At 41.5% G+C, this 144,179-nt stretch overlaps 1 protein-coding gene and 1 pseudogene across 7 annotated transcripts; both read right to left on the bottom strand.

Annotated features, from left to right (window-relative positions):
- Positions 1-32,080: 32,080 nt before the first annotated feature.
- LOC148013718 (GHMP kinase family protein) lies at positions 32,081-132,005 on the bottom strand. 7 transcript variants are annotated; one of them, XM_087667930.1, is made up of 12 exons: positions 127,577-127,789; positions 110,563-110,638; positions 109,346-109,406; positions 103,290-103,440; positions 103,086-103,186; positions 100,284-100,396; positions 79,458-79,510; positions 34,069-34,452; positions 33,832-33,936; positions 33,387-33,614; positions 32,930-33,055; positions 32,081-32,811 (listed from the first exon to the last, which is right to left on the bottom strand). In XM_087667930.1, the coding sequence occupies exons 3-12, from the start codon at positions 109,396-109,398 to the stop codon at positions 32,542-32,544; spliced, it is 1,584 nt and encodes a 527-aa protein (XP_087524056.1). In that variant the 5' UTR covers positions 109,399-109,406; positions 110,563-110,638; positions 127,577-127,789; the 3' UTR covers positions 32,081-32,541. The 7 variants fall into 7 exon arrangements, with proteins under 7 accessions (XP_087524056.1, XP_087524058.1, XP_087524054.1 ...); XM_087667932.1 differs by lacking the exon at positions 109,346-109,406 and adding an exon at positions 104,817-104,915; XM_087667928.1 differs by lacking the exons at positions 109,346-109,406; positions 127,577-127,789 and adding an exon at positions 131,987-132,005.
- LOC148013719 (uncharacterized) lies at positions 90,039-100,275 on the bottom strand (annotated as a pseudogene).
- Positions 132,006-144,179: the final 12,174 nt, after the last annotated feature.

Here is a 144,179-nt window from a genome sequence, read left to right as displayed (position 1 = left end):
ATAAAATCTCCAAAACTAACTAAAACATCACTTGTCTTTTCTTTTAAATGACATCAAGTTTTAGAAATCTCCATATCTCTTTAGGATAATATCTAAAATATCTGAAATATGCTAGTTTTTTCCAAAATCTAATATTTTTGGACCATCCAAAATATACACATTAATACTAGTGATTAATATAGCTCATAAGCCTCGTTCACGTTGTAACTTACATGAAAGGGTGGCTACGGTCCTTGTCAATCCAAGAAAAATGTTGGATTTATGACTCTCGATTTTTTTGCATATATTTTTAATTAAATAAAAAGCCTTAATTATTAACGTTAGTTAGTTTTTTTACTTTAGTTAGTCTTTAGTTAGTAATCTTACTAACTTATTAATTGACTAACTAACTTTCGAACTAACCAACTAACTTTTAATTGCATGGAAATATTACAATATGGGCCCCATTGACATTGTGATTGTCATTGGCTGATACAGATAGGCAAAATTGTAGTGGACTTTTCTTAGATATACCTAGAGTTTGTCAAGGGTGGACAACTCATATAGTTGGAAGAAATCTATAACAAAATAGATTTTCATATTATTACCACAAAGCAGGCCAAAAAGGATTTACAAGAAACGATCCCAAATATTTTTCTTGCATCCTAACAAGGAAGTGTCAGATCCACCCACCAAAGAATCAACCAATAATTTAGCAATGAAAGCTCTTTTAGAAGAGTAGAATGATCTGTTCCAAATACCTACATCCTTATCTCCTAAAAGACTCATCTTATCAAAAAAATGAGGCAAAAACTATTTGTATTGTTAAGAAACATGAAGGAATCATCATGATGACAATGACAAAGTGATGATGGTATTGATCATGTTGATGATGATCATCGTGATGATGACAATGACAAAGTGATGATGGTATTGATCATGTTGATGATGATCATGATGATGATGAAAAGATGTACTCATTGTCGCATACAAGGATATGCAATAACTAGCACATTTGGATAACTTAGAAACTCTCTCTCTCTCTCTCTCTCTCTCTCTCTCTCTCTCTCTCTCTCTCTCTCTCAACACAGTAATGGATCAAAAATCAACACCCCTACAAATAATCTACTAGAGCCAAAGGTCAAGGTAGAAGAAGAGTTTGATCAATAAGGGGGATGTCAAATGGTGACAAGCCATGGAAGATCAAGTGTTGAATGTTATAAAAGTAGTAATTAGGAGCCAATAAGTGTCGTTAGTGGTCATATGATCAAAAAAGCCAATATGGATCTCATTTAAAGGTGGAAATTGGAGGAGTGTAGAGACTACACTACCATGCACTAGGATAATAGAGTTGAACACCAAATGCTCTAGAGGAAGGTTGAGGAATGATAAGTTGGTAAGTTGCAAGTTTAATGCAAAGTGCAATCAATCTTTAATTTCACAATAAGATACTATCCTTCTTTTCTATACTATATTCTCTAAGAGACCTCCCTTGCCCACCTTAGAGATTCTCATCAAAACTCTTGTATTATGCATTGTATTTTGTTATATCTTCATGCCATCTTCTTCATCTCAAATCTTTGACTAGTATCTCTTTTGAAAAAATTGTTTCATGATTGTAATCTATTTTTTCAATGAAGAGACTACAAGAAAATGCATGTATAGCGACAGCGGGTAGCGACGCAGAAATAACGGCGTCGAAAAAAAAGAGGGCCGAAACCCGAGCGTGTTTCATTTCGCACATTCGTGAGACATTTCGAGAGGGAGAGCGAGAAAAAGAGCGACCGTTTTGCATAGAGGGTGAGAGAGGGAGAGGAAGAAGGCTTGCCACCGCCGTTCGCGAAGGAGAGGAGGAGCCGCTGTCGCGAAGAGAAGCCGCCAAACCCTCGCTAAATCTTTATGGTGAGTCCATTCTCTCTCTCTCTTACTTGTTTAGGGTTTAATTTGTGTATATTGAGAGAGGGAGAGGAAATGAGAGAGAAAGAGAGGGAGAGGGAGAGGGAGGGAGAGAAAGAGAAAGAGAGGGAGGGGGAGGGGGAGGAAATGAGAGAGAGAGAGAGAGAGAGAGAGGGAGGGAGAGAAAGAGAAAGAGAAAGAGAAAGAGAAAGAAAGGGAGAGAGAGAGGGAGAGGGAGAGGGAGAGGAAGGGGAAGAAAATGAGAGAGGGAGAGGGAGGGAGAGTGCATTCTCTCTCTCTTTTACTTTTTTTTATATAATTTGTGTATATATATTGAGAGAGGGAGAGGAAATGAGAGAGAAAGAGAGGGAGAGGGAGAGGGAGGAAATGGGAGAGGGAGGGGAAGGGAGGGAGAGAGAGATAGAGGGAGAGGGAGAGGGAGGAAATGAGAGAGGGAGAGGGAGGGAGAGAGAGAGAGAGAAAGGGAGGGAGAGGGAGAGGGAGAAAATGGAAGAGGAAGGGAGATGAAATGAGAGAATGAGAGGGAGGGAGTGTATTCTCTCTTTTTTATTTATTTATTGTATAATTTGTGTATAATGAGAGAGAAGGAGAGGGAGAGGGAGAGGGAGCTATAGAAAGAGAGAAAAAGTAAAGAGAGGGAGAGGGAGAAAATGGGAGAGGGAGGGGGAGGAAATAAGAGAGGGAGAGGGAGGAAGAGAGAGAGAAAAAGAGGGAAAGGGAGAGGAAATGAGAGAGGGAGAGAGAGAAAAAGAGAGGGAGAGGGAGACGGGGAGGAAATGGGAAAGGAAGAGGGAGGGAGAGGGAGAGGAAATGAGAGAGGGAGAGGGAAACATTAAACATAATAGGGAAATGAGAGAGGGAGAGGGAGAGAGAGAGGGAGGGAGACATTAAACATAATAGGAAAATGAGAGAGGGAGAGGGAGAGGGAGAGGGAGAGGGAGAGGGAGAGGGAGAGGGGGGAGACGAAAACATAATAGGGAAATGAGAGAGGGAGAGGGAGGGAGAAGAAATGAGAGAAGGAGAGGAAGAGAGCAAAAGGAAATGAGAGAGGGAGAGGAGAGAAAAAAAAAGAGAGAATGAGAGGAGAGAGAAAAAATATAAGATGTTAAACATAATAGGAAAAGAGAGAAAGAGAGGGTGTGGGTGAGGGTGAGGGAAAGGGAGGGAGAGGAAATGAGAGAGGGAGAGAAAGAGAGAAAAGGAAATGAGAGAGGGAGAGGAAGAGAGAAAAGGAAATGAGAAAGGGAGAGGAGAGAGAAAAAGAGAGAAAGATCATTAAACCTAATGGGAAAAGAGAGAAAGAGAGGGTCAGGGTAAGGGAGGGAGAGGAAATGAGAGAGGGAGAGAAAGAAAGAAAGGGAAATGAGAGAGGGAGAGGAGAGAGAAAAAACGAGAGAGGGAGATGAGAGAAAAATAGAAAAAATCATTAAATCTAATAGAGAAAGAGAGAAAGAGAGGGTCAGGGTGAGAGAGGGACATGAAATGAGAGAGGGAGAGAAAGAGAGAAAGGTAAATGAGAGAGGGAGAGGAGAGAGAAAAAATGAGAGAGAGAGAGGAGAGAGAAAAAGAGAGAAAAATCATTAAACCTAATAGGGAAAGAGAGAAAGAGAGGGTCAGGGTGAGGGAGGGAGAGAAAATGAGAGAGGGAGAGAAAGAGAGAAAGGAAAATAAGAGAGGGAGAGGAGAGAGAAAAATAAATGAGAGAGAGAGAGGAGAGAGAAAAATAGAAATAACATTAAACCTAATAGGAAAAGAGAGAAAGAGAGGGTCAGGGCAAGGGAGAGAGAGGAAATGAGAGAGGGGGAGAAAGAGAGAAAGGCAAATGAGATAGGGGGAGGAGAGAGAAAAAATGAGAGAGGGAGAGGAGAGAGAAAAAGATAAAAATCATTAAACCTAATAGAGAAAGAGAGAAAGAGAGGGTGAGGGTGAGAGAGGGAGAAAGAGAGAAAGGGAAATGAGAGATGGAGAGGAGAGAGAAAAAGAAATATGAGAGAGATAGGAGAGAGAAAAAGAGATAAAAATCATTAAACCTAATAGGGAAAGAGAGAAAGAGAGGACCAAGGTGAGGGAGGGAGAGGAAATGAGAGAGTGAGAGAAAGAGAGAAAAGTAAATAGGACCTTATAATAAGCTTAGGGTACTATGATAGTGTGTACTAAGAATGAGTTCACCTCACTAAGAACAGGATTGGCGATTCACCTCACTAAGAATGAGTCCATGTACCTAGCACATACCATCATAGTACCCTCTTAGTATCATCCCCATAGCCTCATAGTATCCTAGAATCAAGCTTCCACTTGTGTCAGCACAAGGGTACCATCATATTTTACCCTCCTGCTCTCTATATTTGTGTATGCATCTAGGTACAAAGGGTACAAATACATTATCCTAGAAACTACATTATACAAGCTTCCACTTGTGTTGGCACAAGGGTACCATCATATTTCACCCTCCCCCTCTCAATATTTGTGTATGCATCTACGTACAAAGGGTACAAATAAAAACAGACAGAAGAGAAGCCAAATAGACAAATGTAACAATATGTGGGTATAATAGTCAGTGTTACAACTTCTCTTCTTCTTTACTACCCATATTTGCTATTGTACCTAAGTATTATGAAGGTAGATAGATAGATAGAAAAATAGATAGATAGATAGATAGATAGATAGATAGGTAGATAGATAGATTAATAGATAGATGGATAGATAGATAAAGAGATAGATAGAGACATAGAAACATAGTTACATAGATATATATAGTATCTTCTACCTATTACATAATATCATAGTATCCTAATATTTACTATCTATTCAATATTATCATGCTAGCAAAGTATTTACTATCTATTGCATAATATCATGCTAGCCAATTATTTACTATCTATTATATAGTATCATAGTACCCTAGTATGTATTACCTTGTACCTATTACATACTATCATAGTACCCTAGAACCTCACATCTACTGCATAATGCTTAAGGTACCCTAGCACCTACTACATAGTATCATAGTACTGGGTACTTGGCACTATGATACTAGAGTACTAGGTGCTAGATACTAAGATGCTATGATATTATGTGCTAGGTATTGCGTACTAGGTACTAAATACTAGTGTTCTATGATACTATATGCTAGGTACTAGGTACTATATTCTCGGTACTACATAGCCGTGGTCATAGTTGTAGTCGTGGTCGCGGTCGTGGTCATGGTTGTGGTCGTGGTCGTGGTCGTTGTTGTGGTCGTGGTCGTAGTCGTAGTCATAGTCGTGGTTATAGAAAAAAGAGAGATGGAAGGAGAGGATAACAATCTAAGAAAAAAAAAGAATGATAACAAAAACAAATTGTTTGTTGTAACATAGACAAAATGGAAAACGATGAAGGTCCTGCTGTTTAAGATCGCGAGGCATACCTTAATCAGCGTGTCCCATATCCTTGCTCTCAATGCAAGCTGGCAATTAGATGAAAACGCCGATTGTCTATTGGAGCCCCGAGAGGAACACCAAGGAAAAGGGAATTCTCTTGCAAGAAAATCTATCTTGTAACATCAACAAGCTTGTTTATCATGTTTCATATGATCACAATGAAGAAAAGAACACCAGGCACAACAAATCTTCATGCACCATCATGTAAATCTCCCACGGTTTTTAATAGAATCAACCATATTCTTCAACATCCTCTCAAAATCCATCAATAGAACAAAGAAATCAAAGAAGTACACCATCTTTGAATGGAAATACATCACATAGTATTCATCTTCAATATCTTCATAGTCTTCTCTCTCAATCTCTCATATACAATCACTCTGTTTCAATAGAATTGGCTATCTCTGACTCTCTCTCACACACTCCATCAATAATACATCATATCCTCACTACAATCTCTCAAAAATTACTCTCAATAATCACTCTTAGGTCGTGGATACCCCTCCCAAGAGGTATGTCTGATATGAAAGGTCACCAGAGCCACTACAGTGTCTCTTCACAGCTCACTACTGTCACTTCACTCTAGTCTTCTCTTGAGTCTTCAGCAGCTACTTCTTCCACTTCTTTCAGCTCTTTTGCACTTGTATTCACCTCTTTCCAAGGCTAGAAAACTTTCCCAAAATCACACATACATTCCACTGAACACTTATAGAACAGTCTACAGAACAGTACCAGAACAGTTACAGTACAGAACAGAACAGAAACAGAACAGAACAGAAACAGAATAGAAGCAGAAGCTCTACAGAAGACCTACAGAAGGTTACAGAAGGTCATCAAAACCACATAACTCACTCTCAAACCATTCAAAACTCTCACAAACCATTCACTAAACTTTCACAATATCTCATTCTTCATCAATCAATACTCCATCCCTCCTTACAGAAGACAATCAGAACAAAACAGACCAAAACAGAGCAAAACAGAAGGTATACAGAACCTATCAGAACATCACAGAACCATCAACAAACATCATGAACTTCCAAAACACAATCAATATCATCCAAAACACTCTCAAACCACTTCCAAATCAATCAATCATCCCATAAAATCAACCATTCAGCTCTCAAAAACAACAAAAATCATCCAAAAAACAAGTCATTTCAACACTCAACATATCCCCACACTTAACAAGGAAGCGTCCTCGCGACCCAGGAAAAAGGTAATACAAGTTCATTGAAAAGCTTCACTTTGATCTTCAATATCTTTTTACAAAGAATCCATCCACCACGACCCCAACTTATAACCTGTTTCTGATATAAAAATACAAAGAAAGGAAAACTCTATTGAAATTAACACCTCTTATCAAACTAAAAATCACAACAAATTTGTAAAGGATATAAGAGTTTGCTTCTTCTTTTTCATCTTCATCTTCAATACTCCATCCACGACCCCATCTCGACAAATCTCCAAAACATAGCTCGTACACAAGATCCAATAGAAAACCACCACGTTCGTTTGACATAAATGAACTCACAACACAAACACTAATACACAACACAACCATCTAAATGACTTCTTCAAAAAGAAGAGTTTGGCATTAAAAAACTTGCACCATACATTGGAAAGGCATCAATGAAGATGATCCCTCTTAAAAGATTGATGTTGTCGGAATCGATCCATAGATAAGGATTCATCTACAAAGTTTTTAGGAGGATTTTGGAAAAATTGGAGACAACACATCCTTTCCAACAGGACCAAGTATCTGCTAGGCAAACAGAGGGCATGAAAATACAATATCTCCAGCTGCTGAGAATCAATGCTAACATTGACATTCATGCACAACTTTGGGATAGGCTTTGAATCAGTATGAGAGTGCCTATGCATATACGCCAGGTACCAAGCAAAGTGAGCAGTTAATCTCACTGAGGGATCTGCAGACTGTGAATATTGTTGGGCAAAATGAACATAGTTTTGATAAGCTTGACTGGAAGCTATCCATTCCCCTGGAATTACTGGCCAATTAATCTACGGTCCTGTAAGGCAGTCATCCGAACTCCATCCCCTTCTTCTGAAAATCTGAGTATCAAAACCGGCACAGTCACTAACCAACTGAGGTGGTTGAGATATGGAAGTGCTAGGAGAGGGTAATGAAATAAGAGAAAGTGGATGTAGGGAAGGATAGGAAAAATCATAAAAGGAAGAAAAGGTTAAAGAAGGAGTGGCAGAAATTTGTAAGGAATCACTAAGGAATGGTGTTAACTGATAAATAGGAAATGTGGAGGGTACATTAATGAGGGGTGAAGGACAAGGTGGAGAAGGGGAAAATACCCTATCCTCAATAAAGGAACAGTAAGTGAAAATAGAAATTTGAGGGAAATTGGAAGGTTGGAAAAGAAGTGATAAAATTACTGTGGAATTTGTTTGACAAAGGGAAATATATACAGCATAGCGGTGAGCCAATTGTTGGTAATAAAGGAGAGTAGAAACAGAAGGTCCTAAAAGAGATCGTCTATGATAGGCATCAAAGAAAGTAGCATCAAATGGATTATGTTTGGAAAGATAGGTTAAGAGATCCATCCTCAGTTGGTTAGTACTCTGTACAAAGGTAGGAGCTGTGTTTTGTCTTTGATTGAGGACCACCGAATCAATCATGGGATGCCACGAATTATCCTGACAATCAACCACTTTGGAGGAATAACTCTGAAACATATCAGCTATGCGCAACTCCAAATGATTGACATATAGAACAGCCTGTAAGACCACATCCCCCACATACCATGCCATATCTACCTCATCTGGAATTAACAAATCTCCTCGGAGATACATGTATGACATCAGCATGGTGTCTGGCGTGACAGAATCTTCAAAGAGCATTCTAACTACCTCTGTCAACAACTCAGCAGACCAAGCCCCACTCCAGCCATCCTCTGGAAAAGGTAAATCCATCGTGGAAAGCTTCATATAGAAGACCAACTTCTGCAAGTGGTAGTGGACAAAGAAAGAATGGTTTGGTAAGACAAAGTCCTGAAACTGTTCAAAGGTAGACCATAACAAGTCCATTCTGGACTGCAATCTTTCCACTTTGTCTTGGAATAGAGGGCACAAAGTAGCCTGTCTCTGTAGTGCAACCAAGTCCTGCTGTGAAAGAGAAGGAATTAATGGAACAGGAGGGCTTGGAGGAACAGAGCGGGACTTTGCAAGCTGATCTTGCAACTGCTGGATTTGGAAGGCTTGGTTGGCCACTGTGTCATTAGCCATCTGTAAAGCTAAAAGCTTGTCATCTAAAAGAACTTGGAATTCTGTCGCTTCGTTGGACATCCTCTCCTTCTCTGTTGAAAGGCTAGTAACCTGTGACTGAGCCTCGAATAACTGGGTCTTCAATGAAGAAATCTCATCGCTTTGAGTGGCAACCAGTTGGGTTTGCTGTTCCATTTTCTTAAATAGATCTGCGAGGGTATCCTTAGCAGAAGCTAACTCAGATGTTGCCTTATGCAACTGGTCTTTGGACTGCATGAGCTCCTCATAGAAAGATGCGTACAGTTGTTGAACACAGGCTGTCACTGACAACTCAATGGAACTTTGAATATCCTTGCAGAGGAAAGAAATGGCATCTCCTGAAACGAGACTGTTCAGGGAAGGAACTGAGATCTCCAAGGATCCTTCTCTATGTGCTCGGAACAGATTATTGCAAGTGAGAAACCCAGGGAGGTCACTACCAGAAGTAGCAGGGATAGGCACTGAGGGAAGTACAGCAGGGGCTTTGTCCGCTACCCTCTTCAAGCGTTTGCGCTGTATGACCAGGGGAGGCAGAGAATTATCATCCTCAATGTCAATAGGTGCTGACTCTTCTGAAGGTGGAGGAGGAGGTACTGGATCTGATGGAGGAGGTGGAGGTACAGTCTTCTGTAAACCTGAATAGGTCAAGAAGGCAGACAAATATGATCCGTAGGTAACATTGGTAACATTATCCCTCGTGACTTTAACAAAATGTTGATCCATCTTAGTAAGGAGGTATGTGCTCCAATCAATGGCAACTCCTTTTAGCACCATCCTGGAAGCTGTGAAAAGCTCTTTGGACAAATAGTGGGATGGCGTTTTGGCAGGCATGAACCTGTCCTGAAGGAACTGGCACATCGTCTTCCAGACGGGATCAGTAATCATAGAAAACGAAACTCCTGAAGAGTTTATCACTTTCTTAACATCAAGGACTTCCCTTGTCTGCTTCTACAACAGTTTGAGAGTCTCTTCATTAGAGAAGAGTTGACGAGTAGTCACAAAAGGTTCTCCTTTGGAGGATAAGGACAGAGCCTTCCCTAAGCCTCGAGACGTCAATGTCATAGACATGCCTTGGACGACTCCTGTCTTCTTGCTGCAAGAGGCCGGGAACTCATCACATACGGACGGATCCTCTGGAAGTAATGGAAAAGGAGTGGCTACAAAAGCAGCAAGTCCTGCCTTCGTGAGGGGCTCAAAAGTAAGTAGGGACGAGTAATCCCTACTAACTAGTGGGACGTACTGGATAGGGGGAGGAGCATGAGAAGGCGCCATTCAGATGGTTACACACACACCACAAACACAGACAATCAAAGAGAATGCCTGCAAACCAACAGACAAAAAAAACACGGATAAGAGAATTACCAATAAAACGTGACTCGACCTACTAACCCCAGGTAAACCACATCCTAGAAAAAATTTGACATGACCTCGAGACAAATGCGACCGAAAGCTTCATGCGATGCATCAGACAAACACCCTGAACCCTGTATCAGGCAATAAAAGAAAAAACTACATACCGTACCCGTAACCGTAACTAAGACAAGAAACCAAAAACCATACCATATCCGACACATATCAATACGACATCTGTGATAAACCAAGACTGGACCATGGAAAAATAACACTAAGAACTGCGTATACCCATCCCACGAAACGCTTCATTAAAAAGGGGAATTAAGTGCAGTGAGGGGGGAGTTAATTTAATGAAGGGTTGATTTTAATCAATTATTAAAAATTGGTGAATTTTTATTAGGTGATAAACCTTAACAAGAAAACGGCGGTTCCTTATTATAAATTAAATTACCAATTATTAGGTTAAACGGTGCAGTTATACGATTCCCGGACTCCGATTCCCGACTGGGTCTCTAAATGCAATTCATTGATTATAATTTAAAGTGATGTGGAGCGCTTTTTTGCCAGCGCGTGCTCAAGTGACGGCTGGTTGATTTTAATTAAAAATTTAGAGTGTCTCTTTAGCGCACGTAGCGCGTGTGAAGTGAACGGCTGGTTCTTTTTAATTTAAAAAAATGTGTATGTTTAGCGCGAATGCACGTGGAAACGGTGGGTGGATTAAAGGGTTTATTTTAACAATTAATTGTGATTAAGGGGGAAAATAAATAAATAAATAACATAAAATAAATACCTGGAAAGGTGTGTATGGAATGCAGGAATGCGCACAGAAGAGTCCCAGTAAAGGAAAAGCAAAAAGCACTGATGAAACAACAATGAGAACACCTTAGCAGATGTGTTAATTTGGTTTATGTTGGTTTTTTATTTTTATTTATTTTATTTTATTTTTAGTTGTGATTTTTAATGTTTAAATAAATGAAAAATGAGCAAGGGAGGTGAGGAAAATTTTTTAGAATTTTTTTAAAGAATTTTTTATAATTTTGTTAAATAATTTTTCCATATTTTTTTGGCAATTTAGGGGTAATTTTAGGAAAGATGGATTTTTCTGAAATTATAGGAAAGGCAATTCCTAGTAGAAAAAGTTCCAAAAATTGGCAACGGACAAAAGGAATTTTTAGAAATTTTTTTGAAATTTTTTTAAGGGAAAAATGAATGGAGTGATTAATTTAGTCACATTAATCACATTAGTCACATTAGTCATAAGTCAGGTTAGTCAGGTTAGTAGGAGTAAGTCAGGTTAGTCTAGCTAAGGCTAGTCAGGTAAGTTAACCTAAGTCTAGTCTGGTTAGTCTACCTAGGTTAGTTAAGTTAGGTCTAACTAAGTCAAGTTAGTTAGGGTAGGTTAGGTCTGTTAAGTCTAGTTAGTTAAGTTGAGTCTAACTAAGGTCTAACTAGCTCTAGTTAGTTAGGGTAAGTTAGGTCTGTTAAGTTAAGTTAGATTAGGTTAGTGTTAATGATTAAGTTAACCTAAGTTAACTAAGGTTAGTATCTAACCTTAGGGGGTGGGGGTGGTGGAGGAGAAGGGAGGTGGAGGTGGAGGGAGAAGAGGTGGTGGCGTTGCGGGCGTCAACGGCGGCAATTCAGCGGCGGACGGCGTCGACCAAGGCGGCGAGGGCGAGGAGGCGCGGCGACTGCAACGACGACGGCGGGGGCGCTGGAAGGCAGCGACGGCGGGTGGTGCGAGCGGGCGACGGCGACCAAGGGTGGCGAGGGCGGCGATCGCAAAGGGGGAGGAAGTAGGAGGAGTGGCGCAAGGGTGGAGGCGGCAGATGTTGCAGCGACGGGTTGGGGAGGGCGTGAGGGAGCGCCAACCAGGCGGGGTGGCGGGTGGCGTCCAGCGGCGTGGCGTGGTGGCGCTGGGGGAGGGGACGGTCAGAGGCGGGCGTAGGGCGGGCGTCCACAGGCGATGCCAACAAAGGAGGCAACCACCGGGGGGCTAAGCGGAAGGCCACAGGAGCGGGCGGCTTTGACAGCGTCCAGGGCGGGGGCCCAGGCGGCGGAATGGCGGACAGGTAGGGGAGAGTAGGGAGGGAGGAGAAGAGGAGGAGGAGGAGGAGACGTAGGAAGATGGAGAGAGGGAAGGCGCAGGGAGGAGGTCGTGGAAGGGGGAGGAGAAGGAGGGGAGGGTGGGAGAGGAGAAGAAAGAGAGGGAGAGGAGATGGAGTAGGAAGGAAGGAGAGGGAAGGGACAAGGAGGGGAATTAGAGATGGAGAAGGTGCAGAGAGAGAGAGAGAGAGAGAGAGTAGGTGGAGATGGAGGGAGTCGTGGGCAGGAGAGAAGGGAGAGGATACGCAGAGAGAAAGAGAGAGAGAGAGAAGAGAGAAAGAAAGAGAAAGAGAGAGAAGAGAGAGAGAAGGGACGGTTGGCGGGAGGGGGTGGCCGTTTGTTTTTTTTTTTTTTTTTAAATAAAAGGTGGGCGGGCAGGGGAAAGGGAGGATGGGCGGGGTCAAGAGGGGGCGGATCCCCGTCCCGCGCACGTGCGCGGGGCGGGGTAAAAAAAAAATTTGCCGTGACGGGATTGAAACGACGCTGGGATGACGGTACAGGGTACGCGGACACGACCGGGGCGCGTGGAGATTCATAAAATCGAAAAAGGGCGCGTGCACGCGCAAAACAGGCGCACGAATACACGTAAAAATAAAGAAAAATTAACAACTCCCAATCCGGATGTCAAAACAAAATACCGTAAAAACGAAAAGTGGGCAGGACGACAGGGGGGAAACAAGAAAAATACGGAACGGGGGTTCTGGGAGGGGTAAAGGGCAGTCACGCGCAAAATACACAAAAAACGAACCAAAAATGCAATTTAAAAATTAATATCGAAAGATCCGTGCATCGGAATGAGGTGCAGAAAAAAGGAAAACTGTGCAAAAAGATGTGCCCGACAATCCTATTACGTCAAAATATAATTCCGACTAAGGTAAGACGCGTGCACATGGGAAAAACCCAAAAAATAAACCCGAAAATGGGATCGGAAATTAATATCTGACAAACTGGTCACCGGAATGACGTGCAGTAAGAAGAAAAAATGTCCGCAGGAAGTGGTGGCACAGGGTTATCACGTTAAAATGCAGTTCCGGCAGAAATAGGAGGGGTTCACATGTGAAAAACTCCAAAAATACTCCCGAAAACTCATTTAAAATTTAATAAGGAAAAATCCGAACGTTGAAAAAGGGTGGAGGAAAAAGGAAAAAGGTAGGGGAAGGCATGGGGGACACGGCTGTCAAATCAAATTGGAATTCCGATGCAAATAGGGCAGGTTCTCATGGAAAAATGTCAAAAATACGCACGAAAAAGGCGTGAAAACCCCGAAAAATTAATAACGGACAAACCGTGTAGCGGAATGATGCGGAATAAAAAGGAAAAATGTCAGGGGAGAAGCGTTGGTCAGGGCTATGACGTCAAATCACGGTTCCGAAGCAAGAAAAGCGCGTTCACATGGAAAACCGGCTAAATTGTGTAAAATGCTTCAAAAATTAATAACTCAAAAACCGTGCACCGGAACAGGGGTAGGTAGAAAGGAAAAATGGTCAGTTCAACGGGAGGAACAGGGCTATGAGGTTGGATTTGGACTTTAGTGAACGTAGGGTGCATTCACATAGCAGGACCTCAAAATCAGGGAATGAAGGAAAACTGCAAGAGAACAGCCCCAAGGGTGGGTGGAACATAACCGGGTGGGTGGGAAGGGTCCCCATTAGGGTAAAAGCAAGTCATGGTATACATGCATGAGCAAAATAAGGCATATGCAGATGAGTATGCAATGTAGACGCGCAGGGACGCGTCCCCACACTTAAGACCTTAACGGATAGGGTTAACCGAACAACAGGGACCTAGGACCACGCCATAGACCATCCACTAACGTCCCCACACTTACAACATGACCATCACTAAGAAACAGAAGGTGTAGGGTTAGAAAAACTTGGCCCGTTTCGTCAAGAATCAAGGTTGAGTATCGATGGCACGTCCAATGTGGTTGTTGGCGCTGGAGGAACCAAGGCATCTCTACAGCACACACGTCCGTCATGGAAGGGACCACGCGGCAGCACCCAAGGAGGTAACTGATGGAAGGAATCGCAGGAAATTCGTCGATGATGAGGGATATTGCACTCAACTCACAGTCACTCAAACGAAATGAAAGAACAGTCATTCGCCCCATGACTAATATCACTCGCGGAAGAATGATTAAAACCCATATCTCATACCCGGTTGAGGAATCGACAAGGGGGGAATGGTGTAGAAAGAGTATGCCAGGGTGCACATTTGATGGTGCATTAGTGCGTCCAACCCGTCTGGCATAAGTGCAAGGAGGAAGGCAAGGGAGCCTTACAGTGCCGTGTACAGAACAGGGTGATGTGTCTTGTGATGACGGCAAAAACCCATCCCGTGGGTGCATAGGGAAACATGAACATACCTGACTCCAAGTGTCGTAACGTCCCTCAATCTCACCTCTCGGTAATTGATTGAAGAAACTCCTGTCACACTCAACCCACCCTCTGTCTCACACTCGGTGGATAGTTACAGAAGGGCAGCCTTTTCCTAAAACCCATTGATGTAATCCTCACAATCACTTGTGCAAAGGTTGTATGCCTTGTGCGCATTTGAGGGTGCAATTGTGCATCCCGCCCTGTGCCGGCATACGGTGCGAGAAGGAAGGCCAGGGAGCCTTATGGTGCAGTGCACAGAAACAAATTGTGCTTTGTGCATTGAGAGGCCCATCCCGTGTGTGCAACACTTCATTCACACTTCTCACCTCTCATTTGATTTGAAGGGAAAAGACTGGTCTCTCGCCCCACCCTCTGTCTCACGCTCTGTTGATAGATACAGAGGGCAACCATACTCACTTCCCCATCCGGTTAGGATGAAAGCTCACATCACTCAAGGGGTTGTCGATGAAGATCGCGTCATTAGTTGTTGAAGAGGCGTACCCAGGGAGGTAGCCATCAAATCGAACATTGTGTTGGATAGGAATATGTCGTCTGTAAGAGGACAGGTAGTCACTTTGCAGAGAGACCCAGGACGCAGCGTACCAAGGGAGGCAGCTTCGGAATTGGATCCGAGGGATATCAATCAATGAATCCACTTTCTGGACTGCTGGGTGTTACCACCTTTTCCACAACCAGCTTCTCGCCCAAGGGTGTTTATTACCTTTTCTCGGAACGAGGCCTGCTATGACAGGGAATTGCTTCCTTTTCTCTCATAACAGATTTGTTTATTTGTTTTTTTTTCTTTTTCTTCTTTGTTTTCTTTTTCTTTTTCTTATTTTCCCCTATTCCCGAGGGTGTTTCCACCTTTCTCGAAGAATAAGTCGGCATGACAGGGACCTAAGTCATTTTCTCCCATGACCGATATGTTTGGTTTTGTTGTTTTTCTTTTTTCTTTTTTTTCCTTCAAATTGAACAAGGGAATGGTGGAAAGACCATGTGTCAGAACCCACCTCGCCACTGTCGCTGGTGGAAAATAGCGGATAAGAGATCAAGGCTGGAAGGGGGTTTTGAGGGGACAGAGGGTTGCACCCTCTTCATCAGAAGTGGCTGAAGAACGGCTATCAGAAGTAGCATCATAAGAAGTACAGTGCCGTGCCAACGAGGGAAATGATCAAGTGTCCGTAATTGTCAAGATCCCCAAGGAGGGAAGTACTTCTTCAGACGATATCCATTGATCAGAAAGGGATTATCAGAGGCATCAAGGGTCTGTACTTGGACAGAACCATTAGGGTTGACTGCAAGTACCTTATAGGGGCCCATCCACCGCTGTTGGAGCTTGCCAGGAAACTTGCCAAAGCGTGAATCATAGGCTAGGACCAAATCACCTTCTTTGAACTCTTTGTGCTTGATGAAACTGTCATGGTAAGCCTTGCGTCGAGCTTGCGTGGCTTCCATGCACTGTAGAGCCATCCTACGAATTTCGTCCAAACATTCCAAGTGCAGGAGACGGCGTTGCAGTGAATCGTCATTCCCCAAACGCTCTTTGATCGCCACTCTCAAAGAGGGTAGTTCCAGTTCAACAGGAAAAACAGCTTCTGTTCCATACACCAGCTGGAAAGGTGTTTGTCCCGTTGCTGCTTTATGGGAGGTTCTGTATGCCCAGAGGGCCTCTGTAAGTCGATCATCCCAATCACGACGATGTGCGGCAATCGTTCTTGTCAGAATCGAGCAAAGGATGCGATTGGTGACTTCGACTTGGCCGTTGGCTCTGGGGTAATAAGGAGTGGACTTGCGATGGCGGATCTTATACAACTCTGTCAACTCTTCCATGACTTTGTTGAGGAAATGAGTGCCTCTGTCACTTACCAGCTCTAAGGGACTACCAAAACAGGTGATGATATTCTCGTACATGAACAGGGCCACGCTGTTACCATCGTCCCGCTTTAGGGCTTTAGCTTCACACCACTTTGTGACATAATCCGTACATACGAGGATGTATCTGTTCTGTTTCCTTCTGGTAGGAGGGTCGATCGGACCTACGAAGTCAATGCCCCACTTCTCAAACGGCTTCAAGGGAAGAATAGGTTGCAGTGGCACGGCACTTGTCTTCGTGGGTTTCCCCATTCTTTGACAAGCATCACATCTTTTACAGTAATCATAGGAATCTTTGTGGATGGTAGGCCACCAATATCCCGCTAGCAGAGCCTTCCTGGCTGTAGCTTCTCCTGCAAAGTGACATCCACATGGCTCGTCGTGGCAAGCCTTCAAAACAATCCCAATCTCTTCTCCTGCAACACATCTTCTGAGTACTTCATCTTTGCCTTTCTTGTACAGTGCACCACCTAGCAGGGTGTAGGGGGATGATTCTAGCATGAGCTTCTTCCTTTCCCGACTAGAAATACCAGGAGGGTACTGTTGGGTTGCCAGCAGATTGGCAATGTCTGCATACCACGGAGTTACAATTTCTACCAAGAATAGGGAAGCATCAGGGAGGTCTGGATCATTCTGCTCCTCGTCTGCAGTTTGTGGGATACGCGACAGATGATCAGCCAGAACATGGGAACGACCAGGCTTAGTAATCACCTCAAAATCGAACTCCTGAAATAGAAGGAGCCATCTCATCAATCGTCCTTTCACATCTGCTTTGTTCATCAAGAAGGACAGGGCCTCATGATCCACATAAAATTTAAAGTGGGTAGATAGGAGGTAATGGCGAAACTTCTCCAGGGCAAACACCATTGCCAAGCACTCCAGCTCTGTCACTGTATAGTTCCGTTCCCTATCAGTGACTTTTCGGCTTGCATAATAGATCGGTTGATCCAACTTCGAGGAGCCCTTTTGGCAGAGGACAGCACCTAAGCCTTCAATTGATGCATCAGTGTGTACGTGGAACTCTTTCGTCCAATCAGGAGGTTGCAGGATGGGCGCCTCTATCAGACACTGCTTCAGAGTGTGGAAGGCTTTGTCACATTCTTCCGTCCAAGTAAACTGTGCATCTTTCCTCAAAAGCTTGTGCAAGGAAGTTGCCTTTGTTGCAAAATGGGCTATGAACCTTCTGTAGTAACCCACATGGCCTAGGAATCCCCTCAATTGTTTGAGGTTGGTGGGTGCCTGTAGAGCTGCAATCTTTTCGATCTTTGCAGGGTCTGTTGATATCCCTTGTGCAGAGACAATGTGGCCCAACAAGACTCCAGAAGAGACCCCAAAGATGCATTTGTCGGGGTTGAGGGAAATCCCATACTCCCGGCATCGGTCAAAGCATTGTTCCAGATGTCCCCAGTGTTCACTGATCAAACTATAGACACAGAAGTCATCCAAATATACTTCAATAAAGTCATGCAGATGATTTTGAAATGCAGCCATCATGACTCGTTGGAAAGTAGCAGGGGCATTGCAGAACCCAAATGGCATCACTCGGTAAGCGTAGGTCCCCCATTCTGTGGTGAAGGTTGTTTTGGATTGGTCTTCTTCTGCGATTTGGACTTGGTTGTATCCACTGAATCCATCCAAAAGAGAATAAAGTTCATGTCCTGCCACTGTGTCCAACAGTTGGTCTGTGAAAGGGATAGGAAAGTGATCCTTCTTTGTCTTGAAATTAAGCTTTCGGAAATCCACACATATTCGCAATTTGCCATTCTTCTTGGGTACAACCACGATGGGTGAAACCCATTCACTATTTGCCACTGGATAGATAAACTCGACTTCCAGAAGCTTCAGCAGCTCTGCTTTCACCAATGTGGAATAATTCGGGTTCATTCGCCTCTGTCGTTGCCGTACTGGCTTGGCATCAGGCTCCAAGTCAATATGATGTTGACATATTGTGGGATCAATCCCCTTTAGGTCTTTATAAGACCATGCAAACACGTCCAAATTTTCTTTCAACAAATTGTACAAGGTTGACAACTCCTCTTCTGGAAGACTGCTACCCACCTTCAAGTGGAGTTCAGTGCCTTCTGCATCCACAAAGATTAACTGCCTTTCACCTTCTACTTCACGAATGAAGGTCCCGCGGACTGTTTCTGGATACAGATCCGACTCCTTCAAGGGAGTGGTGTCCTCTTCTGATGTCCCACTAGAACCGATTTCTTCTTTTGGTGGGGACTTAGGTTGCTCTTTAAGATATTGGAATGGGATTAAAGCTGTTTCGGGTTTGGTTTCAAAATTAATTACCTCGTGGCTTGAAGACTCATCTTCTGATGATGACACATCCAGGAACGTCACATAACAGGGACCCTCTGATGCTTGTTGGGTTGGTGGGACTGGTGCGTGTTGGCACGGTGCATCATCATCATCTTTCTTTGGCAAGGATAGGTTAGGACGACATGAGCCACTGCTGAAAGACGGCTTGTTCTTCTTAATCCATGTCTTATAAAGGTTTTGCATATGAGAAGATCCATTTACCAGACCAAATGGTACCAGCACCATTCTGTCCCGTAGCATGAGCTCGTCGGCTTCTGATGCTTCTGGAACTTCTTCCTCAAATGTATCCTCTTCAGGTGGGATAGATTCTTCTGGCTCACTTTCATAATCTTCTTCGTCCATATCATATCCATCCTCTTCTGTTCCTGCTTCTGCTTCTGCTTCTGTCTCTGTTGCTGCTTCTGCTTCTGCTTCTGTTCCTGCTTCTGCTTCTGTTCCTGCTTCTGTAAGAGCTCTGTAACAGAAGAATAGATTCTCTGTCTCCTCTTCTGCCTCTGTCTCTGGCTCTGCTGTGGCCATATAACAGGGAGAGCAGTACATCCATGCTTCTATCTCACTGTCAGAAGTGATTTCCGAAGTCATTTCTGGTTCAGGCAAGAAGTATTCACCCATTGATAATGGCTTTGCATCTTTTGGAAGTCGGCTTACAGTATCCACTGTTAAAGAATGTGCCATTGTTTTCTTGGGAATGATCTGTTTGACAGCATCTTCGTCTGCTGATGTTCCATCTGTAGCCTCTTTAGGGGAATCAGAAGATAATTCCAAGGAGGTGGATCCATGTCCTTTTTGAGAACCATACAGTTTCAGCACCACTTTGTTGGGTCCTCTGCCCAAGGTCAAAGTGCCTTTGAACCAATCCGTCCTTGCTCGGGCTTCAAAAAGCCATGGTCTGCCTAGTAACAGAGGATAGGATGTACCATAAGAGTTTGGCTTCACCACCAGATAGGTTAGCCAATAATCTTTTCCAGCCACAGTAGTCTTCACATATGGGAGAATGCCCAAAGGCTTGATTCTACTCTGATCCGCCAGTCTGATGAGCCATTGGGTGGGTTGCACACCTTGTAGGCCTAGATCCTTCATTGTCACATCCGTCATAATGTTCACTGATGAACCACCATCAATCAGTGCATTTGAAATAAAGCAACCTTCGATCCATACGCCAGTCTCTGGAGTACCCGGATCTAAAAAAGCATTAGCCACATCCACTTCTTTTACAGGCTCTGGAGCCTTGTTGGACTTTGTCACTGTTGAGGGAGCAATCCTTAAACCACGTCTTTTTGTCAGTATACTTTTAAATCTTTTCCGGCAACTGGGGGACAACATCAATAATTGTCGGAATGTTAGGTTTGGTTTAAAGGTATCTAGATCTCTAACTAGATCGTATTCCTTAATAGGATCCACTGGTTTCTCTAACCGATTAGGGAATGGGGCAACACCCATTTTCATTTTCCCTCTTTCTTCCATCAGAGGAATTACAGGAACTTCTTCTGCCACTTGTGGCACGTCCTCCTCTTCTATATCCTGGACCTTTGGTCCTGTCTCTGTAACTGTCTCTGTAACTCTCTGTGGCACTGTAGTGCTCTGTACGGCACTGTTAGGCTCTGTTCTGTTCTGTTCTTCTAGTGGAAGATTGAACTTCACTGTTCTGGCAGGGGGGTTATTCTCTTTCTGGATAGGTGGTTCCTTCTGCTTTGCACGAGTGATGGCAGCAACTTCCAATTCTACCAAATTGGAGGTAGGCTCTTGGGCCTTGGACGGACTATCAGTAGCACTGTTTTTCACTGGGGCTGGGCTTGTACAGTCTTTTGCAGTGTGGCCTTCTCCTTTGCATCGACTGCATAAGGGCTTGTAATCCACTGACCTTCGAGGATTTGGACAATTTGGTGAAATGTGTCCCTTTTCTCCGCATCTGTAACACTCCACTTCTGATCTCTGACCACCGCCAGACTATCTTCCTCTGTAACTTTGAGAAGGAAATCTTCTGGGTCCGAAATTAGGACCAAACTCTCTAGGCTTGGGTCCAATATCTTGTGTTGTCATTTTGGATTCCAGCAAGTTAAATCTTGCGTCTTCTTCCTTTCTTCTCCTATCATGCATCTCCTTCAGAGAGCAAATGTCCTCTGTATGGTTCTTCCGCAAACAGTAGGAACAGAAGGCTCCAGGGATGGTTGGTTTCCGTGTACATTCAGTGGCTAAATGACCTGCTTGATGACACTTACCACACCAAGTATTTGACCGCATCACATCTCTTCCTGCTCCTGCAACATTGGATATGCTTGCCGTGTTCACTTTCAACGTCTGTAGTTGCTCTGTAATCACATCCATCAACTCCTTTTTGATGTTTGCAACTGAGTTGGATAAATAATCCTTCAAGCTTTCTCCTCCGGACGTACTGGTAGGAGGGTTTTGAGGAGTCTCTGTAATCACTGCATAAACTGGTTGGGCTGGTACAGAGGGGTCTCTGTTCTGGTTCTAATTCAGAGCTCCTGTTTGAACTGTTGGCTGTTGACTCCAGTTGGTAGGGTTCCACTGTTGCTGTTGATTTTGCATTGAGGAGATTGGTTGGGACCATTGTTGTTGTGGTTGAACCATCATTTGAGGCATGGATTGTGGCCACTGAGGATTTGGTGCACTGTACTGTGATACCGGGGGCATCTGTTGGTAGGGGTAGGGAACAGTCCCTGGAACTGCATTTGGTGGGTACATCATTCCTGGCATCAGAGGAGGTAGGACTCCTCTTCCTGAATTCATCGCCAATCGAGCTTCCACTTCATCGTACAGTCTTGCACCTTCTGTTGCAGCTTGCAGTGTGGCTGGTCTTTGCAGCTCCACAAACTTACGGACTTCTGGTTGTAATCCTCTGAGAAACACTCCCTTTTGAATGCCATCATCTAGATTATGGTTAGTCCATCTCTTCAGGATGGATTCCATTCGTGAGACATAGGCTTCCACTCTTTCTCCAGAGGACTGACTTAGGTTCATAAATTCCTCTCTCATCCGCTCTTCAAAACCTTCACGCCTGAATTTAGTGAGGAAGGCCAACTTCAGGTCGTCCCATGTGCCAAAAGTTCCTGCTGCTTGTCTCTCATACCACTGAAACGCCGCGCCCTTAAAAGTGGCGGGGAATATTGCTAACCAATGCTCAGGGGTTCTGGCATTGTTAGCCACACACGCTACCATAAACTCTGCTACATGAAGATCGGGGTCTTCATTGTACTCTCCCTTAAAAACTGGCAATGGGACTACATTCGCTGGTCTGTCATCAATATTTCCAGGATGGATCTGGCTTGGAAGTGGACCTCCAACAGGAGGAGGAAGGGCTTGATGTGCCATTGGGACTTCTGTAAAGAGTTCCGCAAGGGCGTCAAAGGCGGCTTCTGCTGCGAGCTCGCTCTCAGCTCTGATTCTTGCTTTCTCTCTTCTCACGTATCTCTGGACTCGTTCCAACGCTTGCCTTTTTATTGCGTCATTCATCAGGGGGTTGACTCCACTATGTTGTTAGTGCTCCACAGAGGGTTAACAGAAGGCTTCAGTCTCTGGAGGACTCTCTTGCCAACATTTCTTCTACTTCTTTCCTCTCAACGTCCCTAAATTCTGCTTTCATGCCACTGCACAGAGGAAGGTATTCGGTTCTGAAGGTGTCAAAATGCATACGTCTGAGCATTGTGGTGGTGCCATCATTATAGTAATGCCAGCTTCTGATGGTTTCAATAGTGTATGTTGTGAAAAACACTCTGTCTACCAACTTCCAGTGGGTTGCTAATTGAACAAACAGAAGATTATCAGTACACCAAGCATCCCATGTATCTTGCTGTTGAGCATCCACGAACAAATTCCAACTCTTTTCCTTCTTGTCTTTGTGAACCTCTACAGACCAAGACTCCTGAAGCTTCTTCACAATCTCCCACTTGATGTTGTCTGGAAACTTCTCAATGAATGCCAAGTCTTCCATGGATATTCATTCTCTCTATTTTTGCTCTTCAGTTTGTTCCCAAACAATTTGCCACCAAGATGCAAGTTTCTGCTGCTTCAATAGGAAGAGGAAACTGTCCACCCCATAGAGCATGCATCATGATGGTGATGTGTTTCCGCCATTGTGGGATGAACTTCTTGTGGAAAGTGGCTTTGATTATGAGGAATTCCAATTCTTCAGTGGAAGAAGGAACTTTGCAAACATCCATTGAATTCTTCTTTTCTTGGCAATGCCATTTCCTTCATTTTCAGCCTCTTTTGGTGCTTGTTGATGGCAAGCTTCCCCGGCTGCGCACCAAAAACATGGAGCCCCGAGAGGAACACCAAGGAAAAGGGAATTCTCTTGTAAGAAAATCTATCTTGTAACATCAACAAGCTTGTTTATCATGTTTCATATGATCACAATGAAGAAAAGAACACCGGGCACAACAAATCTTCATGCAGCATCATGTAAATCTCCCACGGTTTTTAATAGAATCAACCATATTCTTCAACATCCTCTCAAAATCCATCAATAGAATAAAGAAATCAAAGAAGTACACCATCTTTGAATGGAAATACATCACATAGTATTCATCTTCAATATCTTCATAGTCTTCTCTCTCAATCTCTCATATACAATCACTCTGTTTCAATAGAATTGGCTATCTCTGACTCTCTCTCTCACACTCCATCAATAATACATCATATCCTCACTACAATCTCTCAAAAATTACTCTCAATAATCACTCTTAGGTCGTGGATACCCCTCCCAAGAGGTATGTCTGATATGAAAGGTCACCAGAGCCACTACAGTGTCTCTTCACAGCTCACTACTGTCACTTCACTCTAGTCTTCTCTTGAGTCTTCAGCAGCTACTTCTTCCACTTCTTTCAGCTCTTTTGCACTTGTATTCACCTCTTTCCAAGGCTAGAAAACTTTCCCAAAATCACACATACATTCCACTGAACACTTATAGAACAGTCTACAGAACAGTACCAGAACAGTTACAGTACAGAACAGAACAGAAACAGAACAGAACAGAAACAGAACAGAAGCAGAAGCTCTACAGAAGACCTACAGAAGGTTACAGAAGGTCATCAAAACCACATAACTCACTCTCAAACCATTCAAAACTCTCACAAACCATTCACTAAACTTTCACAATATCTCATTCTTCATCAATCAATACTCCATCCCTCCTTACAGAAGACAATCAGAACAAAACAGACCAAAACAGAGCAAAACAGAAGGTATACAGAACCTATCAGAACATCACAGAACCATCAACAAACATCATGAACTTCCAAAACACAATCAATATCATCCAAAACACTCTCAAACCACTTCCAAATCAATCAATCATCCCATAAAATCAACCATTCAGCTCTCAAAAACAACAAAAATCATCCAAAAAACAAGTCATTTCAACACTCAACATCTATAGAACACATACGATGATTTGGCGAGTTTCAATCTGAGATCATTGATCAGGCGATTGCAGATTTTCAGCAAACGGTAAGAAAAGTTAATATCAATCATGCATTGTACTCGCAAGCTAATTGAATACCATATACAATAAGATTGGGTCTCGCTGGCAAATTTTCTATCCAGGGAGGTGATGTCTCGTCCCAAGGAGGAGTGTACCCTTTGCGGCCAATTAGAAGAATTCGTGGGTGTGCGATGGATGGAGTGCAGGAGCCAATCCACCACTTGTAAGGCCAATCTATACCGTCAATGCCAGAGAAGACAGGCAACCTTCTAGACCTACCTACAATCTTGGAGCCTGAGATGCAGGTAATGATCGATGCATTGATTCCCATGGATGTTGAGACTTCTGATCTGCTTAGAGAGGAAGCATCCATACCATTATATGATGGGTGCCGAGTATCTCGCATGAAGACACTACTTGCACTCTTAAGTGTACAAGCAAAATATGGGTGGAGCGATACGAGTGTGACCGAGTTGTTCAAGTACCTTGTACATACGCTTCATTGATTTTTTTTTCCGGCACTATTATTACAAACATTTGTGCTTTTTCAAGGTGTTTATGATTTTTTTCAGGTTATTGAAATATCATATATTACCACCTACAAATACCATGCCTGAGTCTCGTGATGATGCACGACATGTTTTATGAAAGCTTGGCATAGACTACAATAACATCCATACATGTATCAACGATTGCATACTGTTTCGAGGAGAATACGAGACTATGGAGACATGTCCAAAGTGTGGTGCTCACAGGTATCGACAGGCCTTACAAGGGCAAACCATTCCTCAAAAAGTTCTCAGGCACTTTCCGCTTATCCCCCGCATAAACCACATGTTTTATACGTCCGGCATGGCGAGCTTGACAACGTGGCATGCGCAGAATAGGTCCACGGATGGAGTTCAACGAATATCAGCGGATTCACGCACATGGAGCCACATTGACTCTATCTTCCCAGGCTTTGCCCGAGAGCTAAGGAATCTTCGGCTCGGTCTTGCAATGGATGGCGTGAACCCATTCGGTCTGCGCTCAACTTCTTACAGTGTGTGGCCTATAGTCCTTGACAACTACAATATCCCTCCATAGCTTTCTACGAAGAAAGGACATCTCATTCTTAGCTTACTCGTCCCCGGTCGCTACAAAGTCAAAAATATGGACGTGTATCTTCGTCCATTAGTCGATGAGCTTAAGATTTTGTGGGAGGAGGGGGTCACTGTGCAAGATATGAGCAGGCGCAATGGTCGGCGGTCAACCAATATTCGAGCCATTCTCATGTGGACGATGCATAACTTTTCGGGATTCAGAGAGTGCTCAGGTAAACAGGCCTCCATTCTCGTTGGTAATATCTATATTTTATCTCGTTCAAGCAAGTATTCATTGGGTCGTGGTGTTGGAATAGGTCTGGTTACCTCAGGTTATCATGCATGTCCATTGTGCGGGCCACAGTTAGACTCCCGAATGTCACAAACCATGAAGAAGATGGTATATCAAGGACACGTTGCTTTCTTACCAGAGGATCATGAACTCATGGAAAGTTTCCTTGGACGATCTCCAACACGTATGAATGTCGCAAGCTGGTATGAGCTGAAAATGGTCCACGCGAAATCACATCCAAACGGAATGCGACGGTTCTCAGTTTTCTACAAGTTGCCATATTGGACCAACTTACAGGTCAACATGCATATTTTCAAGAATGTGGGCAGCTTGCTATGGGACCACATCACAAGAAAGAGAGACACTATAGGGACACGAATGGATTTGAAGGAGGTAGGTAAGATAGAGGTGCTTTGGCCACAGTCGAGTGCTGATGGTCACGTGCAGCTTCCTCGCGCTCCTTGGATTTTATCCACGAAAGAAGAGCGCATTGTGAAGCAAGTAGTCAAGTCTATCCACACTCCGACAGGTATGATGCGTTCTCTCAAGTCTGCATTTTCTAAAGACGACCAATTATCAGGGCTAAAATCCCATAACTAGCATAAGATATGTCAGGTTTGTACTACGAATGGATTGTAATTGCTGTGCGCATTTTTCTATTTGGAGTGTAGCCATTATTCATAATGCTTTCTCATTTGTGGCAGTTTATACTATCGATCGTGATCGCAGGATGTCTTACTCCAGAAATACGCGGGGCCATTTACAGGTTATCGACTTTGGTGCAATGGATCTCACAGAAGGAGATTAAGACGTCCTCTATTGAATCTGCGAGGTGCGGAGCAATGGAGATGGTCTGTCTCTTTGAGAAATACCTACCCACCAGCATGCTCACGATACAAATCCACCTTCTTGTGCATCTTGTAGATGAAGTGGAGATTGTTGGACATGTCCATATGTGAAGGATGTTCTTTTTGGAGCACTTCATGAAAACCCTGAAAGGCTTTGTGTGACAACAAGCTCGGCCAGAAGGTAGCATGGCTGAAGGTTGGTTGGTGTTTGAGGCGCTAGTGCATATTTCACAATGGCTACCAACAGTGGATCCAGACAACGAAATGTTATGGTCATTGAAGGACGATGATAGACTGACTGGACATGTGGTGGTTGGAAATGGAGTAAAAAAAAGAATGGATGTCTTAATGGAGGAGAATGTGAATCGCTTTTGTATGTTGCACCATGCCTCTATGGAGACGTGGCTCGCCAAGTACCAGATCGCTAAGCAAGATCGAGAGGAAGCGCGAGAGCTGAATTCCGACGTAGTACGCGTCATCGACCAATTCAATATCCCGAGGGCATGGAGGAGATGCCGCGGTTCATATCAACGTGGCTGCATGGAGCTTTGACCGCAACGTCTCGCGAAGGGACAGAGGTCTCAATGGAGGAGTGAGAATTCTCGAGGGGATGTAGTCCAAAGGTGATGAGGGGTTTAGAATTTGTCGTATCTAAATTTTATATGCGACATCTAATTTGAGTGTTTCAATGTACAGTATAAAATATATAGTGCATCATGGTCGTACGGACGGCATTTTCACGTGGAGTGTATTAATAAAATGAGCTCCACAATGGACTGTGGTATCAAAGCAAGGTTCGAGCAAGAGAGCCAGCGACGAGCAACGGATCCAAACACGGTTGTGGATGAGATAGAGTATTTTGGGAACTTGCAAAGTATTGTTACGGTGGATTACCGTAGCTTCTCCATGATACTATTCGATGTGCAGTAGTTCAAAGTGGTACTTGGAGGAGCTGGAGCAACAATTCGACGAGGTCCATCTGGATTTCTCGAAATAGATTTTTTTTAAAAATGGACGGATTTGCGCGACACCTTTGTGTTGCCGGCCCATTGTCAACAGGTGCATGGACTCATTTGTTCGCTAATTGTATTACGACATGGTTTATGTCACAATGGTTTGAACTCTCTTGTACGTGTTTGTGAACATGTAATCTTCTATCCAAACCCACGACAACCTCGACGGTGGTATGTTATACCTTCAACTCCCCGAAGTGCGAGAGTATATGATCAAAGCGATATTCCGAGCATAGATGAAAATAATATACAAATAGAGGGGTCGATATTGCAAGGGGTGAAGGCCACCGAAAGCTTGGAGCCAGCATCGGCTAACAATGATGGAAATACAAGAGTCCAAGAATTCTTTGAGAACGAGATGGACTCATCATTTTGTGGTGACATGTCTATTGACCTTCTAGTGTATGCAGAGTTGTGTCAAGAGATTGACATGGGACCATAGGATACTTCATACTTGGAGCATCCACTTACTCAATTCGTTGACCAATCGCTTATAAGGATACATAAGATATGCATTTTAAGTGAGATCTTTTTTTAAAGGATTTATATTATTGTGCTTTGTATGATTTAAATTGATTATTCTAACATCATTTTTTGTTTGTGCATGTGACATTTTCAGGATGAGTCAAGGGATGAGCGATGAGGAGTTACAGAATATATTCACACGTATGTCTCCAGACCAGATCGCGAGATTCAGAGATATAGCAGACCAGGAGCTGTCTCGGTCTTCGTCAGGGGGCTTTGCTAGATCTACTTCAGCGCAATCGGATGCTTCAGCTTCGAGCAAACGAGCTCCACGCTCCAAACTTGGGCCAGAGGGAGAGAGTGCTTCAGGGTCAGGGGGTGCTGCAAAGATACGGATACAGTGAGCCCGTGGTCGACACGGGATACAAGTGCGACTCCTCGCTCTCGTGGCCCTTCCAGGAAGCGTGGCTCCAGGTTCAGTTGGATGCTGTGGAGGCACGGATGCGGTGTCTCCATCTCATCGTTCAGCTAGAGTTGCATCATCTCAGGGATTTGTCACATCTGTGGAGACATCTACTTCAGTTACTTCGGCTTTTGCTCAGCCGTCAGGCAGAGGTAGCACCCCTATGGGTGCCACTCCGAGAGATATTACCTCGGTTGGTACACCGGATGCACAAGGGTCTCCTGGATATGCCCAGGAGCGTTGACACAGATGGGAGAGGACCCATCTTAGGCAGACTCCAGAGGGATATGGATATCTAGTCGATGATAGGTCAGGAGCTATCATCATGAACGATGAGGAGAGGAGGGTGATGGCTCGCATGAGAGAGTTGTGCTAACAAGTTTTTCGGCACACCTTAGATCATTGGAAGAACATACCGGAGGGGAGCAATGACTACATAGTAGCATCCTTGCATGAGGAGTTTTCGATTCCAGTCTCAGTAGATAGATTTTCTACAGGCTGGATGATGGATTGCATGCATGCATATATATCACACAGACGATCCGACGCACGCAAGGCAATCAAGAGTGGGGTTGCAAAGCCCGGGTGGTTAGATGCAGACGACTGGCGCCGACTGAGAGAGGAGGCTACAGATTCTCTAGAACGTTGGAGTCAACAACGCGAGGCGGCGAGGGCACGACTCGAGGCCGGAGTGGTCCATCATCTTGGGAGTGGCGGCCACAGGACATATTTGGACGACTTTGTAAGTTTTTCTTTTGTTTTACTTTTTTTTTTTTGCAATATTCTTTGTACTGACAATCATGTTTCTAACAGTTAGCATTTTGTTTTCATTGGAGCACTCCATTACACATCGCGATCTGACTGGCCTTGAGACTTGATATGCAAAGAGGCACGGTCTCACTTCATTGATCGGCCGATTGCATAGACGCAGCGGCCCTGTAAGTCACTCATCTTTCTTGTCCGTAGTTACCATGTTTAATTAGAATGCATTATTGTATGGTGGATTGATGTGTTGTTTCTTTTTTTGCAGAGTCCGTTCGATGCTCCTTTGCGGCGAGACGAGCTTTCGGAGGGCGAGAATATGTAGCTTGCCCTTGGATCCCTGGAGCTCATACACCTTTATTTTTGGGTCGCCTGATCTATGTAGACATTTTCTATGTATTAGTGATATCTTGTCATGATTATACCAATCGCTTATTATGCGATCATGTATTTATTTCATGTATCAGTGCTATGATTTCAGTATACATTGTTTTTGTTTGCAAGCACATTGTACACAGTGTAAAAACTATTTTGTATGGCTCTAATAAAGCAAGCTGCCCTGCCACAAAAAAAAAATCCTTGTTACCGTCGTTATTAGCATCGCAAATTTTACTACTCGTGTCGTTATTTTCATCGCAAACCGTCGCTATCAGTGTCGATATTGACATCGGTGCTGATAGCAACGCTAATACCAACTCTTCTATGGCGTCGTCAATAACGACGCTTTTTGCAACGACGGGAGCAAATTTTTTTATTTGCATTTTCATCGCTTTTAACGTCAGTATAAGGTCTATATCTTGTAGTGAGAGACAATCAAACAAAGAGTATTGAAGGGATCTAAAAAAGGAACTACTTGGCACAAAAAAAAGCATCTATTCCATACAGTATTTAGAGCTTTGCCTTGGGAATTCTGAACCAACGAGAAAACTTCCAAGTCTATGTGACATAAGGAGAAGAAGTTTAATATTCAAAAAATAAAGAGAGATTTTTCTTGAAAGGTAAATGGAGGTTATATTTATATATACTCTCTCTCTCTCTCTCTCTCTCTCTCTCTTAACACACCTACACACACTCTCTATCTTTTAATTGAATGCACACTTTGTCTCTCTGTCTTTCTCTTTTTCACTTGAACATAGGATATCATCATGGAAAGGGCAAAGGTGATTCTTTGAAAATTTATATGTGGCTCTCTCTCTCTCTCTCAAGAATAGCACCATAGTGAAAGTTTTCCAAACAAACACTAAATTTGTTAAACCTTAGAAATTTAGAATGTACTCTTTGAGCTATTTACACTGATCTATAGCACACCATGAGATCCTTCATATTTCAAAAGGTTCCAAATTGATATGACCCTTTGATGCAATATCTATGGACTATAAATGTCACAATAGATGTCACATCAAGGGATCACATCAATCTGGAATCTTTTAAAATATAAAGAACCTCATGGCGTGCTATAGACCAATGAAAAGAGCGCAAAGAGTACATTCTAAATATCAAAGGTTCAATAAATTTGGTGTTTGTTTGCAAAAATTTCAATGTACCGAGTAAAGTATCAAACCTCCTAAAGGCACCATTTTTTAGTATAAATTTTTCTCCAATGTCAAATTCTAAACTTCACAAAATAACTTTTCATACTTCCAAGTCATTTGTGACTTGGTTTCTCCCGTGTTCTATATTCTTGTTTTGTAAACTATGTATTCACGATGTTTAAAAATTGTATCATAGATTCTTCTAAAAGGCATCACTTTATTTCACCTACAAGTTAATTGGGCAATTAGCGTGGTGCTCTTCAAATATTCATCATCCCAACCCCTAATAATTGTATGCATGGAACCCAAATGTGCCTCCAAAATTAAAAATGTAGATTAAGAGTATGATTACAAAACGTGTAGCCTCCAAAATAGGGCTCCAAATATCACTTCTACAAATCTAATCCAATAAAAGTTTACTTTCAAAAGTGCAATAAACTTGATACATTCAAAGGTAGTATTTATATCTCTGAGTTTTGGTAGTCCAAACTCATAAGGAGGTCTTCACCTTCCATAGAAGGGAATAATTATCAAGCTTGTTCAATGAAGAATCTTACCATATAAAAAGTCCAAAGAAGTCCAATCATATTAAACCCTCTTAAATTTGGCATTGCTCTACATCCTAGATGACAAGTTTAATTTCAAGAAAATTAGTGTTTTTATTTCACAAAGATCTTTAAGGAAAGAAGAAGAGCCAAAAATCAAGCACTATCATTCAATAAATGTGGATAGGTCATAACCAATAATAAGGTGATGTAATCAAAGTGATGGCCCATCTTGAGTATGATGGATATTTTAGCCAAACAAACAAATAATGCATTTGAAACTGCAGGAGAGTTCAACTAGGAACATGCCAAATTAGAACAAACAAGCATCCTAGCCATGATGAAGGCGATCAAGGCGACTGGATCACACTAACTCAAGCTAGATGAGGAAGAAAAGCATGATAGCAAACTCTGCGTTTCGTAAGGGTTTGTGGGGGTTTTACAACGCTATCTAAACTCCACTCACCCTCATCTCTTCTAGCATGATAATGTACTTGTTAAGCAATTCTTGTAAATAAATCTAACCCAAAGTCTAGCTAATGAAAACCATTTTTCTTTTTCTTTTTCTTTTTTTTGGGGGGGGGGGGGGGGGGGACCCTACTTTTTTTTCTTTTTTTGGGGGGGGGGAGGGGGGACAGGGGGAGGCCAGGTACGACCCAACTCTTCTGTCAATATATCGAGCCCCTTTGGAATTTGCTCGTTACGTTACAATTGTCACTCCACAAGCTACATTTGTGTGGTCATACACACCTACAAGTAACAAAAGTGTTTGTGAGACTTTATAAATGTGCTAGTTATTTTCATATATGTATCAATTCACTCCACAAGCTATGTTTGCATGGTCATATACACCTACTAGTAACAAGAGTGTTTGTGAGACTTGATAAATGTGCTAGTTATTTTCATATATGTATTCATGGATGTAAGATATGTATATATATTATACGTATGCATGCATGCACATAACTCCATAATTAATAGACTACTGCATATACAACCATGCATGAATGTAGGCAATATACCCTATAAATGAATGCATTTGTGCACGTGTGCACACACGTCACTAAAAGGTTACGAGGTTGCAAAGCCATGCTGCAACCTCAGTTTTAGCCAAAATTTTGGCATTTATCCTGCTCATAAAGTAGATTTTGGAGGTACTTGATTCAGCATTATATATATATATATATATATATATATATATATATATAGAGAGAGAGAGAGAGAGAGAGAATGACCTATTTGAAAAGTATTGAAGATAACAAATGCAAATTGCTGTATCTTGGATTCTTGAAATATTCAACCAATAAGATTTCTGAAATCAACAAATCAATTACAAATACCCTTCCATGCATCATGCACTTCAGGAAATTTGAAAAGACCACATAAGGCAGGCCAAAAACAGCTCTGGAACCTGTACCCTGAGGCATGATCGATTGAAGAATACAAGGTGCTTAGGACCACGGTTGAAATCTCAGCTCTCAATCTTCAAAGCAGACATTCTGGCAACAGTTTCCTGTCTAGGATCCCCATTTTCTACTTGGACCCCTCTAGGATCCTCAGAGACGCACAATGCAAGCACACCTTGTGCACTCCATGCTTTCTCCACTCGCTCTCGCGTAGATTCACCAATGGTGATAGCGAAAACTGCATCATATCCCCCAGCACCCGGGACTCCTGCCAGTAATACCCCTTCCATGTTCATTGTGGCATCGAGCAAAGTTGTTTGTGGCGGTGGCTCAACCTGTAACAGCAGGAATATATTAGCATCAATATCATTAAGTCTAGGAGTCCAGTGACGTGCAGTACTAAGCTCCATACCCCTCCTAACAATGCTAAGATGTGGATTAAGTGAATCTTACTGGCACTCCAGCTGCATCACCCATTTGCCTCAGCAATGAACGCACGTTTTGGAATGCCTGTCTTGTAGCGAGTAATGCTTTCGCAACTGATTGAGCAATATCGCTGTTTCCTGCCTTTTCTACCCACTGCAAAGCACCCATCACATAGCAGGTTTGGGAGATTTAGGACATGTAAGCATGCCTATCCAACCATAAACATAATTTCATGCAGACAGACTGGCTATTAAAACCTTGAATCTTAAATCATATTCCTCGATGTGTGTTTTAAGTTTCTGAGAACACCTTTGGATCACAAGCTTGAAAATCCAGTTGAACCTTTGGCAGGTAACTTGAACCTAACCCTATTTTTTGGAGCCTCTGCTCTCTCTTGAAAATTAGGCATTGTACATGACAAATGTCCGTTAAATACAAAAGAAAGTGTCCACAGAACTGATTCTTTCTGCTAAGAGCAACAAACCTGTTGAGCTGCAGCATTTTCACAGGACTTTAAGGTGAATTGGTATTCATTTTCATGGCATTTTGCCAAATTTTTCAGCCGCAGAAGCCCCTCTTTCACATCCATGTTGGCTTGACCAAGTTCTGACCACAGCAGTTTAGCCTTATCTGGTTGCTGCTTGCGCCATTTCTGGATTTTCCCTACCATTGATGGTGTATGAGAACCACCATATCCAGGTTCCCCTAGAACCTATGAGACCAAAATCTATCATAAGAAACACAGTAAGTGCTCCAGTGTTCTAATAATGAGCACCATGTTTAATTCTTGTATTTATAAAGACCATTCACTGACAGTCCTCTAAAAATAAAATTTACCGAATATCCAGATTATACTGGCTATTCTTATTGATTTCAAGGAGTTTGCTAAACAGGATGAATTCCATCAGAGAGCATATCCTTCAACTCACCAATGTCAGCAAAGGAGGAAGGGCATACTCCTGCCTTTCTGCATCCCAATTCTCATTTAGCAAGTTTGTTACTATCTCGGTCAGTGGCATGTACTTGATACCTTCCTGTGAAAACACGAGAAATCTAACATCTCTAGCTAAAAATAAGCATATGCACCATGAATTCATTCATATATAAATCGTAGATTTGTCACCATGATTACATAAAATTTTCAAAACTGTGATAATCTAAAGCACCTGTACAGAAGATAAGATGGATGGAGAGAATCGAACATATTGTTGGCTCCCATACACAGCAGCACTAACATCAAAACCACTACCAATCTTTCCTTGTGCCATGCTATGGGCAGCTTGAGAGAGGGAATGCACAACATCCAGTGCCTGCATTTGCGGCTGCTCAGATTCTGTGCTGCTCTGAGGAAGTTGGATGGCTCCTAAGTACTGAAGAACAGATGCCACAATTGCTGTTGTCATAGCAGCAGAAGATCCAAGGCCAGTCTTTGCTACTTCGGGAAGAATTGAGTCAGTAGCAGTAGAATCAACAAGGTTGAAAGTGATTGGTGAAAAACAGGGTAGAGAAGCCAGAGTTGAGCTGGCCAGTGGTAGTCCCTTAGCTTCAATCTGCAAGTTACAATACAGACTATGACATATTTGAGCAAAGAATCCAAAAAAGCACAAAGTTTTGACAATACACAAAATAAGTATCAAAGACTATCAAAATTCACTCAAACAAACTGTTGCACTGTAAGGAACAATCTGTGATACAGGTAAAAGTATGATTCTATTACTGATTTGTATTATGGAATACAAAACAGACATGCACAATCCGACAAATATGTAGATCAATAGCCAAATGACAGGAAAGTGAAAAAGAAGAAAGGACGAAACTAGATGACAAAGCAATCAAGGGCATCTTTGTTGGCTACAATTCTATTTTGAAAAGTTGCAAGTTATATGTTACCACTCGGAAAATCATATTGAAAGTAGGGAAATTGGATTTGCACAAAACCACAAGGATTCAGACAAAGTTGTGGATGAAGAATCTTTTGACTCTTCTATTTTTAATCCCAAACATTTGGGGGAAACAAGAGAGGAAGCACAAGTCCAACCAATGGTCCAAGAAGCCCTTCGACAGAAGCAACAAGAGATTCGACAGGAACAGACTTTTCCTGAGTGGCTTCTCAACACGCTGAAGTCAGATAGCCCACCTCCTGATGGGAAAGTTATTTCTGATTTGATAACTCCAACATTATAGGGCTCAACAGGAGGTTGAAGGTAAGCCTGAGTTTTCTCCTTTAGATTCGGTGCACAAAACTAATGATCTTGTAGGATCTTTGAAATCTCCACTACAGACCAGCCATCCGCAAGTGGAACCTGGCTCAGATTACACACCACTTCCCTAGTACTTCTTTTCTCCAATGCCAAGTACAAACCTTACTATTTCAGATTCTATGCAATCTGATTCTACATTTTCTGTTGAATCGGGAGATCCTCATCAAGAAGGGACTCTTCAAAACAAGATTTGATTTGTGAGTAATGAGGAAGACATGCATTTCTTCATGAACTCAAAACTAGGTAAGAAGCTAAAAGAAGAACTTATAAGTATTCACCCTTCCTTTTACTTCAAATAATTTTATTTCTCATGGTCAATATGGAATAGGTGCATCTTCATCTGGTGCATTTAATGGACAAAAGGAACCTACAATGTTTCCCACAACAACATCTATCACAAATCCATTTGGGATCTCACCCATCCCTCCATCTTCCACTGCACCTTCCTTTCTGCTTCCATTGAGTGCACCACATTATCCACCACCATACACCACACCGGGGGGTTTTGCACATTTAGGCACAGCCTTTAGAACATCTACATACCCGTTTTCAGGTGGTGTACCTGTGAGACGGAAACTCGACCTCCCACACACACACTTTCGGGCTACCCCTCTAGGAGTGCATCCCAACCATACTGGAGTGTGGATCATTTCATACCATAGTTTGCCTCCATGGCATTACCTAGTGGACCATCCAATTATTTTGTAGTGCCCTAGCTGATATTTGGACAAGGCTATTGTGTCCTAGTGCCTCCACCTACACCTACGGCATCATATGGACCTGTGTCCATTTTGGTTCCTCCATAGCTATCGGCACTCATTGGACATAAATAGCCTATTTCTCCCTATCCTCATGGTTCTAGTTCCTCATCCACCAAGCATGCATTTAATGACAAGACTCCTTTTAATAGGTCAAACTACACGACTTGGTCAAATTTGATAAGGCATGTCTTAGACTCTTAGAACCTATGGGATTTAGTGCAAGGGTGGGAACCCCAACCTGATCTTGTCCTTTTCCATATGAGGTCGTCTACTCATGGAGGACTCATAATGCCTCCGCTATTGTTGAGCTTATGCAGGGCTTATTGCTTGAGTTTCACTCTCAACTTCAACATTTCAACTTAGCATCCAAGCATTGGACATACTTAACTTACCGTTATGCGGCTCGGGATAGGATCCATCGCATCAATTTGGATCATGAGCTCCAAAGGTTCAAAATCACAAATAAGGATGACTTGAAAGTCAAGTTGATTGAGTATTAGCATCTCCTCGCTAAGTTCTCAACCACCAGGGCTCCTTAGTCCTCTAACGATCAGGTTACCTTGTTCCTTTACAAGCTACCAAGAAAATATTTCCATTTTGTACAACAGGTGATTTCGCAGCCTTAGATGCCCACATTTTATGAGTTTGAGTGTCAGTTGTTGCGTTACGCACGGTTGTTCGATCAATTTCATAACACATCCTCAATAGAGGGGACTCTTATTGCATCTTCTCACTGGGGGCAACAGGGCAAGGGCACAAAAAACTCAAATCACAATCAAAATCAAAATAGAGCTAGTGAATCCCAAGGAAACAATCACTCAACACTTAAATCGGGATGGCAAAATGTACCTAAAAAGAACAGGTATTTTCAACAAGGCTAGCCATTATGACGACTGTCAAGATTGTGGGAGAGAAGGAAGGAGTCTCACTTGTAGCTTTCTTGCTTGCACAATGGGGGAATACACACAAAGGTGGAGGCTGAAAACAGTTTTCCTCTTCTTAGTTGTGTAAGCCAAAAAGAACTCAAGTACATAGAAATAGAAGAACCCTATATATGGGTCTCAAACCAAACTCAACTAAGGTGACATACTAACTGAGCCACGAACTAGAGTAGATAAGGATAGCTGTCATCTAGCTATTATTCATGGGCAGTGTACCAACCGCATCTACAGCTAACAAGTCGATGACATAAATGCACAACGGTTACCCTGGCATATCACGAGTGGAGCTCGATATCTCAACACTCCCCCTCGAGCTCAATCCCAATTCCTGCACACCAAGCAGGTCTCTGAACTTGCATAGCTTCTCTGCGTCCAATGCCTTCGTAAATATGTCAGCTACCTGATCCTCTGTGCTGACATAAACTAGATCAATAAGACCTAGTAAAACCCTCTCCCGCACATAGTGATAATGCACCTCAATGTGCTTTGTTCTAGCATGATAGACTGGGTTATTTGCCAAGTGTATACTACTCATGTTGTCACAATAAATGACAACTGGCCCATCTGTAGGCTGATGCATATCATAAAGTAGCTTATGCAACCAAGCTACCTCACATGCAGCCATTGCTACACCCCTGTACTCAGCCTCTGTACTCGACAAGGCAACTGTAGGCTGTTTCTTGCTACTCCAAGTGACTGCAGCACTCCCAAAAGAGAACACATATCCACTGGTAGATCGTCTATCAGAAATACTACCAGCCCAATCAGTATCAATGTATCCATGCAACTGTATCTGAACCCCAGTTTCATAAAATAGTCCATACTGCAATGTGGACTTCACATACCTAAGTATGCGTCTAGCCGCATCTAAATACGGTTTCCTTGGAGCCTGCATAAACTGACTTACCAATCCAACAGCATAGCTCAAATCTGGCCTGGTAATAGTCATATAAATCAAACTTCCTACTATGCGTTTGTACATAGTAGGGTCTTCGAGAAGCTCACATGCATCTGCGCTCAACTTCGCATTCTGCTCCAAAGGAATTGAAATAGGCTTACAGCCTGTCATTCCATATTTGGACAACATGTCCAATCCATACTTCCTCTGCAAAAGCCGTATCCCACTTGGTGATCTAATCACCTCAATGCCCAAGAAATAACGCAGCTCTCCCGAATCCTTCATCTCAAACTTCTGCTTCAATAGCATTTTCACATGAAAGATATCTTCATCACTATCACCTATCATAATCAAATCATCAACATAAATGACAAGTAGCATAATACCTTTCTCTGTTTTTCTCACATAAAGTGAGAAATCTGCCTTGGAAATCTGAAAGCCAATAGTGACAAGATACTGTCCTATCTAGTCAGACTATGCTCTAGGTGCTTGCTTCAAGCCATACAAGGCTTTCTTCAACCTGCAAACAAACTCAAGATGAACAGCATGCACATAACCTGGTGGCTACTCCATATATACCTCTTCTTGCAAATCACCATGCAAGAAGGCATTCTTTACATCCATCTGATGTAAAGACCATTCCTTTAATGCAGCCATAGCAATGACTGCTTTTACGGTTGCCATCCTTGCAACCGGACTAAATGTTTCTTCATAATCAATGCCATATGTTTGTGCATACCCCTTGACTACTAATCTTGCCTTGTATCTGTTCACAGAACCATCTGCATTGTGTTTCACCTCATAAACCCACTTACAACCAATTGCATTCTTACCTTTAGGCAAAGATACCAATTCCCATGTAGCATTTGCTTCCAAGGCATCCATTTCTTCATCCATGGCTTTCTCCAATTTTTCTTTTTCCATGGCTTGCTCAAAAGAAATCGGTTCTGGTTCCTGTATCACTTTGACCATATATGCATAGTGAATGGCTGTAAATCCATCATATTTCAGCCTATCCACAAGATACCTAGCTCTGGTAGACCTGCACAAAAGTAGGTTCACTCCCAGGTGCTCTCAAAACATCCCTGGACTTCCTTACTCCAGGTGTAACAATAGAAGAAATACCCAACTCATCATCAATGCTCTGTTCTGAGCCACTGGATTCACCATCCACATAAGAGTGACCTGCATTCACATCAAACATGGGCTGATCTACCTTCTCTTTTCCTTTTCGTGATACCTGCATACCACTATCTGCATTGCTTTGAGAATATTCTCCTGATCTCAATCTGCCTGTCCATGGCGAAGAATGTGAACCACTACTAGAGGACACTCCATATCCACTAATATCTTGTGATTGCTGCTGTGAATTCTGTGCAGCATTACCATTTTGTGCATCTACATTATCAATCACATTTACTGGTTTATACCAGCTACTCATCTCATCAAAAACATCTCTGCTCACTGTAAACTTACGAGTAGAAGGGTTATAGCATCTATACCCTTTTTGCTGCAAAGAATAACCGATAAAGATGCACTTCTCAACTTTTGGATCCAACTTGGATCTCAACTCATCTGGCACATGAACATAGGCAATGCAACCAAAAATTTTCAAATGAGAAATATCTGGTTTTCTACCAGTATACCTCTCCTCTGGAGTCATCCCATGTATTGCTGCAGTGGCAGTCCTGTTCATTATGTAGACTGCTGTAGCAACTGCTTCAGCCCAGTAAAAACTGACAAGTCTTTTTCATTGAGCATGGCACGAGATACCTCTCCAATATGCCTGTTTTTCCTTTCTGCAATTCCATTTTGTTGTGGAGTATGACTGCATGAATATTGCTGCTTTATACCATGCTCCTGCAGGAACCTTGCAAACTCATTTGAGAGGTACTCTCCCCCTCTATCTGACCTTAGGCATTTTATTTGCAGGCCTGTTTCTTTTTCAACCATAGCTTTAAGAGTTTTAAAATGCCCAAAAACTTCACTTTTCTTTTTCATAAAATACACCCAAACTTTTCTGCTATAGTCATCAATAAAAGTGACAAAATAATGACAGCCTCCAAGAGATGCAGCTTTAGTAGTCCACACATCAGAGTGGATTAATTCCAATGGCTTCTTACTCTCTTGAACATGTCTAGGAAATGGTTTCCTTGCATGTTTTCCAAATTGACAGACTTCACATACCTTATGCATTTCTGCAACCTTGAATTTAGGCAATCCTGCAACAATATTTTGGGCTTGCATTGATTTAAGTCGCTGTACATTAACATGACCAATGCGTTTATGCCAGATATCAATATCTGCAACTACACCGGTCCCATGTGCAAACATTGCTGCACTCAATTCAGGCATGTCTGCATCCAACGTAAACATTCTACCCTTCTTATTTTCTTTTGCTATCAAGCGACCTTTATTTTTCATATCCTCAACAAAGCATCCATGAGAATTAAATCTGACCTGCAAGCCCTGCTCAACCATTTGACCAACAGAAACGAGGTTCTCGGTGATATTTGGGACATGAAATACATCTGGCAAGTATTTCTTTTTCCCATCCTGCATAGACAAAGGAATATTTCCAATCTGCACAATAGGATGTGCAGTATCATCACTAATCTCCACAAATCCTGGGTTTTCCATTTTTATTGCATCGTGCATCCATTCTGCATGACCTGTCATGTGGTTTGATGCACCTGAGTCAACATACCACACATCGTTTCTTTCTTCTGCACTTGTCACAGAATTGGTCATGTGTTGCACCATAAACAAATGCTCATTTCTGTCATCACCCTGTCTACTAGAATATGCATAATTCCCTTGTTGCAATTTTTCATTCATGATGTCATTCTGCTTTTTATAGCAGTCTTTAGCCATATGACCCATTTTACCACAGTAGTAGCATTCAACATTGCTATTTGCATTTTGGCCTCTTTGCCATCCACCACGACCTCTTTGGCTCCCCCTGCCTCTAGAGTTACCACGTCCTCCTCCATAGGACTGGTTTTCTTGAGTTTGCTGCATATTCTGATTTCTACCACGGCCTCCAGATCGGCCTCCTTTACCTCTGTCTCTACCTCTTCCAGCATTTGAGTAGAAGACAGCTTCTTTTGAAGTTCCTCCTAAAGAAGATGCACCACCATTTCTCTGCTCCTCAGAAATTAGAAGAGCAATCAACTCCTCAAAATCAGGAAATCTTTCACGGACGGAAATGGATGTTCGAAACTGTGCACAATCCTTTCCTAGACCATTCAAGGTCACAGAAACTAAATCATCTTCCACTGGCGACCCAATGGAAGCAAGTGCATCTGCAATCTTCTTCACCTTCATATGGTAGTCATTGATGCTCATACTTTCTCTTTGCACATTGTGCAACTCTTGCTTGACCTGCATTTTCCTGGCTTACGTATTTGTGCTATACATTTTTGACAAAGTATCCCATGTCTCCTTTGGCGTACTTGCATCTTGAATATGCACAATCATAGTCTAAAATGCTGATAGACAGCCAGTACATAACTTTCCTGGCTCTCTCATGCCATGCTTTAAATGCCTGCATTTGCTGTTGATTGGGAACATCAGGAAGAACTGGTTCTTCTTCATTTCCTACAACGAATTCCCAATATCCTTTTCCCATAAGGAAATTCGTCATTCTAAACTTCAATGCTTGGAAGTTGTTCTTGTCAAGCTTTTCAGTGACAATCTGTGAAAGAGAATCAGACGCCATTACAGAACACTGCAAAAAATTCTCTCACTGCAAAGAACACAGCTTCAGCCTCACAAGGGCTAATCTGCAAAACTGACGAAAGTGGTATTTGACCACACAGTCACTTCCTAGTGACGATTTTGCATCAACAGGCAACAAGGATGATTCTGTAACTCCCAATGTCTGCGCATAGGTATACGATGCAATTTCTACAGTAACTTTTCACCGACCAGTAGAACAGTGGTCGCATAGCATAAAATCGGGCCTTTTCTTGAGTGCGTGCAGAAAACTTCCGCCTCCAAAACAAGCCCCGAAATGGCCTCAAATCAAAAAAACAAGGTCACCGCGAAGGGCGTCTCAACCTGAGACAATGCACTCTTGTACTTTCCAGTTGTGCTACCTGCAGAGACTTACTCCCAAAATAGAAAAATGAAAGCAACACTGGTTCTCTTACCAGAACACCGCGAACTTGGTTTACTTTCTTGAGCTCCTTACCACGAACAAGGCTCTGATACCATGTCAAGATTGTGGAAGAGAAGGAAGGAGTCTCACTTGTAGCTTTCTTGCTTGCACAATGGGGGAATACACACAAAGGTGGAGGCTGAAAACAGTTTTCCTCTTCTTAGTTGTGTAAGCCAAAAAGAACTCAAGTACATAGAAATAGAAGAACCCTATATATGGGTCTCAAACCAAACTCAACTAACTAAGGTGGCATACTAACTGAGCCACGAACTAGAGTAGATAAGGATAGCTGTCATCTAGCTATTATTCATGAGCGGTGTACCAACCGCATCTACAGCTAACAAGTCGGTGACATAAATGCACAACGGTCACCCTGGCATATCACGAGTGGAGCTCGATATCTCAACAACGACAAGTATCAATCTAAGGCAAGAGGCACACAACCCAAATCCAACAATCAAATCCCGCACCCCGGTCATGTAACCCCCAACAAGGGAAGCAAGGTGGTGGCAACCCTCAGCACTGGTAGTTGAGAGGCCAAACTGGCACCAATCCGTCATCTCAGTCGGCGAACTACTAAACTCTAGAGGGCTTATCTGATTGGTTTGTAGAGACATACGTCATCTCCTTAGAGACATCAAAAGCGAGTCTCGTTCACATCTGCGAGTTGCCTCTTAATGAGGTACCTGCATAGACCCACTTGCCACAACCAAGCACGTCGGTACTTGTTTAGCTTGTGGATAGTGGAGCCACCCATCACATGCCTCCTAGAGTGGACATTTTTATTTCTGGAGCCCCTATAACTGGGAGTATCCACATAGGAAATAACTCCTCGGTCACGATTCAAGCCTAGGGTCGCGTCAATTTTTTGACTGACATGGGTCCAAATTATTGTGCTAAGAATTGCTTTTAACTACTTAAACAGCCCCAAAACATGCTTATTTTAGGCTTATTTTAGCCAATACCCTAAAACGGGGAGCAGATCGAGAGAGTTAAGTGGGAGAGGAATCAGGATCTAGAACCCTAATTTTCTATAAATTGGCAGCCAATCCTCCACTCTTTCCTTAATCTCGTTTTTGCAGATTTTAGGTGTTTCAGCTTGCTGCCCACACCCCGTTCGCGGAGAACATCTCAGCCGAAGCTGTCCATTGCTGTCTCCATCGGTTGGCACCTGATTTCCAGCCCTCTTCACGAAGTTTGGAGCTGATTCCAGCCAGGCGACTGCTGTTCCTGCGCAGACCTGCTGCCGTACAGCCTGCCACGTCATCACAGCCCTGAGTTTGCTTCTTGCAGGCTGTCCTACCTGCGTTTTTAGTCTTTCTCTCTCCTGCAAGCTGTCCTGCCTGCGTTTTTAGTCTTTCTCTCACCTGCTGCCTACGTTTTTAGTTTTTCTCTCTCCTCACTGTTGTTTGCATCAAATCTAGCTTCTCATTGCTGCGTTTGTTGGGTATTTCACTCATGTCTCACTTACGCCTACGCTCACATCGGAGTGTCAGTGATCGGTAGGACACTGGGGCACTTTTTACTCTTGATAGGAGAGGTTTTTTCCCCCAGACTTATGGTATTATTTCATATGTGCTTATGACACACGCTTATGGGCACTTACCGTGTTCGGGTGTGAACACCCCCCTACAACCCTAAGGTTGAAGGGTTGTACCTTATACTTTCAGTTTACACTCTTTCAGTCCATTAGCATTGGGTGTCGTGCTTCACTCTCACACTGTCTACTGTTTTCTGTACTGAGCTTCGATCCTGCTCTCCTCTCTCACATTTGCTATCAGAGCATTGGCTTTGCTCTGCTCAGCTCAGGTACTGCCTAGCTCCGCTCAGCCTCCAGGAGCTTCTTGCTCAGTCCAACTCTGCCTTGGCTCTGTTTAGTCTCCAACAGCTCTTGCCCTTTCGCTGCTCGCCAGCACCAATGCTGCTACTCTCCGACAGCTCCACTGCCCTGCGCCACCGGACTGCAGCTTGCCAATCCGCAAGGAGCTCCTCGCCCCTGCAGCTTCTTGTCCTAAGACCAGCGCCCGCCTGGACCAATGCCCGCCCCCTGTGCTGCGCCACCTGCCTGTGACTCCTCTGTTCAAGCATCGTCAGTGACTCCGGCTCCTACCACGTCAACCTTGGGCGTCAAACGCCTCCTGTCCGCCCCTGTGCCACGTCTACTGCTGTGTTGGGTATTTGACTCACGCCTCACGCCTACGCTCATATGGGAGTGTCAGTGATCAATAGGACATTGGGGCACTTTTTACTCTCGGTAGGAGAGGTTTTTTCCCCCAGACTTATAGTCTTATTGTCGTATGTGCTTATGTGCTTATGTTACACACTTATGGGCACTTAGTGTGTGTCGAGTGTGAACACCCCCTACAACCCTAAGGTTTAAGGGTTGTACTTTGTACTTTCTGGTTACACTCCTTTAGTCTATTCTCTTGGGTGTCGTGCTTCACTCTGTCTCTCTCACTCTCACGCTGTCTACTGTACTCTCAGCTGCACCTCGATCCTTCCATCTCACATTTGGTATCAGAGCAGTCTTCTGTCTGCTGTCTGCAGTCCCCCGCGAGCTCCACCCAGTCGACCAGTTCAGCAGCTCGACCTGCAACTCATCTGCCTGCCAGCACCGCCTGGTCCTGCTCGCCAGCCCCCGTTAGTTTCGCCCTAAACTGCCTGTGCAGTCGCCAGCTGGCCTGGGCGTCGCCTGCCTCCAGCTCGTCTGCATGTGGTACGCCGCTTGTCTCCAGCGCCACCTGTCCCCAGCGCCGCCTGCCTGTGGCACGCCAACTGCAGGCGCAGTCGCCACCAGACCAGGGCGACGCCTCACAACTGCTGCGCCGTCATGTTTGTCCGCTCCAAACAGCCTGCCCGACTGCCCCGTCTGACCAGCGACCTGACATTCGACGTCCGCCTGCAATCCACGTCAGCAACCGTCGTTTGACCGGTGTCCGCCCTGACCACGTCGGGTGTTTTTTTTTTTTAACAAAAATTTTATCCCTTTATTCCAGAATCAATTTCTGGCAGAGGAGATTCATACGCAGCAGGCACCGCAAACAGGATACGAGTGTGGGCTAAATTTGATGCAAATTTCTAGACTTGTTCATCAGAAATTTTGGGGCTTTAATGTATTTTGAGGACAGTTGCATATGAATTGCTGTTACAGTCACAGAAAGACTGTTTTGACAGAAATTTTGGCAGAAATTTTGGGGATTTTGATATTACAATGTTGCTGAGCACTGTTTGCACCCTGGGAAGCATGCATTAAAAGACAGTTTTTGACAAAGTACGCCCTTGCACATTAATTGCAGAAGTGTGCTTGCTGCAATTTCTGGAAATTTGCAGATTTCCAGTCCTTACTGCTTTGACATTGCTCATTTGTCTTTAGAAATTTATCATCATGGCAAATCAGGGAGGTGATGTATTTACGTATGTATCCAAGAAAGACAGATTGGACGGAAACAATTACTCGCTATGGTCATTCATGATGAAGAATGTATTAGTGGCCAAGAATTTATGGGATTATGTCAGTGGAGAGAAAACTCGACCGGGAGTTGTAGCTCCCGTTACTCCTCCTCAAGGAGCACGTGGACAACGGGAACCTCAGCCCGCTCCACCTCAGCCACTTCCTCCAAGAACTGCAGCTCAAAAAGCTTGGGATACACGTGATGCACAGGCCTTGTCGCTGATTGCTCTGGCAGTTCAGCGGTCCATCATCCCTCACATTCGTTCAGCATCTTCTTCACGAGATGCATGGTTGACTTTGGAGCATATGTTTGCAGGAAAGAATGAGACTTGGATCTCTTTCTTGAAGAAAGAGTTAGAGACTTTGAAGATGAATGAGGGTGATTCTATGCAGGATCACTTGAATAAGATTCAGGACTTGAGGGAGCAGCTCATGAATGTAGATAAGTACTTTTCGGATGCACAGTTGATATCCACCACCTTGAATTCCTTACCTCCTTCGTACTTGTCTTTTCATACTGCATTGAACCTCACCATGAGGATTGCCGAGCACCCACTCACTTTTATTCAGCTGGTTAGTTTGCTTCTAGAGGAGGAGCAAACAAGGAAAAATAGTGGTGTTGATGCTATAGTCTCTGAGCAGGCTTTTGTGGCAAGACAGAAAGGCAAAAACAGCAAGGTGAAAAATGCTCCACAGAGTTCTGGCACTTCAGGCACATCGCAGAATCAAACACAAGGGGGGACGCAAGCTAAAAAGGGAAAATGTCATTATTGTAAGAAGCCATGCCACTATATCACTAAGTGCAGGAAGCGCATTGCCAAAGAGAAGTCAGAAATATATGTTTCTACTACTCCTTCCACTGCTAGTGAGTCCGCGTCCTTTGTTGTGGACAGGGACTATTGTTTTTATACTTGCAGTTATGACATCTCTTGGGCCGATAGAGCACTTAGCTCTACAGAGGATGCTGACACTTGGTTCTTTGACAGTGGTGCTTCTAGACATATTACATCTCGCAGAGATCTGTTTGTTTCAGTTAGTGCACCTCCCGTTGGGAAATCTATACAATGTGCCAATAATGCATCATACCCTGTTCGTGGTATTGGGGAGATTCAGCTCACAGCCATTGATGGCTCTATTCTCCGCCTGCAGGATGCTTTGTTTGTGCCTCGAATCAAGAAGAATTTGCTTTCTATTTCTTCTTTGGCACGTTGTGGTTTGCAGGTCACATTTGATGATGACCGTTGCATGGTTAGAGATAAAGAACGCATGACTTTGGTCTTGACAGGATCTTTGTATCATGGTTTATATGAGTTGGATGCTCTTTCAGTAGATCAGACGGCATACTTGACATCCACTCTTACTCCTGCTATGATACAGACGGAGTTATGGCATGCTCGTTTGGAGCATGTAAACTTTGGCAGCTTGATGCCTTTGCAGCGTACTCAGATGCTGGATGGCTTACCTCTCTTGGAGAGACCTCCTGAGCACTTATGCGAGGGATGCATTTTAGGGAAAATGAATCGTTTCTCATTTCCCCGTGATGTTGCTTTCAGAGCAACAACCAGATTGTAGGTGGTGCATTCAGATGTTTGTGGGCCTATGCAAACCATGTCATTGGGCGGTTGTTATTATTTTGTGACATTCATTGATGACTTTAGACGTTTTTACTGGGTCTACTGTTTGAAAAAGAAGTCAAAAATGTATGATGCATTTTTGGCTTTCAATGCACTTATTGAAAATCAATCTGGATGCAAAATTAAGACTCTCCGTTCGGACCGACGGGGGGAATACATGTCCTCTATGTTGAATTCTTTTTTGAAGCAGAAAGGCATAGTCCATCAGTACACTATTGCCTATACTCCACAGCAGAATGGGTAGCAGAGAGGAAGAATCGGTCACTCATGGGGATGGCCAGATGTATGCTGAAGGCAAAGAGCTTGCCTCATAGTTTTTGGATGGAAGCAGTCATGTGTGCTTGCCATATTTTGAACAGATGCCCTACCAAAGCCTTGAAGACCATCACACCTTTTGAGGCTTGGAACAGCCGTAAACCTTCTGTTGGTCACTTCCGTACCTTTGGGTGTCTTGCCTATGCCCATATTCCACAGGTACTTAGAAAAAAGTTGGACAACAAGGCTGTTAAGTGCATTTTTATGGGATATAGCAATGAGAGCAAAGGCTACAGACTCTATGATCCCGTTACAAATAAGGTTTTTGTCAGCAGGGATGTTGTTTTTGATGAAAAATCAGAATTATCCTTGGCTGATTTGGACACATATCAGGCTGCCCGTGATGTTTTTGAAGGGCTGCTGCCCATTACTTTTGGTGATTCAGCTGGAGCTTCAGAAAATAAACCTAATGTTCAGCCAGCTGCTCCTATGGAAAGTGCAGAAATTCAGCCATTGGCTGATCGGAATATTCAGCATAATGCTGAAACTGAAATTCAGCAAGAGCTTGCACACAGTCAGGAAGCTAGACAGTTACCTAGATGGTATTTGCAGACTATGCAAGATAGTCCTTTGGATGCACCCATGGCTGGTCGTACTAGAAGGCAAACTCATTTGCATGATTCAGCACATACCATAGAGTTTGTTATGGCAGCAAGTACTTTTGATAATGAAGAGCTTGAATGTTTTGAGGATGCACAACACAGTGTGCGTTGGATGACAGCAATGCAAGCTGAATTAGATTCTATTACTAAGAATCAAACTTGGGATTTGGTGTCCTTGCCATTTGGGAAGAAAGCCATTGAAACGAAATGGGTCTACAAACTGAAAAGGAAAGCAGATGGATCCATTGATAAATACAAGGCACGGCTTGTAGCTAAAGGCCATGCACAGAAAAAGGGCATTGACTATGAGGAGACATTTGCTCCAACTTTCCGTATGACGACCATCAGGTCTATGATTGCTTTGGCTGCACATTATGGTTGGACAATGCATCAGCTAGATATCAAGACTGCATTTTTACATGGGGAACTTCAAGAGGAAGTTTATGTACAGCAGCCCATTGGTTTTGCACTTGAAGGCTCAGAACATTTGGTATGCAAGCTCAAAAAGGCACTATATGGTTTGAAACAAGCTCCTAGAGCTTGGTATGCAAAAATAGATGCTTTCTTGCTTGGTCAAGGGTTTCTAAACAGCTCATCTGAGTCTACCCTTTACGTATGTAAAGAAGGGGGATCTATGCTGATTATATGTCTTTATGTTGATGACCTTTTGCTCACTGGAACACATGCTGATCAGATTTCAGCATTCAAACAAAATTTGCAGCAAACTTTTGACATGTCGGACTTGGGAGTTTTGCATTACTACTTGGGCATCCAGTTCATACATGATGCTCGAGGTATTGGGCTATCACAGTCAAGGTATATTGGGCAGCTTCTTGAGAAGTTTGGCTTATAGGATTGCAGGCCAGTTTGTACCCCCATGGAACATGGACTGAAACTGTCATTACATGATGACAATGATTTGTTTGATATACATACATATGCTCTTGCAGTTGGATGTCTTATCTATCTATGCAACACTAGACCGGACATACAGTTTGCAGTTTCAGCTTTGAGCAGGTATATGCATCAGCCACGTATGTCACATTGGCAAGCTGTCAAGCGTGTTTTTCGTTACTTGCAGGGTACTCGATCTCTTGGGTTGCTTTATACCAAGAGGGGACCACTGCAGTTACATGCTTACAGTGATTCTGATTGGGCTGGTGATTATGATACACATCACTCCACTAGTGGCAATTGTTTCTTTCTTGGCTCTTCTTGCATTTCTTGGCTTAGCAAGAAACAATCCACTGTTGCCACATCGTCATGTGAAGCTGAATACAAGGTAGCTTTCACTACCACAATTGAATGCGTATGGCTTAGACGCTTGCTAGCTGATCTGGATGTATCTGTTACGGAGCCTACTCCTTTGTTCACTGACAGTCAGAGTGCCATTGCAGTGGCACGGAACCCAGTGTTTCATGCCTGCACGAAACACATTGAGATCCATTATCACTTTGTCAGAGAGAGACTACATGCAAGTGATATCAGCCTTGTCTATTGTCCTACCACTAGTAATGTGGCAGACATCTTCACCAAAGCTCTTCCTCGTGACAAATTTGAAGCATTTCGCGATGCTTTAAATTTGATATCCTTTGGTGGCGGATGATCCTTGTACTCTTGATCACTCTTCACTCCAGGGGGGTTTGTTGGGTATTTGACTCACGCCTCACTTACGCCTACGCTCATATGGGAGTATCGGTGATCAGTAGGACACTGGGGCACTTTTTACTCTCGGTAGGAGAGGTTTTTTCCCCTAGAGTTATAGTCTTATTGTCGTATGTGCTTATGTGCTTATGTTACACACTTATGGGCACTTAGTGTGTGTCGGGTGTGAACAGCCCCTACAACCCTAAGGTTTAAGGGTTGTACTTTGTACTTTCTGGTTACACTCTTTTAGTCTATTCTCTTGGGTGTCATGCTTCACTCTGTCTCTCTCACTCTCACACTGTCTACTGTACTCTCAGCTGCACCTCGATCCTTCCATCTCACATGCTGTGCCGCCTATCACCCGTCAGCACCACGCTGACCACCCCCCTGTCCTGACACGCGCCAGTGGTCAATGACAGCTTGTCAATACATCAGGTATTTTTTTAAAAAAAATTATTTATCCTTTCATTCCAGATAAATTTATGGAAGAGGGGATTCCTACGCAGCAGGCACAGCATTCAGAAATATGTCTGGGACACATTGAATGCGAATTTCTGGCCAAATTTATCAAACATTTTGGGGCTTTTATGTTTTTTGAGGACATTAGCATATGAACTACAGCTACAGCCACAGAAAGACTGTTTTGAACACATTTGAGGCAAGAAATTTTTGGGATTTTGCTGGTACAGTGTTGCTGAACACTGATTGCACGTTGGACTGCGTGCATAGCAGACAGTTTTGACAGAGTGCACCTCTGTACACTAATTACAGAAAGTTATTTCTTGCAATTTCTGAAAATTTTCAGATTTCCAGTGTAGTCCTACTTTGACATTGCTCTTTTGTATTTTTTGGTAATTGAACATCATGGCAAATGAGGGAGGAGATGTTTTCACCTATATATCCAGGGAGGACAGATTGGATGGAAATAACTATTCACTTTGGTCCTTCATGATGAAGAATGTACTTGTGGTAAAAAATCTTTGGGATTATGTTAGTGGAGAAGAAGCTCGACCTGGAGTTGTGGCTCCAGCTACTCCTCCTCCAGGAGGACGTGCACCACGGGCACCTCAGCCTGCTCCACTTCAGCCACTTCCCCAAAGAACAGCAGCTCAAAAAGCATGGGATACATGGGATGCACAGGCTTTGTCGCTGATTGCATTGGCAGTTCAGCGGTCAATCATCCCCCACATTCATTCAGCAGCTTCTTCACGAGAAGCTTAGCTAACTCTGGAGCAGATGTTTGCAGGCAAGAATGAGACTTGCATCTCTTTCTTAAAGAAAGAGCTAGAGACATTGAAAATGGATGAAGGTGATTCTATTCAAGATCACTTGAACAAAATTTAGGACTTGCGAGAGCAACTCATGAATGTTGATGAGTACTATTCGAATGCACAGATGATATCTACCACTTTGAACTCATTACCTCCTTCGTACTTGGCTTTTCATACGGCCTTAAACCTCATAATGACGATTGCCGCGCAGCCAATCACTTTTCTTCAGTTAGTCAGTTTGCTTCTAGAGGAGGAGCAAACACGGAGGAATAGTGGTGTGGATGCTATAGCCACTGAGCAACCTTTTATGGCAAGACAAAAGGGCAAAGGCAGCCAAGTGAAGAATGCTCCGCAGAGTTGTGGGACTTCTAGCACATCACTAGCAAACAAAAAACAAAGGGACACGCAAGCCAAAAAGGGTAAATGCCATTACTGCAAGAAGCCAAGCCACTACATTACTGAGTGCAGAAAGCGCATTGCCAAAGAGAAGAAAAAGGAATCAGAAATGTCTGTTTCTGATGCTCCTTCCACTGCTACTGAGTCTGCTTCCTTTGTTGCAGACAAGGACTATTGTTTTTACACATGCAGTTATGACACCTCTTGGGCAGATCGAGCATTCAGCTCTACTGAGGATGCAAGCACTTGGTTTTTTGATAGTGGTGCTTCTAGGCATATTACATCTCGCAGAGATTTATTTGCATTTGTTCATGCAGCTCCAATTGGCAAGTCTGTACAGTGTGCTAACAATGCATCATACCTTGTTAGAGGTATTGGGGAGATTGTGCTCACAGCCATTGATGGCTCTCTTCTCTGCCTACAGGATGCTTTATTTGTGCCAAGCATAAAGAAGAATTTGCTTTCTATCTCTTCTTTGGCACGTTGTGGATTGCAGGTCACATTTGATGATGACCAATGCATGGTGAGAGACAAAGAACACATGACTTTGGTCTTGAGAGGCAGGCACTTTATGTCATGGGTTATACGAGTTGGATGCTCTTTCAGTTGATCAGTCAGCGTATTTGACATCCACTCTTACTCTTGCTATGATATAGGCAGAGTTATGGCATGCTAGGATGGGGCATGTGAACTTTGGCAGCTTGATGCTCTTATAGCGTATGCAGATGCTAGATAGATTACCTCTACTAGAGATACCTCCTGAGCACTTGTGCAAAGGATGTATTTTGGGAAAATGCATCACTTTTCGTTTCCCTGTGATGTTGCTTTTAGAGCAACAGCCAGGTTGCAATTAGTACATTCAGATGTATGTGGGCCTATGCAGACGAAGTCATTGGGAGGATGTTACTATTTTGTGACTTTTATTGATGACTTTACTCGATTTTGTTGGGTCTACTCTTTGGTCAAAAATTCAGAAGTGTATGATGCATTCTTAGCTTTTATTGCACTTGTTGAAAACCACTGGTTGTAAAATTAAGACTCTCCGTTTGGACCGAGGGGGGGAATACATGTCCTCTATGATGAATTCTTTTTTGAAGCAGAAGAGCATTGTCCATCAGTACACTACTGCTTATACTCCACAGCAGAATGGGGTTGCAGAGAGAAAGAACCGGTCACTCATGGAGATGGCCAGATGTATGCTGAAGGCAAAGAGCTTGCCTCACAGTTTTTGGATGGAAGCCGTCATGTGTACTTGCCCTGTTTTGAACAGATGCCCCACCAAAGCTTTGAAGAAAATTATACCTTTTGAGGCTTGGAACAGCCGGAAACCTTCTGTTGGACACTTTCATACCTTTAGGTGCCTTGCATATGCACATATTCCAAAGGTACTCAGGAAAAAGTTGGATGACAAGACTGTCAAATGCATTTTTATGGAATATAGCAGTGAGAGCAAAGGCTACAGACTCTATGATCCTGTTTCTAAAAAGGTGTTTGTCAGTAGGGATGTACTATTTGATGAAAAATCAGAATTGTCCCTGGCTGGTTTAGATACATATCAGGCTGCCCGTGATGTATTTGAAGGGCTGCTGCCCATTACATTTGGTGATTCAGCTGGAGTTTCGGCAAGTGAACTCAATGTTCAGCCAGCTACTCCTTTGGAAAATGCAAAAAATCAGCCATTGGCTGATCTGAAGATTCAGCAAAGTGCTGAAACTGAAATTCAGCAAGAGCTTATGCACAGTCAGGAGGCAAGACAAATGCCTAGATGGTATTTACAGACTATGAAAGATAGTCATCTGGATGCACCCTTGGCTGGTCGTACTAGAAGGCAAGCTCGTATGCATGATACTACACATACCATGGAGTTCGTTATGGCAGCAAGCACCCTTGATGATGAGGAGCCTAAATGTTTTGAGGATGCACAGCAGAGTGTGCAATGGATGGCAGCAATGAAAGCTGAATTGGATTCTATCACTAAGAATCAAACATGGGATTTGGTGTCTTTGCCATTTGGGAAGAAAGCCATTGGAACAAAATGGGTCTACAAGCTGAAACGGAATGCAGATGGATCCATTGACAAATACAAGGCAAGGCTTGTAGCTAAAGGCTATGCACAGAAGAAGGGCATTGACTATGAGGAGACATTTGCTCCTACCCGCATGACGACCATCAGGTCTATGGTTGCTTTGGCTGCCCATTACGGATGGACTGTGCATCAGTTGGATATTAAAACTGCATTTTTACATGGGAAAGTTCATGAGGAAGTATATGTACAGCAGCCCATTGGTTTTGAAATTGAGGGCTTGGAACACTTGGTCTGCAAGCTGAAAAAAGCTTTATATGGTTTGAAACAAGCTCCTAGAGCTTGGTATGCAAAGATTGATGCTTTCTTGCTTAGCCAAGGGTTCATAAACAGCTCATCTGAGTCTACCCTTTACGTATGTAAAGAGGGGGGATCCATGCTGATCATTTGTCTTTATGTTGATGATCTCTTGCTTACAGGGACACATGCTGATCAGATTTCAGCATTTAAACAAAATTTGCAGCAAACTTTTGACATGTCAGACTTGGGGTCTTTGCATTATTACTTGGGCATTCAGTTCATACATGATGCTAGAGGTATTGGGTTATCACAGTCAAGATACATTGGTAAACTTATTGAGAAGTTTGGCTTACAAGATTGCAAGCCAGTCTGTTCACCAATGGAACCTGGACTTAAACTGTCATTACATGATGACAGTGATTTGTTTGATATACACACATATGCTCCAACAGTTGGATGTCTTATTTACTTATGCAACACTAGGCCAGACACACAATTTGCAATTTCAGCCCTAAGCAGATATATGCATCAGCCACGCATGTCACATTGGCAAGCTGTTAAGCGTGTCTTCCGTTATTTGCAGGGTATTAGATCTCTTGGATTGCTTCATGCCAAGGGGGGACCACTGCAGTTACATGCTTACAGTGATTCTGATTGGGCTGGTGATTATGATTCACGTCACTCCACTAGTGGCAATTGTTTCTTTCTTGGCTCGTCTTGCATATCTTGGCTTAGCAAAAAACAGTTCACTGTTGCCACATCGTCATGTGAAGCTGAATACAAGGCAGCTTTCACTACCACTATTGAATGCGTATGGATTAGACGCTTGCTTGCTGATCTGGATGTATCTGTTACGGAGTCTACTCCTTTGTTCACTGGCAGTCAGAGTGCCATTGCAGTGGCACGGAACCCACTATTTCATGCATACACGAAACACATTGAGATACATTATCACTTTGTCAGAGAGAGACTACATGCAGGTGATATCAGCCTTGTCTATTGTCCTACCACCAGTAATGTGGCAGACATCTTCACCAAAGCTCTTCCTCATTACAAATTTGAAGCATTTCGCCATGCTTTAAATTTGATCTCCTTTGGTGGCGGATGATCCTTGTACTCTTGATCACTCTTCACTCCAGGGGGGTTTGTTGGGTATTTCACTCACGCCTCACTTACGCCTACCCTCATATCGGAGTGTCAGTGATCAGTAGGACACTGGGGCACTTTTTACTCTCGGTAGGAGAGGTTTTTTTCCCCAGACTTATGGTATTATTTCGTATGTGCTTATGACACACACTTACGGGCACTTACCGTGTTCGGGTGTGAACACCTCCCTACAACCCTAAGGTTTAAGGGTTGTACCTTGTACTTTCAGTTTACACTCTTTCAGTTCATTAGCATTGGGTGTCGTGCTTCACTCTCACACTGTCTACTATTTCTGTGCTGAGCTTCGATCCTGCTGTCCTCTCTCACAGCGTTTGCTGGTGTTCAACATCCGGAGGCTGCCTTGCTGCGATTCGGAATCCGTTCGGAGTACGATACACTCTCCAGCTCATTACCCCTGCCCTAATCCTTGAGATACAGAAGTTCGAGGTTCAGTATTCATTCACTGCATAGTGTGTTTGCTGCATGAGCATCGTATTATTAGTAGTCATATCATTTCATTTATTAACTGTGTTCATTGTCTCTGAGTTACCCTAACCCTAACTATGTTCTTTTATCAATCTGTGCTTTGTCGTATAGTTTCTGTTTATGCTTCTGTGTTAGGGTATTTTCTTTACGCAAATCTCTCTTCACTGGATGATGTCTATCATGTTCCCCAGCTTGGAGTGAACTTGTTATCCGTTAATAGCTTTGCCAGTTGGGGCGAGCAGTTTTCTTCACAAGACCATAATCGAGGTCCTAGACTCTTAGACTGGTTTAGTGATTGCTCGCGGCACAGCACAACCTAATGGCCTTTACCACATTACACTTTCTTACCAAGCTGACTACTGATGATTCGTAGTTCTATCGCTTCCAGGCTTTGGCCATAATATGGTAGCCCATGGACTCTGGGTGCCTTTGGCATTTTCACCTAGGTCATCTTGGCTATGACCCTTTCTATGAGCTATTGCATTAGGGGATGGTTGAGGGCCTTCCACGCCTAAAACTATCTCGAGAGTCCTCTAAAGTATGTCAACTAGGTAAGCAGCATCGTATACCCTTTCCTTAACAATCTATCACTCGAGCAGCGAAACCCCTCACGCTCATTCATGTAGATCTTTGTGGTCCCACATTCACTGCCACCTTAAATGGTGCACTATACTTCTTTTTTATAGTGGATGATTTCTTTAGATACATGTGGGTGTGCTTTCTCAAGCACAAGTCCGATGCTTTCACTTATTTCAATACTTAGGTGTTGCTAGTTTGTAACTAGACAAGACGTCGTATGGATACTATGAGTGATTCTGGTGGCGAATTTACCTCCCACGAGTTTTTTGAGTTTCTATAAGAGCAAGGCATTGCACGCCAGCTCACCTCTATCAACTCCCTTGCACAAAATGAAGTCGTAGAGTGTAGGAACCGGACTATCCTAAATATGGCACGCTCTGTTGTTCGTAGCAGAGCTCCTTGAGTGCCTTTGGGTCGAGGCTGTTAACACTTCAGTGTATATCCTCAACCGAGGCCCAACATTGGAAATCCTTAAAAGACTCCGTACGAGGCATTTTCTAGCTCTCGACCTATTATTTCTCACTTCAGAGTTTTCAATAGTCATGCTTATACGCACACTCTAGATGAGAAGATAGGAAAGCTCATCCCTTGAGCTGATCTTTTAATTTTTATGGGCTATTCTCTAGATCCCACCTACGTCAACCTTCCTTGGTTATGTGTGTTGGTGTTCAACACTCGAAGGCTGCCTTCACTGCCATTCGAGATCCGTTTGGAGTACGGCGCACTCTATAGCTCATAACCTCTGCCTTGATCCCAGAAATACAAGAGTTCAAGATTCAATATTCACTATATAGTATGTTTACTGCATGGGCATTGTATATTCATTATTCATTCACTTTATTATTCATTGTGTTCATTGTCTTTGAGTTACCCTAACCCTACCCTGATTGTGTTCTGAGTTTATCAATCTATGCTTTGTCGTACCATTGGTTTCATGCATTTTGTATTTAGAGCTTTTCTTCACACAAATTTGCAAGAAGGATGTGGTTCAATAATCAAGAACAATACTTGGGAGCTAGTAGATTTGCCTACTCATAATAGGGCAATAGGAACTGACTAGGTCTCCAAAATTGCTATAAAGATCATCTTATTGCTAGATGGTGAAACCAGCCTTTCTCCTCGGATAGGGTGGTAGATAACCTAATTAAGGACTAATTGCAACAAGCATAAAATACACATAAACTGAAAAGCACAATTTACCTTAATAATCTTGGATATTGAACACCCTGTTCGCCCCAACAATGGCGCCCCTTGTAGTATATTTTATATCATATTGCAAATGGAAGAAGTACAACTAAGATCCTATGATCTCTCCTACTGATCCAAGTATCTTTTGCTATCAAAACCGACCAGGAAGCCTCGAAATCAATTTGCCCCTTGGTTTGCTTAGGGATTGACCTTCACCTTGCTCCTTGAAAGACAAATTCAGCCCCAAATTTGATATTGACTGCCTCGCCTCTTGAATCTCCCTAAAATTCCTCAATTTCAACTACTAAAATTCAAGTTCTAGGCCCTCAATTCTAAGCACACATCCTGACATGGCTATCAAAACCCTAATTTTTGCTGTAAAATAGGGTTTACAACACAGATTGACTAAAATCTCTTCTTCTAATGGCTCAAACAATTGGAAAATGCAGAGATAACTTAAGAGATGGCTAGGGGATGAGAGAGAATGCTGTAGAGAGAGAAATTTCAAAGTTTCATTGTGAAAAACATTGAAAAACTCCTACTACCTTGCTTAAACAGCCATGAAATTTGTCACCTACAGCTTAGGACCACTAGGAAAATTGTTGCCCCCTCCTGTATGCTGTCATATGTACCAAAAGGACCTTGGGCTACTGTCACTTGCTACTGGAGGGCTCTAAACTATTGTTACGTGCAGTAGGATTGATCTTTGGTGGCTGCAAATTACATCATCAATCTCTCCTTGCTCTCTAACAGCCTCCTTTCTCACAATGGCTAGAATAAACTTCCACCAGCCCTTAAAAACGTTTTTTCTAGTTGCATGGGCAAGTTTTGCCAACTAGTAACCTTCTAATTTTATTTTCCAGCATTATCCAACTTATTAATAATTTTTAGAAAATTAATTTAATAATTATTCTAGTATTCAGAAAATAGATTCCACCAACCAATAATTAAATTGGCTAGGCTAATTTATCTTCCAAGTATCCCTAAGCAGTTATTGGCCCTTAGATTAGCATTAATTAATTATTTAATATCTAGTCTCTAATGTAACCACTAACATTAGTGGCTAATAAATGGGTCTAGGCCTAGATTTGACATCGTGTATCATCTAGTACCTCTCAAGCATAACTTTTGCCTTTGGCACCCACTACATCCTCACGGTTCTTGGCCTCTTACCATGAAATAACTGCCATGTGTATCACATGTGCTAAACAACCTTACACATTTGATTAATAATTTAATCAAATGTTATTGACAAGATTAGAGCATCTCAAAATTTCACATTCCCGTGACAGATCTCCCCCTTGAAATCCCTACAATCATCTCGATTGCACTCCATTGTGCCAAAGGAAAAACGTACTGCAATGGAATTTCCATAAGGCATTAGAGTCACAACATTGGTCACTATTGTCCAACCGTGCCATATATCCCAAACCTGTTGAAAATTTCCAGCCAACATAAACAATCCAAAACTATTGCTAGAAACCCATTGGATACCTCCATAGCCTATGTTTCTCAACTATTCTAACTTTCAACCATAGAAAAGCATTAATTCATCATAAAGCATGGCTAAAACTATCAATGGCATTTACTAACATGCTGCTGTCCATGGAACCAACTGTAAACCATTGAAAACTGAGTATCAACTGATCATAAACTCATCACTTTCTAATCTAAGAACTGATCTCAAACTTGTTGCAAAAACTGATCAATAACTAATACAAAAATTGATGCAAAACTAATCTCCGAAATGACCATAAACGGTTCTCAAACAGATCAAAAACTAAGCTAACACTGATCAGAATTTTTGTCTCAAAGCTGAGGCAAAAAATCATGTCAAATTGATCATAAACTAATGCAAAAGTATAGTTTCAGTTCCCGGGTGAAACTCATACTCATCTGCATACATCTCACAGTGACTAGTACACTAAGTAATGACCTCATGGCAAGGATACTGTCAACACAGTACCTTGGATGCATGCTAAGTATATCCGAGATCCACTACATACGAGAGGTATCCACAACTAGTGGAGTGGAAGTGCTACTTCCCCCTTGAGCATCAGACAATATTCTAAAACCTTGCTTTGCTAAACCTAATTGAGCTCAAATCAAAGTCGGCTCTAACTGAAAGGCATCTTGGTAAAGTTGCAACAACTGAGGATGGTCTGCCAAGTCATCCTTTTCCATCCACTTTGCATCTATTGGTGAAACAATCCTGAAGCTTTCACCAAGAAGCATATGGAAACTTTACCTCTAACTTGCCTCAAAATCTCCACTAGGAGCTAGGCCTTTCTTCCCCTTAAGCATTGCGATGCTTCATACTTTTACATTGTTGCAATTCCAACTTAACTAATATGCAACATTGCATCCAATTGACCAGCCCCTTATGTGAATTTAATATGCTACGAGCACACATGCATTAGGCACCATTCTTATTTGCATACTTTGGACCATTGCAATGTGACTGTGCATGGGAATTTGCATACTGTCAACCATACCATGATTCATTTTTCCATACATTGCATGCATTGCTAGCCGCATTTTTATTCATGACAAACAATATATGGAGCATTTCATAACCAACATTAATACCACAAGTCCTAAACACAATGGGCTGCATATATGCGTTGCAAAACTTGCCACTTTGTGCCCCAGCATCATGCCATCCAACATCGCTATACATGGGATTACGCATATTATAGCCATACCTGAATACATTGGGCCTTGCACACCATGCATTGGTTACTTTATATGATAAGGAGTTGGTTGTGTCATACATCCCAATATACGGTCCCTGATCCACCATAGCACAGGGAAACTAGTTCCACCACCAAAGTATCATGGCTGCTCCATCATTGCATGCATGCCCTACTGTCCAAAAAGCATTGGATTGGTGCTTTCAAGTTGGCCTTGCATATGCATCAATTGCCCCACTTGCATCATTTGCTTATGCTCACTACCCACGTTTGGAACATCATGTTGTTGTATTGGCTCTTCCTTCGGTGCATATATATTATTGTTCCTAGGCTCTCGACGACGATTTCCTCTTCTTACCTTTGCTGCCCTCCTTTAAGGGTTCAAAAAGCGCATAAAGTGAGGATCATTTGCCAATTGCATAAACATTTCAGTTGCTATCCTCAGCTGCTCTTTAAACTAATCATCAAATTCCTCTTCCTCTTCCTAATCATCAGCTTCTAAAGGCCTAGAAGGACTCACATTTCAGTCTAAACTAACATTATCAGCTTGTTGTCCATACTCTGTGCCTTGACATTGCATTTTTCCCGAAACTTTGGAAAATTTCAGATTGAGAGGCAGCATCCCTACTTGATCCCATCTCACTATCTGAAGACATCCTTGCTGTAACGCTCAGTTGAATATGATTTCAGCACTAGAGCAAACCTTCTGACCTTCAATTACATACCTTGAGCCCACCAAGTAAAGGGAATTGATGGTCCCAACAATGGAACCATGAAACCAGTCTTCCTCCTCCGATAGGGTGGTAAATAACCTGAATAAGAACTAATTACAACAAGCATAAATTCACATAAACTGAAAAGGACAATTTACCTTAATAATCTTGGACATTGGACACTATTTGCCCCAAAACCAACCCCCCCGCGGTATTTTTTTATCTTATATTGCAAATAGAATGAGTATAACTTAAATCCTCTGATCTCCTCTGCTAATCCAAGTGCCTCTTGCTGTCAAAACTGACCAGCAAGTCTCCAAACAAATTTGCCCCTTGGTTTGCTTGGGGATTGGCCTTCACCTTGCTCCTTGAAAGACAATTTCAGCCCCAAATTTCATATTGGCTGGCTGGCCTCTTGAATCTCCCTAAAATTCCTCAATTTTAACTACTAAAATTCAGGTGCTAGACCCTCACTTTTGAGCGTGCATCCCAATGTGGCTGTCAAAACCCTAATTTTTTCTGTAAATTAGATTTTACAGCAAAGATTGACTGAAATCTCTTCCTCTAATGGCTCAAACTATTGGAAAATGCAAAGATAACTTGAGAGATGGCTAGGAGATGAGAGAGAAATTTTAGAGTTTCATCATGAGAAACACTGAAAAACTCCTATTACCCTACTCAAACAGCCATAAAAGCTGTCATCTACAGCTTAGGACCATTGGAAAATTTCTTGCCCCCTCCCGTATGCTGTCATATGCACCAAAAGGACCTTGGGTTATTGCCACCTGCTACTGGAGGGCTCCAAATTGTTATCACATGCTGTAGCACTAATCCTTAGTGACTACAAATTACATCAACAGCCTCTCCTTGCTCTCCAACAACCTCCTCCTCTCTCACAATGGCTAGAATAGACTTCCATTAGCCCCTAAAAACGTTTTTCCCACTTGTATGGGCAAGTTTTGCCAAAGGCAACCTTCTAATTCTATTTTTCAACATTATCCAGCTTGTTACATTAAATTTTAGAATATTAAATTTAAAATTAATTTAATAATTATTCTAATGATCAAAAAATAGATTTCACCAACCAATAATTAAATTAGCTAGGCTAATTTGTCTTCTAAGTATCCCTGAGCAATTATTAACCCTTAGACCGGATTAATTAATTATTTAATGTCTAGTCTCTAATGTCACCATTGACATTAGTGGCCAATAAATTGGTCTAATCCTAGATTTGACACCGGGTATCACCTAGTATCAGTCAGACATAACTTATTACAACTTTTGCCTTTGGGACCCACTACATCCTCGAAGTCCTTGGCCTGTTACCATGAAATAACTGCCATGTGTATCACATATGCTGAACAACCTTGCACATTTGATTAATAACTTAATCAAATATTATCAGCAAGATTAGAACATCTCGAAATTTCACGTTTACATAACAAATGGAGTAAATTATGAGGAGACATTTCACTCACAAATCATGCATGACCAAAATTCCAAGTATAGTCACACTAGCAACACATCATGGATGACCATTGTATCATTTGAACATTAAAACAACTTTTCTAAATGCATATTTGCAAAAAAAACATGTATGTGAAACAACCTCCAGGTTTCAAAGTTCCAAGCAGAGAAGAATTTACAAGCTTCACAAAGCAATGTATGGATGAAAACAAGCATTGAAGTGTGGTATCAACAACCACATGAATTTTTTCACCCTCAAGGGTCCTCGAACAGCTATATAGAATTCACTCTATATGTTTTAAAAAGAAAGCCATCAATGATGTTCCTTTCTTGTATCCAGATGACATACTCATTACAAGAAATGATCAACATGATACTGCTACCTTGAAAAAGCAACTCCCAGGATTCTTCAAAGTCATGGAACTGGGATATCTAGTATATACTTGGATATACAGTTTGTCAACAAGAACGATGTCATACAGATGAATCAATCAAAGTACATACAACATTCAACATGCGACACTTGTATGCAGCAGATTTATACAAAACCCAAGGACAAATCATTGGAAGGCAATGAAACCGGCCTTCCTTCTTAGAAAGGGCGGTAATTTTCTGATTAAGCACTTAACTACAACAATCAACAAATGAATATAGCTTGAAATGCACAAATTACCTTAATAATCTCGGACATGAATGAGTACACGCAGAGAATCTCAATCTCCTTTGTTGTTCCAAAAAGCCTCTTTGCTATAGCAACAATCAACAATCAATTCATGCCAATTATCCCTTGATTTTTCACCCAAGACTTGTACAAATGGAACCACCAATTGGCCAAATGCTGCCCCAAATTACAATGAATGGGCTGGCATCTGAATTCCCTAACAATTTTACAAATTTCAAGTGCTAAATTGATTGTATGATGCCTTCACCGATTGGCACAGGTCCCAAGGTGGCTGTCAACCCCTAATTTTTGTAGAAATTTAGGGTTTACAGCAACAGAGATCTCTCTACTGTCCACCAAATTTAACTGAAATCTGGTCAAAATGACTGAGAAATGTTGAGATCTCCTAAGAATGGGTTGGAGAAGGTGAGAGAAAGCCAAGATGAGAGAAATATAACTTTTTTCTTGAGAAAACCCTACATTCTGCCTATTGCCCGCTCCAACTTGCATTTAATGTAGTCACCTACTGCCAAGCACCTCCAAATGCTGTCACCTATCAACAATGCTGTTGCCAATCCCTGGAAGATGACTCCTTGCTATCCCTTGCCTACTGAGGCCCCCAAATGGTTGTCTTTTGCAGCAAATTGTTATTCTCTGATCAAAAAATAAACTAACAGCTCTCTCTCTCTCTCTCTCTCTCTCTCTCTCTCTCTCTCCAAGTTGTAAACTAACTCAATGGCTGAGATGTAGCCCCCAAAAACGTTTTCTCACTTTGCATGGGCATTTTTGCCAAGTGACAATCTTCTAAACCCATTTTTCAGCATTATCCAGCCACTTAATTAATTTTCAAAATTAAATAGTCCTAAAATTTAATTTCAACCCTTCTAACCATGCCCAAAATTAAATGTGTCCATCCATAATTAAATTGGCTGCAACATTCACAACTTGGAGTGGTCCCCAACCTCTCTTGACCCTTAGACTGGCATTAATTATTTAATTAATGCTAATCCCTAGTGTCACCACCGACACTTATTGGCCAAATAATTGTCCTACGGTCAAAATTAACACCGATCGACCCCCAAATCCCAACTAGCATAACTTATCACAACTTTTACCTTTGATACCCATTGCATCCTCAAGGTCTCTGGCTTGTTACCATGAAATAACTACCATGTGCATCACATGTGCTAAACAACCTTGCACATTTAATTAATAACTTAATCAAAAGTTATCAGCAAGATTAAAGCATCTTAAATTTTCACATCCATGTGACAAACCTGAAACCATGAAACTAGCCTTCCTTGTTAGAAAGGGCGGTAATTCCCTAATTAAGCACTTGAACTACAGCAATCAACAAATGAATATAACTTGAAATGCACAAATTACCTTAATAATCTCGGACAATGGACACCCTATTGGTCCCAAAACTAACGCCCCTTTTGGTATTTCTTTACCTTGATTGCTAATGGAATGAGTACAAGCTGAAATTCACAATCTCCTTTGTTGTTCCAAAAAGTCTCTTGCTATATCAACAATCAGCAATCAATTCAAGCCAATTGCCACTTGATTTTTCACCCAGGGCTTATACAAAAGGAACCACCAATTGGCCAAATTCTGCCCCAAATTACAATGAATGGGCTGGCATCTGAATGCCCTAACAATTTCACAAATTTCACGTGTTGAATTCAATGTATGATGCCTTCACCAATTGGCACGGGTCTCTAGGTGGCTGTCAAACCCTAATTTTTGCAGAAAGTTAGGGCTTACAGCAGCAGAGATCTCTTTGCTGTCCACCACATTTGACTGAGATCTGGTTAAAATAGCTGAGAAATCCTAAGATCTCCTAAGAATGAGTTAGAGAAGGTGAAAGAAAGCCAAGATGAGAGAAATCTTAGTTTCTTCTTGAGAAAACCCTACATTCTGCTTGCTGCGTGCTCCAGCTGCATTTAATGCAATCACCTACTGCAAAGCACCTCCAAAATGTTGTCACCTGATTAGCAATGCCATTGCCCAGCCCCTGGAATGTGACTCATTGCTGTCCCCTGCCTACTAAGACCCCCAGATGGCAGTCTTTTGCAGCACATTTCTATTCTCTGATAAAAAAATGAACTAGCAACTCTCTCTCTCTCGTGTGGAAGAAGAAACAAGACTACTTAGCGAAAGCAAAAGCAGAGATATATCAACTATTTTTGGGGTAGGATAGCAAGAACACATGGAAGATGTTTCATGAAAGACAACCCCCCATACAGATTACATCACCAGATGCTTGGCTTGACTATGGGAGACAGTTGTATGACCTGCCACGATAGCCACCTATGCAGCCCCCACAAGCTTGTAGACCAACACAGTAGTCTTTATTTACATGGAAAATGGTTAGGGATGCAATTTATAGATTACAAAATGGGAGGGCACATGATGAGGATGGACTAGTAGCAGAACATTTCTCACATGCTTGTGACATATTAGCACCCATATTAGCACATATGTTCAATAGAGCAGTATATGAAGGTTTCCCTATAAGTTGGTCAGACAACACTATCATTCCGCTATTTAAAAGTGGTGATCCCCTAATTCCTAGCAACTACAGGACTATCATGATCGGTCATACTTTGGCCAAGATATATAGATCTATATTAGAGCATGAACTCAGTGAGTGGGCTGAAATGCAAGGCAAGAGAGCACAAGGACAGGCATGTTTCAAACGAGGATATACCACACTGGACCATATTCTCACACTTAGAGCCATTATTAAGGAGGGTCGAGCCCGAGGCAAGAGGATCTATTGTTGCTTTGTAGACTTTCGCAAAGCTTTTGATGCAGTGCCTCGTACATGCATCATGCAGAGACTGCAGGACATTGGAGTACCAGAGGGTATAGGATGGGGTGTCTATGCATTATATAAGGCAGTGGCAGGTCATGTAAGGGCACCTGGGGGGCTATCAGAGAGGATTGACAATACCATAGGAGTGAAACAAGGATGTCCACTTTCACCCACATTGTTTGGTCTATACATAGATGAAGTGTCTGATTACATAGACCGAGGAGGAGGAGCTAGAGCCAGCCTGGCAAGGGTGTTGATACCGATATTAGTATATACAAATGATATTATTCTCATTTTAGATTCACCGAAGGGATTGCAATGCCATCTAGATGCTTTGCACATCTTCTATAGAGATAAAGACCTCACAGTGAACCTTGGGAAGACCCAAATCATGATTTTCAATACTTCAACAACATGGGTGACTAGATCTATGTATCAGTTCACATTTGGGGGAGACATACTCGAGCATGTGAGGGAATATGCTATTTGGGAGTCACCTTCTCCAGCCCACGTTTTTCGTTGAGAGGGGCATCAGAGGCACGTCTAGCACGTGGATATGCAGTACTAGGAGCACTCGAGAGTCAATGTGCTCACATACAATTCCAAGAGCCCCGCACCAAACTCTGGTTGTTTGACACCCTAGTCACACCTACATTACTATATGGAGCAAAGATATGGGGTTGCAGCTTGTACCACAGGCGTCTTAGCCCACTCACTCATCAGATTGGACTAGAGAGGGATTATTATGATGGTTGGGATAGCATGGAAAGGCCATTGATCATTATGATAGCATGCATGATTAGGAGTAAGCCCTCCACCCCACATCCCATTGTCAGAGCACAGCTAGGGGCAACACCTATAGTTACGGAGACACTCTTCAGGGCAGTGACCTTTTGGCACAGACTATGGGAACTTCCATGCCATACATACTCTAGATTGGTACTAACCTCATCTAGACAACTAGCAGTAGGAGGCGAGAACTGTTGGTTTTCACAAATAGCTATTTGGATGAGCCTACATGGTTTATTGTCCATCTTCCACCTTTGGATTATAGACTTGACCGCCCTACACTTTCTCTCAGCCAGTCAGAGTTGAACCAGGTGATCAGAGCTGATATCTTCAGGATTGAAACAGCAAGGACATGGATCCATCCACCACTCTCTCTAGGATCGAGGGTGGAGTTCTACAAGAGTCATTTCTTGTGTCTCTCTGATGATGATTTCACTATTCGGCCAGCATATATGGACACCCATCTCTCCCATAGTGTACGGGTTGCTATCAGACAGATTCGCACCTCCTCACATAGGCTTCAAATGGAGACAGGCAGATGGACAAATACCCTAGTAGAGGATAGGACTTGCCAACTTTGTGGTCGAGAGCCTGAGACAAAAGAGCACTGCATATGCAGATGCACAGTATACTATGGCATACGAGGGCGGTACCACTGCCTCTTCCGAGATGGATTTGGACCCCTTCATTCGCGTCATGGAGTACGAGGACTAGAGATGCCTAAGTCTTTTCCTCCTGGAGCTCGAGAGGCGCTCAAGAGGCGCCGAATTGAACTACTGCGAGAGAGGAGACTAGCTTACCCAGAGGAACACACACAAAGAGCAGTGACAGGCTTTTTCTATAGAGCTGACCCTACTGACACTACTAGCCTGGAAGAAACAGAGCCACCCCGCCAGACATCTTACAGGCCGCACCGTGGAGTCACATTGGATAGAGCCATTTCCCTTCGTCAAGCACGACGACCCCATCTACCAGGACCACGTCCGAGGAGGCCACACCACAGTCGGATTAGAGCCATTATCACAAGACACCGAAGACTCACCACCAGGCATATTAGTGAAGCAGCTAGGAACCGCATCATAGCTGAGATCATGTGCAGATCTTGAGATCAACTACATCCCATAGTCTCCACCACACTTTTGTACATGGTTCTATCAGATCTAGTTCTCCTTTTCTTTCCTTTTCTTTTCTATCGATGGAACAACACTATACATGGTTCAACCCTAGTATAGTCCCATCGTATAGTTATTTTCAGTATTGTTTCATAGGCCACCCACTTATTTTTTAATGTTATCTTTACCTTACTCATGAGATGACATTAAACATGGATGTACTCTGGATTTTGTCTCATAGGCCACATTGGCCTTATGTAGACGTTAATTTCTTTCTCTCTCTCTCTCTCTCTCTCTCTCTCTCTCTCTCTCTCTCTCTCTCTCTCTCTCCAAAAGCTATAAACTAATTGAATGGCTGAGATCCACTCCCCCAAAAACGTTTTCTCAATTTGCATGGGCATTTTTGCCAACGTGGCAGTCTTCTAAACTTGTTTTTCAACATTATCCAATCATTTAATTAATTTTCAGAATTAAATAGTCCTAAAAATTAATTTCAAACCTTTTGACCGTGCCCAAAATTCAATGTTCCCATCCATAATTAATTTGGTAGGCCATTTGCAACCTGGAGTGGGCCCCAACCTTTGTTGATCCTTAGACTTGCATTAATTATTTAATTAATGCTAGTCCCTAGTGTCACCACCAACACTTATTGGCCAAATAACTATGCTAGGATCCAAACTAACACCAACTGACCCCCAAAGCCCAGTTGGCATAACTTATCACAACTTTTGCCTTAGACACCCACTACAAGGTCCTGGGTCTATTACCATGAAATAACTGCCACATGCATCACATGTGCTAAACAACCTTGCACATTTGATTAATAACTTAATCAAATGTGATCAACAAGATTAAAGCATCTCAAAATTTCATGTCCCTGTGATAGATGGTCAAAAGGATTGTCCAACATCTTCGAGGAACAATTCATTATGGATTGTTCTCAACATAGGGTTATACTCTCAGCTTCAAGTATACAGTGATTCAAACTATGCCAAGAACAATGATACTCGTCACTTCACTATTAGTCATTGTTTCTTTCTAAGACGCGCATGTATATCTTGGCTTAGCAACAAACAACCAATTGCAGCCACATCCACATGCAGAGCAAAACATAGAGCCATATGCACAATTACAGTGGTAGCAATTTAAAAATAGCACTTATTACAAGATGTACAAACTAGCAGCATTAACACAAATTCCGATTTCTAGAGACAGCCAAAGTGCAATAGCTATTGGCAAAATCCACTCTTTCATGCCTCCATAAAGCATATAGGAGTACGATATCATTGTGCATGTGGAAAAGGTTGCATGCCAATGATATAGTGCTTGGATAAAACCTCTTTTTCAATATCAATTTGAGACACTTCACAAAGCCTTCGCACTTCTTCCTTGCAGCCATGTAAGACCTCTAGGGAGGAAGATTAAATGTGTCACATGTGCCACACCAAGTAGAAATGTTAGAAAGTATTTCAAGGCATGTTTTATGTGAACTCACTTTAGGTTTTCTTGTAAGTTACTTTCACTTTTACTATCTACTACTTCACTCAATAAAAGTAAATGGGTTTTATCCAAGGTTTTAAAAAGGGTAAATAATTTTTATCGTGGTGATCTACTTTTTACCACAATAATAGTGAAAGAGATTGTCCTTTGGCAAATTCTAGTGCTTACAAATTTTTTCTAAAACTTGCAAACCACACAAACTCACTTGGATCCAAGAGTAATCTTTGGAGGGGCCTCCTTAGGTAGGCCCAATGTCTCCATCCATCTAACATGCAAGTGGCTGGGTCCAAGCCGATATGTCATTTCCTCACACAATGTGCCACTACTCAGGTCTTGTGTCCTTTGGCTACAATATCAAGTTGGGGAGGAGGGTTTAGATGAGCAGGATTAAAACACAATCAAAGGCCACCTCCCAATGGCATTAATAAGTCATCTGAAATCAATTCCTTTTAGACTTTTGGAGGAGGCTAGATGATAGATTTAGGCCTAGGAAGATATCCCTCTTCTTATGGCTATTAGCTTATAGGAGCTTAATACTTAGTACTTTGGTTGAATATAGCAAGGACCCAGTGTGTCTACCCGCTAGACCTAACCTATGACCACAAACTTGGGGGTCTTTGTCGACTCAATATCAAGCCGACCAGGGTCTGCCCACTGACTCAATTACAAGTGTGGAAACATGGTCTTCATGACTCAAAGATGATCACCCATCACTGACTCAATTTACAGTTGTGGAATGATCCAAACTGGCTGACTAGGAAGAGAAGTAATATTGGAAACACTTCAATTCAACCATTTGCTGACCAGATTTACAATCACAGAATGGAGAATAACCAAGTTAAAACAAGTTGTGTTCACTTCCAATAACTGAAGGTCCTGACAGTATGAGTGTGCAGAAACTATCAGTGGGCTGAAGAGGTGAGGTGTGTAACTTAGCTTGGAGTGTGCCACGCCATGAATGCGAGGGCCCATGAAGAGGCGCCATGAGTTTTATGGCCCCAATTGGCCAGATCTGTCAATCCTTGAATGACTTCAAAAAGGAGGCCCCAATTGGCCTGATCTGTCAATCCTTGAATATTCTGGATGCGCGAGGTGCGTTGTGAAGGCACACCTCCCCTTGAAAAAATTTGGGCCAAGTAAGCCCAAACTTTCTGAGTATGCCGCCGTCTTGCGAGGGTGGCATTTTTGGGGGCGCATACAGTGCAAAATGGAGGTAGAACAGCCATTCCTTTATACTCGTGGCGACGCGAGTTTGCAGCTTAAGTAGAGGCGCGAACAGTGCCAAGTGACAAGGTGGTAGCCGTTCTTTTATACTCGTGGCGACGCGAGTTTTCAGATATAACATTAGGTATGGCCGTTCGTTTATCCTCCTGGCTCAAGGAGTCTTCAAATATATGCATATTTTGAATGGCCATTAATTTATCCTCCTGGCTCAAGGAGTCTTCTGAGGTATCACTATGGCACCTAGCCGTTCGTTTATCCTCCTAGCTGCAGGAGTCTTCTGATGTATCAAAATGAAAACTGGCCATTCCTTTATCCTCCGGACTGCAGGAGTCTTCTAAGGTATCCCTATGAAAACTTGCCGTTCATTTATCCTCCCGGCTACAGAAGTCTTCTGAGGTATCAAACTGAACACTAGCCGTTGCAAGATGCTGTGAGCCCATGGTAACCGCAAACACGTTTCGTTGGCACTGAAACGTAAAATGCGTGAAACGCTTGAAACGTTTCAGTGAAACACGAAACGCCCTGAGTGAAACGGTTCATTGAAACCACATTTTTAAATTGGAAAAAAATCATTTTTTATTGCTCTTTTGAGAGTCTTCAAACACTCTGCATATAGTATAGACATCATTTGTTGACATGAAAGGATTCACCTTGTATAAATATGTAAGTTGCAACTAATTATTTATAAAGAAAAATATCTCATGTCTATTATTCAACCATTTCACTTGGCGTTTCACTTGGGTCTTTCCCAAAGGTAAAACGTTTCAGGGTGAAACGTTTGGGGAGTGAAACACTTCGCTGTTACCTTGCATGAGTCAGAGAAGACACAAATATATTGGCTATGGGACTATTCTAGAGCTCATGAAGATATGGAGAAGAGCGCTCAGGATAATCTTTCACAATACAACAAAGACCATGGTCACAAGTTGGGGGGCTATAGGTTGAGCATGTAGATATAAGGATATTTAAGAGAGACTCTCTTTCTTCATCATTGGATAGCATCTAAGAAGGATCCCCACTCTGTCACATAAGGAAGCTAATTGCTAGTATCATTTCTTGCTAAGTTAGAACTGTGAGGTGCAGCCATGCTATAGGGTCTAGACCTTTAGGATGTATCCACCGCAAAGATTCTTTCTTTTTCCAAAGAAAAGAAATTTCTATTAATAACACCTCCGCGAATAACCTAAGGTAAAATACAAAGTACAAGGAACTCTGTGAAGAGTAACTAAGTACATCACAAATACAATGGTTGTGTGAACAACCAATCCAATGGGCTATAATGCCAAACCATAGGAGGGACAGTATGGAAGAAAGTGCCTGAATCTCATTGTTACAATTCTATAGAAACAGAATTTGTATCATTTTTCATTAATTTGTCTATATAATGATTTATTAAATTTGTTTCCTTTGCACTAATTATATATAAAAAAAAGTGCATTGGAGCTGGCCACTGATGAGTGGTCACAGGTTATGGTGGACCCACGCGGTGGGTTAGAGAAAAGATAGTTCAGACTTCCACCCATATGGCCCGATTGGGCACCTGTGACTAGAACTCACGCATACCAGGGTTAGACTCGCACACAGAAAGAATTGATGCCTTGAAGTGTGGGCTAGATCCGCCAGAATAGACAATTACAATCAACAAGATGGCATGATCATGAAATGCTTGTACAATGTGCATGTGTGGGCTAAAAGCTTGAAATACACATTTCTTTGCATAGGAAAGTCACATGAAGATTCTGATACCGTTTTTGCGATGTACACGGAAAAAGCTTTCATATGACACCCATATTGGGGGGTCCCTAAATTTTAGGAGCCTCGAATTAGCCTAAAAATGCTAGTCCTAAAAAATAGGGATGTCATTCTAAAAATAGTAAATTTTGTACTCTGACTGTGCTTACTAAATTTGGTTGTTTCTATTCTTGACAGTATTCAACCCAAAAAGGAAGGCCATAGAGAAGAGACAAGTGTCAAGATACTTGTCACACAAGTTTCCAAGTGTCCCACCACTTGTCACATCTCATGACATGTGGCTGAACTCTTGTCTTGTGCTACTCCACTTTCCCCTTTTGTACTAGCTCTTCCCTCTCCTATAAATAAAAGCTCGTTTTTCTTCATTCAGCATCATTTTTCTTTGTTGTAAACTCATGTACAGCACCCACAGATAGCCAGAAATTGGCCCCATCCATCCCCATCATCATCCCCCACTTCTCCATTATCAAATTCCTCCATATTCCCTCTTCTATCACTGCTGTTTTACAGGAGAGCAAGCCTGTAAATTCATTACAGCACCTCCTTCTCGAGCTCTTTCTTCCATTTTAGCAACAAGAAGCAAGCCCTATCCATGTACTGCTGATCAACGATGGAGAAAGGCTGATTTCTCCTCTTTCTTCTCTCATACTGTAAAGAAATCAGTTATTATCATTGCATAATAGATAATGCATGTATATTTGTACATCTTTGCATGAACTTATGAGAGTGAGAATTACTTCTCCTCACTCTCAGGTTGATTGTAACTGAGCTCTTCCCTAAGGGACTTGGGTTGAGCAGAAATACATTCCTTCGGAGGGGGTTGCCCATCTTCAACCCTCAATCTTGTCTCCATTACTTTTACATTTTCATGGCTGTAATTTTGTGAGTAATTTTCATTTTCAGCTTTAAGTGTTCATTCTCTTTTATATTAAATCTCGAAAACAAGCAAAAATCATAATTGTTAAGCATACTACGTTGTTCGGGACGTTTACAGTGGTATCAGAGCTTTGGCTCGGTCCTCACCCCAACACTGGTAGTGCTTACAATTATAAGTTTGTTTGTTTTCAGCCCTTGCATTGAGTACTTGAGCATATTTTTCTTAGAGTCTCAATGGATCAGTTGAGTGCTATCCTTCAAGCCATTCAAAGTCTTAGAGAGGAGAATTAGCAAATTCGTGAGCAACTTCTCAAACTAGAAAAAGTTGAGAATCCCAAAGAATTAAAGGAAAGAAGCCCATCTGCTTCAAGGAGACAAAGCCATACCAATGAAAGGAGCCAACCAAGAAGTCCAACTACTTCTAAGAGACAGTCCCAATCTACTTTAAGACAAAGAAAGAGATCGCGTCGAAGCTCATCCTCTTCTTCAAAGTCATCTGGCGCCTACTCTGATGAACTCTCTTCTAGTGACGAAGAGTCACACCCTTCTCGTGGAAAACCTCATCATCGTCAAAGGCGTCGACATTTTTCACCCTCGTCTCCATCTTCATTCCCATCAAGCACTTCATCATCTTCAACCTCAAGATCCAGGCATGGACGAAGGCATAAGAAGAAGAAGAAGACTAAGTCACTATCTTAATTTGAAAAGAAGATCAAGTTCAGTATGTATGATGGTTCCCGAAATCCTGATCTTCTTCTGAAGTTTATTCGTCAATTTCAAATTTTGTATGGTCGTGACAAGTATAAAGAAAAAGAAAAGATTAAGTTTGCAGCTTTACATTTGACCGACTTAGCCCATACTTGGTGGGCAGGGTTGGAATATGATCATGCTGCCCCAAAATCATGGCGGTCCTTTGTTTGCATGATACAAAGCCAATTTCTTCATGTTCATTTCAAAAGAGATGTAAAAATGGAATGGGATCGGCTTTGGCAAAGGAAAAATGAGTCACTTGGTGACTATACCAAGAGATTTTGGGAGCTACTTTTGAAGGTCCAACATTTCAAGAAGATCAGCACTTCGAAAAAGCTTAGGAAGTTTCAAGGAGGTTTGCATTTTAAACTTCGTACTGCTCTTAATCATTATCATTGTTCTAGTCTCAGGGAACTCATTGACCATGCTGAGACATGGGAAATGGAGCACAATAGCAACAAATCATTCCAAAAGAATGATAAGAAGAGAGTAGCTGATGATGAGGAGTATTCGACCCCAAATGAAGGACAAAAACAGCGGCAAAAGCAGCCATCAAATCAAAAGAAGATGAAGCCCTATGCACCTCCTAATGCTCCTCAATTTCGCTCCAATCTATATCCACAAGCAAAGTAACTTTCCGAAGAAGAAAAGCAACGCTTCATGAAAGAAGGGAAGTGCTTTAAATGTGGACAAACAGGCCACATAGCGAAGCAATGTCCAAACAAAGGACAAAGCAAGGTTTCTGACAACAAGACTAAGTCGCTAGTGAAAATCAATGCTATCAATGATGTAGTTGCAAACACAACTCACACTCCAGAGATGCACAAATTATTAAAAGCTTGGGGACAGTTGCAAGGTAAGCAAGCACTATTCTTGATAGATCTTGGGGCGAATAAAAATGTCATTTCCTTGCAATTAGCTAAAGAGCTTGGATTAAAGAATGAAGAGATGGACACTCCGGCAGAAGTTCGCCAAGCTTTAAATGCCGATGAAGGTGACATAGTGAAGACTGAGACACCCTACATTGGCAAGCTTAAGTTTCAAATTCAAGGCTACAATGACAAAGATACCTTCTGTATCGGAGACCTTGATGGTTGCGATGTGATTCTTGGCATGCCCTGGAATCATAGAGTAGATTCAACCATCTTCTCTCAGAAAAAGAAGGTAGAACTCACCAACAAAGGCAAGAAGTACGAGATCCAAGCTGAAATTTCTGGAGACACCATACCTATGGTAAGCCATATGCAAGTCTCTAGAGCAATTAAGGATTGTGTTCAATGTTGTTTGCTTTATGTCACTGATGTAAAAGATAATATGAATGCTGAAAACCAAGAGCGACTTTAGCTCTTGGAAAAGTATAAAGATTGTTTTTCGGAAGATCTTCCTTATCAGCTTCCCCCAGAAAGGCCAAAAGACCATCATATTGATATTATTCCGGGCAGTTCTCCTCCTAATATAGCACCATACAGTGTGAGCCGTCCTCAACAAGAAGAAATCAGAAAGCAAGTCGAAGACCTACTCAACCGTGGGCTAATTAGGCCAAGTAGCTCACCATTTTGTTCACCGGTTCTTCTTGTTCAAAAGAAAGATGGCACATTCAGGATGTGCATTGATTATCGAGCCCTCAACAAAATCATTGTGAAGAATCGGTTTCCTATTCCCAGAATTGACGACATTTTGGATCGTCTAAGAGGCTCAAAGGTTTTCAGCCGCATTGATCTAAAGAGTGGTTATTATCAAATTAGGATAATACCACAAGATGTACACAAAACTGCTTTCCGCACTTCATACGGTCTTTATGAATTCTTGGTGGTTCCTTTCGGATTAACCAATGCACCAGCCACCTTTAATCGAATGATGGAGCGCATCTTTAGAGAGCATCGACAATATGTCGGTACTTTCTTTAATGATATTCTTGTCTTTAGCAAGAATGAAGAGGAGCATCATCAGCACTTGGAGATTGTTCTACAATTACTTCAACAAAATCAACTCTTGGTAAATGGTAAAAAGAGTGAATTTTTCATGCATAAAATAAATTACCTTGGGCATGTCATCTCTTCTGAAGGGATTTAGATGGATCCTGAAAACATCAAGAAATCCAAGAATGGCCTCATCTTCATGATGTACATGAGGTGCGATCGTTTCTTGGCTTATGCTCTTATTACCGCCGCTTCATCAAGCATTTTGCACATATGGCTTCTCCACTTCATGACCTTACAAAGAAGAAGACCTCTTTCCAATGGAAGGAAAAAGAGAAGGCAGCCTTCACAAAGCTGAAAACAGCTCTTACTTCTGGACCTGTTCTTATCATTCCAGATTTGGTAAAACCATTTGTGGTGGAAGCAGATGCTTGCGGTGATTGTATTGGTGCAGTGCTAAATCAAGAAGGCCATGGCGTAGCCTTTAAAAGCCGTCGTCTAAATGATGTGGAGAAAAGGTATGACATTTATGAAAAAGGATACAAATTCTGTTTCTATAGAGTTGTAACACCCAAATCCGCAGAAAAGCCTCTCTTCTCTTCCTCATCCTCTCCGAGCTGCCCTGCATCCTCCTTGGAGCCAAGCTGCCCTGCATCCTCCTTGGAGGGTGTGAATGATCTCTATCCAAATCCTTGATAGAGTACATCCAAAAGGTCAATGATGTGGCTGCATCTCGTAGTCTAAATATACCACGCTATGATACTGGCAATCAAGTCCCATCTGTGGCATTGTCCCTGAGTCCACTGTGCCTGTGAATAATCTGGAGTGAGAATCCTCCTCAGATGCTGTCCAATAATGAGAAAAGAGTAGCTCTCATGAAAATCCTCATAGCCACATGCTAGGTCTCTATTTGTGACCCATGCTACAGTCCCCCCAGGTAGCCACCATGGTCTCTGTTGTGCCGTGAAAGACCATCTTGAGGGCTCTCCTCCAAACCTCTTGGGCTCTAGGGCAGTCCCAAAGGCAATGTCTCTGTGTCTCCACTGGCTCACATCTCGCGCATGCTACTGGGTCCCTGTCATATCCAAGCCATGTGTCAACTGTTAGGCCCCTGTGAGTTACAAGCCATAGGAAGAGAGAAATTTTCCAAGGCCCGAAGCTATCATGTAGCCTCCTCCAAAAGTCGCATATAAACTCTTTTGCGATTCCCCCTCTGAGCCAATGGGGGGAGGCTGATGGGCGTGCTCTGATCCTACTCATCTGTATTCTCCTCCCCAACCTGGTAGTGTAGCCAAAGAAGGGCACATCACAAGTTCTATCAATGAACAGATCCCTCTACACCCACTCTTCTGGATCCCACTGTAATCTCTGTAGAGATCTCCTCTAGTAAGCCCAATATCTCCATCCATCGACCAGACAGGTGGTTGGGTCTGGTTCAAGGTGCCACTTCGTCTACTGCAAAGACTCTTTTGAGGAGTTGGACAAAGGTTATCCACTTTCTCCACAAGAGATGATATAGGGCAGCTCTGAAAGGTTGAGAAGGAGAGATGTCTCCTTCCAGACCTGGGACTTGGCACCCTTTTTCATACCTCACCTCAGATGGTCTAGCATTTTAGCCCACCAGATTGGTTGTTCACACAACCATTGTATTTGCAAGTAATTAACTACTCTATACAGAGTTCTTTGTACTTGGTATCTTACCCCATGGGGGGATTTTCTCTGATATGTTATTGATAGAATTTTCTCCTTTTGGAAAGAAAATTGTAGCACTTGCTAAATGGGTTCCAGAATTCACTAGATATAAAACTTACTAGATACTTCTACAACTATTGGACTCCTCTAGAAACTTCTACCCAATCTCGCAGCACAAACTGCTGCTATTGCACTCCAACCTGTTGGGAATCCTCTGAAATGAAATGAACAAATTGTTTATGTTGAAAATAGTCACCTGCAAATGTGCCCCATCTCTATTTGTACAACTAGGAATGCAAGCCAAGAGCCAAACCTCACCATACCCTACCATCCACTTTCCCATACCCAACAGGGTACAAGTCTATTTTCCAGTCCTTTGCCATCCCCCAAGGGACAGGGAACATCCCATTAGACACACCCATGCCAGCATTCAATGGGACATCCCACATATCCTTAGTTGTATGTCCATTGGCACTCTTCCCCTTGAAGCTTCCATTGAGCCCAGCACAAAGAGCTCTCACTGGTTTCTTAACCGGAGCTCCAATTAGATAACCCACCCACAGTACCGCGACTACTGTAGAAACCCCTATAGAGGGACAGTGATCTGAAACAAACCCACCAAGTTATGTTGAGTTCAATGCCTACAGCGCCATGGATATCACTCATGCCCACTCTCAGAAGCAACATACCCTATCATAGGTCTCAGGTGCTCCACTAGAGTGGTCCGACCTCCTTTTTTTATGCAGCTCCTTGACCTCTAGAATAGCACCCTTTGCCCTCAGTAATGAAGGTGCCTCCCTTTGATAATCTGCATCTATTGATGTCACAGACGACCAAGACCATGCTCATAAAGAACCCCCTTCCACTTGGATGATGCTGCCCCATTTTATCTCCCTGCAAACTGCAGCATTAATGTCGTCCAGACATCAATGATCAGGCCCTCTCCACCTCCCCCCATCTGTCATGCCAACAAATAGACAATATTCCTTATTCAACCTTTGATTTGGACCTGCACAGCAGCTTGATCATGGCCGACATGCCTCTCTTTCTTGCAGATGACAATGGCCCTTATGTCATCTGCATCCATTGACGTCACAGATGACCAAGACCACGCTCATAAAGACTCTCTTTCCACTTTGATGATGCTGCCCCATTTTATCTCCCTGCAAACTGCAGCATTAATGTCGTCCAGACATCAATGATCAGGCCCTCTCCACCTCCCCGTCTGTCATGCCAACAAATAGACAATCTTCCTTATTCAACCTTTAGTCTGGACCTGCACAGCCGCTTGATCATGGCCGACATGCCTCTCCCTTTTGCAGATGAAAATGGCCCTTATGTCATTGAAGCCTAATGCATAGCTGCCTTCAGCACCCTGACGAGAAAAAAAAGTGAAGCCTACTTCTCTGAATACCATATCTGGCCAAGCTACAGAATAGAGTATCAATGATTCAACTGAGCTTTTGGAGACCCCAGAAGCTCTCTTTGCAACACCTTGGAGTGCTACTGCAAATGTGCTGCTTCCTCTGCTCATTACCTAGCAAGTTTATCTGACATATCCTCTTCTACTTCCTGCACGATTTCAGTCTCCTCTGTAGGCAACTGAGGTACCATGATTTGATATTCATTCTCAGGGGCAGGAAGATCTAGTAGACCTGCTCTTCCTCCTCATTTCTGCTTGCCTTGCCTTTTTAGCCTTGGCACTCTCATAAGGCGTTTCCATTCTTTTATTTATGTGCAGTTCATCCTGAATATGAGTCCCCTCAGGAGTGTTATGAACAGAAAAGTTGACAACTCTGTACTGGACTCATCGTGGCGGAGGGAGTCAACCCCATGCTCCTATAGGAGTGTTACAAACAGAAAAGTTGACAAATCTGTACTAGGAGTCATCAGGGCCGAGGAAGTTCACCCCATGCTTCTATTAGGGCCGAGGGAGTCAACCCCATGCTTCTATGGCGATTTGCATTAGTGCTGCCATAGGAGGAATAGGGCCATCTTCTCACAGGGCTTTCTCACATTTGTGCAGCCTCGTGACACTTATTGCCATGCTGCAGCACCCTGTAAATGTGCTCATTGCACATTGACCATCTTTACTATTGCAGTACATCATATACTTCTCTAATCTTTTTTGAGCACACCCAGTAATAAGGGGGTGTAGCAAGGAGAGAGCACGACAACAGTAACTGCAGCAAGAAGCCGGACAAAGCATAAAGGATTAGGAATCACAATTATCAGAAAAAGTAAAAGTTTTTGGATCTTCTATGTAAATGGTTGCATTTTCATGCTGTAATCAAGGAAATTACATCAAGACAGACTAAAACAATAGACTTTATATTCACGTTGCCATTTCTAAAACTGTCTACATCTGATTTAATTATGGCAATTATATCTGATATGCTATTTAAGAATAACCAGACCTAACATTCACAATTCCAAAATGTAATGTACCAAGAATACCCATTAACCACTTGTTTTTTCAGTACTTTTCACATTCTCCCTCCCCGATCATAATACATGGTTCTTACATGTTTTCTGTAGGAATAGAAATCATTGCTTCCCAGTATTGTGATTTCCAATCCTGCATAAGGAAAATACCAGAGGTAAAAACAAACAACACCCATTAGGCTTGAAGATTAGTCAAGACTAGCATACATAGCTCACAATTGATAGAAAGCGCCTCGAGCAAAATGCAACTTTTCTCCCTGCTCTACTGTTGTCATTTAATGAGGCCATAACCCAGCATCCCAGGATTCACTCTTGCTTTCTAAATTCCTGCAAATCCTTTGATGAAACAAGCCTTGCACCAGACTACTAAGTTTATCAGAAGATCTGCCAACACACAACTATCGAGCAAATCTGCTCATTACCCACGTTCTTTTTGGCATTATATGGAGTAGACCTTTGACATCATTAACAGGCATTGAAGGTTATGTTAATGACCTCATTGTAGATTCTGCAAAATGGTTCGAGGGACAGTTCACTTGGTACCACATAGTAGTAAGTGTGCAATCGATTGAATCATTATAGTTTAAAAAAATTATTTAATAATTATGGTTTTGAAAAACAAATAAATCACCTTCCACCATTCAAAGATGAATCGCAGCTCCTCAGGCCCAACTAGAACTTAATCAGATGCAATATCCCAAGTCTTTACACAGGAGGGCCTCATACAGTGAGCAGCACCTGTTATTACATATATATATATATATATATATACATACACCAACACCCAAGAGTCCCATCCACCAAGTGAGATGAGATAAAAGGAAATTCACAACATTATCACCGGAGAAGAGAGCTGTAGAGTGAAGCTAAGTGTGCCTCTCAATCCATACAGAGGGAGGTTGACCTTGGGCCCCAACATTCATGCTGAAGTGAGTCTCCTATGAGGTCATTGATGAAATATTGTACGGACATGAGGTGAATGCTTTTCAAACAAATGTGGTTTGCAAAACATATGCAACAGCCTATAGGGAAGAATCAGTAAAAATATATGCTGTAATAGAACCCAAGAGCATCCTAAACCGCAGGTTGTACAAGGGCACAAAGTCATGTCACCCAAGACAAAAATACACAAAAGTCAAAAGGGATAATGGTAAACGAGAAGCTCATTCTTCTTATATCTTTGTTTGATTGTTACTGGCTCACCCACTTAAGATAACCATATTGCTCCAAACCAGCTCAATTGTACACTCCAAAGTACTCACCTTCTATCTATGAAGCTGGAACCTATAAAGTTGGCCAAATGTTTGAGTCGAATGTGTTGGAGCTTGCAATAAGTGTCGAAAAATGGTTGCCCAATTTCTGCCCATGAAAACCCAGAGTCTCCAGGTATGCATTCCGCGCAAGGCCTTCTAGACCAAAAGGAATTGTAACCCTGCATCTACCATACTGAATAAAAAGGACTGTTATCCTCAGCTGAAGTGTAGTTAAGCCTATATACCACTTGCCATTCACCATTCGAACCAGCTTTTTGCTCATCTATGTGTAAAAAGTGTGCTCTCTGGCAGGGTACGCTTTTCCCTCACAGACAGAATTAACTGCCCTTGAAACACATAAAAAAAGAGCCTAACTACCCAGAGCCTGAGCCATGAAGACCATATTGGAATGTCTGAGCACCCAATCGTAGTGCCTACCTCAAGCTTATTTGGAGGTCAAACTTCAACAAGGAATCTGTTGTGATGGCCATCAGCAACACAATGACAACTGATTCATGGTGAGCTTCAAACAAGCAAGAAAAGCAGCATGGAGCTATGGTCATGCTCAAAAAGCATCAGTGCATACACTAGTAAATACTCACGGTGACCGACTCAAAACGTGACCACCATATTCAATACTCCTGGTGAATTTTCCAATCACTCATGCCATTGTTATTGAAACTGCAATCGTGTAATGGGGCAACTCATGATTGAGGCTGTGTTTCAAGCACTTTAATGATCATCACTACACCTAAGGAAGCATGTAAATAACACACTTGCACCCTCCACTCGCGATATAGAAACAATCCAAAAAGTGGAAAAGCAATCTTGATCAAGTTGTCGATCATAAAAGATTGTGTTATTGCAATCAATGCATTAAGTGTAGAGTGCTCAAATCATATAGGCGAGGAAAATGCCAAAAGGGAGCAGTCACTGCTATAGAATTAAAAGATCTAGATAAAGAAAAGGCTGAAAGCATTGCAACCTCCAATTTTCCAATGCAATTAAAGGATAGTCATGTGCATGTTGGGGGTAAAGGCACCTCCGCCTAACTGCCTGTGTATTACTACACTAATAGTACCCGTGCCAGTACACTGCAGGCGACGAGGGCCCGTCATCGTTACTTTATTCTTTATTCTTTTAGTGATGGATGAATAAAAGAAAGACCGGTCACACATTGTGACTATTGGAGTTCTCACATTGTGAGTCTCTCTCTCTTACTCTTGCTCTCCCGCCATAGCTCTCCCATGCAAGCTTCGATCCTTCTCACCTTTCAACTGGTATCAAAGCATGGTTGCTTGAGCATTCAAGCTTGGTCTGTGACTCCTTTAGCATTCATTCGAATCCCTACACCATTGGTGCATTCTCCCGGCAGCCATATCCGACCCCTTCGAGCTCCGATCACTCCCTAGCTTCCCAAGCACCTACCCGGCCCATTTGGGCACCCTCAAGGCATTTCTCCAGAGATATTGAAGCATTCTTTTGAGTGTTTATTTCAGTTTGCAGGGTACAGCAAGAAGGGGCAGCCATAGCTCCAACCATTGGAGCTCCCTCATTTCATATCTTGGCTCCTGCCTGATTAGGCTTGACAAGGCTTAATGTAGGCCTTCTATAGGCCCTACTTAAGCCCCTCTTCCACCCCATTAATGCCACATGGACCAGCAGCATACCCAACAACATCAGCCCTATTTGGGCCAGCTTGAAGACCTGCAAAAATTCGTTTTTTACTTCAGCCCTCCCTTGGCACTCATTAGCAGCTTGAAAATACTTCATTTGGCACTTGGAAACACCCCCTTGATGCTAGCATTGGTGGTTATCATTGGCATTGATTTGTGGATTGATTTACCTCAGTCCAGGACTGTTTTCCACAGTCCATAGGCAGCCACAAACAGTGTTACATCAGTACTTTATGTTTATGCTTGGTTGGCATTGACATTTGATACCCGATTGGTTCCGAATGGTCCCCGAATGTTAGGGGAATGTATGCCTATTGATTGGCCATCATTTGGAGCTGATTTAGTGGCCTGAAATACTCAGTTTTACACAGCAAATCACTGCTGTACACTCCAGAGCTGAAGCTTATTTAGTCACTTTATGCTTTGCCTATTGATCAAGGTGCTTCTCGAGTGTTTCATATGACTATTGGAATGCAAATGAAGGTTGGCAAATGCTTTGGATGGTTCCGGAATGTATTTTGAGCCTTGTTTGAGCTCCGTATTAGTTGGCATTTACTTGACATTGGTCTACACTAGCATGCTTTGTGATAAAGGTTATATCTATGATCTATGTATGACCCGTCGGTTCATGCTTGATACTTATGTTACCTACACATGCTAGTTATATTGTTTGGACTTGAATGTTACTGGAGCTTCGTTTGGGCTTGACTTTGGATATTCTTCAGCTTATTTTGATCTTTCTTTGGCTCGTTAGAGATTGATTGGAACTGTCTTCATGACATTGGATACTTGACCGCTCATATGCTCTGGATGTCTTACTAATGTATGATCTTGGATACTCCATCACTGGTGCTCTTACATGCTTTGTTTGAGCTTATTTTCTTAACACCTACGGCTTTTGTGCCAGTGGGAGCGTCTTTGTACGCTTATCAGACATTGAGCAGTGCAGGTTATGCATATTGAGCTTTTGGATCTTTGAGACCGGAATCTCCTCGTGGATGATGTATGGTTGATATACCTTGGTTCATGTAGATGTACTTGGGCTGATTCGGCTTTGTATTCATTGAGCAGACACTGACTTGTGTCAGGTCTTGGCAGTGGTATGTACATCTTGCCCTGTTGATTGGGGGGTGTACCGACTTTACTAATAGACTTTGACTGACATGCTTGGGTGTTGGCTCATGTCGGTTCGACTGTTACATACTTTTTTGTGCCCACTTGATACTGGTTTTGCATTGACAATCAGTGATTGACTTTGAATATTGGGTTTTGCCTACTGTCAGCTCTCATTGTACACTACTGTCATAAATTACAGCAAGCATATTTTTCCAGACTGTCATGTATTTTTCATGCTGAATCATCTTGCTTTGATGTATTTTTTATAGTACTTGGTGGGCAACATCATTAAATACTCGTTTCTCGCCATTTTGCCTTGGTTTTGGTAGTTTTTTGGTCATTTTCCTCAGTTTACAACAAGCAATTTTAAATTGTCTGCACTGTTTCAGCTTGCCGTATGGCATCTTCTTCCACTGACAGTGCTATCTTCAACATCACTAAGCTTGATGGTACGAATTATGCCTATTGAAATAGCAAAGTTTGGCACGTATCGGTGCAGAAATCACAGATAAAGCCACTAAGGTTTAGTGGAGAGCAACCTAAAACTATGACTAATAACGAATGAATGGAGCTTGATGAGTTATGCAAGTCCACCCTCATCTTGTCTCTCATTGAACAGGTGCATTACAACATGGTTGAGGAAGCACAGAGTGCTTGGCAGCTTTGGGATAAGATCAAGAACCTCTATGACAAGCAAAGTCCTACAAGTCAAATATATTGGCTGAAACAGCTTATGGATCTCAATATGAAAGGGAATGTGACCATGTCAGCTCATCTGAGCCACTTTCCTGCTACTCTTAAGAACTTGGTTTCACAAGGCATTGATTTCAAAGAGAATATCACTCCATTGTTCTTGCTTGAGACTCTTAATGAGACTTGGAATGTATTCCGCATTGCCTTATGCGCTTCTGCTACTACTCTAAAGCTATCTAATGTTGAGAGCTCTCTTCTGATGGAAGAGATAAACCGTAAGAATTTTGATGCCTCTCGTGTGTCTCATGCTTTGACAGTTAGAGTCCGACATGATGGAAATGCAAAGAATGACCGTGGAAATGGCCATGGACGAGATTTGCAGAAATCTCGGTCCAAGTCGTATGGCAAGTCACGTAGTACGTCTCATGGGAGAAATGCAAATCTAACTTGTCATCATTGTGGGAAAAAAGGTCACATAAGACCACAGTGTCATGAATTGTGCAATGAAAGGTGCAAAGACAAGGGAAAAGAGAAAGTGCAAGAAAAGTCTTCTAATCGCAGCATAGTACTTACTAAGTCAAGTGTTAAAATTAAAGAGATCAATGTTATGCAGCCCAAGGATAATAATGGGAATTATATCCTTGCAGCAGCTTCATCTAGTGCTTCGCATGTATCAGAGATACACTCTATGTATGCACAATGTTGGCTCTTGGACTCAGGTGCGTCCTTTCATGTGACACCTTGCCGAGGGTGGTTCCATTCATACCATTCTGTTTCGGGTTCTGTGCGCTTGGGTGATGACAGGTCTCTTAAGATTGTCAGCATTAGTGATGTTAAAATGCAGTTTCCTTCTAGCAGCAGTTTTGTTATGCACGATGTACGTCATGTACCTGCGTTGACATGCAGTCTCATGTCCGCTGAATAGCTTGATGACGCAGGATATCATATATCTTTTGGAGACTTTGCATGGAAGATTACTCATGGCAGGCTTGTGCTTGCAAGAAGTGCCAAGACTGGCAGCCTCTACCCCTTAGTTGTTTCTAGATCTACAGTTGATCATGATTTGTCAGTGGGATCTTTACCTCATGTATCTTTTTGGCATGCTTATTTGCGACATATATCTGCTAAAGGAATGAAAATGCTTTCTGTTTTGCAGTACTTACCGCCCCTTGACTATTCTCATTTTGATTCTTGTGATCATTGTCTTTATGACAGGCAAACTAGGTCTACACATAAGAAGTCTGGTATGTCATGCATGAGTGAGCCCTTAGCTTTGGTACATTCTGATGTCTGTGGGCCCATGCCCTGTCAGTCTATGGGTGGTGCAAAGTATTTTGTTACCTCCATAGATGATTTTGCATGTAAGTTATGGATTTATCCCATCAAGCAGAAGTCCGATGTCTTGGCAGTTTTTCAGAGATGGCTTGCTTTGGCAGAAAACCAGTCTGGTATCATGCCACTACGTGGACACACTGTGAAAAACTCTAGAGTGCATCATCATCTGACTCTCTTATTGATCTAGAGAGTTGATGTCATCTGTGTCACTAGTGCTAGTGTCCGTAGCATGAAAGAAAACTTCTAGAATAGGGTGGCATGCAAAAAGCAAGTTGCTTTTTCAGTCAGTTTTGGGATTTTTCATGAAAAAGAAAGATGGGCAAAATCGCACGCATTGCGATCGCAGTTGACAACCAGAAAATAGCACTTTGAACTGGAAGGAGGAAAGATCAAGGAGATCCCTGACCAGGTGTCCTAGAGTTTTACCCCCCTTTCAGAGCCAACAGAGCTATCAAATTTGGGTTCCGAGCAGCAAAGGAGGAGCTGTTATTTTTATACACGTTTTTTTTCTACAAAGGAGCTCCAAGAGAACTAATGCCTAGAGATTGCTTCTAAGTAGTGCCAAACAAGGGATTCCAGGTTTCTGTCAATACATATTGATTCGATTCATTGTGCTTTCATTATTGTGTTTACCTCTTGTCTATTTTTTTTCTTCTCTTGCATCTCCTATCTCTACTTTCTTTTATCTCTGATCCCCAATAGATACGACCTTTCAACTAAAACCCCTCTAACATTGGTGAACCCGACATGAAAGGTCGTCAAAAGGAAAGGCAAGATGGGAGAACCTTTGAGCACAATTTCCAGTGATGTTTTGCAACAGTTTGTGAAGAATATGAAAATGCTTATGCAGATATAACAACAACAACACGAGATGCAAGCTTTTGCTCAAACAGAGACTGTTGTGATGAATGCTCTACAAGCAGTTGAGCGTGAGATGAAGTTGTTCAATGGCAAGAATGTATCTACATATGTACATACCTATGCTCAAAAGATGAAATTCTTTGGAGTGGCTCAACTTGCATGGAGCCAATATTTTGTTCCGATCACTATACATGAACTGAAAGCACGAATTACTGAATTGTATATACAGAATGCTGACTAGGTAGCTTTCAAGAAGACACTCATGGAAGAATTTTACATTGAAGATACCAGTTTTGATTACGCGCAAGACTTTTCAGGAGTGGCTTTTACAACCCAATAAGGGTCTTGTGGCTACAGAATTGTTAAGAGAATTCGAAAGTTGATTTGAGCAGTTGAATCTTGCAGAACAGCGAGCTCTTGCAAGTCACAAAATTGAATTGTTTCTACAAGCAGCAGATCCTGAGCTTCAAGAGAAGCTTGATGATTTGCTAAAGGATCAAACTACAAAGACAGGTCTTAAAATAGAGTGGATACATGTTAAGGAAGTTGTTACTGCACTTGTGAAAAATCATAGAAAAAGAGAAAGATTGCATGTCTCTAGCTTGCCCACTGTTACGAGTAAAACAATTGATATATCCAGTAAGCCACCCACTTCTGTGGCTAAACCTATGGTTGTACATGCTATTCCCACTATTAGAGAAGATGTATTAGATAAATTGGTCAAAGGCATACGGGATCTTCAATTGAAGGTCACAAAACTGGATGAAAAAGGACAAGAGAAAAGGGGACGGGCAGCAGCCCCTAGGCCAGGAAAAAGATATATGTGGTGTGATAGTTTGCAGCATGAGAGAAAGGATTGTGCTGCCTATCAGGAGGCCTTGGCACGATAGCTCATCTTTTGGAAAGATGGCAAGATCCATGCACAAGAAACGGAATTGCCTCTTGCTTTGAATTTTGGAAAGGCAGGTATACAGAAGTTGTTGAAAGACTTGGCTGTCCGAAATGCTTAGCAGCTGTACATGCTTCTACTTTTGGTCTACAGTTGGATAGAATGCATGACCAAGTGATGGTTGGTCCAAATGTTGCAATATGGACACATGCTTTGCATGCAGCTGAAAAGAAAAATATTATTGATAGTGAAATGTCTCATGCAGAGCAAGACATTCGTAACATAACTAGATGGGAATCACCGGTAGATGCATATTCAATGTATGCATATTCAAAGGTACAAACACGGATGTACTTGTGGAAGAGAAATGAAAGAGAGATGAAGATAATGCAAGGACATCTAAAAGAGTGACAAGAAAAAGTGTGGATCAGCCTAAAGCTGCAAATCAGCCACCTTTCGAGCATGTTATGGAAGAGGTCAGTCAGGAGCAAAAACAGGATAGCAAACAAGAGGGCAAAAAGAAGAGCAAGCAGCCAAGATATAAGTTACAGTCTGACATTAAGACAGCCACACATCTTAAGAAGGTTTTTGAAGAACAAATCTTAAACAGTCGGGTGGAATTCACCTTGGGAGAGGTGCTGGCATCACCAAGCGAGAATTTCATGATGAGATCATTGATATAATTAAGAGGAAGCATCAGTTTCTTGGCGATACCACTAGTGCATTACTGCAATTTGAAGAGGAAATTGGTTTGTTGGGTATTCAGGCTGAATATGAGCATGAACTCAGTACTGGATTATCTATACAGGATGCTACTAATTAGTGGACAGCATGTGGAAAAGAGAAGAAAGTGGCTGAAAATGCATTGTCTTGTAGCAATATGCATGGTGGAGTAAGGCAGATACAACAATATGGGGAAGAAACTCTAGGATTTATTCATTGAAGTCATTACACAACTTGGGCCAAGGCTATCACTAAAACGGTAGTGAAAATAGGGGAACGTGAAACTCCTTGTGTTGCTTTACTTGACCATGGATTTGAGATAAATGTCACTGAGCGTAGATTGTATGAAAATGGTACATGGCCTGTAGATACTGATCATGGTTGGCGTATGAGGACTGCAAATAATTCTTTGGGAGAGCTCTATGCTGCATGTCCTAATGTAAAAGTGATGATTGGTAATGTACAAAAAGAGCAACACTTCTTTGTGCAAGATAATTCCTCATATACGGTGATTTTGGGACAGCCCTATATTACAAGAGTGCATATGGAAACAAAGGTGCTTGATGATGGTTCTGCTTATGTAAGAGTCAGAAGCAAGGATGGAAGAAAAGCAGTCCAATTTCTTAATGTTTGTGTTAATCATCCTAGAAATCAGGATACGCTTCGAGAGTCTCCTTTGGCTCCAAATGCAAGGGAATTCAAAGACCTCGATTTTCATTAAGCACTGCTGTAATGCAAGGCTACAGTAGTGCTGTTCAGAGAATGCACTCGTCTCTTGATGGAATGAAGCATGTATTTACTAGTGGTTATTCTCAGTTTACAACAAACAATTCACGTTATTTTAAGCGTATGGAAGCTATATGCAAGGCTAAACACATATCTATGAAACGAGCTACTAAGAAACTGAGAGCATTCGGACTACTAGCTAAAAATGAAGGCATTTCAAGTATCTTTTATGGGCTGAATATTAATGACACTATGGCTGAAATTTCAGCAACTATACATGAAGAAAATGAGGCTGAAAACAAAGTGTTGTCAGTATGTTCTTTGGACATGTATGATGTTATAGCATTGTTTGCTCAGTAGGAAGGATTACAATGGGCTGAAGCACTTGTGGAGACAAAGTATAAGACAGTTGACAAAAAGGTAAAACCAATTGCTTTGTCACTTCCACTAGAAAGTGAGGGTTTTTATGAAAAAGTGTCAAGGCTGCCAAGCTTATGGGATCCTAAAAATATAAGTCATCAGTTTACATCTGAAACATTACAAGAATTGAAAGTTGGTGCAAAAGGGTTTCTTTTGCTTGCTGAAAGAGACTGTTTTATGCAAATGTTGGCTAGGCATGGAAAGGCATTTGCATTTCAGCCGACTAAAATAGGTTGTGTGGATCCAAATGTTGTCTCTCCTATGGTAATATTTACTATGCCACATGTACCATGGAACTTGAGGCCTATTCCAGTGCCTAAAGCTTACTTGCCAAAGCTAATGGATTTGCTAAATGAAAAGATTCGCATGAAGATCTTGGAGCCCTCTTCAGCCCCGTACTCAAATCGTTGGTTTAGTGTGCCCAAAAGGAATGGGGCTTTGAGATTTATTCAAGACATGCAACCGGGCTTTACTCGGGGTATGTTCAGTTTCAGCTTGCAGTTGAAAGCAGGGATATCACAACCATAGTTTTTCCATACGTGAATCAAACGTCAAACGCAAGCACGTATGAAAGTATGAAACGAGTATGATTCAGACCCTAGACCTGAATCATACGTGACCCTAATTTTTTAACATATTCTTAACAAAATATGAGAAAAATACACAACTTTAAGATATGATAAACATGTGCTAATTTCAAAATAAAAGAACAATGCACAACTCTTGAACTTTGAAGACTGAGACTCAAGAGTTTGAGTCAATATAGAAGGATTCATGATTCATCATTCAACTTTCAAGGAATTGATATGATACATGATACATCTGTCATCAAGATTCAAGCCAAGTTGCCCAATGCCAACTGCATAGTAGACTAAAAACTGAAAGGGAACAACCAAAAGCAAAACTGAAAACTGCATAATAGAGTCACATCATATATCATGATTCATGATTCATCTGTCATCAACTAATCTACTCATCATCTTCATCATTCTCCAGAGTGCAGTCCTCCTCCTCCTCCTCCTCCTCCTCCTCCTCCTCCTCCTCATCATCATCATCATCATCGTCGTCATCCTCCTCCCTCTGATGTGGACCAAGAGAACTCGAGCCAGGAGCATCACTAGTGCTTGCCTCCCTCTGTGGCACTGGCAATGAGGCTACGATGTCCTCTTCCTCTCGTATCTGCTGCAATGCAAGTAATCTATCATCATCCTTCTCCTTGTTAAGCATGTCTTATGTAACCTCAATCTTTTCATAGCCTGATTCCTTAATTTTATTGATAAGACGAAGATTTGTATGAATATATACAAGCTGCTCAGTACATTTTGGAAGCAATTTATTCCTTCTCTTTGTTTGAATCAGTGAAAATGTGCTCCAATTTCTCTCACAAGGAGAGGCACAAGATCCTTGTGAGAGTATTCTTAAAGCCAATTGCTGCAATCTAGGTACACATGGGCCAAATGTCTCCCACCATTTCACACCTTGATGCATTCTTTTCTCATCTCTTGCAAGTGGCCAAGAAAATGCACCTGATTCCAACTTGTACATGTCAAGCTCATCACATAGAACACCCTGCATATCCACATCATATTTTGTGTACCTCTCTATCACTGTCATCCATCCTTCATGCACCTCCTTATCGCTATCAGGATTCTTGGCTCTCCAAACAGGATGCAAAACAAAGGCTGCAGCATGTAAGGGTGAGTGCATCATATCCCATCTGTCAACACAAAGGCCTTTGATTTCTTGCACCCTAGACTCAGTCACTCCTTCCAAGGAATCCATTTTCTCTATCATCCGATATGTCATCTCATACAAAAGCCCCATCGTGGCCCCTTCTCTATCAGCAAGACGGAGGATTTTAAGAATGGGTGCATAAATCTTAACAATCATCTTGGCATCATTCCAAAAACATGCACCCAAAACAATCTCAGCTACTTCCATTCCCTTTACTGTACATGAAGCTTTCTTCCTTACCCAGGCATCACTAACAACCATACGCCGTAAACCATTGTAGCATCTCTCATCCAACAAGTTCACTAACATGATAAACATGTAAGCAAACCATGTGGTCGATGGCTTCAATAGTTCTTTTTGACTGAATTGGCGATACAATGCCAATATTGTATGCTTGCGTGTAACAAATGTGACAACTTTATTTGCTTTAGCCAACACAGGGGCAATCCAAGCAAGCTTCCCAATATCTTCTAATAGACGATCCAATCAATGGCATGTACATCTAGTAAAAAAAATATTAGGCCACTCCTGCTCAATCAAATCACCTGCTCTCACGTAGTTAGCTGCATTGTCCATACATACCTGCACCACATAATCTGGGCCAATATCAAGGATCACATCTTTCAAGATGCCAAAGATAAACTCCCCAGACTTGTATTCACCACTAGTATCAACATCTTTTAAAAACACTGAACCATAAATAGATGTAGCCATAACATTTATAATAGGCCTACGCCTTGCATCTGACCATCCATCACAGACAATGCTGCATCCATATCTCTTCCACTTCTCCCTAATGTCAAGCAATTCACGGTCAATGCATTTGACCTCCTCCACAAGGTCCTTCGTGCGTAGACTGTTATACGAAGGTGGTTTGTAGCTCTGACCCACTTGCCCAACTGCCTTTAGCATGCCAAGAAAATATGGGCTCTTTGCTTTCCAAAATGGAATATCCTCTGCATAGAAGAAGTGACGAACAGCAATATATGCCTCCTTTCTTGCTTGCAAATCCCATGCTTTTCCTAAAGCACCCTGTGATTTGGCCACTTTCTTTTTTGTGCTCACATGCTCTTGAGAGCTTGATTGTCCAGGCTGCCCAACAGTAACACTTACATCTACATTGCCGGAGCCACACCCACTGACATAAGAAGCATCTCCCAAATCAGATACAGCTGCATCAATGTTTGTTGTGGACCATTGCCCTCCAACACCCACATGCAATCTACGACATATATCCTTTGCACTTTGTGGTGCAGCAGTGCATTTTTCCACACCAAGCCCTGACAATCCCAAAATATGTGCCCTTATGCGTAGTGGGCCACCATCCCAAGTGTGTCCACAATATTTGCATTTACGTGTATTCTGCCCTTTTCCAACTGTTTTGACAACAGTAACATGATCCCATTCAGCTTTCCGCTTTCTTCCCATCTTCAAAAGTTAAAATCTGATACAAATTTAATGAAGATACGAGTCACAAGTCATGACATAATAGTAATTTTGCTATGACCCACTGACCAGTCACCAATCTGAATTCTGCAGTGCTCTGGAGTCTGGACTCTGGAGTCTGCACTATGCAGTCTTTGAACTTGAAGTTCAAACTTTGAAGGCTGAAGCCTGAAGGCTGAGAAAGAGAGAGAGAAAGAGAGAGAGAGAGAGAGAGAGAGAGAGAGCTCTCACATGATGGCTTTGTGTCATCATGTATCTTGTAATCAAGTAATCTTGTATTTTTTTCGTAATTAATACAATTACCTTTTACGAAAAAAAAGAGAGAGCTCTCAGCTCAGAGCCTCAAAGGCTCAGATAACCTCACACTGCACAGAACTTACAAACTGAGAGAAAGGCATGTAATCTTCTCTTGAATCTTCAGACTTCAATGTTCCAACTTCCAAGTTCCAACTGGCCAGTGGCAACAACTTCAGTCTTCAAACTTCATATTCCAAAGGTTCAAAGTTCAAACTTCAAACTTCAGACTCCAGAGTTCAAACTTCAGAGTCCAGAGTCCAGACTTCAAGCTTCAGCTTTCAAATTTCAGAACTTAATTTTCAGCCACTGTGCAGTGACCAGTCACTGCAGTGTGCACTGTGCACTGTGCACTGTAGTCCCAGGCTCCAGTCTCCAGGTCTGTAACCCCGAATCTCAATATTCAGCCTTCAGGTCTGTAGACTGTGAAGTTGTGAACAGTAAAGAGTCTGGACTCTGAAGACTCACTGCAGTCTGTACTGCTCAGTGCTCACAGGCTGAAGCCTGAGAGAGAGAGAGAGAGAGAGAGAGAGAGATCTTACCTGATGATCAAAAAGTTTGGGGCAGCAGTATTTCCAAGTAGAGAGTTGTATTTCCCACAGTTTGTGGAGTTCCTCAAGCTGAGTTCAATCGTTTTCAGTCACGATTCCTCAGGAGTGTGTGTTTCAGACTGCCTGGATCCACGGAAAGAGTCGGCAGATAAAGGCGACCACATTCTGTATGCTTTTGTGTAAAGTCGTCAACATTTTTTAATTTAAAAAAAATGTCAAGTCTGATATGGGATTTTCAGACATCTGAAATTCATTTCAGACGCGTCTGAAAACAACTATGATCACAACCATGAAGACTCCCTTGGGGTTAGTACGGATGTGTACTCTCCCGCAGGGTGCAACAAACTCAATGGCACATATGAAAATGCTATGAGTCCACAGGGATTTTATACCACAATTGACAATGCCCTTCTTGGATGATGTTCCAATCAAAAGGTATGCAATGGATGAAAAGAATGAAGAGATGGATGCTCATGGGTGCAGAGAGTTTGTTGTAGACCATATTGTGGATTGTGAGAGGATTTTGACGCGTCTAGAAGAGGTGCATTTAACTCTTTCTAGACAAAATTCTGCCTTTGGAGTTAAAGAGGATTTGATTGTTGGGCATATGTGTGGGCCCTATGGGCGAAGATCATCACCAACAAAAATAGATGGGATTGATAGAATGCAAGATGTATGCATGAATATATTAGAGGTGCGTAGATTCTTGGGTGCATGTATATTCTATTTGATATGGATTCCTCACTTTGTACATGTAGCTAATGCTCTATATCAACTTCTGAGGAAAGATCAGAGATTTCATTGGGAAAGGAAGCATCAGAAAGCAATGAAAAAATTGAAGTAGCTGATTATGCACATCGAAAGCCTATCATTATTATTGTTGATACAAGCCCAATCAAGATTGAATGGGCAATTGTGCAAGATGACGAGGAAGGGTAAAGATATGCCATTCGCTTTGGTACTAAAGTATTGCTTGAACAACAGAGAAGGTATCCACAGGTAAAAAGAGAATTATGGGGAATTGTGACAGCCCTTAAATGTAATAAAGAGTATTTTATGGGTGCTTGTGTTGTCATTGAGACCGATTGTTTTCCGGTATTGGGTATGATTACTAGTTGTGCTACCCGGACGTTGCTATGCTCCGGTGGATTGCATATATCAAATCTTTGAACCCTAAATTTCAACATATTGCAAGAAGAGATAACCCAGTGGCAGACATGTTATCTCGGGCACGCTATGAGAATGAAGATGGGATAATGGATGAGGAGGAAGAAGATGACTTTCTTGCGGCTGAAAATGATGTCGTAAGAGTGAATTTAGCAATGCAAGGTGTTGCTACAGCATTTATAGAAGCTTGGACAACAAAGAGAAGACACTTTAGATATTTTGTATCTTGTGTAGAAGTGTTTCTGAAAGACAAAAATGCAGGAGAGTGGCTGAGAATTGGTCAATACCTCAGTACATTAACAAATAGAGCTGAATGGTCAGATGAGGAGTTTAAGAAGATCAAGAGGAAAGCCTATGGGTTTTTCTTAAAAGATGGATACTTATGGAAACATGCTAAAAAGAAACAGGGTATGCCATTGCGAGTTTTGGATGACAGAGCTTCACAAGTGAATGTTATGCAAGAATTTCATGAAAGCTTATGGGCTGGCCATAGAGGTGTTTGGGGCACTTTTGCAAAGATCAAAGAAAGATGTTGGTGGCAGGATATGTATAAGGATATTGCTCACTTTGTGAAAACATGTACGACAAGTCAAATGTATTCATCTGTGAGACATCGGGATGGATTGCAGCCCACATATCCATTGTCTCTTCATTTTAAGTGGGTAGTGGATTTAGTTACGATGCCTACAGGTCTTTGGCAAATGAGATATCTTGTGCTTACCCATGAAAACTTGACTAATCAAGTGGAAGGGAGAGCTCTACGTACTAAGACAATAAATGCAATGTATACTTTTCTCTTAGAAGAGATCTTTTATCGGTATGACTGTGTGGGAAAAATTACAGCAGATAGGGGTGAGTTGGATGCAAATGAAGCTCGTGATTTCTTTGCACGGTTGGGGATAAAGCTTGCTTTAACTTCAGCATATAACCCTGAAGGAAATGGAAAAAGTGAAAGAGGACATCCACCTATTGCGAAGGCATTGACAAAAGCATGTGGAGAGAAGATAAAAGAGTGGCCACAATTGCTCCCTTATGCTTTGTGGGCTGATAGAATAACTCATAGTGCTATTACAGGATATATGCCTGCTAAATTGATGTATGGTCAAAAACCTATCATGCCAATAGAAGAGATGACAGTCACATGGAGTGTGCTACCGTGGGAAGAGAAGAGGTGAATCGAGAGGAATTGTTGGCCTAATACATTAGACAATTGAAAAGAAAGTCAGAAGACATAGAGGCAGCAGCTGCAAAGTTAAGAGCAGCAAGGGTACAGGACAAGAAACGGTTTGACAAAAGACATAGATTGAGGCCAAGAACCATACAAGATGGGGATTGGGCATTGGTTTATAATAGCAGTTTAGACAATCAACATAGTGCCATATGTAAAGTTTCCAAAAGATGGTTTGGACCCTATATGGTAAGACGGGTGTTTGATAATGCTACTTATGCATTAAATGAGCTGGATGGGACAGACCTAAGACTTCCGATAATAGGGAAAAGAATCAAATTATTCAAAAAGCGGGAATCTACTGCCTATGAGTTGCTAGAATTGGAAGAAAATAGTAGCTATGATACAGGGGCTAGCCAGGAAGATATGGAATATGAAGCAAAGGATATGGATGTAGAGAATGAGGAGGACTTAGAAGCTGGTGACAACTAGGATTTTGGCACATACCAGAGGATGTACAGGTTCAGGGGGGATGGATGTCATGCCACTACGTGGACACACTATGAAAAACTCTAGAGTGTATCATCATCCGACTTTCTTATTGATCTAGAGAGTCAATGTCATCTGTGTCACTAGTGCTAGTGTCCGTGGCATGGATGGTTCAAAAATACTAGATTTTTGGACAATTTTAGCCTATTTTTTATATTTCAAATATTATTTCTTGTAAATATCCTAAAAAGCTAGAAAACTTCTAGAATAGGGTGACATGCAAAAAGCAAGTTGCTTTTTCAGCAAGTTTTGGGATTTTTTATGAAAAAGAAAGATGGGCAAAATCGCAAGCGTCGCGATCGCAATTGACAGCCAAAAAACAACACTTTAAATTGGAAGAAGAATGAGTGATCGAGGAGATCCCTAACCATGCGGCCTAGGGTTTTACCCCCCTTTCGGAGCCAACGGAGCTATCAGATTTAGGTTTCAAGCAGCAAAGGAGAAGCTATTATTTTGATGCATGTTTTTAGTCTACGAAGGAGCTCCAAGAGAACTAATGCCTGGAGATTGCTTCTGAGTTGTGCCAAACAAGGGATTCCACGTTCTGTCAATACATATTGATTCGATTCATTGTGCTTTGTCATTATTGTGTTTACCTCTTGTCTATTCTTTTTCTTCTCTTCCATCTCCTATCTCTACTTCCTTCTATCTCTGATCCCCAGTGGATACGACCTTTCAACTAAAACCCCTCCGATACCGAGCATAGGGTGAAATGCCTTAGGACAGATAATGGGGGTGAATATGTATCACGTGCTTTTGAGTAGTTATGTGATAAGAGGGGTATTAAGCGTCCGTTGACTGCCCCTTACACCCCTCCCCAGAATGGTATAGCTGAGTGGATGAATAGGACCATCCAAGAAAGGATTCACAGTATACTTAGCCATACAGACCTACCCCAGCACTTTTGGGCTGAGGCAATTACGACTACCGTGCATATCATTAATAGATCGCCCTGTAGTACCATTGATTTTCAGGTTGCAAAGGAGATATGGACAAGAAAGCCTCCCTCTTATGTGCATTTACGTGTCTTTGGATGTGAGGTATTCTGCCATGTACCCAAGGACAAGTGTAACAAGCTGGATCCTAAGAGTGTTAAATGCATATTCCTTGGTTATGGAGATACAGGAGAGATGGGTTACCGTCTATGGGATCCGCAAACACGGAAAGTCATCCGCAGCCATGATGTAGTCTTCCATAAAGACAAGATGTATAGGCAGCCTGAGAGAGTAGCGGAGTTACGCAAGGTTATATTTCAGGAGGAGCCACGAGCTCCTGTACAGCCAAGATGCTCATGGCCAGGGTGTTGGACAGGCAGCAGAGCCTGCAGTGCAGCGTTCTACTAGAGTTAGACGCACACCTGATAGATTTGAGCCCTCCATGCACTATGTCTTGGTTACAGATACAGGAGAGCCTCTCACCTATGATGAGACTATGCGCAGGGGTGACAATCACTCCTAAGAGAGGACTATGCAGTCTACGATAGACTCCTTGCATAAGAATATGACTTGGGATTTGGTTTCCTTACCTGCTGGCAAGAAGGCTCTGCCATGCAAGTGGGTGTACAAGTTGAAAAGTACCCCTGGACACCCCAAGTCGGCTTGCGAAGAGGCCATATGGTTAGATCGTTTGATTCATGACCTTGGTATTAATGCTATCCCTACACTGCATTTGGATTCTATGAGTGCTATTCAGTCAGTCAAAAATCCAGTCTTCCATGCAAAGACAAAACACATTGAGGTGAGGTATCACTTCATACGTAGGGTCGTTAAGGACAAGTCTGTTGACCTTGTCAAGATCTCGACTGACCAGAATCTTGCAGATCTACTCACCAAAAGCCTCTCTATGGAGCACTTTGCCTGCCTCAGGAGATTGATGGGCATGGAATGAGATGACATATTTTCTCATCCTGTTGTACATGTATACATGTTGTACTATCTTTTCTTGTTCTTTTTCATTCCTCACTGGGGCAAATTCACCTTTAAGTGGGAGGTTGTTGGGAGTAAAGGCACCTCTTCCTAGCCGCCCGTGTATTACTACACTAACAGTACCCACACCTACACACTACAGGCGGCAAGCGCCCTTCGCCGTCACTTTATTCTTTATTCTTTTAGTGATAGATGAATAACGGCCGGTTACACATTGTGACTGTTGGAGTTTCCACATTGTGAGTCTCTCTCTCTCTCTTGCACTTGCTCTCCCGCCATAGCTCTCCCATACAAGCTTCGATCCTTCTCACCTTTCAGTGCACAGTAAATACATGAGGGTTTATTGTGCATGGACTAGCATTTGTTGTACAAGCCAATACATTAACTAGAAAACCTAACCCTATTGTAAATCAAAAATCTTAGCAAACTAACTATTTAGTGATCATGCATCTCACATCAAGATCGAAGTGTTGTGACACATCTTATTGAAAGAAATCAATATAATGTGCCATGTGGCTTCTTAGTCGCTAAAGAACTAAAGACATGTCATGTCGTGTGAGCTATGCCAAGATGTGCTCCTCAAGGGTTGGCTATGTCAGCCAAGCGACAAAACAAGGAAGCTGACCAAGAACCAAGTGACAAACCCAAGAATTTTGCGATAATTTGAATGTGTGACTTTTAGGTTTATTTTGCTTGCACGTGCTTGTCAGATTAGTTATCGAGATTTTATTTGGATGACTCAACCCTCAAAGCTAGCCCCTCAAAAGGAATGACTTGACTTGTGATGCATCTGTTTGAACAAGTTTCTTACATGTGTCTAAGTGTGTGATGCATTTATATATCAAGTTTAAAACATATGTAAGTCAAAACTTTTGTCCCCTTAAGATTCATACTAAATAGAACATTGCAAGTCTGAAAATTTCACAGTCTTAAGGAACTAAACGTAGCACTATTCCCTTGCTCCTTTTACCACTTGGTTAGCTAGAAGAGACATTGTCCTAAACAGTACAGTTACATTGGAACAACATTAACCCACTCCTCTATGTTTAATAATCTTGGCAACTTTAGAGGCTTGAAAAATCTTGATGAAAAATTTAGGACTTTAACAAGCATCCAAATCAATGTATCTACCAAAACTTATAGTCAAAAGATTCTTTCAGATCGAGTGTATCTAAAAAGGATATCCACACTTGTAAATCAAACAAAAGGTAAGTAAAAGTTGTTGAAGATACTTCTTTGGAGGGGGAAAAAAGAGTTATTGAAGAGAGGATAAGGCGGCCTCTTCTCTTCAACAATCGCGTCGGGTCTCAAACTGAGCTCAGGCTGGGACAGAGAACTTATCTTTCATGGGGGTTATTTTCATCGGCTCAGAGAAAGTCAGCTGCTGATAATGCAGTCCATTTATGAGGAGGTTCAAGATGATTGGAGGACAGACTTACCTACCATATATAGACTTGGATAGGGCTTTCTAGATAGGCTAACTCATCACTGTGTGATAGTCACTGGCAGTCAGGGATCTTTCCACTTTACACTCAAAAGAGGATAGCAAACTTACAAGAGAGGAGTCCAACTAAAAGGATGCAGGCTGCAGTTGTCCAAGCATTAGGGTTGTAACAATTTGCAATAGGAATTAGTATATAGGCCCAGATCCAACTTCTTGCACATAGGAGGATGGAGATTTTGGGCATATCAAAAGGATAGCTCTATAAAGAGTTGATTGGGATCTAGGAAAGTGGATTTGGAGAGTCCTTTCAAGACAAGGCTCCAGACATTCAGTTCTTCTGGTGTGCAACCAAGTGGGAAGGAGGATTCAGATAAGCAAGATGAGGATGTCCCTGCCTACTGCTACATAACAATGATCATGCACAGCACTTCTCAGCCCTTGCAGGATTTCTGACAAATTTCCACAAGAGACTGGAAGAGGGCTTCAGATCAGAAAAAATTACAATCTTCCTTGGCTTTTGGGAGATAGGAACCTAGCTAGACACTTGGCTTGGTTATCACAGAGTTCTAGTGGCAACACAAAATGTGGTGCGATTGAGGGGACTCAAAATTACTTTAGCTACCTCACACTACCAAGTTGCAGCCACCACAAGAAGATAAACACAGTGGTTGCCCCTGCAACGTGAGCTTATCAATGTAATATAATAATGAATAATACTGATTGCACATAGAAGTGCACCAGGAGGGAAAACAAGCCTGAACCCATGGCAAGATAGACCTTCCCCTGAGAATGTCTCCAACTGTGCAATCCCATTGCATGGTGTCAAAGCCTTGGAGCTTTAATTCATAGAAAAAAAGGATTATATGCCCACAAAACCATGTTAATAAAATCATGAAAGCAATTTAATCATGTAAACATGGAAAATTTTCATGTCACCTTGTAACAAAGTCTTCTTAAAGTCATTTTGTCTCTCAGTATTTCGATGTGTAAGAATGGCTGCCACAACTGCTAGTTGTAAAGCCATCTCCGCAAATGCATTCCCCTCTTCGCTGTAAAGGTAATAGCAATGATGTTATATAATTCAGTGTGAATCATACAAGTGATCCTGGTAGTAACCAAATGGATAAAGCAGTAAGGTTCAAACTTAAGAGTACAGCTTCTAGGGGGATGCATACGCATGTGCTGCCAATTTAAGAGTCTATGCCATATGGTCTTCCCACAGGCATATGCAGTTTAGTCTGATACTTCATTGCCAACAAAGAAATATGTAAACAGCAAAATCAGGCTATGAATGTAGTCAATCATACACTACAATTGCTTCAGCATAATCTGGTTACATGCCAATCTTGTCTACAGCACGGTTCTTGATTAGCAAAATGGATAACACAGGGGAATGAAAAAAGAGAGTGAGAAAGGCAAAAAGAGAGAACGTTAAGTGTGTGGTCCTTCATTTGGAGTTTGCTAACATGTTGTAATTTAACCCCTGTGGATCGTGTGCTCATACAGCTTCAACCATGTGCAAAACCAACACTTTTAATGCATTGATTAGTATAAGAGTGTTAATGAGGGCAATGAAGATGCCATTGAAAGTGGTAAAGAAGATTCAGGAAGCTTTGGGTGGCAGGCTGAAAAGTGGCTCTATCACTTCTTTCTGATTTTGCATATGTGGTCATAGCATCTGTTGCTAACAAGTGAGTTTTCATTTATCTTCTTGGTTCTAATAGTCTTTCAGTTTCAATCCCACCTCTTCTAGATGGCCACTTACAAACCAGGGACAACACATTTTGCTAGCATCACTTGGTCGATTACATAGATTAGCGTGAAAGGCATTTGCTTTACAGCAGTTCTCTAAGACTGCATGCAGTGCTTAACTTGCACTCCCAATCTAAGCAAGGTACTTCTAATGTTTCTATGAGAACTCATACATATTCACTTGATAATAATACAAGCATCTATCCTTCTATCAGGCAGCGAGTAGAAAAATTGCATGCTTGTAGACCAATTCCCCTATGAGAGCACTATCCAAGTGACTGTTTCATAGCATTTTGCATGAAAATCGCGTTTTGCACCATCCCTTTTATTCTCCCCTAAGGGCACAAATTACTCAACAAGACAAAAACTATGATTTAAATTAAGCATTATCTTTTAACAATGACAACACAAGTTCAATGTGGTTCCATTGGCCTTTGCAAGTCCTAGTAGGCCACTAGGCAACCGAGGAGCACCCTTTGTCCAATGCCTTGGCCTCTCTGGCGTGATCACTTAGCCTCCCTTGGTAAGATAACCATCGCCCCTATAGTCTTGGTAGATAACTGGGCAACCTACAAGCACCCTTTGTCCAATGTCCCCATTGCTTTGGGGTGGGACATCTATCAAGATATGCAACGGTGAAAAGAGACAATAGGGTTTGCGGGGAGAAACACAAAGTGTGTACTACAAACACTGAGAGAGAAGAAAAACTCACAAAACAAGAGATCAAGATGATGAAGCACTAAATCATGCTATGTGAAGAAAAGCCAATACACCAGCGCTGAAGCTCAGAAGATGGCTGCACTCTCTTGTCTGAATCAGGCAGCAACACTTGTGGGGAATTTGCACAATGAAGGGAGCAAAACGCAGTCCTTTGGGCAGTGGGCTATCGAAGTAATCATTGGAATGTGAAGGGCAGTTGTCGAGGGAGCCTACAATCCTTTGATTTCATCGAAGATGAGAAAGATGATCACCAACTATCGAGGGAGCGAAGTGTAGTTCTTGGACACCAAGAAGATGGCTTGGGCAGCAAATGCAAATCCTAGAAGCCAGAAGGCTGTAAATGCAAATTGTAGGAGCCTCCATATGATGGCATTGTCTCTTCTTCAATGTTCATTGTTTCTGAGTTACCCTAACCCTAACTATGTACTATATTAGTATCTGCTTTGTTGTATGATTGTGTATTTAGATCTCACCCATACGAAGCAGAGTTGAGTTATTAGGTCAGGTATTGTGAGATTGATATAGATCATACATGGATACACCCCCTAGAACCCCTTGGTATGAAGATGGCACAATAGCAACATCATTTCCATCATATATGGATGTCCACCTCTCTGATGGGATATGCAGTGCTATTGGACAGATACAGACATCTTCACACAGCTCATGATTGAGACAGGATGATATACACACATGCCTCAGGATACATGCATTTGCCAGTTACACCACCAAGAGGTTGAGACTGAGGAGCACTTTATTTGCAGATGCACTGTCATCAGTGCCCGTCAATCAGCCAGTATGTTGTACTTCCTATCAATTGATCAGTGTGTAACGTTTCTCGTGTTTGATAGCATTGCCTAATCTCACACGGTTATCTCTGTATTCCAAATTAATCTAGCTGTCTGGCACCCTTTGTTCTGTGGCAACAAAAAGATAAATTGTTCAGGCTTAGACTTGCAACCATAATAATGCATATACTTATATCTCATGTTATGCATATCATCTTACTCTAGTGTTCTGTGCTTATTAGAAGGGATAGTAGCATATCCACTCAGCTCCATGATTCAAACTTTCACTTTGATGTGTAAAATAAACACGACAGTTTCACTGTTTTAAAGAAAAAGCATTAAGTGAAACTTGAAGTGCATGCACTGTTCTCAACAAAAACCACCAAAATAGAAAAGCCTTGTCCATGTCTAAATCTACCACTGTAAGGACGCCAGTAACAAATACAAGAAGTTCTTGTTAAGCCAGCATTCACTTCACCTTAAAGGAGAGGTTTTTTGTAATGTAAAATTTCTCAAAGATAGCTTGTAAATTGCCTCTTTGGAGAGTTGAGGAGATCTTATGGTCACATCTGTCCAAGACTAAGAAGCAAATTACAAGCTTAGTAATGACAGTCAACCTCCTGCAAAAAGAAGAAATGCAATGTCACCTCCAAAGCTGAGTTTTGAGATAATGGATTATTACCCACGCCCAGCTATTTTCATCCAGTGTTGAGTGCAGAGGTTTCACAATAGCAAAAAATCGAGCAGATGTGGAAAGAACAAGCCCAGGATTGGGCCGTTCAAGTACCAAATATGCTCCCGTAAGCAAAACCTTTCCAGGTGCTGAAACCACCCTGTAAAAAGCAACAACTTTCATGTTTAAAATCCTTTTAGAGTCCCATAGCCAACACATAATAGTTCTTAAATACTGAAGTACTCAACACGCAGTAGTGGTTTACACAAATGAAGCAAAAGTTTGGCTATATCTTTACATGATCATCTTAAGGAACTCAAAAAAGTTGGATTTTTTTGGGGGGGTTATTAAATATAGCATGTAAACAAGCTTAAATGTCATTGACAGATAGACAGGATACTTGTATGTGTTTGATATGAAGAGATACCATGAATTCCAAGTATAAGGATGAAATTTGTATTAACTTTATATTCTAGGATAGCAGCATGAATGACCTTGGGTACACAACATTCACATGCTTGATCGGACTGGAGTACTTGACACAGCTTCTCGTCTAAGTGCATGATGTCAGATTGACAAACAGCAGAAGCCAGTGATTGAATGAACTGAGAACCAGAATGCAATGTGCATGACTACAACAAGCTGAACAAGGGAGAGAAGTGAAGACAAAACAAGGTTGAATAGACTGAGCCATATCAGAGCCAGCCTATCATGGTAGATAGCATCTGCCAAACTACTCTGAGCTTGCTCGAAGAGCATAGGACCTAGATTATAGATACAGAGGACAAGAGATAGCACAGCACCACTGAACCATACCAAACGCCATAACTGCTCCTGAATGTATTGTTGTGAAGTGAATCATACCAAATCCATCGTGACTGCTGGGTCAACAGCTCCATTTGAGCCAGCATCACCTGAAGAATCTGACCACCAAAAGCCATGCTTAAGGAGAACACTAGCAACTCTCTGATATCAAGCATAAGGGACCTCCTTCAGCCCATAAAGAGCTTTCTGCAAGCAATAGCCAGGAAAACAAATCCTGGTGGCTCATCATCCTGAAAGACTCCATTCCAATATTAAATGATTTGACATCCATAGTAGATAAACCACCTATGATCGGCAATCAAACTGATGAAAGGTAGCCATTTGCTTCAGTTATAACAATGTCTGGTTAAAACCCTTGGCAACAACCTGAGCTTTGTGCTTGCCCAATAACTGACCATGAAAGGCCCCATAGACACCACTTCACACATAAACATGGCACAAGCCATACAAGCAAACAAAGAAACCTCAAGAGCTGAACACCAGACTCACCAATAGCCTCATAGCCAAGCACCCAACACTACGAATGACGCCCCATATCATAAACCTGCCTATTAAAATATATATTGGTATTTTGTGTTGTATCATTACTCTCTTTGCATGGCTTATATTTTAACTTGGTCTCTCTGACTGTGGTGGCTGTATTAATAGAATTTCTCTTTTGTTGGAAGAATAAAAGTAGAATAGCTAGATATAAGGATGATGGTGTATTACTCAATATAAAGGAGGATGTATTGCTCCGAGATCATCAATACTGGTTGTCAAGTTCATCCACACAACTCCAAGACACCTTCCATGACCAAAATCAGCTTCCTAGATCAAAGACAGTAAATCAAATCGTAAAACTGCCATTGGCATGCCCAAAACCTTAATGACAACCAAGATCACCCTTTCTTCATTCTAGTTGCTGGACCCGGTTACTTTCTGTTTTCCTTTCCTCTTACTTCATGCATGGCACAACAACAGGTTGTCAGAAGTGGTGCAGCAATGGAAGCATAAACATGTGCTGAAATAAATTGCTGAACACAAGACAAAAGAAAAGAAAAAGAGAACACAATACAGATGAGAACTCAGATGTATGCTCGGGAAATGGAATCCATATACCAAAACATGAGACAGTACGGAAGTAATGTGAGTCACCGGTTGTGGAGGCACTGGCACCTGCTCCCTCTCTCCAGGAACTATCAAGTGATGAATGAATGTGGAGGAGGGAGGCTGAAAATAAATAGGCCCAAATAAATGCCTAAAATATGATTGGTCGGCCACCATTAAATGCTAGCCAACTAGCTGCAAATAATGCCTAAACCACAATAAACAATGGCAAATAAAATGCCTAAATAATCTCTGAGCCCAGTCTATTGTACCACAAGTACAGACTCAACCATAATCTACTAACACTCTCTCTCAGATCATGGGTGATGTAATACAATACAATATACAATGATAATGTCGCATCATAGTACATACAACAATGTCCATCAGAGTAGAACCGTGGATACCCAAGTAGTGGGTGCGCGAGCCACCACCAAGGTCCCTCGGAGAGAACCTGATATCAATGTCGATCGTACCAGCTCTCCTGAAGATAGAGAAGATCATAGCAGCTCTCAATGTCTGTCAACAATGCCTCTGATGTAGCATACGTGGCCATCCTATCACCAATGCCGCAGCGCATAAATGACCATGGATTCCCCTTCTTTGGCCAGACCGCCAAAGTGTCCCCTCATGTGAGTTCCAAACGAAAGCCACCCACTCTCTCTCAAGTAACCAGCCCATCATGAGCCTAGATGTCAATCCTAGCTTCAAGATTTGTACCTGCCAGCGATGCGTCAAGGATGTCCCTCTCTAGATCCTGTGCATCCGTATAGAAATATAGATGAGGCACGGCTGCCCCATCTCACCGCCCTCTCACACTCCCTCTCTAGCACTGGAGAGTCATGAGGAATGACCTCATCAGCACTACTAGAAAGCAGTTGAGGAAGGGGCCACCAAGCCCTTCCCACGATCCGAAGAAGAGGATCCCTTCCGCGCCTTGGACTTCGCCATGGCCGAAGAAGCTGAGTCAGAATCTGAGGCAGATGATGACTCGTCGGAGGAGTCCGCATCTTGCTTTGTCTTTTGCTCCTTTTTCTTCTTGGAAGCTGCTAACTCTTTACAATCCTTCCTTAAATGATCTTTCTTGCCACAGTGGTAACACTGAGCATTCATCACTCCATCAAACTCCCAAGGAAGCTTGTAGAGTACTGTACCAACAAGATGTGCCTCTAATAGGGTAGACTACATAGTGCAAAGCTGGTCCTGGAGTTGGGTAACGCGAAGTAGGAATGACTGGATCATATCCTTGGGTTCAAACTTCAGTTGTGGAGCTGGCCATAGAGAGTAACAGCCCTCATGGTGGAAGAAGCCTCGCACATCAAACTTCAACTTCGACCATACGTCTAAAGCTATTGTACAGGAGGTACCACCGGTAGGACTTCTTTGGAAATACACCAAAGTAATGCCGAATAAGCACGGGCATCATCCGAATCCCATGTAAGTACTGCCTCCTCATGGCTGTCTTTATCAAAATCAGATGGAACAGGAGAAGGTTATTGAGGACGTGCCATAGCTCCGCCAACCACATACCATAACTGCTTCTAGATAAACCAAGCCGTCATCACCGCACTCGACGTGTAATAATTAGGTCCATGGAGCTTGTCATCAGTGGATGTGCATGGAGAAGCCATCTGGAGAGGATTTAGAAAAGTAGAGAAGAGAAGGGATTGGGAGAGGGAACACAGCCAAACCACAAGCACAGACTGCAAAAAGCAAGAGTTCACATATAGTATAACCCAAAATCTGATCAAAATAAGACAAAAGTTGCTGTAAAAAGTCAAGAAATTAGTCAAAAACTTCCAAAAACAGCAAAAACGGCCTGATAATGCAAGCACCCAGTCAGGAGGAGAGGCGAAGACACCAAAACGCAGGCTGAAATGGATGCACAAGCTGTATGGATGCTGACGCCAGCAAAAAACGCAGGTAAAACTGGTCGCCTAATTGAAGCAGCATTGCCTGATCAGCAAGAGGGAAAACAGTCCTGAAATCAGCCCGAAAACACAGCAAAAACACAAATCCTGAAATCTAATACCATGTCAGAAGTGGTGCAGCAATGGAAGCATAAACATGTGCTGAAATAAACTACTGAACACAAGACAAAAGAAAAGAAAGAGAGAACACAATACAGATGAGAACTCAGATGTATGCTCGGGAAATAGAATCTATATGCCAGAACATGAGACAGTACAGAAGCAATGTGAGTCACTGGCTGTGGAGGCACTGGCACCTGCTCCCTCTCTCCAGGAACTATCAAGTGATGAATGAATGTGGAGGAGGGAGGCTGACAATAAATAGGCCAAATAAATGCCTAAAATATAATTGGTCGACCAGCATTAAATGCTGGCCAACTGGCTGCAAATAATGCCTAAACCACAATAAACAATGGTAAATAAAATGCCTAAAAAATCTCTAAGCCCAGTCTACTGTACCACAAGTACAGACTCAACCATGAACTGACTAATCCGCTAACACGTCACTTTTTTGCCAAAAACGAAATGCATTTAGCTTTGTCTAAACTCATGTTCACCTAGTGCTTCCAAAATACTCCTATTTTTTGTAGAAATTTCCAAATACCCCTCCATTTTTAAAAACTACCCCTCAAGTTTGGTCAAAATGCCCAAGATGCCTCCCCACTGTGATAGAAAGTCCCAAAAAACCCTTCAAATTTGGCTGGAAAACAAATATAGCCCTCGTAATTTCTACAAAAGCTCTGACTGCATTATATTTTGCAAGTTTGTATGATGATAACTGTGTTCCATAGATCTTGAATGGTATTGTACATTGATGAGACGGAGTAGCTTACAATTTATGCAGTCAAATGCTACTACTATTGAGCTCACTTGTTGTGTCTTTTTCCCTCTGAAGCCAGGGATGGCAAACTAAAAGGTAGAGTTAGGCCCTTGCTCTAGAGAAGATTGGAGGAATCAATTTTTTTCACATTTGCTTTGAACTTTGGGGTTTTTTATGCACCTGCACGTGTGCATTACCATCTGCTTACCCCACAAGACCAATGCTCCTCGGTTGACATTCCCTCAAGCACTGAATCATCCTCTACCCCTTCTTGTTCTTGCAAATAAAGACATAGATGGCATATGTAGCTCTAAACCTTTGTGACCAACCATGTTTGATCTTCTAGCCATTGAAATAGGAATCCACTGTTTTCCACCCCTATGTAAGAAGCATCATCCTTGATAACAAGCTATAGGTGAGGTCTATCAATGGAATGCATCTATAGCATAATTGGGTGGTAGTCCCTTTCATGCAACTAGGACTTCTTGGATCATAAAATTTCTCAAACAATGTTCTAGACCATTTTCACCGATGTCTTGCAAAGGCAAAGGAACCCGAATCAAATTATGTATAATCATGTAGAAACTCTTTACTTACTTGAAAAACTGAATCGACACAAGCTCCGTTAGGTAAGCCCATACCATAAGCTACCTCATTGTTTTTAGCTGACCTTTTCCATGTGCTGATGACGTGGCAGCCTGACTAAATCCTGGTGCAGCAAAACACAATTATACTGATGAAGATGAGCAGGTAGAATCAAAACCCAGCCAGCTGGGGGGTCACCCACAGTAGGCGACAGCTCCTGGATGGTCATCATGCCTAGTAGACAGGTCGCCAGCAGCAAACGCAAATTTTGGGAATGGTTGGCAGCAGGTGACAGCTGATGTGGACAGCAAACTGCTTAATAGCTCAATGGAGCAGACTAATAGTGCACATGCCACTAGTTCTTCAACTACTAGCAAGTTATCCAATGACAGATGCCACATCACATCATTTCATTTACCTATGCATGTTACCACATGTTCATGTAAGATGCCAGTAAATTCTCACCATTGGTCCTTCAAAAACCTGTTCCCTATAATACATGATAGTGCATACTTCACTATCAGATGGCACTACATAGTTAGGGCTTCTATGATAGTGCATGATACTTCACTATCAGATCACACTACATAGTTAGGGCTTCTAATTAGGCATAGGGTTAGAATTTCTAATTAACGTTGGCATACACAGTAGAACCCTGTCCATAGACAAAAACCCTACTGCATTTACAATGTTGACAGACAAATTCTCCTTTAATTGCATTGAAAAATTAATAGGTAGTAATACCCAAACTATTGGACTGGATGGAAAAAAGTCACCTTTGAATGCAGAAAAGCAATCCAATGTTGCTGCTGCTTCCTGCAGTTCCCATTTGCTCAACTGCAAAAACACTTTAGCCCATAGCAGCCACAAGAATACTAGATCTATCACCTACCTTGCTAATGCCAACTGTTTTAGTACTACAAAACTCCACCCTCAACACACAAGAGATAAGTGGGATCGTATGCAAAGAGAGTAAAGCCAGGATTTTTTACTGTTTCATTACAGCAATGGTGTGTACAACAAGAGAGATGCAATGGCTGACAGAGGGAACCTTTAATGGCTAAGAAAAGAAGAAGGATGGATAGGCAATAATAAGTCTTTAATGGGTACAACAAAACTCCTTAAAAATCATTTGGAATTCTTCCAAAACAGTATTTCCACTTTAAACAAGTAGAACCACCCTTCTAGCCCATTTTTATGCCCTAAAAGGTAAGCCATTTATGCGTTATGATAGCTCCTTTCTGGCAAGCTCCTAACCTTATTCAGGCCTCCTCTTGCCTTGTACCAATAATGCTACTGGCCATGTACTCTACTCTAGTTTAGTAGACACAAACATGTCAATGAGATAGGAGGATTAATCCCTTGATACTTTTTTCTGTTTGTAGCAAACCACCACTGCCAAGAAAGGGAGATTATTGATACATTACACTTTGACAAATATCAACATATAGCCTAGCTGGTAGATGATAGATCACGATGGTCAATGTACCCCTTCAATAGGCACTATCCATCACATTGAATGTATATTATCCACACATTGCTCTTTACTCCACCTAGTACAAAGTAGCTTGGCCAGCCTCAAAGCAGTCAGCTGGAAAGTGTCTCCTCCTATTCACCTTATTTAACCATCCTTTTGTTTTACCAGTGACAAATAGAATTTAGAATTCAAAAAGATAAGCCCTGTTATTTGGAAGAGATTGCATATATCCCAGAGTACACATCTACACCTTAAAAGAGTGAGGTTGGTCACTTTTGATCCTTGGATGCAACTGCACCTCCAACTTACAAGGTTGTTTGGTGTTCAAAAGAACTTGCATTAAGATAAGCACTGGTCAATCATGAAGAACCTAGCTCTAACAGTCTTTGTATTAATCAAAAACAGAAATGCTTTCGAGACATATTAGAAGTGTCTTTGTCATTTCAAATGCTCAAAGGAGAAAAGATAAGGACTTCAAACACCTCATAGTAATGGAGGAATAAGAAGGCCACATACACAGCCATGGGGTGAATCCAGGAAAATAAGTTAAATGATGCTGATAATCTGGCCTTATTTTGAGCTCGAGCTTCTCCTGCAAGCCAACATGGAAAAAAATACAAAGTGAAAATCATATGTATGTTGGGTCTACAACAGACAATGTTGGAATTCGTAAGTTGAAAAAGATGATGGCAAGAAGGAAAACAAATAGAGTGCACTATTATTACGGCATTCAAATGCAAGTTTAGTATAGAATGTGGACAAGGGTGAGAACACATTTTTTCTGTTTAAATCTAAAATAATCCATTAGTGAGGACTGTACTCTTCCTCTATCCAAATCACGATAAAAACTAGTCGTCAACACGTGCATCAATGTGTCATGAGAAAGAAGACACTGTCCTGATTCCACAAAGCAGTCCTTGCTCTGATCATGTTTATAATTACTGCTGATCCAATGTTCATGTTGATGCTGACAGACACCTTAACTTGCATGCTTCATTAGCTTTTTATATGATCATTTTTTTTGTAGGTATTTGAGCACGCTTCCAGCTGTTCTTCTCCTAGATAACTCTGTTTTGAGTGAGAGGTGCTATTGTTTTTGCAAAAGAAGAGTGTGGCTAACTATATTACTTTGAAGAAATGTAACAAAGCACAAATATGCTCAAGATTCTAGCTGTAGCTGGATGCAAATCAAATCACATCACATATATACGGACCTCTTAGGTCAGTTTGGGGCCATGGGGAAAAGAAGCCGTTGAGGACTGTAACATCATCATGTTTACCATCCTATAGGGTGAAAAAACAAGCTATGGCAATCGCAAGTATGAAGGAACTACTGCCAAAGCTCCCATCAATACCGAGAGTCCCCCTAAAGGTCCTCCCAATAGCTTCTAAGGCATTGAATGATGGATGACCAGAGCTCCACCAAAGTGGCATACATCGACCAGCAGCAGCAGCCCTTCCAGGTATGCCACCTGATGAGACTACCAATAATCTCCCATACCTCTGATTGCAATGTAGTAGGCTCCAATTCCTGCAGCTAGGCAAAGCCTCCAGAGCGACAATAACACACAAGCCAGCCTTCATGATGACAATTGTGTCATGCATCTCTGCCTTGTAGGGAAGGTGATATCCCTGACTGACTGACTGCCAGTAGAAAGCACCACAAATCCCCAAGTTAGGCTTTACTGAACAGATTATTGTACAAGCTCCTCTCCATACCAACTGTGCACCCCACAAGATGGTGCTCCGGTGTCTAAAGCACTACTATGGGTTGTGCTGGTAGACCCCGTCCTGCTGCATCTGCACCAAACAGCTGCCAACTGCTAGAACCCCATGCACCACTAGCCATAGGAAGAATGAGACCCTCGTCGGTCACTGGCTATCCCATAGGTGCCATCAAAAAGAATGTCTAAAAATGTCCATAATTCTACAACCTACCCAGTGTCTACTACATGATGGAGCTAGTCCATCTCATCTTGCATCAAGATGTGTCTACATTCTATCCTATAAGGTAAAGAAACTCATTAATCCAAAGTCGTCACTCCTGGATATCTAACCAAACAATGCATGGGTCAAGCTGCCATGACTTCCCTTGGGGTCCTAGGACTTGGATTCTCCTCCAAGGGATCCAAGGGAGTTCAAGGAAACCTAAGCCTTGCTTCCTCTCTCAAGTGCTAACCAGCCACTCTCTTGCACAATGAAGGTGGTGTCTGAGGGGGCACCTTTGACTTTGCTTACCACCTACACCAAGATACCCATGGTGAAGACACGGTTGCTCAGCCTAGCCACACATGCACATGATGGAGAGGGGTAAGCCACTCCTATGGGATGGCTACATCACTCTCCAACCACCTAGATGCTACATCCCACTATATATTTAAGGACCTCCAAGCTGTGTCCCTATAGATGTCTCTTGAAACCTTGATATAGTGCGCAAGGCTGGCCGCCTAGCCAACCCACTAAATGTGTGTGCTTTGCCCAAACTGTAGCTTATCTCAATCCTAGTGTCATGGGGACATGAATTTTTCACTTTTCAATTCTTTGCTAGGCATTTGACTTAATTAAAGGTCAAATGTCCAAATGTGAGGTGCATATGTGTTGTACAAGTCAATTAAGTGAAAATATCGAACCTAGGACCCCAAAATCTCAATCAATGCCAATGTCAAAAGTTATAATAAGTTGTAGTGGTCAAGTACTAAGTGCTACACTTGGTAACAACTATTGGCCTAGGATAATTTATTAGACATTAATGTTAGTGATGACATTAGGAGTAGGTATTAACCGATTAATTAATGCCACTTTTAGGGCTAATAAAAGCTTGGGACAGCTTGGATGACAAATTGGTCTAGCCAATTTAATTATTGGCAAGCACGGTTATTTTTCTAGACACAAATTTTAAATATCAATTTTCAGAATTAATATTATGAAAATTAATTATTAAGGGCTGAAAATGACTACAAATCAATAAGGGCTGCCAATTGTCAAAATTACCAAATGTAATTGACTTGGGGACTTGGGGGGAGAGAAAGAGAGAAAGAGGAGCTGAATCCAATCCTCGACAAATGAGGAGAGAAGATTTGACTGCTGCCACCTGCTCTTGGGGCTGTTTCTCAGCAATTCTTGACCTGTGGAAGTTGGAGACTGCTGCTGATGCATTCTCTCTTGGAGATTACAGCCTTTGATGCTCCAATTGTTGGTGGTGAATCCATCTGGGGCTGGAAAACAGGGACAACAGCTCAATTTCACCAATTTCTGGTGACAAATTTCTAAATTTTCTCTCTTTACAACTTCCTCTCTATCCCTCAGCCAAATCCCAGCCATACTCAAAAGATATCGGCCATTCTTAATCCCAAGTGGGGGAAATTGAAGAATTTCTGCTGCAAAACCCTAATTTGCAGCAGAAATCAGGGTTTTTCAGCCTCTTCGAGAAGTATGCTCCAAAATTGAGGCCTTGGACTTGGAATTCAGCCACGAAATTGGGGAACTTCATAGAATTCCAAGAGAGAAGCTAGCCATAATTGAATTCAGGCCAAATTTCTCACCCAAGGAGCAATTCCCTTCAGAATCAAGGGGCATATTGAATTGAAGACTTGTTGTCCATTGGACAGCAAGGGGCATCAGAAATTGAAAGAGACTGGAGAGCAATCTCAATGTACTTCAACCAATTTCAATTCAAGCTAAAGAAATACCACGAAGGGCACCAAGTTTTGGGGCCAATCATGCATCCATTGTCCAAGATTTATCAATAATAATTTCATCTCAGTTTATGTGAATTTCACACTTGCTGTAATTAGTGTTTAATCAGGTCATTATCACCCTTTCCCTGAAAGGAACTCTGGTTTCACCTAGACCTACATATTCCAAATGACTAATTGTCTATCAATCTCCTCATAACAACTTGGAGGTCTCTACTCTAGAACCTTTTGTAAACTTTGTCAAACTGATAGCAAACTGCAAAGGAAAGATGATCTAGGGAGAGTCACTAGTACATGGGAGAAGATTCACCTCAAAGATGGTCTTCATTCTCCTCCAAAGCATAGATGACATTCTTGGAAGCCTCTTGGAGAAGAACTCTCACCATGCCAATAGCTAGGGGTACCAAAGGTAAGGTTCATTTGAATTAAAAATCTTTGTGAAGTTTAATTGAATCATTAAGTTCATTTCTCATTCTAGTGACATACCCCCTCTTAAAGCCTCACAAGCAACCCCGATTTCATGAAATGAAAATCCAACATGGTATACGAAATGACTAAGACATGTTTTCCAGCAACCAGACATACTGTCATTACTACAGGTATTGTCAATGTACAGTTGTTCGCACATGTTTCAAAGTAACCAAGCATGTTGCTACTACTCCATGTACTACCAACGTACAATTATCTATACATGTTTCCAAGTAACCAAGTAAACTGTTATTACCCCATATTCTAGCAATGTACATTTTTCCAAGATAGTAGTTACTGCACTAGTATCCAACCAATCACAACTCTATAAATCCACAACTATCAGAATAGTATTCACTACACTAGTAACTAACTAAGCATAGCTATGGAAACACAAGTGTCTACTAGGCTGATCATGGAAGTACCTATGTGGAATCTAAAAGATCTCCAAACAGCCTCTAGATATGTGAGCAAAGTTGTACCAAGTAGAGGCACCACCCTCCTCTTGAGCATCATGCAATGCTCCAAATTTGCACTCTACTAAGCCTATAACTAAGCTTGGACCAAAGCAAGCTCCAACTAAAAAGCATCAAGGTAAAATTGTAATAAATGAGGCGATTCTTCCAAATCATCCTCTTTATCCATTTTGCATCAACTGGTGCATAACCTGAAACTTCACCAAATAGCAACGGGAGACTTTACCCTTAACCTTCCTTTCTTTGTGTGCTAATATATGTTTAGAAACCAAGATTTTGTTATTTTTCTTAACCTCTAGGTGCATTGCATCCTCTAATATTCTCAAACACATCACCACAAAAAGGCCTAAGAAGACTCACATGAAAAGCATTGTGAATCTTTTAATGATCAAGTAGCTTCAACCTGTAAGCCACTTGAGTCATCCTTTGCAACACTTCAAAAGGCCCATAATACCTCATGCTGAGTTTAGAGAAAAGATGCTCTTTACCTTTCTTTAACCTCGCCGTTTCAAAGCACAACAAGACCCAGTCACCCTCTGTAAATGCCAAAGTTCTATGGTGACGGTCAACTGCTTTCTTTTGTTTCTATTGAGTCTTTTAGAGAGCTACCTTTCCTTCAGTTTAAGCTTCATCCATGGACTTTCTTTCCACATTTCATAATCTCAAACAGTGCCTTGCCAATGGAACTGTTCATTATATTGTTATAAGCATATTCCACAAGGGCATCTAAATTAGTTCAGCCATTGTGACCTTGCAAAAAGAGCTAATTGATAGCAAATCTGCCCAGAATTTGTTGGTGTACTCTTCTGAATCAGCACAATAAATTGCATTCAATTTGTGCCAAGATGTTGTCACATCAAGAGCCATTGGGAAGAGAGAGCCTATTTCAAATGCACCTAAATTGCTAGTATCTTGCCTTGCATCAAAAAGGTTGTCCACCATTGAAGGGCATTCCCTTTTAAGAAGATGGTTGCCTTGCCCACTTTTAAATGCTTAGAAACATTGCCCCCAGAGTAGGTTGTGTTAAATTATTGAATGAAGGTCAAAGCCCTTAGTATATCCTGCGTATCATTAACGGTTTCAAATTTGACTACCACCCCACCTTCTTTGTAATCTTTAACTTTACCCAAAGATGTCAAGTTATCATGCACTAATGGCTGCAAAAATGGTGGCCCCGATGAGGCCATTGCTGCATTTGCATTTAAGATATGCACAAACAGCCTCCCAATCGACCAAACACTCCAATTCCATTCTTGGCTGCAATGCCCCATGCTAACTCTCCTAACAACAACCAGCTGCTTTTTGCATGCCAACATTGGTGAGTGCAGTGGCATCCATAGCCTGAAATATTGATCCACCCCCAAAATTACTTAGATACATAGATGGTTGAGGAATTGTTTGTTGCACATTATCCCTAATAGACGATAGTGCTGTTGAACTAGAGTTCCCTGCTTATTCAGCATTATAGGTGCTGGTGCATGCAACACTTTTGGCGGAAAAGCTTGTCCATGAGCTGCACTTCGCTCTTTAGAATGTGAAACAACCTTTTTCCCATCAACATCGGAAACTGGCTGTATAAATTCAGCAAATTGAGGTTGCTGAATAAAGTGTTGCAAGTTTATAACAGCACTTGCCAGTTGTGCCTTGAATATTGCATTTGCTTCCTGAGAACCTTGGACTTGTGGAGTTGCATGTGATTGAGCTGCATGCTCACTGATCACATTTGTTACTCGCTGTCCTCAAGCAGTTTCAGCATTTGGTGACTCAAAACCATGTGTTGGGTGCCTTTCAAGAGGGTATTCCTATTCCTCACTCCTATTAGCACTGTTGTGTGACATCTTTTACCGTTTGCTCCTTGTTGTACACTGTTTTCAGCGAGTATAAACCTTGCTGTAACTAAATTATAGCAAGCCAAAATGAATATGTTTGCACCTTGAGACAACCAAAACTTGCCTCCTTTAGAAAGATGGTGATGTCCTAGCAATGGAACCATGAAGCAGCTTCTGAAGCCCAAATTGAAGTAAACCACATTTTAGCAAACACTTAATTCAACAAGAAAAATCCACACACAACTACAGCTAAAGTGCTCCTACACCACACATGACACCTATTGGCCCCAAAGCTTGGTGCCCTGTTCACTATTTCTTGAATCTTTAGATTACTGATGTATGCTCAAAATTGGTTATTACAAATGATTGTATTTCAGCAATTTGTAATAACCAAGTCATGGCTCAAACATCGAAGGCCCCGAACTAGGAAGAACCTATAGATCCAAGGTATCAATGGGAATCAATGGATGAGATGGCATGGTGTGAAGAAAACAGTGAAGTAACCGCTAGGTTTTGCACTGAGGAAACACAATGTATGACCACGATAGAAACACAACAATATAGACACAGACATGCAAAACTCAAACCCTAAAAGCAAAACTCAAAAACTCAAACACAGAAACAAACACAAGCAGAAGGAGAGAGAAAGAACATAACTCTGAAGTGAATGAAAACCATAAATGAATGAAGAGTGTACAAAGTGCCCAAGGACAGAGCAGTAGTGTCGAAGAGTGATCCATTGAAGACGGATCCCCATACAGTAACCACTAGTCGAAGATGAGAGAGTGCTGAATAATGAAGGGCAAGAGGCTGGTCACCAAAACACAATAGTCGGAGGCTAAAATCTGGTAAATGCAACAATCTACCATCAAAGAAGGCTGAAAATTGATCACCCAAGGCAAAGAACTGTCAAGCCACAACAAGAGAGGTGTTAGCTGATGTAAGCGGCATGCTAAAAAGCAAAAACACAAGTACTGCAATAGTTGCCTAGTGGGAGAGATGGCTGAAACCAGCCTTCCTTCTCGGATAGGGTGGTTTAACCTGATTATGCACTTAATTACAGCAATTATCAAATGAACATAAACTGAAATGCTCACTTTACCTTCATAAAGTTGGACAGTGGACACCTTGTTGGCCCCAAAACTGGCGCCCCTTTCGGTATTTCTCTAATTTCAATTGCTGATGGATAAATTACAAGCCGAGATTTCACAATCTCCTTGGCTAATTCAAAAGCCCCTTGCTGTTCCAATAATCAGCAAAGCATTCGGGCAAATTGCCCCTTGATTTTCACCCAGGACTTGCTCTAATGGAACCCCAACTGGTTAAATGCTGCCCCAAATTCACAATAGATGGGCTGGCATCTGAAATCCTCACAATTCCACGAATTTCCGGTGCTGTTTTCAGTGTACAATGCCTTTGACTCATGGCACGGGTCCCAAGGTGGCTGCTAAACCCTAATTACTGCTGTAATTTAGGGTTTACAGCAGTAAACTCTCTGTTGTCCACCAAATTTGGTTGTACTCTGCTACCCATGGCTGAAAATTGCTGAGAATTCTTGAGCATAGACTGGAGGAGATAAGAGAATGCTATAGAAAAAGAGAAAATCAGCTGAAATGTATCTTCTAATCCATAGCTCTGATGACAAATCCGATGGCACCAACAGCTTCAAAAGGGCGGTAAAACAGAAGCTCAGCTGGCGAGCCCTCCTCTCCTACCGCCGCCTCTCTTGAGGCAGAAGAGAGAACCTGCTGCCCCCTGTCCTGTCGCGGCGCGCGTTCAGTCGTCGTCGCCTCTCAGAGCCAAATCTGATCACCTCCTCTTCCTCCACCAAGCTCCAAATGGCTGCCGTTCAGCTTCCACCACCCTCCAACAACCTTCTCCCTAGTTGCATGGGAAAGTTTTGCCAAGTGGCAGCCTTCCTAATGCATTTTCAATCATTAAATTAATTTTTCAGAATTAATTAATTCTGAAAATTAATTTCAGCCCTTTTGACCCTGCCCAAAATTAAACATGCCCATCTCGAATGAAATTGGCTAGGCCATTTGCAACTTGGAGCAGTTCCCAACCTCTGTTGACCCTTAGACTAGCATTAATTAATTAATTAATGCTAGTCCCTAGTGTCACCACTGACACTTAATGGCCAAACAATTGTCCTAGGGTTCAACCTGACACCAAATAACCACCAAAACCCAATTGGCATAACTTAACACAACTTTTGCCTTTAACACCCACTGCATCCTCCGGATCCTTGGCCCGTTTCCATGAAATAACTGCCATGTGCATCACATATGCTAAACAACCTTGCATATTTAATTAGTAACTTAATCAAATATTACTAGCAAGATTAAAGCATCTCAAAATTTCACGTCCCGATGAAAGATGGCAGTAGCCTATTGCTTAGCACTAGATGCTGAAAACACAAGCTAATCATGTGCTATGATGACACAACAAATGGAGACCTCTAAACAACAGGGCGATGGTTGGAAACAAGCTGCCTAGGACTAGATAGAGATGGGCTACAGTCGGTGATGACTAGGCAGTAGATGGTAGGTGGCTGATAGTTGAAATCTACAAGGAAGTGTAAGAAGCCTACACAACAGGATAAAGACTGAATGGGAACAGCCTGTCTATTTCATAGTTGCCTCCGTACAATGTACTGTATTGTCCGTACGGTACGATTTGTACGAATTCGTACGTTTTTCTGGGCCTATTTAAGCCACTTGCCTTATGCGTCCTCAATCTCGCGTCCCACGTTTCCTGAGCTCGTGCCTTTACTCCTGCGTGTCCCGTATGCCTGCGTTGCACTTTTTAGGGGGGGTGGGAAGCCTTGGATACCTCATCACACCCCTTTTGCAGCACCCCCCTCCCCAGCACTCTTTGGATTCCTTCCAGCTGGCAAACCTCTCTTTGATCGTTGGCCCCTCTTTGACTATTTGAACTTTGACCCTTCTCTCATCTACAAAAGGTGCTCCTCTCCTCCATGCTTTCACACCAATTCAGCAAGCACTTACCATTCTTATCTTCCTCTCTTGGATCTTGATTCTTGAATGGACTTGTGATTTGCCATTCTTGAATCTCACCTCCCATCCCCTCTTTTCCACACTCTATCAAAGCATTTGCCATTCTCAAATCTCATCTCCCATCCCCTCTATCCGGCACCCTATCAAAGCATTTGCCATTCTCATCTCCCATCCCCTCTTGCTTTTTCAACTTTACCCCAACCCTCGGGCCTCTCGAGTCTCCCTTCCTTTCAACTTTCAAGACTCAAGTTTCAAGAGTCTAGACTCTCTCTCTCTCTCTCTCTCTCTCTCTCTCTCTCTCTCTCTCTCTCTCTCTCTCTCGCGTGAGGCAGACCTGTCGTTAGCACTATAGTGATGCAAAGATATAGTAAATGCATTGACGCAAGCGTACTGTATACAGTAATGTACTGACACACACCCACATGCCAATGTACTAAGATTGCAAATGTAATCAGATTGATATGACATGAATGTACTTAGAATGACATGAATGCAGACCTGGGTGAATGTATTGATGCACTAGCTTGTGGACTAGGCAATGATGCATTGACTTTGATTTTGATCATGTCCTGGAGTATGCAGTAATGCACTGACTGGGGCTGCAATTTGTATTTCTGCAGTGACTATAAACAATGTGAAGGCATTTGGGCTCGTAAAAGATTACTAGCCTTGCAAAAATTTAGTAAGGGGTTAGGTAAACCCTGGAAATTTACAGGAATCACAGAAATTGCTCTGATTTGATAGTACAAAGTACAAGCTAAGTGGCTTTGCACACAGTGTGTGAGAGATGGATAATGTAGACAAATGCAAGCATCAAACCGTGGAAAATGAATATCTGGGAGACGAATCTAATCAAGAACTAACACAACCCTCCATGGAAGCAATGTTCAACACCTCTTCTAAGAATACACGGTACAAGACGTATGGCCATAGGGTCCGCCTCTCCCCAGCATCTGACAAGCATGGAAAGACCTCATGTACCATGAATGAAAAGAAATACGAAGAAATTCATCTCATGATTCGCTCTAAACTACGAATTATGAGACAAGAATTGGAGAAAGAAATATGAGAGCAGGTTAAATCCGAACTGATAGTAAATCAGAGGGCAGAAATGCAAGACATATAGATAAAGATTAAGAATGACTTGCATGCACAAATGCTGTCCGAAATGCACACGCTGAAAACTGAAATGCTGAAAGTGGTAGATGCCTACAAATCTAAAATCTTAGAACTAGGGGAAGAATTGAATACATTTAAGAAAAAAGAAATGAACGTGCAAGAAGAACTACAAAAGAGAAAGAGGCTTTGAAGGCATGTGAAAGGGAGGTTCACTCATGGGCAGAAGTGGCAAAGACAACACAGAAGCAGATAGAAAAAGCTAGCCCATGGATTGAGATAGTTAAAAAGAATAAGGGAACATTAGTGAACAAGACTGAAGTAATGAATGCTACCTTGGAAGAAGAGGCTAGGAGACAAGCTAGTGTTTTACATATACAGATAGTAGGATGGGAGGAGAAGAGCAGCCCATAGGAAGATGCTAAGACACTTGCTAACAAAATTGGAACTTCAGACGTACCTATCGTCAGTGCTTGGAGAGTGGGGAAAGAGGACTCTAAATCCAAGGCTCTAATTCTTTGCTTTGGGGACATGAAGAAAAAAAAATCCTTCCTCTCCAAGAGGACAGCCCTCAAGGGTGAGAAGATTTATTTGGATGAGGACCTTATCCCAACACAAATAGCACATCGCAGAGAACACATGCCCAAGGTATTGGAGGCTCGCAAGTGGGCTGTTTACAGGGATGTGTTAAGCTAAAATATGCATTACTTGCTGATTAGCCTCTTAAACAGCCCCAAAACACACTAAAAATGCTCTTTTAGAGTAAAACCCTAAAACAGGGAGCGGTTCGAGAGAGTTCGGTGGAAACCCTAAAACGGGGAACGGTTCAAGAAAGTTTAGTGGAAACCCTAATTTTTGGGGCGCCCTTCCACATCTATAAATAGACAGGCTGCCCCCATTCAGCGATCATCCTTGTTTTGCAGGTTTACACCAGCCCACACACCCTCTACTGCTGTCGGCGCCCAGTTTCCAGCTTGCAGCCCGCCTCCATCTGCTGTCCAGCCATCATCGACTGCAGCCACATCATCTTCAGCCTGTCCACTGCTGTAGGCGACAGCTCTCAGCTGCTGGTGACTGCTCCAAACTGTCCCAAACTGCTGTTCAGCCTGCTGTCCATCATCTTCAGGGTCAGCCAGCCTGCGTTTTCAGCATTGCAGGCCCTGACACTCTCAGTTGCTGTTTCAGCCTGCTGTTTACAACAGACTGTGCAAAATTTCCAGCCCCCGATCGGTGGTACACTACTGCGTTTACCAGTTTCCAGCCTCCAAACTGCTGCATTTTGGTGACCAGCCTGCTACCATTCACTATTCAGCACTCCTAAACTCCGACTGGTGGTCACAGACTTGGGATCCGTCTTCAGTGGACGTCACACTCTGACATTGCTCTGCCCTTGAGCACATTGTACACTCTTACATTCATTTACAACATTCATTCACTTCAGAGTTGTGTTCTCTCTCTCCCTTCTTCTATTTGTGTTTGAGTTTTGAGTTTTGAGTTTTGCGTTTAGGGTTTGAGTTTTGCCCTCTGTGTCTGTGTCTATGTCTTTGTGTTTCTGTCATGGTCGTACACTCCGTGTGTCCTCAGTGCAAACCCTAGCAGTCTTCTTAACATAGTATCAGAGCCCGGTACTCTTGTAAAGAGTATCCTGCAGATATTGTTGAGAGCTAGTCTTTGTGCAAGGCACACAATACGACTCGTAACCGAATCACAATGTCCCAGACACCTTCTTCTCCAGTTCCTATGATGTCTTATCACTGATCAGGCTTCTCCATCATTGGAGGCCCTGAGACGGCATTATGGACTCAGTGAGGAGGACGACACTCCACCTTCACCAGACTTCACTAACATGACAGAGGACTTTGAGTACTATCGCAACAAGTACGGTGATATTCCTAGCATTCCATGAAACCAATCTAATTTTTATACCCATCATGATCAATGACTTAAAGCATCCTAGGACAACCCCTCTAGGGCAACACACATATTTTTTAAGTCAAGGCCTCTCCTAGCCAATTTTTTGAACAACTCTTATCACATCTCAATTTATCCCTTACCATCCCCATCATATTGACATGTTGGGAGACATTCTCCATATCCATGTATTATCACGAGGATGTTAAATTTTATTGCTTTTCTTAGCATTTGATTAAAAGTTAATCAAATGTGCTAATGTGACTTGCACATGTGAGGTACAAGTTAACTATTTCACAGTGTGGGACCCAAGATCAAGAAATATCAGTTGATGCCCAAGATAAAATTAGTAATTAGTTATGTAAGATGGGTATCAGGTGGTACCCGATGTCAGATTTGAGTCTAGATCAATTTATTGGCCACTAATGTCAATGATGGCATTAGAGACTAGGCATTAATTAATTAATTAATTAATGCTGGTCTAGGGGTCCATAACTCCTCAAGGATACTTGGAAGACAAATTGGGCTAGGCAATTCAATTACTAACTAGTGAAATCAACTTTCTGAGCACTAGAATAACTATTTAATTAATTTTTAAAATTAATATTTTGAAAATCGATTTAATATAATGGATAATGTTGAAAAATGAGATTACAAAGCTGCCACTTGGCAAAACTTGCCCATGCAAATTAGAAAAACGTTTTTAGGGGTTGGTGGAAGTCTATTCCACCCATTGTAAGAGAGAAGGAGGTTGTTAGAGCAAGGAGAGGTGGTTAATGTGATTTGCAGCCACCATGAATCAACCCTACAACATGTGACAACAATTTGGAGCCCTCTAAGAGCATGTGACAGCAACCCAAGGTCCTTTTTGGTGCAAATGACAGCATATAGAAGGGAGCAACAATATTTTTGATACTCCTATGCTGTAGGTGACAGCTTCCGTGGTTGTTTGAGCAAGGTAACAGTAGCTCTTTAGCGTTTCTCTCGTGATAAAACTCTGAAATTTCTCTCTCTATAGAATTCTCTCTCATCTCCTAACCATCTCTCAAGTTATCTCAACAAAATGGAGCCATTTGAGTCATTAGAAGTTGAGATATTGGAAAATATTTACTGCAAACCCTAATAACAGAAACCACAGTTTAACAGCCACCTTGGGATGCATGCCCAGAATCGAGGGCCTCGGACTTGAATTCCAGCAACTAAAATTAAGGAATTTTAGGAAGATTCAAGAGGCCAGCCATACAATATCAAATTTGGAGCTGAATTTGTCTTTCAAGGAGCACCATAAAGGCCAATCCCCAAGCAAACCAAAGGGCAAATTGGTTTGGAGGCTCGCTGATCAATTTTAACAACAAGAAGCACTCGGATTAGCAGAGGAGATCGAAGGATCTCAATTGTACTTCTTCCATTTGCAATATAAGATAAAGAAATACTGCAAGGGGCGCCAATTTAGGGGCTAACAGGGTGTCTAACGTTCAAGATTAAAGTGATAAAGTGTACATTATCAATTTATGTGAATTTTATGCTTGCTATAATTAGTGCTTAATCAAGTTGTTTACCACCCTATCCGAGAACGAAGGTTGGGTTTATGGTTCCATTGCTGGGATACCATCAATTCCCTTGACTTGGTGGGCCCAAGGCACCTGATTGAAGGTCAAAAGCTTTGCTTTAGTGCTGACATTGTATTCAGCTAAGCATTACAGCAAGAATGTCTTCAGCTAGTGAGATGGGATCAAGCAGGGATGATGCCTCTCGATCTAAAAATTCACAACCTCCCTCCTCGGATAGCGTGGTAAATAACTTGATTAAGCACTAATTATAGTTGTGACAGACGTAGCACTTTCACTCCGCCAGTTATGGACAGCTCTTATATGTAGTGGATCTTGGATGTATTCAGCATGCATCCAAGGTACTAGGCTAACAGTATGTCCGGCCATGAGGTCACTACTCAATGTACCAGTCACTATGAGATGTATGTAGATAAGTATGACTTTCACCTGGGCATTGAAACTATACTTTTGCATTAGTTTACGATCTATTTGCCATGAGTTTTTGCCTTAGTTTTGAGAGAAAAGTTCTGATTAGTTTCAACTCAGTTTTTTGTCAATTTGAAAACCGTTTATGGTCACTTTTGATGGTCTACAGTTGGTTCCATGAACAGTTGCATGTTAATAAATGCCATTGACAATTTCAGTCATGGTTTATGCTAGATTAATGCTTTTCTATAGTTGATAGTCAGAACTATTGAGAAACATGAGTTAATGGATGCATCCTATGGGTTTCTAGCAATAATTCTAGACTAATTTTCAGTTTTATGTTATGTATATGCTAGCTAGAAATTTTCACTAGGTTTGGCAAATGTTGTGACTGTGATGCCTTAAGGAAATTCTAGTGCAATATGCTTTTCCTTTGGTACAATGCAGTGCAATCGAGGATGATTGCAAAGATTTCAAGGGAATGGTCTATCACAAGGATGTGAAATTCTATTGCTTTGCTTAGTATTTGATTAAAAGTCAATCAAATGTGCTAATATAACTTGTACATGTGAGGTACAAGTTAGTTATTTCACATTGTGGGACCCAAGACCCATAAATATCAGTTGATGCCGAAGCCAAAATTTATAATAAGTTATGTATGACAGGTACTAGATGGTACCCATGTCTAATTTGGGCCTAGATCAATATAATGGTGACATTAGAGACTAGGCATTTAATAATTAATTAATGTCAATCTAGGGATCAATAACTGCTCAGGGATACTTGAAAAACAAATTGGCCAAGCCAATTTAATTATTGGCTAGTGAAATTAACTTTTTGAGCACTAGAATAATTATTAAATTATTTTTAAACTAATATTTTTAAAATTAATTTAATAAGCTGGACAATGTTGAAAAATGGAATTAGAACGTTGCCAATTGAAAAAACTTATCCATGCAAGAGGAAAAAACGTTTTTAGGGGCTGGCAAAAGTCTATTCCAACCATTGTGAGAGAGAAGAAGGCTATTAGAGAGCAAGAAGACATTGCTGATGTGATTTGCAACTACTAGGGATCAGTCCTACAGCATGTGACAACATCTTTGAGCTCTCCAAGAGCAAGTGCCAATAGCCCAAGGTTTTTCCTGGTGCGGATGACAGCATATAGAAGGGGGTAGCAGTCTTTCTAGTGGTTCTTAAGCTGTACGTGACAGCTTCCATGGCAATTTGAGCAGAGTAGCACTAGCTTTTCAACGTTTCTTGCAATGAAACTTTGAAATTCCTCTCTCATTCCCCAGCCATCTCTCAAGTTCTCTTAGCAAAATCTAGCCATTTGAGTCAAAAGATATGGAGATATTAGAAACTCTCTACTATAAACCCTAGTTGAAAACAAAAATTAGGGTTTGACAGCCACCTCGGGATACATACTCAAAATTGAGAATCTAGGACTTAAATTCCAACAGCTAAAATTGAGGAATTTCAAGGAGATTCAAGAGGCCAGTCACAGGATATCATATTTGAGGCTAAATTTGTCTTTTCAAGGAGCATGATGAAGGTCAATCCCAGAGCAAACCATTGGTTTGGAGACTTGCTAATCACTTTTGACAATAAGAGGCACTTGGATTAGTGGAGGAGATCAGAGAATCTCAGTTGTACTTCTTCCATTTGTAATATAAGATAAAGAAATACGACAAGCAACGCTAGTTTTGGGGCCAATAGGGTGTCCAATGTCTAAGATTAAAGTGGTGAAGTATGCATTTTGAGTTTACGTGAATTTTATGATTGCTGTAATTAGTGCTTGATCAGGTTATTTACCACTCTATCCAAGGAGGAAGGCTAGTTTCACCTACCTACCAGCTGGTTACAATTTTTTAGAATCCTTGGGTTGAAGGGGAGGACGAACTCACTTACTCTAATTTGTCTACTACTTCCCAATGGTGGAGGGCTCCCCACTCAACTTGTCTCCCTCCAAAGAGGCCATAAGTTTGACAACGTACTTGGAGACTTGAGATTTTTATATACCATTTTGTGATTTCCCAGCTTCTCCTTTATTTCCATTTGATAGATGGTTAGGATTGTCTCATGCAAAGTAGCCCAATTCCCTGCTTCAGCATGTCTGCAGCCAGCAGCTGAAGGGCTGCCGGCAGATCAATCTGCTTGCTTTGAACTGTGCAGCATAACCTAAACCCAATTTCCTATATACACAAATCAGTGAAGCATAAAGGAAATTATATTTTACCCATCACAACACATATCATCACTCTTCTACAATTCTGCATTTGGCCGACTCCCCAGTCATCTTATTGTATACATAACCAAATCACAAAGCTCCTCTCAGTCTATCTGCGGTTTTGGTACAGAGCTTGTCTATTCTTGTGCCCCACTTGCCCTGCACGCACAAAGAGAAGGTGGACTGCTAATCCGACTCATTTTCCACCTTGCCAAATTGTGTTTTCCTGCCTTCCCTTTCAGCTACTTCCTTCCCACCTCTTTGTTCTAAATTCAGACTCAGCCCTACATATGTCTGCAAGCCAGGAATAGAAAGATGCAGCGCTTGGAAATTTTCTAATCAGAAATAAGAGGGGGATTGGAGAAAATTCAAGTAAAGCCGTTAAAGACAAAAACACAGTAACAAATTGTAAACATCATTGCTAATCTGGATAGAAACGTTAAAAAATCAAATAATGCAAAAAGCATATGTTCATCTTATGATGACCAGAGAAGGGAGCTTGAATCAAATATAGAATTTAACAAAAACCTCAAAAAAAAAAAGAAATTGCTATTTTGCATGCCATCGAGAGAGACATTCTCATACAAAAATGGGAAGTTCGTTGTGAACGATTAATGAAAATTACACTGTTTTTTTTTTATAAATTATTCTTAGTTAATCAAAATTCATCAGCTCTGCGTCCAACCAATGAGAATTGCATTGCTTTTTTCTAATCAATAATCATCAGCTCTGCGTCCAACCAATGAAAATGACATGACTTTTGATAATTGGAAGGAGGGGGCAGCCCAGAAAGATCAGAGGAATGGAATTACCGTTAGCTCAATCGATGATGGGCTCCTAGCGATGGTCTCTGCAAAACGACGGCGCACTCAGCGAAGAACGGCGGCTGATCGTCGATCGCAACAGGACTCCAGAGTCCAGAGAGTTCATTCGACAAAGGACAGAAGTGGCGCACCGGCTGCAATAAATACTCGTGCGCCTTTCACACGATGGTCGTGTTGTTGCTAGTGTGACACATTTCAATGAAAGGTGACAAGTTTTCTTTGTCATTGTCTCACTTTGTCAATGTGCCTCATGTATTCTTCCATGTGTGTTATATTTCAATGCAGCTGGTCAACCTACTCGGAGGGAGGGAGGGAGGGAGGGAGGGAGGGAGGCACTACACCCAAGCCCCAACTTTGAACGGTTGCTCAACCTTTTATTTGAAAGGCCTTAAAGCAACTCCCCCCTTTTTCATAAGGCGATCAGAAAGGCATATCGTTACTTTTTTCGAGTTTGCCACTTAATATGCTTTTACTCTTCTGTAGAAGGGAAAATCCTTTTAGAAGGGTGTTGCAACCTTCAAAATTTAGGCCTACTAGCTTGAGTGCTTCAAGTTCATCTGGAAATCTAGGAATAACTCCGCTTTCATTACTGGACATTCCAGAACCCCAATTCATAGGATTGCTGAGCTTAGGAGCTGTCTCCTGGCTATATATGTAAGAAGCTTAAAGTAACCCACTAGATCTTCAAGTTCTTTTGGAAAAAACTAGATAAGCTTGGCACTTAGGCCGTGCCTTGATGTAGTGAACTTACTTTGTTGTACATATTTTATTAATCTTATTAATTGAAATATAGATTACATTCTCATTTTAAAGAATATTGTACTTGTGAATACTCAGTTAGACAAGACTAAACCCTTGCACCCCTACCTTTGCAATAGTGATTAAGCAAACTTGATTGAAAGGTAAAACATGGGGTCATCAAGGGACTTCTTATCCCCTTTCATCAATAGTTTTGCACCCAATTTTTTAGATGCAATCTAAATTCAAATACTATCGCTGGTAAGGAAGCTTCTATCAATGCTCTCTTAGAAGCCTGTGATCATTTGTCTTCTCTTTCAAGCTAGCTTGCAAGTCAAAGAAGATTGAACTAATTATCCTCAATTGGGAGAAGTATAAATATTAATTACTACAACATGGCTTCAATCTTTAATACATGGCAGAATTTTTAGACACCTAGGCTTGCCATTGGGAGTAAGGACTTCTCTCACATAGAGATTTGGCTAGGTGTGAAAGAAGATTTCTAGTAAGTTGGCCAAGTTCTCTATTACTTCCTTAAGCTTTATGAGAGATTAGTAGCCCTAAAGTTGGCCCTCATACCAACTATATATGTCATGTGTCACATGAACCTTACATTCAGTAAAATTGCTTGGATGGCCATAGTTCCTTTAGTAGCTCTCAAAATAGGAATAGTCCTCTCACCCAATTGCTTGAGAGTCGGTCACCCTTGAGAAATGGATAAGTAGTATAGGGCTAGAGGGTGTTAAAAGGAAAAGGGAACATATTGGCTTCCATACTATTCAAGAGACTAGGGAGTAGATAACTCTAAGTCCAACTGCTAGAGGTTTGGATTTCACAATGACCATAGGGTTGGATGGAAGTCAGAGGGGTTGACTTGGAAAGGAAAAACATTTCACAAGGAGCATAAGATAAGATCAAGGACATAAAAGAAAGAGCTAGATTGTCCAAGTGGATGGGTCCTATTGATAGGAGGGGTGATCTTCTTTATACCAAAGTATTTGCTTATTTTGGAGGCCTTTAACCACCCATTCACACATGCCTAGGTCAAACCAAACTTTGTCATTCTTTTTTCTATAAAAGCATTTGAAAGTGGTAAGTGTAGCTATTCAAGAGACTAGGGAGTAGATAGCTCTAAGTCCAACTGCTAGAGGTTTGGATTTCACAATGACCATAGGGTTGGATGGAAGTTGAAAGGGTTGACTTGGAAAGGAAAAACATTGTGCAAGTGGATGGGTCCTATTGATAGGAGGGGTGATCTTCTTTATACCAAAGTATTTGCCTATTTTGGAGGCCTTTAACCACCCATTCACACATGCCTAGGTCAAACCAAACTTTGTCATTCTTTTTTCTATAAAAGCATTAGAAAGTGGTAAGTGTAGCTATTCTTAAAGAGGCACTTCTTGGGTACTACACAAAAGAGGAGCAGAGATGGTTGAGCATCTTTTCTAGGAATCCAAGGTCAAGCTAGTCTTGAAAATTGTCAAAAAGTGGATGAAGAACATAGGGTTCATTGACAATATTAATATGTAGCTAACTTATTTTTAGGGGCAACTAGATAGATAAAGAATAAACCATCACTAACACATGGAACGTAATATTAGCATTGATCAAGGACTTAAGGCTATCTTTTTTGCTTAGGATGTCACTTTTTCCAAGTCCATTTAGGTTGATAAATATATTTACACATTATTAAAAAAATTCGCATAGGTCGAGCATAATTATTGCTTCATAAACACTCATTAATAAGATTGCACAAATAAAGATTAGATTTACTCAATCAATACTTGCTAAGGCCATAAACTACTTCCATATCTTACTTTTCCATATAAAGAAAATAGATGTACTTTTCCATACAACTTGAAGTCACACATGTACAATTTATTGACTTGGATTGAATGCATTTGTGATCAATTGTGCAAGTGCACATATAGTCACCTCGATAGTGACAATCCATTGATCATTTATACAAGTATGCTTTAGGACTATGTGCACATAATCTAGGGATCAAATACTACAAAAATCATGGCCAGTAACTAGTGGCAAATGTTATATAAATTTATTGTTGGAAATGAATCATTTATGATCCAAGTAAGTACCTCATAATTAGAGGCCCATTAGCTACTTCCTTGGGCAATGTGAACTTGTCTTATCTTCTTAGCAAGAAGTAAGCTACAATCTTAAGATAAATGTACAAAAAAGACACTCAAGTATGTAACCATGGTCAATCAATCAAGCAACAAGAGCAAAAGAAGGAGAAAGAAAAAGAGATGAAAGGCTTTGTTTGTATATATGCCCTTTTGTGGAAGTTGCAAGTTCTGGCTCCTAGTCACTACATTTGAGAAAAGATGGTGGCAAATGCCTAGAGAAAAACCCATCCATTAATTGATGACACATTGATTTTGGTAGGATTTTACACTCTCTAATGATCTTTGGCCATATTTCTTTACCAAATACAAAGAAGAGAAGCATGAAAAACCAATATAAACAAGAGACGCATAAATATATATTTTTTATTCCCCTAGGACTAAATAATTTATGGCTATATATGGGCAAAAATTCATCTATTTGTTAGCATTGTAATAGAGTGGGGATAGATGGGTAGGACACGAGGTTAGCATGGGAATACCTGGCTGCATTGATGGGGTATTTAAGATGTTGAGAGACCGAATTAGGGTATTAGTTATCAATAATCAAGTCTCTTTTACCCTTCCTTCCAACTTTCATGTTTTCCTATCTTTCTCTCTCTTCTTCTCTCCTATTCTCTCTCCTCTTTGCAATCTCACTATCTCTCTCCTAGGCCTCCTTGATTACAGTTGGTATTAGAGCCTCGGTCTTTGGTCCCCTCTTCCTTCTCTTTTCTCATATCCAATTATATTTTACCAAAAAAAAAAAACCTGTCAAACAGGGAGAACAAGGACAAGAGTTCTAAGAAGCTTTAATGGAGTACCACATGGTGCTCGCACCCATTCTTGGAAACCTCACAGGAGCCATTACCAAGTTGGAGGTACTCAAGTCAAATTTAGCAGCTCATCTGCAACATTGAGGTAAAATTTTAGGGGTTCTTGGTTGAAAAAGGCGCACATGATTTGGAGAGAGTTTTAAATGTAGCTACTTTTTCAAAAGAGAGTTCTTCTTCTTCATTCTTGAGAGCTTCCATGGAAGCTACAGCAAGAAAATCTCTTCCTCTCCCTTGAATCTCATCTACCAACAGCAAAGGACTGAAGAAGGCAACTCTTGACCTCTCAAGCTTGAGGAAGAGCATTGTTTTGTGGAGCTTTCAAGCCACAAGAACTATCATACATTCCAAGATAGCTCTCTTCATGATGAGAATGCTCCATTGCTGAGTAGCTATGGCTTACATGCTTCATCTCAAGCATGCTACTACACCTATGGCATCTTGTGGAGCTAATAAGAGTACCATTTGATGAACTTTCTATAATGACATGTGGGCAGTAAGGAGCGTACTAACAGTTTGCATTGTTTTTTTTGTTCTTGAAGATTAGAGAGCTTTCTTTCTGCTATCTTGTCATGAAGCTCATTTCTCTCTACTGCATCTTTTGAATTGAAAAAATCCCCTGTGTGCAGAAGTTGCATTGTTGTTCTGAGAAAGTTGTGTTGCTCTTCTCTGGTTACAACAGGCATCCTTGGAAGTTGTCTCACCTGTGGTTACATCTGCCAACCCGAAGAAGCTCAACTGTGAAGTTCGGATCTGAAACAGGTTGCACTGCCACAACCTCTTCATCCATATCATCCCCTCGAAGCTTTGAGATGCAACAGTCTCATCCTATGGAGCGTTACAGTTCACCACGGCACCTTCTTCCTCACAACGATAAGGATCTAGAGCTTGCTGAAACACATATCCTGGATCCACATAGTCGTTATTGCCAAAATTCCTCCTCAAGTAATTGGATCATAGCCAACTGTAGGAGGATTTGTGCATGATCAAATGCATCCTGTAACCAGCTGCGTTTCTTTGTTAGCCCCCGCTTTAGACAGACGAAGGCGGGTGCCAGTCCAAGGAAAAAGAAGAAAGAAAACAATCTCACCGTAAGTTGATGATCAATCCATCCCCATTGCTGCCATTGCAGCAAGGAAAAAGAAGAAAGAAAACAATCTCACCGTAAGTTGATGATCAATCCATCCCCATTGCTGCCATTGCAGCAAAGGCCTCCCCCTCGTCACTGGAGCCGTCTAAGGGAGGGACCCGCGAGACTCCAAAAGCATCAGAAAACCTTCTGCCATTTCTCGGACTGTGAAATTTGAATTAGGAGTTATGCCTGTCCATGAAGGCACTGAAGTCACTCAGTCCTTTGTCATCAGTAGTGGATTTGCATTTGTTCCTGCAAATTCTGTTGCAGATGTTGTGACTATTCCCCTATAGAAACTGTATTCACATGGATGGGCAGATGGAGACCAACATTAGCTACTGTTCTTGCGTTCATAACAACAATGCTTCATCTTGTGGGAGGACAAAAGGCGAAGAAATGTATTGAAGATCTAAATTTGGTACAAATTCATTGTTAGATGAATAGGTCTCAGCTTTGAATAATCTACAGAAACATGCTTTTCAAGAGGAGTCACACCTCTCACAACAGCTTGCTTCTTTCCAAATGCTCCTAGTTGAACAAAGTATGGTGGCAGCTTATGAGCTTATATGTGCATTGAAGTCTTTAGGGACAACAACAAAGCAAAAGCTCAATAGTTGGTTGAAACATGTTCGTGTCAATAAGAAAGATATCAAGCATTCTGCAGTAGCAGATAAACCCGACTCGTCCTTCAAGATTTTGGTAGGTTCAAGGATGTCTCATGCTTTTTCTTCACATCCGTTGATGGATTGATGTTTGGACCTTTTATACCAATTTGTGGAGGAATAGGCAGGTGTTGAACTAGAAGGCATGCACCCTAATTGAAGTTCATCTCGAGGGTATCCTTAGCAACCAAGTTCTAAAGCCATGTTTGGGGGATTATTGAGCCCGATGTGAGCTTTGGAAGATTATTCATGAGTTGAGCTATTAGATGCACTCAAAATCCATGGACATCATTTCTATGCATATGCAATGTACATGAATGTGCCCTCTCCATAGTCAAGGGTTGTACACCAGTTTGGATACAAGCACTAGAATTACTATGTAAATTTGGATCAAGGTCGTGTAACCTCAAAAGTACTTGTTTGTTAGTTTCAGAAGGTATATCAACACTACTAGTGTACGTGTTTGTGTTCTTTGGATGCCATTTCCTTGGCATGTGACCCATAGCCATTGGTTTGATAATCAAAGATAGCATACAGATGTACCTTGGGGTGTATGATGGGTATGCAAGACTTGCCATAGAACTACTGGTTTGCTTCCAATGAGTTTGAATTTGTGTGCTTTGAGTTTTCCAAACATGATCATGTTGGTAAAGTTACTAGGATGCTTTTGGAACTTGATCAGCCATATCCATATACAATCAAATTTAGTAAAGCATTTGGTTTTCTGATCATTTGACATGTACACATTGCTTGGGCAACATTCAATTATGGCACTGCTATTGTTGACAACAACACATCTATGGCTTCATGAGAAAAATAAAATAGATTTCATCATATGAACATCCTGATTAGGGTGGACGGACTTTCTCATTCTATTATGCACAAGTCAAATGACTGGCATGACCAATTTACACCTCAGAATTCAAGACAAGATGTGTTCCACTACCAACTAAGACATGGTTTGGCAACACAAAATGATCTACATAATTGGTCTATAACTCTTGATGCAAGGCAAGATACCTTACATTGTTGGTCTAGGATTACATGGGAATAAATACAGACAACTCCTTCAGCTAGCAAACTAGTTGAGATGTTTCAGAATGGAAGTGACCATTTAGAAGATTTATGGAGCTCTAAGTGCTATGAAAATGCTAATAAGCAATTTCTTCCTAGTTTCCTTTCATCACATTTGGAGGGAAGTCAATTTGATTCAGCTTGTGATTCAAGCATGGGATATCAAACACCAACTTTCCACACAACAAATTCTCAAAGTGTTAACCCTATTGCAGAAAGCACTCCACAAGATGATGGATATGAAACACCAACTTTCCACACAACAAATTCTCAAACTGTTAACCCTATTGCAGAAAGCACTCCACAAGATGATGGATATGAAAAGTGTATTACAAAAGCACCACACTAGGAATATGTGATGCATGGGGGGATATAGTCAGCCTACTATAAATTTGGTTAGCAATTCTTCTAGTCAGTTGACATACCCCAAACTTAAACAAGAGGTCCAACAAAGTCATGGCAAAGATGGAATATATTGGAGTTGCCCTAATTCAACTAGACCAGGGTTTTTGTATTGTGACTCCCATCAACAATCTCCTCTTAGCAAGATAAATCGTTTAAAATGAAAGATGGCAAATATTGCACCCTTAAGAGAATCCATGCAGGGACAGTTGGTTTATGCATTACAAGAAAATGCACTGGCTATCCTAGTCAACCTTCCTAGTGGTATGTCTACTATAATCATCAAAATCATGGAAGAAATTCAATTTAGCAAGCCAAATGCTCAAATGGTTGACATGATTGGTGTCTTGGCCTATGCACTCATGAATTTTGATGATGCCATGATGGCAGCAACAACAGACGTGGTAGATGCAATCATGATAGAACAAATACTTGTATGGCACCTAACACCTCATGTCCTTCAACTGGTACAATAATACATTATCGTGGCTCTCACTAATCTTTATGCTAACATTGTTTTGCAAGAGTACATAGGTCATGTGGAACCTAAGCAATTGCTGCTTGGATTGATTCAAATGGTTAATGCATCACTTAGAGATTTGTGTACTAGTGACATAACTCTTTGGCAGTCCTTTCAAGGCCTTTCAACCATTCCTATCATTATTAAAATGGTCCTCTTAGGAGCGACAAGAATATGTGGTGGCACTATTCTCCATTATTATTGTAGAGGTTGCTACTAATGAGTGGGCAATGGTAGCTCGCACACCTTCATTGGTCAAGCAACAAGCACATGCTTCATTGGATGAGCAATTGGCATGGACAGTTGTGTTGAGATAGTCAAGCTCCTATCACTCATCTACTATATACTTACATGACAGCTTGGTGTGTGTAGCTATTGATCATGTGTGTGTTCTTAATAAGTTGGTACATGACTTAACCGTAGTTAATTAGTTAGTGGTTAGCCAATGTGGTCACTTAGACCTAGTTCATGTTGTGTGTTATATAGCTAGAAGAAAAAAGATGATTAAAGTAGAACAATGAGAGTAGTTAGCTCTTTGTTGCTCCAATCTTTCTCCCATTCTTTTGACATGGTATTAGAGCTAGAGAGCTTGGTATTGTAGTGAGTATGGTGCACATATCAGATGCCGTAAGAGCGCGTAGTGACCGTCAGAAGGTCCTCAAGAACAAAAGAACTCTACTTTTTGCACAAAACTCAATGTAGAAAGCATGCACGACATGAACAAGAGACCAATTGGGTGCAATCTCCCCCCATGCCTTGTGTGAGCGCTCCACAAAGCATGTATTTTATGTATTAATCATCTTCAAGCTCAAATAATAGCCCAAATTACAAAATAGCACGCTTTTGGCTTTTGAGTTTGCTTTAGTGCCAAATAGAAATAAAGCTAGTGGGCGGGCGCCCAAGAAGTCAGGCATACCCAATACAATGTCCAAATACAAATATCTAAATCGTGCGCCCATGCGTATACAAAAATAATAAATAAATATCCAACGCCTTAATAAATAGGCGCAACAAAATATAGGCGCCATGCCTAAGGTATGCGCCCATCAAAATATTGACGATAACTCGAATACACGCTATCCTCCAATGCTTTCCACCGCCACTGCTGCTATTTCTACACATCAACTGAAGCATTCACAATCGTTAGTAAAATAATATAATTAAACCAACAAAAGTGAATACCTAGTAGTCTTCAGCTACATAAATAAATCAATTGGTTAGAAATCAATCCTAACCTTAATTTATCACGAATGTGCACTCTAAACTCATAAATGTTTATTAATTTAATATGTATTTTGCGGAATCAGCCATGTACACACTAAATTAACAAAACACCCAAAAAGGATAGGCGTCCCCATCAACTTCTTGCACAAAGAATCCACTTTGTGTATGAGCCCCGATAATAAAAGTTTACGGAATCCACCGTGGCACGGAATCCACTGTGTAATATGCCTCTTGGCATCATACCCCCCGGGTGGGATAGCAATTGTCCTCAATTGCTATTAGCTCAATGTGGAGCTAACAGAGTGGGGAAAGCATTTGAGTCTCTAGCGTGCATCCATTGGGCCTCTTTAACACGATGGTTTTTAAACTTGACCAAATATCTAGAATATCTATGGCCAGTTCTAGTGGTCATAAAGTCAGTATCTATAATAGCTTTACGCTCAAGAATTTCAGTATCTTCATCTAACAAAGGTGGGTTTTCATAGACAGGGTGTACAGGTAATTGGCCTCTAAAGGGTCGTAATAAACTAATATGAAAGGTGTTGTGAATTTTCCAATGTGGTGGTAATTCTAACTTAAATGCACTGTCATTGATTTTGTGTATGATCTTGAATGGTCCATAGAATCTAGGTGCTGATTTCACAATTGGGTGTTTATCTACACTTTGTAATCTACATTTTTCTATTCTTAACCAAATATAGTCATCAACTTTAAAATTCATGGCCTGTCTTTTCTTATTTGCTTGTTTTGTATATGATTGCTGGGCTTTGGAAATCATTTCTTTAACTTCATAAAAAATAGTAGCGTACATGTTAGCAATATCATCAGCACTTTGAATTTTATTTGATAATGATGCAACAGGTGTAGGCAATCTATAACCATAAATTACTTCAAACGATGCTTTCTTTGTAGCTGTGTGTGGTGTATTATTATATGCAAACTGAAGTAAATGTAGATGTGTATCCCATGTATGTGGTTTAGAAATAGTGTAAGCACGTAAAAGATCTAAAATAGTACTGTTAGTAGCTTCTATTTGACCATTTGTTTCAGGATGAAATGTAGATGAAAAATCAATCTTTGTGCCTAAGTTAGCAAACAAAGTAATCAAAAAATTATTACAAAATCTAGAATCACGATAAGAAATAATAACTTTTGGTAAACCATGATTAGTAAAAACAATTTTCAAAAACAATTGAGCTGCTTGAGATGCTGTTAAAGTTTTCTTGCATGGAATGAAATATGCTTGTTTGCTAAACCTGTCTACAACACTCCAAATCATATCATGGTTAGCTTTAGTGTTAGGTAAACCAGTAATAAAATCCATAGAAGTCTGTTTCCATGGTCGTGATGGAATAGATAAGGGCATTAGTAAATCATACTATTTACCATGATGTCTTTTAACTCGTTGACAAACTAAACATTCAGATACAAAGTTAGATACATCAGTATCCATATGTGGCCAATAAAAATCTTCAGTCAATGTACACAAAGTAGAGATAATATCTCTATGACCTTCATATGGAGGACAATGAATCTCATTCAAAACAAAAGATCTAAATGGAATTGTAACACATAATCTATTTTCATAAAACATGAATCCATTATTGTAAGACAGTGAATCAATAGGAATCCAGTTATTTGCAACTAATTTATTCCAATCATCTTGAAAAGTAATATCTTGATGATAAGTATCTTTCATAGAGTTAAGGGAATTAAATGATATCACAGAAATATTATGAATGGTCGGTCTTCTACTTAAAGCATCAGCTACTACATTTTCTTTTCCTGGTTGATATTGTATAAGGGGATGAAAACTTTGAATGAAAGCTGCCCATTTAATATGTCTGTCAGATATTTGGGGTTGACTAAGGAGATGTCTAATACTTTGTTGGTCAGTTTTAATCATAAACTTAGAACCCATTAAGTAATGTTTCCATTGACGTAAGGCTTGTACTACAGCTAACAATTCCTTATCATAAGTAGAATATTTAAGTTCGGATGGTTTCAGTTTACAGCTAGAATAGGCTATGGGATGATTATCTTGCATAAGTACAACTCCTATTCCAGATCCGCTAGCATCAATAACTACTAAAAAGAATGGTCTATTGAAATCAGGTAGTTGTAATACAGGAGCATGGGTTAATGCATATTTCAATAATCAAAAGATTTTTGTTGATTATCAGTCCAATTATAAACAATACCCTTCTTTAAAAGTTTAGTCAAAGGCAAGGCAAGTAATGAAAAATTTCGCACAAACTTTCTGTAAAAACTAGCAAGACCTAGAAAAGAACGTAACTCATGCACATTTTTGGGTATGGGCCAATTCAATATTGCTTCTATCTTTTTAGAGTCAACCTTAATACCTTCTGATGAAACAATATGACCTAGATATTCAATTTCTGTTTGAAAGAATTCACTCTTTTCTGGATTAGCATACAATTGATTATCTTTCAACAACTTGAAAACTAAAGACAGATGTTCATAATGCTCATTCTCATTTTTACTGAATACTAATATATCATCAAAGAATACTATAACACAATGCTGATATTTCAAGAATATGCGATTCATCATTCGACTAAATGTAGCAGGTGCATTAGTCAATCCAAAAGGCATCACTAGAAATTCATAATGTCCAAATTGTGTTCTAAATGCAGTTTTGAATATATCAGAGTTATTTAATCTCACTTGATGATAACTAAATTTAAGATCTATCCTACTGAATATAGCAAAACCTTGTAGTTTATCCATAAGATCATCTATCCTAGGTATCGGATATCTATTCTTAACTATGATTTTATTCAGGGCATGATAATCAATGCACATGCGATAAGTATTATTCTTCTTCTTTACCAATAAAACATGTACACCAAATGGAGAACTACTAGGCCTAATTAATCCTTTGTTTAACAATTCTTCTACTTGATTTTAAATTTCTTTTTATTCAATTTGGTTATGCCTATATGGTGCTTTACATGATGGTTGTGTACCAAGAATTAAATCTATTTTGTGATCTTCAGGACGTGAAGGAGGTAGTCCAGGTGGTAAATCATCAACAAAACAAAATTTAAATTGTGCAAGAAATTGTTTATGCCTAGGATGCATATGTTTTTCTTTAGCTTGAAGTTCATTCACCCAAATTAAATAAGATTTACTACTTTTACGTAATGCACATTTAGCTTGAGTATGAGTAAGCAGTGGAAAATAATTAGATGCGTGCATACCATTCAATGTAATTTGAATTTCTTGAAAATAAATTTTAATTGAATGCGTGGAATAATCTATTCAGGGTTATACTGATGACGCCAAGGCATACCTAGGATAATATCACTAGACTGCAAAGGTACAACTAGGAAATTCCTACGTTTAGTGTATTCATCAATTTTAATTTCTAAGTTATGCACCTCTTGTGTTCCATTATATCTTGTGCCTAGGAATGCTGCTTTAATGCGATAATGTGTAGAAACAGTTTGTAATTTCAATTCTTTCACTAACTTTACAGAAATAAAATCATGTGTGCTACCATCATCATGCAAAATAATCTTTTCTTTACCATGCACTAAACATTTCATTGTTAACAAAGAATGTGGAGTTGGCATACCTAGCAAAATATCCAAAGTAGTGGTAATGTCGTCTTCATCTTCCGTAAAGTCAGGCATTTCCTCACGTTTTTCATCTTCCATTACTCCAAGATAATTGATATGGACAGGTAGTTTCTTTGATTGGCAATTGGCTGCTAGATATCAGGTTGATAGCATTTGTAACAAACTATTGGTTTGGCTTTAGATACATTGTTGGCAATGGCAGGAAGTATAGGAATATTAGGATTTGGCTATGAGGATGGCTTAGGGTTTTGATTGGTATTTGATGGCAAAGCAGATGGTCGTGTCCAAGACTTACGGAATGATGATGGAAGAAAACGACTTTGATTGAATCTTCTAAAATTTGAATTGAATTGCTTGGAACCATAGTTACCATTTGCTTGAAATTGTTGTGGACGCTTGTCTCTTCCTCGAATCTTGTCTTCAGTGTCATGAGCCAAAGAAATTGCATCTTCAAGGGTTGTAAGCTTGAACATATTGACTTCTGCATAGTAATGTCCAAGTAAGCCAGACATAAACTTGCGTTTGTGAGTCGCTTCAGGTACGTCTTCAAGCATGTGGAGTTGCAGTAGGGCATTCCAAAAATGTTCGGTGTATTGGGATATAGGCTCACGGTCTCTTTGCTGTAGAAGATCCCATTGCTTTATGGCTTTTTCATGGAATTGAGGAGGAAGGAAATTCTGCAGAAACTTCTTTTTGAAACTCTCCCAGGTAGTGGGACAATCAATGCTCTTACGAATCACAGTCCACCAAAGAGATACTCGATTGACTAAATGATTAGTAACACATTTAATTTTGTATTTTTCAGCATATGTCTCTTCATGAAAGTAATCATCAAACTGACTGATAAATGCAAGTACAGTCTTTCCATCTCGAGTTCCATTGAAAGTATGGAATTTGAAATTTCTTTTACTTATCTTTGTTTCTTTGTGGATGGATTGAGCTTCGAGTGTTGCATCGATAGTACGTCGAATAAGATCTTTGGGTTGTGGTTCATCTTTGTCAATGGTAGTTCGTTGTAAATTGGCCAATTAAACTTGCAAAGCTTGTTGGGCTCTTCGTTCTTCATCAAGCTGCATCATAATTAAATCCAACTTTTGTTCCGTCGTAGGTTCAGGAAGATCACCTTCAGCCATTAAATCGTCCATATTTTGTTTCATCATCCTGTAAAAATCCAAAAGACCTCACACTCTCGAAATCTGATTAGCGGGATGAGCATAGCTCAAAGTCGGGTATACAAGGCTTATAGATTTTTGTTTGGCTTTTACGGTCTTTGTCTTTTGCGGTTGCGGGATTCGTAGACTTCGTAGAAACTGCGTATGACCTTCTGCATGTGCTAAAACTGGTTTAGCAAGTCTGCATATGTGAATAGAGTCTTCCAGGGAGCAATTTCGTAATTCAGTGCTTCTGCGCAGGAACAGTCTTTATGGGAGTAATTGAGATAAGTCGATTTTGATCTCTGTGGATTTGCAGGACTTGCAGAGTAAAACAACTTGGAGGACTTGAGTGATTAAGCTTATTTAAAGCTTAAGTAACTTAGGCTTAAGAAGACTTAAGCTAATGTTGACTGTCGACGAATTTTGAGGGGGGGCCCGTTTTTTTCGCCGTTTTCGTTCAGAAGTTGCCGCTGCCACCCATCGTGAAATTCATAGCTTGAAGCTTTAATAAGCTTCTTTAAAGCTTATTACTAAGCTTAATTAACTTTGAGATTAAGCTTTTATAACTTGATAGCTATGGAGCTTACTGTTGACTGTGGAAAAAAAACGTCTTGAAGAAGGAGATGTTGACGTGGTCCTCTGCCTCCTCAGGCCAGTCCTTCGCGATCAGAGCCTGCAGACAAAGGTTCTTGACCGCCAGGAATCCACCCGTATCGATCGTTCGCGATGAAACTCACAGTAGAGCTCGATCGTTCCAGGAGCTCTGCCTTTGCGCAAGATGGGTAGCGATTGGAAGCTCTCAATCTCAGCTTCGCTCTGATACCACTAGTGCACAGATCGGATGCCGTAAGCGCGCGTAGTGAGCGTCAAAAGGTCCCCAAGAACAAAATAACTCTACTTTTTGCACAAAACTCAATGTAGAAAGCATGCACGACATGAACAAGAGACCAATTGGGTGCAATCTCCCCCCATGCCTTGTGTGAGCGATCCACAAAGCATGTATTTTATGTATTAATCATATTCAAGCTCAAATAATAGCCCAAATTACAAAATAGCACGCTTTTGGCTTTTGAGTTTGCTTTAGTGCCAAATAGAAATAAAGCTAGTGGGCGGGCGCCCAAGAAGTTAGGCATACCCAATACAATGTCCAAATACAAATATCTAAATCGTGCGCCCATGCGTATACAAAAATAATAAATAAATATCCAACGCTTTAATAAATAGGCACAACAAAATATAGGCTCCATGCCTAAGGTATGCGCCCATCAAAATATTGACGATAACTCGAATACATGCTATCCTCCAATGCTTTCCACCACCACTGCTGCTATCTCTACACATCAACTGAAGCATTCACAATCGTTAGTAAAATAATACAATTAAACCAACAAAAGTGAATACCTAGCAGTCTTCAGCTACATAAATAAATCAATTGGTTAGAAATCAATCCTAACCTTAATTTATCACGAGTGCGCACTCTAAACTCATAAACGTTTATTAATTTAATATGTATTTTGCGGAATCACCCACTATGGAATCACCCATGTGCACACTAAATTAACAAAACGCCCAAAAAGGATAGGCATCCCCATCAACTTATCGCACAAAGAATCCACTCTGTGTATGAGCCCCGATAATAAAAGTTTACGGAATCCACCTTAAAACCTCACGGAATCCACCGTGTAATATACCTCCTGGCATCAGAGCAAGAGCTGGAAAGCTGGAGGTGGACTTAACCTGCATCATTAACTTCTGGACTGCCATTGCATCCATTGGAAAGGTATGCATTTGTAGTGTGGCTTGCTCAAGGCCTATTGAGGCATTTGAGGTGGACCTATTGGCATGTATTGGAGCCTTTGGATGAGCCCATTGTGACCAACATTGACATTAGTTGGAAAGCGTGATATTCTCAGATTTGTGCATGTGATTTCTGTCACATGGGGACTGATGAGCCATAGTCAAGAAGGCAAGCGTCTTGTGCCTTGTTTTGGTGGGGACTTAGCCTACATTTTGGAGCTTATCAAGCACTCTTCAATGTTCAATGGAGTGCTCACAACATACATTTTGGACCTTATCAAGCATCTGATCAGCCATCTTGGAATCAGTGTGAACTGTAGAAAGATTGCACTTGTGTTTGCCTACGGCTGTCAACCATTTCCAACCATCAAATGATTGACATTGGTATACTTAAACATTAATGGATATTTGGAAAAAGAGCATAGTATCAATATTATATATGTGAGCATATTGAGAGTGAAAGGAAGTGCATTTATTGAATGTATATGATAGGCAGGGTGCTATCATAAACCTTGTGATAGCTTGTACTTGATAATTTGCATTGACTAAAGCTTGAGTTGTTGGTCATTAATGCTTGGATGACGCCACATGATTGTGGTATGGTTTATGAATAGTTAGGAGTTGTAAATGTTCAAAGTATGGACAAATTTATTGTTGATTACAGCAGGGTGTTGGCTGGTTACTGTCAATGGAAAGGTTATGTGTCATCTCTATTTGATGTATATTCAACTTGCGGTACTTGGCTGGATAGGTATCAACTACCACATGGAGTGATAAATGTTTGAGAAGTTTTGTGACTATTTTGAGATTTGAACACCCATGCTTATAGCAAAGATTGAAAGGTGAGAAGGATCGAAGCTTGTACGGGAGAGCTATGGCGGGAGAGTAAGAGCAAGAGAGAGAGAGACTCACAACGTGGAAACTCCAACGATCACAATGTGTGACCGGCCTTCCCTTTATTTATCTGTCACTAAAAGAATAAAGAATAACGTAACGGTGATGGGCGCCCGCCACCTATAGTGTGTAGGCGCGGGTACTGTCAGTGTAGTAATACACGGGCAGCTAGGCAGAGGTGCCTTTACCCCCAATAACCTCCCACTTAAAGGCGAATCTGCCCCAGTGAGGAGTGAAAAAGAAAAAGAAAAGATAGTACAACATGTACACATGTACAACAAGAGGAGGAAAGACGTCATCTCATCCCACGCCCATCAATTTCCTAAGGAGGCAAAAGTGCTCCATAGAGAGGCTTTTGGTGAGCAGATCTGTAGGATTCCAATAAGTTGAGATCTTGACAAGGTCAATAGACTTGTCTTCAACAGCCCCACGT

Source organism: Lygodium microphyllum, chromosome 26, assembly GCF_053477565.2.
Source record: "Lygodium microphyllum isolate KBCC chromosome 26, Lygodium_microphyllum_v1.1.10, whole genome shotgun sequence".
NCBI classification, from domain to species: Eukaryota; Viridiplantae; Streptophyta; class Polypodiopsida; order Schizaeales; family Lygodiaceae; genus Lygodium; species Lygodium microphyllum.
This window is presented reverse-complemented; position numbering and strand designations above follow the sequence as displayed.

Coding starts and splice junctions, on each gene's coding strand:
- LOC148013718 (XM_087667929.1), bottom strand. CDS start 104,221: ATGGCTTTTGGTGGTCAGATTCTTCAGGTGATGCTGGCTCAAATGGAG. Junction 34,453..79,457: donor TCTATTCCTACAGAAAACAT/GTAAGAACCATG, acceptor TGTAACTTGCAG/ATTGAAGCTAAGGGACTACC. Junction 33,056..33,386: donor AAAATGCTGCAGCTCAACAG/GTTTGTTGCTCT, acceptor GGTGCTTTGCAG/TGGGTAGAAAAGGCAGGAAA.